Here is a 144,179-nt window from a genome sequence, read left to right on the forward strand (position 1 = left end):
AAAATGGCTTTTTAGAGTAAATGTAGAAGCCTGGAGCAGCTGTGACTGTGCTTAGTGACATGACTATCACTCATCTGCAATGGTGAGTGATGTTTTTCAAGCTTTTACTAGTAGCAATAGTCATGAGTGGATGTTGCTGTGGTTTGACACAGGAAACAGACAATAGTAGAGTCATCCCTGCTATCAAGGTACTATAGGGCAGTACAGCTTCATTGCACCACTGTTGCAACTTGCATCCTGGAATTTGGCAAGCTGGAGCAGTTCTGAGGTTGCACGGTTCAGCCTGGATGTCCTGAGCATGCAAAAGGATATTTGAGTACATATAATGATAATTCTATGCCATCTGTCATCTAGGCTTTTCTATTTATTAAAATGAGAGTGCAAGAAATAAATCCTTCTCTTTCTGGTAGTAATCATCTCCAAATTTGGAGAAGCATAAAGAAAAGTCTGAGCAAGTTTTTAACTTTATTTAAACTGAAGTTACTTTTCTCTGCACTGCTGGTGGTTTATCTAAAATGATACCACTTACTGAATTCTTGTGGCCAAAAATAAAGTTTGGAATCTTGTTGATAAATGATTTTATACATGAATGCATGCACATGTAACATTGAGACAAGTTTCATGCAGTCAGTTCTGCAAATGATCTACATGGAGATTTCATTTCTCATTTTGTCATAGTTACCAGACCAGCCTGTTAGATTTGTCAGGTTGCTGTTTGCAGATGAACCCTTTGCTGTGACATCCAGATTTGTTGTTCTAATCCTTTCACTTCCAAATGTTGCCCAAAGGCAGACTAAAGACTAAGAAACTATAAATCTGCTTAAATTCAAGTATCTTGCTGGAGTGCAAAGCCAGCCTTTCCTGCCCTTTTTTAGAAAGGTGCTGGCATGTGACAATTATGGGACTCAGCCACTGTCATGTTGGGAAAGCATGCCATGCTGTGGTGTATGTTGTTAACATTACACTATTATAATCATTTTGGTAAGTCTCTGCATCCTGTGTAATCCCTTCTCTGTGAAGATGTTGATTTGCTGGGTTTTTATCATCTTCTTGTCCTGGAGGTGGTGGTGTGTGCCTCTGCCATGGGGTGTGGTGCCAGCTACCCCACTGCTCCAGTCAAACCTGGGCTGCATTTGCTCTTGCATAATACAAAGTGTGGTAATGTGGGTTTTGTGCACCTCTCTCAAATCTCAACCCAGCAGCAGAAATTGAAAACAAGTTCTGCATCTGATTGCTTCTTCCCAATACTTATACATGGACTGTGCAGTGGAAAATTAGGAGCAGGAGAGCTTTTGGCACATTGAGAGGAGAACCAGGAGTATTAGAGACCAAAACAGAGGGATCTCAGGGATACATTTCCCTCTTGTGCCTCTGGGAAAGGTGAAAATTGCTGTGCTCCAGCAGAAATGTGCTTTGCTTTGTATATGTGTTTGTAAATGGTGTGTTTTTAGGAAAGCTGCAAAAGCTCAAGGTATGAATGATGTTTGTGAAACACATTTATTTGAACCTGACATCATCAAGATACCTACAGGACTCTTAATGGCAGGTGACTGACTTCTCTGGATGCCAAGGGTTCAGCCCTGTCTGTCCTCTTTCTCACCAATAACTGCATTTTCCTCCTTTATACATTGTGCTTCCTGGTTGAAGTCTTCTATTTTGAGAAAACAAAGAGCTTATAAGATAATTGTTTTATTGAATGTATGTAAAACTGAGGTGGGTCAGCTCTATGGTGCACCACCTTTGACAGTCTCTCTTGACCCTTTCTTCTGTGCTAAAAATAGAATTACTTGGTACTGTGGTGAGAAATGATTGGGGGGGAGAAGAAAAGACTCTTTATGAGGTAAAGTCAGGAACTTGCCTGTTCAACATGGCAGAAAAGATTCATTCTAGATGCTTTTTATTATAGAAACAGTGGTCAAGGCTGCAAGGTGACTTTGCTATGGCAGCCAGGGGACTTCAAGACATTTTCCAAAGTAACTTGAAGCCATTCCTTCAAAAGAAAGAAAAAAAGCTGATGACAAATTTTGATGGGCTTTTTTTGGTACCTGTCTGCTGCCAAATGAGTTATGTAGCTCTTGGCTGATGGCCTGTAGCTCTGAGAGACTCAGAGTGCATAATTATGAAGCTCACACCAAGTGCATAGTTTAAACTTGCATATTCATCTTTCTTTTGACGTGTCGTATAGCCTGTTCTTCTGGAGTCTATCAACTGTAATTACAATGATACAAAATGCTCCTCTGTGCTTTGTTCCTTATGATCATTTATGTACATAAAGCATATGTAGCTCTGGTTGACCTATGGTGCTTGGGACTTACTCACTTACTCATTCCCTACCAAAAAAAAAAAAAAAAAAAAAAAAAAATAAAAGGAGACAAAATGGCCAGGCCAGGAAGACCTAAGGCCTTTCAAAATGTCTCATCAGTTAATGGATTACTGGGGTACAAAGTCTGAGTTTTTTGGGTGAATCCTGAATTTCCAGGATTTGCTAATTGAACTAGTTCACTAAAATTTGGATGCACTCCCTGTGTCAGGGTTTTGGCTCACTTTGGCACTTTACATTTGTGTCTAGCTTATGACTCTCAAACAGTCTGTTTAGCCTGTCTGCTCTTCAATTTGCCTTGAGAAACTCTGGCTGTCGTTGCCAAGTGCCCATCATCTGAAGGAAGAGTTATTTATTTTTGATTGTCTCTATGACATGGCATGCATGTAGAAAAAGAAAACTGCACAGGGGTTTTGAGAGGCTCAGATGTTTAAGGAAACACTGCAGATTTATTGAAACAGTTTAGAAAAGCAGTGGCTGCTGACAGTGCCCTTTTACTTGATACCTCATTTGACAGAATCATGTGCTTTCAATTCAGGGTGTGATAAAAATGGGTTTACAGTAGGTCACTCTGAGACTTTCCTTTATTCCAGAAGCAGAATTTCTGTTCTTTGGGTGTTAGCAATGTCCTGTTCAGTTCAGGTGATGTCTGTGAGGTTCACCTAATATCCTGCACAGAATAAAGCAAAGGGAAGAATTAAAGCAATTCCTCAGACAAGGAAAGAGGGTTTTCCACTAGTGCCAAGAGAAGAGAGCCTTAAAGCACATCTACCAGCTGTTGCTGGGCTGATACAATAGAGAATGAATCAGGACAGGCAGTGACCCTGGCTCAGTTTAACATGAAATTTGAGCATCATTTAAAGTTGTGGCACCCAGGTGGCTCCAGGGTCTGTGTGCTTTTGGAGCTGATTTCTACTGGAGCAAAGCACACGTTTACACCATGCTAAAGGGGACAGGGCGGGGGCTGCAAGGTGCTCGTGTCAGCAGGGATGGGGCTGGAAATAGAAAATGTGTTGCTGGGTTAGAATGGTGCTGTAGGGGATCTCCCAGGACCTGCTGAGAAGCTGAAGAGATGCAGCTATGCTCGCTCCTGCTGTGACTCTGCAGAACAGAATGTGGGGAGGCCCACTTGGAGCTCGTGCTACCTCAGACTTTTGAGCTGCAACGTGCCTATTGCTCTAGTTTTCCAAAATGCTTCTGAATAATAATGTCCCTCTCTTATGTGGTTTAGACCTTTGTGCTAGTTTAAATAGTGTCAGGAGAAACTGTTGTGTATTTTATAATCTGGGCCAAGTGATCTTTCCATTTGGGGAATTCAACCTTTTAATATTTTTTTACTTGGGGACCAAAATTACTCAGAAAATTCTTCTTTGCTGTGTAATTTGCTAAATAGTCCTTGTCATTGGGATTTTCTAATATTGTTCACTTTTGAATGTAATCTTGCTGGCAGAGCCCACTCTATTCCAGGAATAAATTGCTCTCAAAGGAGAGTGACTTTTAATGTTTTCATCATTACCTTCACATGGTGGAGGTTAAAAGCTATGTTTTCACCATAAAATGGGGATTTTTTTTTCTGACATAAGAATATGGACCTTGAGATAACTAGCTGACTGTAAAACCAAAGAAAATAATTCCTTTCCTTTTGCCAAAAACAATCCCCTTCTACTCTCCCCCTCCTCCCCAGCAGTGTGTTGACAGTTTGTATGTCTGACTGTAATTATGCATACTGAGATAAAAATAAGCCATGCTTCTTCTGTTACTTATCTCAATGTAAAAATCCTACTTTGACATACAAAGCATACATTTTACTGTTATTTTTCCCTTCACTTAAGGGGAGCCTCTGGTTGTGCAGTATGTGGGAGGGTGTTTTACTGACTGTATAAAGGAACACAATACAGTTTGGTTTTTTTGGGCAGCTGTAGTGTTGCCAACTATTTTTTAGGCCAGTCTGATTGCACATTAGAGTTTCCATGACTGAATATCCCCAGCAGGCTGAATTCAACTGCAGTGATGTCAAAGCCCAGAATGACTCAATAAGGCAGAAGCAGAAACGTGGAAGCAAACTGCTTTAGAATGTACTGCATGAAAATAGATGGCACCAGATGCTGAAAGGAAGATGTGGGAAAATCCAAATGTCTTACTGCCTGCATGTGGAGCCTACCTGAGTGATATGCTCAGAGTATGTGCAAAGTGAATCTGGTGAGACTCCCATTTGGCTTTGGAGTTAATGGGCTGCATGAAACAGGTGTGTGTATGAGATTGGCTTTGCATGCAGAAGCAAATTTGAGTGAGAGGAAGGATGTTTAGATGAGAAATTAAGTTCACGGTCAAGCTTTATTGCTCACGTGTAACCACTGTGCCTCAATTTCTTACCTGTAACACAGAGCTGGGGGTGCTCCCTGCCCTGTCCCTCAAGGTGTGCTTGAACGTGGGAACAGTTTTTATTGTGACAGTCCTTGTCAGAGCAAGATTAAACTTTAAAAAATTGTTATTATTATTTTAGGCAGAACATTGTTCTCAGTCTTCACTAGTGCTGGTGCAGTCTGTGTTATTACATTGGCCTCTGAAGTTTTATTTAAAATGTCATCATAATTCAAAATGAAACTGTCAATTTTTTTCCCCCATTTCACCTAGTTTTGATGTGAAACTGTACATTTCTTATAGCTCTTTAGATCATAAAGCTTTGCTTGAGGCTGGGCCCCAGCTGACTGAATAGTTATGCAAACATTAGCAAATTTTCTCTTGAGCTAAGTTTCATGTTTGTAATGAAATCTGAACTCAGGCAAATTTTGTGTGGTTTTCATTGCAAACATGTAGGCAATGCATGAAAGCTGTGCATTTTCCTGTCTGCTCTCCAAAATGATCTAATTTTTCATTTTTCTCAAGTCTCCTTTGTTAATGTCATAGCGATGAGTTGTCATTAATTTACAGTTTAATATCTTCATGTTAGCCATTAGGTAGAGTGTTTGCTGTAATTTTGCAAGGCATTTTTAGTAATTTAGGCAATTAGAGTTTGACTGATGGTTTGCATATTAGGATTTTAGACCATGCATAAAAAAAAAAAAAAGTCTCCTTTTCCTTCTTGTCGTAGCCTGAAACCCCAAATGTACTTTTGTTTGTTTATTTGATTGTTTACAAGCACGTGCCATTCGAAACAGAAGGCTGGCAGATTAGTGTGAATGTCTGGTCCCCTTCTGGCAGGTTTTATATTTGGGCTGTTGTTTTTGTAGGCTGGCAGGGAGTGTGATTACACAGAACCCTTCCACCCCCTTATGGCACACTGAGTGTTCAGAGCAGGAGCCCTGCCAGCTCTGAGCAGTGCTAATTGAACTTCTGCCAGCAGCAGGAATTATCAACAGTTGCACCTAAAATTCCCCAGTTGTACCACCTACATGACATGCAAGGTCTAGGTTGTTCTTCATGCTTTTTTGCTTGTTTTTAATAGATTTTGGGTTTCTGCTCCATTTCAGTTCATTTTTCAGTTAGGAAAAGTTAATTGCTTTATGCATATTAACAGCCTAGGGGAAATCTTGCACCTTTCCCCCACCCATTCCCTCCCTCCTTTCCTCCTTCCCTCCCTCCATAAGCACAAAAAGGAATACTTCTAAGCTAGTGCATGAGTCAGTAATCTTGATTTATTGAGCTGAGATACCTTTGCCTGTATGTGATTAGAGACAAATTAGAAATTCTTGTTGGTGCTAGTTTGCAACCCCAGATGTCCCAGCTTTGAACAGAAAAGAGAGTAGGAAAGTTTGCAGAAGTTCTGAAACTGCAGAAGCTGTTCTTGCCTGATGCTTTCTCACCTCAGCAGGGTTTGGGGAAAGCAGTGTGTGCCCTCAGTGTTTTCCAGACAGAGATCTATTAGCTTGAATTTCCAGTGGAAGTGGTGCATTTACAGCCAAACACTCACATTTGCAATGAAATGGGAGAGGTGCAGACAGTTTTCTTTACAGATCTTGCTGTGATAAAAGAATAACCTTGTGCAGGGGGATATGCTGGGAGGCTGAGGTTTCTTCTTGGCCCCTCTAAAAAAGTTACCTGAAATTAGTGGTGTAGAACTAGTTATCTAACAGAACAGTTAATAGGGCATTAGTCTCTGAGTTATTTTATCCTTTGCTAGCTAAGGTCATATCACAGAAACACAGGAGCTGTGGTTCTCCAAATCTGGCAATTTGTGTCTTAGTACCCAAGTGGCAATGAATATCCAGTGCTCTCCAGCAAGAAAAGCTCTTTATGAGCAACTGCTCACTGGTCATTGCATAGTGTGGTGCAGAGGATATAAACTAGACTGACTAATCACTGAAGGGAATCTGTGTCCTGAAGCATAATATTTAGAGGCTTTTTTTAGGCACAAAATTGTCTTACTTTTTTAATTTATAATGTACATAATGTTACTAATCCTTAAATGCATTAAAGGGTTCTCATTCATTCAAACATGTAACCCTCAACAAGGATTCTGTTGGTTATCCTTATGCTCCTGGATGCAGAAAGAGGGCTGTTTGGACTGGGAGCAAAATAAAACTCACAGGGCATGATCCTTTACAAATGCAAGGACATTATTATTGTTTTCCAAACAACCAAATCCTCTTGTTTTGCTAGTATTATTTTGATACCTCATCCTTCTTCCTCACTTGTCTTTACAGCTGAATGACCTTTCATGTGCATAGGGTCAGTCCTTGAGACAAATGTCTACCTGGAGAAAGAAAAACAGAAGGTATCACAGTGATAAAGCCACACGTTTGAAGTTCCTTTTGAGCATGCAACAAATGTATAAAAACATTCACATACATAAATTTATGCTTATTACAGCTTGATATGGTTACATGTTTTTGTCCACTTGCTTCTGCCCAAACATTTTATGTGAAACAGAGCAATAGTTCAAACAGCAACAGCCCCCTGCCCTCCTCTCCTTGTATGGTTGTGCAAGTGTTTGGGTGAATTAAGTGGCTAAAAGAAGAGGGAGATGTAAGAAAATTGTCTAAAATATTAATGGAAAAGCTTGTTTATTGGTAGTCATGATGAAAAGCACAGCGGCCCAGAGTATGACTAATGAATCCATCTAGAGCATGTAGGTACTTGGACTTCAGCTTTAATGAAAATTGATTATGCATTTTAACCACTTGCCCTCCAGCTTGGCCATGCAGGCACTGTAGGGGAGGAACTGTAACATGCAGTGGATTCTACTGCAGGCACATGGTCTCCTAAACTTCCTTTCAATACAGAGTCTTGTTCTCTTTGTAAAGTTGCAGTCAGTGACAGCTGGTTGTATTGGGAAAACAGGGCCCTGGCATTTTTCAGCTCTCTCTGGTCTGTTTGTTGCTCATATTGGCATCTTTTCATGTGTGTGTTTGGGTTGGTATAGCTTTTTAGCAGGTCTTTCCCCATTCCCTTTCTTTGGCTCAAAACTCTGAACCCTGCTCCTGCTGCCTCACCTCCAAAACGCACACCTCCACTATTTTTATGGCAATGGAAAAGTCAAGAGTGACACAAAACAATTTTGGATGATTGCTGAGCCACCCCTGGATTGTCTGCATACTGTGGCAGTGTTCACCACTCTGCAACAGAGAAACAACCAGCCTCTTATTGCTATCACTCTAGGTGTGTTTTCATGAAGAATCTAGAGATCTAAAAGCATGAGAGAGTTCCTTTGTTTTTTGTTGCTTTCCTGCTTTCATTAATTCTAGTTTGCATTTTGCTGTGAGTTCTTAGGCTTATAATTTTAAAATTTTTATGTACTCTCACGGCTGTGTACACAGAATTTAGCTGAAGTTCCTGTACTTCCACTGAATGACACAAGCTGCAGGCAATTGCTGTCTGTAATTTTTGTCCTGTAGGTTTTTCTTCTAGCTGCTCCAGTACCAGGGGAATCTCAGCTCCAACTAGTTTGTTAATGAGTAATTAGAGTTCAAATATCTCTAGTGCAAACATGCTTGTTCACAGTATACAGCTTTGTTTTTATTAGAATTACAAATGAATGAAATTCTAGCACATGCAAGATATTTAATGTTTTAGATGAATATTATTAGCTCAACTTAATTGAGACTCATCTAATCAGTTGCTTTCTATGAATCTCTTTTCCTCCCTTCCTTACACCTATCTGTTGGTCCCTAGGGCTTTTTATATGTATTTTTTGTTTCATCCACATACATTTTTGCTACTTCTTTGTTGCTTAAACAAGAATTTTGCCTGGTGGTTTAACATAGCAAAACAAAACCAAGGACAACATGGAAAACATCTGAAAAGATTAGTGCCAGCTGCAATCATGTCAGCAGTGCAGTTTATATTTAGAGGGGAAGCGTGCTGGAGAGGAGGTGAAGAGTTCAGGGTGGGATCCAACCTGGCAGCTTGGATCTGAGTGAGGAAGGACTGGCTGCTGCTGGGATCGAGCTGCCCTTCCCAGCTCTTGTGCATGGTGCTGATTTCAGCCTGCTACCAGGGCTTTTTCCACTGCAGCCTTAGAAAAGCTATTTACACCAACACCCACCCTTTTGCTGAGAAGCCACAAGGAGCTTTCAGTGTTTTCTATTCTTGTGAGTTATCTGGCATAAACCTGACTCTTCATTCTGTATCCTTCTCAGGCACCACAAATCTTGATACTTATCGCGAGTTTTTCTGTCTTGATAATTGCATGTCGCCTTTCAATGCTTGTTTTTCACTTATCCCAAAATTCATGGCTCTATTCCTGCGGTTCCCTTGTCATGGAGGGAACTATTTATGGATCTCCATGTTACACGTGAGGCATTGACGCTGACAGAGTGGTCACAAAATTCTAGAAGAGCAAGAATGCAGCAAGCCTCTGTTGATAGAAACATAGCTGAAATTTGACCCATTGATAGGTTTTGAACCTGACTACTGTATCAGTAGGGTCTGTTGCAATATTTCCTTTGTTTCTTCTGATCAATTTCAGGAGGAAAAAAACCCACAAGGGTTTGTGTTTTTTTTTTTTCCAAATATTACACTGTATCTGCTTCTTGTACAACAAATACAAAAAGGAATTTTTTTAAAACCCACAGTCAAACACACAATAAAGCATTTATTAAGCGTTCTTATTTAATATCTTTTTAAAATAAGAAATTTAATTAGATGTCTTGGTGATTGAATGTTCTTTCCTCTGTATTGTCTCCACTAATGTACTGTTGAAAGCAAAGATTAGAGGTTCCAGCTAGCATAAAACCAAAAAATTTGAAATAATTGTTTTGTAATATTATAATTCAGAAAGATAAGGAAATTGTAGCTGCTGTCTGTTAACACTGCAGCTAGCAGGCCACTGGAAAAGAAAGCCATTGCCTCAAATGATGTCCTTTATTAGTTGAAGGAAGTGAAATCTTTCAAAAAATGGCCTGGAAGAAGTATAAACAAACATTTCTAAAAAATATGTTTAAAATTTTTCATTTGTGGAGATTGGGATAAGCAGGTCTTATGCCTCAGTATGTGAGGAAAATAACCAACTTAATCACATCAGTGATTGGTTTATTGCCAAAATACTTTATAACCACAGCAATATCCATTACCTCTCAAATAAGACTTTAAATTTCTAGGAAGATTAAATCTGGGTGGCAGTGGATGTATCTCTGTCAGCCAGAAGAAACAGCCTTTCCTGAGGTTCCCTGGCATTCACTCCCTGCACTCCCCCACTGCCATGTGTGAAGGCATCCTGCAGTGAAAGGGTTAAGAATGCACAGGGGTGAGTCTTGTAGCTGAATTTATCTCAGTAACCCAAGATCTCCATGAATGTGGGACACTGTTACTACAGAAGCTATTCTTGTATTGGCTTCCCCACCAAGCCCTGACATGCTTTTGTCCATGTGTGCTTCTTGAGTTTCACTCCAGGGGGAAGCTTGGGCAGATCTGGTGACAAACAGGCCTCAATCCCTTGCATGCTTTCTCAATCAAGTTGTTTATATTTTCCACACATCCTGCTTTTGTTATGCTGGAATTTTTATTTCTTTGTACTTTACTATACTCCTGTGTACTAATTAGGATTGTAAGTTATTTAAGAATTTTTCTTTTGAGAGGAGAAAACAAGTGCAAGTCTTTAATTCTTCTCACTTATTTTTACTTTTCTAATCTAGAATTTAAATAAGCAGGTAGACAAAGGAAGACTGTTCATTGTGCTCCAGTGGACTGATGCATTTAGACATGGACCCCTTGCAGATGGCAAGTACAGATCTGTATTGTTGGAGGATCATGATGGAAGTTTGAACTTTTTCCCCAAAATTTGGCAGTTGCTGTACTTTCTGGTCTTCCCAAGGGGCAATGAATGCTTCTATGAAGACAGTAATTTCTGATTTTTATTGTGTGAAAAAATATCAATTTGTTCTATTTGCTGTGGATAGTGGCTCATATCAAAACTGGAATTAGATATCGTTGGGGTCTTGGGAGTAAATTCATTTACATATTTGCAAACAATTTCCCTATCCTGTTTGCTTTGCTATATATTGAGCTGTTTCCTAGACCCAGATATGTCCACCAAGATAGTGTTAAGCTATTGTGTCCATCAGGTCTGGCATGGGCTGTAGCTCTGGTCATGGTGCTAGGAGGTGGTACATGTTTTAGTATCACTGTTGGAGTGATTATTGCTTAGGGGAACGTTTCATTGCATTTGCCTTACCCCAGAGTATTGCATTCAAATACAATTCCAGTAATGTCTAGGAGCACAGTGTGTGTGAGCTAAACTAAAGAACATTGCATGTGCTCAGGCTGGGTTTCAACTCCTTGCTTCTTGCAAGCCTGGAAGCTCAGGAAGCAGCCAAACTGGATCAAGCTGTATTGGAACAATAAAATGACAGATTGGGTTTCTAGATTAAACTCATATTTATAACTTGTGGAATTGGGATTGTGACAGTGCTGTTACTACTCTGATACCTGAAGCAGAATTTGGATAAGTCATTTGAAATTGTCTCTGGTAAGGGAATTTCAAGCCAGACTTTATTTAGATTTAATTCCTATTTTTCAGAATAAGAACATACCCAGAATGATCATTATTTCATATTTTCTTGTAAGTCTCTGCAATTTACTAGCTTCATTAAAAGGGCTTTGGTAGGGAGAGCAATCTTTGGAGTTGGCTGGATGGGGTAGCAATGGAGGCAGGTACCATTGTCCTTTGTCCCTCTCCTAAAAATGTGTGTGCACAAGTGTGTGTCTGTGTCTGTGGATCATCTTCTTTTGGGGACCTCTGTTAATATAGATTTAAGATTCAGTTGTAGAGAGTGAAAATTAGTCTCCCTATTGTCAGTGCAAATCACTACATCTGTATTTGCAGACATTAATGAATACTTAGTTAATGTTCATGCATCAATAAATAATTTGTACCAAAAATTATATTTTAATTAGCTGGATGACTCTCTGAAAAAAAAATGAGTGTCACTATTTTAAAAATAAATCTTAATACCTAAAAAAGTGCTGAAATTCAGAGATGTTGAATATGCACTTTTAAAAATGCCTAATGGAAGTTTTCTATCTCTGGAAAAGCAAAGAATAAGTCTAGAAGTCTAACTCTAGGCTACCAGTTTTAAAAATAATTGGTACATATTTCCTCAATTCCAAAACTGTTATCTGTTCAGAAGGGAAGGTGCAAAGTTGCATATGCCCTCACTCTGAGAGTGAAGTCCTTTCAGATTGGTGGGTGTGAAGTGCTGAAAAGCTGTAGCACAGAATTGTTCTAAATGAGCAGAACATTTTTTTGAGTAGGAGACAGTATTTTTAATCTGCTCCCTCAAAGCTGGAATGATGTTTACTCACCTGCTAATATGACTGTGGTGAAAAATAACAATAATATAAAAATGAAAAGCAAGTGCCTTGGTGAGCTTGATAGTAAATACATCCAACAATGTTACTATTATGAGGAAACTTCCTTTTTTGGAGGAAAAAAACCAAAAAAGCTACTCAGCACAACATCAGCAGAAGTTCCTTTCCTTCCCAGTTCTGTGTGAGACTTAAACTTCACAATTTACAAGTCTGTGGTCTTTACAGTAAGCTGATATAAGCAATGCTGACTTCATGCCTTGCCCAGCACTGTGTGGTCAAGTGCATGTTAGTAAAGATGAAAACTCTTAGTGGTTTGGCCCAAATTCTTTTGGCTCCATAGGCACTCTTGTGCTGCATGTCAGGATGGAAATTGAAATACTCTGAAATCCTACCACAGCTGAGAGCAGGTTTAGATTATAATACCATGAGTGGGAAAGGAAACTCTCACTCTGCAGGCAGACATGATTTCTCAGCAACTTGATGTTGCTTGGGATCTCCTGTCAATAATAGTGTCCTTCTTAGGGTAAAATGTGGCAGACTGATTTGAAAAAGAGACAGCAGGATGATGGGAATGCCTAAACTCCAGTGCATTTCTCAACTGATATCTGGGAGAGTGCCGTTGATTTCACTCTTCTGCCTCAGTAAATTTCTGCCACCTGAGAACTCTGGTGGGATGTTGCTGAGACAAGAGCCTCTGATTTAACTCAGCTCTGATTTAACTTGCTCATCTGTGATGGGTTGCTGAGGTGCCAAGCTCATGGATGACAATTTGGGTGTCAATGGTCAGTGGTATAAATGCCAGCTGAAAATATCAACAGGAGTGAAAATTACACAAAATCTATTCCATCTTCATTTCCCCAGGAGCAAAAGATTTGTGGGAACAAATCTGAGATTTGTTCTTTATCTCATAATTTAAAAACAGAAGTCTAATGCAGGCAAGATTCCTTACTCAGTATGATCCTTGTGCTTAATGAATGGAAGTGAAAGCTCCTCAAAGCACTTTCAGCTTTTTATCTTTGCTGAATCTGTTACACATGGAGGTCACAGGAGCTTCAATGAACCTGTTTGTCTAGATGGGCTTAACTCATGCTAAAGTGGGGGTCTGAGAGCAAAATCTGTGAGTTTGAGTGGAGTTATCAAAAGATGGGGACACCTCTGAGGGGCTGGGCTAACCTCAGTAAACAGATGTGGAGGTTTCAGTGTCTCACTCCCTTTGAAAAATGCCCTATGGGCTGAATTTTCCCAGGTTAGAGAAACCTGAAAATTGCTGTTGCAGAATTGTAAAAGTTGGCTTAAACTTTGAATCTTCACCACTCTGGAGCAGCACTTTCCTGTCTTGCTTGGAAAGGGTCAGAGGCCTCCCTGCTCTGGAGACTTTGCAGCTTTGTCCTCATCTTCATGAGCTGGAGTGAATAAGTGAAATTCAGTGAATGTGAAACTGGCCTTAGGAACCAAAAACCAAAAGGTGGACTGAAGTGGTGAATGTTAATGAAGTGTGGGGAGAGAAAGCTGCCCTGGGAGGATGGTGCACAGGCTGTTAAACACACTGTTGTGAAATTAGGGAGGCGTGTGTGTGACAACTAGTGTGCATTTAGTACATTGAATTGGGTGGTTTAAATCATATCTGGAGTCCTGAAGTTGCTGCATAGTGCATTCAAAGACCTTTGTAGAACAAAAAATTAACTTAAGTTTTAAATAAATTTGAGAATATAGGTATGGTGCCTGATACTTCCTTCAGACTCTGCATCTGCAGGGCATTTTCAGTCAGCCCATGTCACCTACTATCCAAGTGCCAACTCCTTTGGAAAATTTTCTCTATTGAAAAAAAACCAACAGCCCACATCCCTAAATAGATAACTCTTTAAAATATGAAAGCTGTTTTGAAAAAGTTGACTACTGATCTGTTTTCTCAAAAGCATTTAAAAGGTATCTGGCTCATCTCAGCTCTACAGACTCAGGTCCCACAGAGCCTGAGCTTCAGAGGAGCTGGAACAGATCTTGGGGTACAGTGACTCAAAGTAGCCCTCCTGACAGAAATGTAGTAGTGCCAGCCTGTGCTGTCTTAGGATTTGTATAAAACAGGTGCCTTTAATAAAATCATGTTCTACTAGAGTGATTGCCTTTTGTACCTCAGCTAATGTTGGTGATATTTTTCCATTTGTTAGTTGTTTTGACCTCTTATGTGAACTTGAGTAATGGTGCTGTGGAGGGGGAAAAAACCTTTGAAAAGAGGAAAGTAACCCAAACACATCTATTTTGAAATGATATGAAACAGCTGACTTAGCATTGCCAAATTCTTGTTTTAGAGCTGATGAACAATTTGTCTATCCCTAATTCCTTCTCTTTTTTTTTTTTTTTTAATTGTTTCTTGCAAAATGTTCTTTTATTATTGCAGCTTATGAGAACATGTAGATTCCTATAAGCCTGTCCTTTTCTGAACAGATATGCTGTGCTGTTCCTTCAAGAGATGCTCCTGAGACACTGATGCAGGACTTCTCTGAGCATGTGTCCCTCTGCTGTTCTCCCCCTGCCTCCCAGCTAACACTTTTTACTCTCTTCTGACCCTTTTGCTACTGTAAAGGAGCAGAATTGGATCATTGTTAGCCAGTAAAAACTTCCTTAAAAGTGTGAAGTAGTGGAGTAAGTACTACAATCTCTCTCTTTCCTCACAGCCAAGGAGGTAGGAGGGTCTGGTTTGGAAATGTTTCACAGACAGCAGCAATTATATAGTTTCCTGCCAGTTTTCAGCTGGTGTGCAGTTCTGAAGATGCACAGGTTCTTCCATGGCAGGAGTGTACACAGCTGAGAAGTAATGCAGCAGTCCTTTCTCTCCCCTTAGAATAAACAAGTCTTGTGTATCACCCTTACGGCGCTGATGGCAACCCAAAATAATGTGTGATGTCTTTTGCCATACTGCTGTGTAGGGCAAGGTAGAACTACAAATAATCTAGACTACATGTCCTCTTTAATTTTGTTCCCAGGTTCTCAAATTTTGGCATTGCTGCTCTACTTCCCTGAGAAAAGAGAATAATTTTCCCCCTCCCCTTCCTCCTTGTCTCTGATTTTAGGAGGTGTTGTAAAAATCCTCTCCTTCACCTGCCTTCATTCCCTCTCAGGAATGAAACTGCACTTAAAGCTTTCTTGCTTTTCTGAACTGGCTTTTCTCTCTCTTCCTTTCATTTGTTAACTTTTCTTCTCAGTAGTGAGCAGTTGCTTCAGGAATATTCTCCTAGAAGCAGAAGGGACTGTATCTAACACTGCTCTGGCAGTACCAAAAGAATTTACAGTTTGAGCCTCTTTAAAATGCTTACATCACTTGTTTTTGTGTTTTGCAGAGAACTACTGAAACAATAAAAATAATCTGGGAGCTCTAATTTGCCATTCACTCTTTGACATTTGCATTTCTGTTTCTGTTATAAACCCTGGCCAACCAGGCTTTAATCACATTTGTGTTTGATTGCTCCATCTCACAGATCAGTAGCTCTTACACAGATGTTAATGGGAGACTTTGTGCAGTAGGCCTTAGCACAGGCAGAGGAAAATCTTCAGAATGTGCCCTGTTTATTCATTCTGTGGGTAACAGCTTCCTGGGTTTTTCTTCATAACTTCCAACCTTGTTTTCCATTTCTTTAAATGAGAATTAAATTGCTAAACTACTCAAACATTCAGAGTAAAGTTAATTACACTGATTGTGGTTTTTAGCATAATTTATGCACAGATTAATCTGTTCTCACTTGCTTGGGCTAGCATGGGGAGTGCTGTGCAGGTTGGGATAAGTGGATGCAGGTTGTACTCACCTGGCTCAGCTTCCCTGCCCTGGAATGCCTCTTCAGTGTAGCCAGTCTGAACAAGATCCCAGCTCCTGTGGGGAACAGAGGTGAGAGCACAGCTACTTGGGAACTTGACACCAATGGCTGGTCCTCTGCAGCCCACAGACAGCACACAGGACTGAGCAAAAGTTTTTGGTCCTGTTTGTTTCTAAATTTAAAATGGCAACCAGCAAAACATGGTTGGACTGTCAGAATTTTGGTTTTGGTCTTGTTCCTTGAAACTTCTAGTAAGACATCCTCATTTCAAGTGAAATTAATTCAAATATTGTCACACCCATATCACTGACATTTTTGGGGGATACAAATGGAATTGCAAGTGTGTCTCCATATGCCAGAAGGAATCACATGATTCCCTCCAGGGCAGCCTGCAGCCTGAAAATCTTCAGTGTGTAGGACACAACAGCCAGACAGATCCATAACTACAGTACATTTTAGAGAGTGTGAAGAAGTTGATAGCAGTGCTTTGAGATTCTTTCAGGCTTTCTCAGAAAATGAACCTTGTTACTAAATGTCTCTGAAGTAAGTTTTACTGGTATCACTGCTAAACATAGCTGTACAGTCAGGAATTGGAGGGAAAATCAGGATGATGGTATCCCTTAGCTGAAATAGCAGTTGTATTATGCATATCAGCTCCAAGAAGGGCAAACATGTGTCCAAGGTCACGATTTCACCCTTGGCTGACTGAGGTCCTTAGGGGAATTTTGGTTTTGCCAGAGTGCATTTAGTCTCTCAGAGTTGCACATCATTTCCCAGGTGCCTCTTGTTTTCTAAAGTCCAGCTTGAAGCTCCATGTTCCAAATTGCCTCTTTCATAATCAGCTTTGGCAGACTGTGCTGCAGAAGTATTCTGTGTTTTAGTGGACCCTCCACACAGGAAAAACCCAGCTTGCATTCCTGAAAAGAGACTGTAATTGAGAGGGGTGCTGCAGCAAGTACAGATGTGTATTATCAAGTATTGACAAATTTCTACTGATTTCTGTTTAGATGCAGAGATAAATGCATATCTAAAAGGTCAAAAAATGGAAAAACTGTCTCATTTCTAGAAGAGAATCAGCTGTTGCACAATTTCAGCTTGTCCTGATTATGAGTGAGAAGAATCTCAATATAGTTTCAGAAACTGCCTTGAAGCATTACAATATGATTGGGTTGGTTTTTTTCCCCCTTTGTCACTTCCTATCTTTCTGAATAAACTGTTTCCTGCTACCCCAGAACAGTCAGTGCCACCCCTTAATTTACAGTTAGGAATGCAGACACGAGGGAAGGCGAGGGGATGAAATATGGTGTCAAGTTTGTATCTGCTCACATTTCACACACTAAGGAGACAAGCCCCTTTGGCCAGTTGCCATGGGGAATTTTCTTGCAGAAGTAAATAAGTCAGAACAGAAAGAACTCAGATTCATACTACCCCAGCTGCAGAATGTCATTAAGTCTCAAAGGGTGCTATGTGCATTGTGTGAAAGGAATTTTGTAATCTGGCTGTAACTGTAGTTGCAAAACTATGTTTGAGTTTAAATCTTTATTTTGAACTTTTAATTATTGGCTTGTTTCTTGCATTCTGATTAAAGCATGCATTGTCTTATACATAGTTTCTATTTTTAAACCAGAAGAAGGTTTAGATTAAAAGTTTCAATAGCAGATAAGTGGTTGATTTTTTTTTTTTGGTTTGTTTTCTTGTTTCTTCCCATGCCAACTTTGATCTAACCTCCATTTCCTAATTCACTTTTTAAGGATGCTTGAAAAGGGAATTAAATCTACCAGGGCACACAAAATATCATGTAGATGGCTTTTCATCTTATATTGTCACTCATTATTCAACTTTCTGATCCCAGTAATCTTCAGAATCTTGGACATGGGAGGGACAGTTTTCTTTCTCCCCCCTTCAATTTTTGGGTTTTTTGTTTTGTTTTGTTTTGGTTTTTTTTCCTTCTTTAAACCATAATTCTACTAGTAGGTTTTTTCTCTTCAGTTCTTTTTCAGTGTGTGTTACATGAGTAGGGCATCTGTGAAGCTGGTCCTGGTATACATGGGAGGAGTCTCATACTTTGGCCTCATAGTTCCAGAGGACAAAATAGGTTCTGTTTTGGTGGGGGGGTCTTGTGGTGCTAGCACTTCTTCTCTGATTTGGTGAAGGAATGGGGAACATGCATGCCTTTAGCACTGGTTTTTCAAATAAAACCCATTATCTGGATGAGCCAAATATCTACTAGAAAAAGCTATTTTTAAATTTGCCATTTAATCAGTTTCTATGTCTCTGGATCACAACTGGCATTACAACTTTTCTTTCAATGTTTTGGGTGTTGTAGGTGCCATGAATTGCCTGGAGAAAGGTTGATGCCTGCAGTCATTAAACCACAGGTTCGTTCAGAGCTTTAGTGCATGGAGCAGCCCACACAAGGCTGTTTTAACAGGGGTGGTCTTTGAACCACTAAGACTAAGATCTTTGATCACTTAGGCTGCTCTAGTGACTGCAGGGTGCTTGGGTGGCAGTAGGGCAGGGGATGTGTCTGCTGACCAAAGCCCTGGGACCTGGCCCACAGGGCTCACAGAGAATTAATTCTGCCAGGTCTGGCTTAGATTCATCATGTTAGAGGAACCCAGACTTGCCTTCATCACATACTCCCAGTCTCATGTCCCCCATCTCCAATGACATCTTGTTAACAAAAACTTCAACCTGAGCCTTAAACTGCTTTGTGGTCAGTGGGTAAAATTGAGGCCAGAGCCTGCCAGCTCCTAAGCATCCCATGTGATGCTCACTGGCTCCCTCAAACTTCCCTGCAGCCCAGGGAAAGGGAGGCTGGAAATAAAAATACCACCTAGGTAGGAGGGAGAGCACACGTGTGTTTGTGTCGTGGCCCAGCAGCTCCTGAGCTGCAGCCTGGGGAACGTGTACTGAGCACCACGCCAGGAGACAGTACATCCTGCTCCCAGCTCTGTCCCCCGACTATTTTTGTGCTCTCCACAACTGCTATTAAGCAAGACCACAGAGTATTTTTACAGCATAAGCAGAAGAGGTCTATGCTGCATTTCAGGGCTGTGAACTGTCAGTGAATGCTGAAATATAGGGATATGTAATGTCTTTATGCAATCTGAAGAACATGTCCTGGGATAAAAAGGAATTTGGATGTTGATAATATTTTGCAATGTTTGATCAAACAGATTAGTTTTCCTTTGGACCCACCTCTTCTCCTTCTTTCATTTAAAATGCTGCCTATAAAGCTTTTAAAGGGTTTATTATCCACATTTTTGATAATAGAGTTTTTATTTCACTTTGGTTTTGTGCAGCAAGAGTTGCATGGGACATCCCAGATTGGGAACACAACAGATTGTTCTCCCTAGGCTAATAGATCCAAGCAAATGGAAATCTTCTGACCTAAGCATGGTTTGTCTTAGACTGGGCTTGGATCTCTGCTCTCCTGAGAATCTCTGCAATGTTCCCCTTATTAGACCTGACAAGTCAAAATATTTCTTCTGGATTTAATTGCTCTTACTATAATACTGGACACTTGTAAAATTGACAAGTTTTAAGAATGCAAAATTTTAGCCAGTGTTACATTTACACCACTGTCTTCTTGGTTTGTTTTCTGAAGAACTGTATTTTTTTTTTTTTATGCTTAAAATGCATGGCTCTATATATTGCATATTTCAGCAGGATCTGTTGAACATTAAAGTTAGAAATTTCTATCCTGAGTTATTTCCTAGGCACAACTAATCATTATAGCTGAGTGAGAAACTTTTTTTTTTTTCTTTCCATTTTTGTATTCCATTTAAGCAGCATTTTGAAGTGTTGATGCCCAGTTTAAACCTTTTGGATGACACTAAGTGTCTGCCTTTACTAGATCCAAACTTTTGAAGGATGACATTTAACAGGGAGGTTAGGATAAGCTGGTATAGGTGGGTCACTGCACTTTGTAAATTATGAAGGAGGCAGCTGAAAACAAGAGGGGTTACACAGACTGCAAGCTCAGTACTGTGCTCCTGAGGGTGGAAATGGGCCTGTAACCAGGTGTGCTCTGGGGTATTTCTGTGCCTGTTCATCACATTGTGGCTGTCCCTCTGTGGAAATTCCATGGCTGTTTAGATCTGGAATACATATAGAAGACAGACTGCTGCCTCCTTTTGAGGATGCAACAGTCAAATTTATAATTTTATTTTTTTTAAACCCAAGGCAATATCGGAGCAAATGATGGGAAAATTTGGCCTTTCACTCCTCAATTTTCCTTAGTCTCAGGCCCTTTTGAGTTGTGTTCTCACTTTGTACTGGAGATTACTGTCAATTAAAGCCCAAGGTTTGGAAGAAGAGGGGTGGAGGGAAAGAAGGAACTAAATAATTTCTGAGTTATTTGAGTACACTTTTAAAACATGGAGTAAGCACTAAGAGAAAGGAAGTTAATGACCTATTTTTGTGAGATGAGGCAGACAGTAGATTTTAAGGAGCAGAGCTGAAGTCCCCCATGGCAGACAAAATTACTGCTGAAGAGCCCTGCTTCCTCTTTTGATATTAACTTGTCTCATTTTAAGAGTTTTTTTGGGTGGGATTTCAATGTGGCAGCTGATGCAGAGTTAACAAATCCGAGTTAAAATTTCCCCTTGTGTTTCTGGTGGATGAAAGAGCAGCGTGCCAGGGCTGTGGGGGCAGAGGGGCTGCATGAGCAGGGAGCAGGGGGTGGTGGGGACCAGCACTGTGCCTGCAGCACTGCTGCCCCACGGGGCTGGGATGGGCTGGGTGTTTGTCTGCCTTGCTCAAAGTGAGTCAGATTGCTGTGGTGTTATTTGGCTGCTCTGCTTCAGCTGCTGGCTGGGGTATTTATACACAGATGAGTGTGAGTGTGTGAGTGGAGCAAGTCAGGGAGCAACTGCAAAGTGGGGCAGCTGGCAGATGCAGGGTGAGGCAGGGGCTGGGCTGAGCATCACCTAAGTCTGGGAGCAGGGGGAGCTTTAGGTCTGGGAGCAGCAGGGTGTCAGTTTAGCTTCCTATGATTGCACAAATGCATGGGGATGAAGACATGCTGTCCAAAACTTTCAGGTTCCTCTTTGAGCCTTTCTGCAACATGCAGGATTCTGAAATCCTGCTTCTTTTCACCCCTTGGTCTCCTTCTCTAAGGAAGAAGTACTCTTGGAGGTGTATGAATGAAAGCCTTGACCCATGCCCCATTCCTTGTCTGTGAAGTGGTGTGGCTGGGGGCAAGGACCTTCTTCCTCAGAAGGCAGACAAGCTCTGCTCTATGCCCTCTCCACCTTTAACACAGGAGCAGGAACAGCAAATCCCAGTCTCTTCTGCTTTCCTCTCCAGTCACACCCTTTTCCCTTTCTTGCAGGAGGGGCAAGCCTCAGCCCCTTTGCAGAAATCTGCAGCCTTGCCAGACTCCCCTTTTTCTCCTTCCATCACCTGCCCAGTGTTGCTGCCAAACTTCTGTCATCTTTGCAGGGAGAACAAGTTATTTTTTTTCACTGAAGCCGCAGATTTGGGTTTTGCCTGCACACCCATAATGGTTGCTCTGGCTGTGCTCCTGTCCTGGGTGCACTTCAGAATTTCTGCAGGCTCCCCATGTAGTGCCAGCTCCATGGGTGGCCTGGAGAAGATGGGTCAGTGTGGGAGTGAGGTGGGCTGCTTGTGCATTGCTAGGAAAGGTCCTGACCGTGGTGGGTAAGCGCTGTGGAGAACCTGCTAGCAGATTCTCAGAGCAGTGCAGTGCAGGGAGTGTGGGGATGGGATTTAACACTGACTTTTTCTGCCCTGGCTGGGACTGTCTGTCCTTTGCTCCTTGCAGTCTTCACTGCTGATTTTGAGACCCTGAGATTTTTTGTCAGTTGAGAAAAGTCAGGGCTGACTTAGGTAGAACTTTTATGTTAGCACTACTCAGGATGTGTTTAGCTGAATGACGTGTTTCGTTTTGTTTTTGGGGTTTTTTTTGTTTTACTTTTTACCTCCACCAGGCTTTCTCTTTCACAGATGTGAAACCTTTCATTGTCCCTTTCAAGAAATGCCACAGTGTTATTCAGAGTTGTAAGGTTAATGTTGTGAGGATTTTTGATGTGATGCCTCAATATGGATTTGATAACTTCCAACAACTTGTGATAACAGTTGCACACTATCCAAAGTGGCTCATTATGTTGGCTGGAAAAGGAAGAGTGGTGATGTTGTCTTGCTTTCCTGCACCCCAGGAATTAAAGAAACTGGAAAGGAGCTGTATGGATTTTATATAACTCCTTAATGTTTTAAACATTTTTCTGTTTGTCTGGAATATGAGCTACCAGTCCTTTTGTTATTGCTGTTGCTAAGTTACATACAAGTGTTTCTTTATGAAGTGACACCCTTAAAAAAAAGCCTCCACTGTTTTAAAAGATTTTGCTGAATCTAGTTTTATCCTTTTCAAAAAATTTATTTAATCCTGCTCCCGTCTTTCCTCCCTGCACTTCCTCCCCAGGGCAGAGGGACATCATAGAAAATTATTCTGTGACAATAAGTCTAGAAATAGCAAATGATGATAATGGCAAAACACAAATGTTTGGTTTTGGTTAGAACTGATTAGGATTGCTCTGATGTGTTGTAATTTTTGTGCACCCGTCTTTACACAGATGCCTCATCCAGCAGGGTGCATTTTTCATGGTGCACACTAATCTCTTCAGTGCATGCCAGACCTCTGAAAAGTACCACAGCTTTTACTCTATAACAACATGTGAGTTCTAAGTAGATCAACTTTTAGGGAATGCTTTTGTTAGTTTTGACTGTGCAGAAGTCACTGCTGCTTTAAGTAAGGGCTGCCTGTTTTCATATGGGCAGTGCTGGTTACGATGGCGAAAAGATCTGACTTCTGAAAATATTTCTGGAGGTAGTGAGCCAAGTTTTGTCCTGGCTAAAGCCACATAACTTCACAGCATTAGTGCTGCAGGAGCAGAGAGCCTGCAAGCAGCCAGTCCCTGTCAGGGGGGACAGCAGAGCCTGCCAGAGGAGACAGAGACTCAAACCATCTTTTCCTCCAGGCACCCCCTCTCCCAGCAGGGCTGTGAGATTTTTCCACCTTGTCTTCCAAAAGGTCTGCTGGTAAATGGGGCAATATTCCTGAGTATGTGCCTGCTAAAAATATTGTGAAAAGTGTGAGAGGTGACCAAGTGATCTGGGCAGAGTCACTGACACACTTTGGAGAGTGAGCTTGGGGGGAACAAAAGCAGGGTGCTGGCTCTCTAAACAAGACTGAATTTGTTTTTCCATAACCCTTTGAAATCCTTCTAGGCAGAGGCTTTTAATTGCAATGTGCTTTGGAGGAAACTTAAAGCAACTTATGGTTAGGTTACATTATAGGTTCAAACAGGATATGTATCAAATACCTGGAAGGAAAGTATGACTATTTTGGATTGCAGGGCAGCCCAGATTTTGCATAGAAATGCCATTTCAAAGCTCCAAGGCAGACACAACAGTTTTCCTGAAATAATACCAGCAGTAATCCCTTCAAATATCCCCAAGTGTATTGGCTCACGCATGTTTTAAAATTCTTTCTCAGTTTTGTTATAAAAAACTTGCATATTTCTCTCCCCTTCACCATATGAAAATCTTCTAAGAATTTTTTATGAGCTTTTGTAGACTACAGAATAAGCCCTCCTTCCCCTCCCCTTCCTTACTTTCTAATCCAATTTAGTCAGATAGTTACTTCAAATCCCTTGGAGGCCTGTAGTTTGTTCATTCTCCCACAGTGCTGAGATTTCCCTCCAGCCCAGCTGGCAGGAGTTTTTAGAAATAACAATATCTCAGGGGGAAGGAGCTGAAGATTGAATGGGGTCTTTTGTCCAGGTCTCTATGAAGCCAGATTAATTATGCATTGCAGAACACAGTTTAAAGCTCTGAATTAGGTCCTCATTGCAATGAAAGGAGAGCAGAAGCTTGAAAACTGAAAGAATTCCCATTTCTATCAGAGGGACAGACATATAATGACTGAAAGCAGGAAGAATTTTTGAAAATTGCAATTAAACAGTATTTTGTATTTACCACTCAGTAGCAGTTGTCTTAAGCATTTACAAAAGTGATTCTTTGACATTTTTTCACATGATCACTCCATAGGTGGCTGGACTTTGAGGATTTTCAAGTCTTTTCTGTGTTACTAGGCTACTCTTGAAAGTACTTGTGCTTTGATGAATGAGAGGGCTTTTTTTTTTTTTTTTTTTCTTTTTTTTTTTTTTTTGGCCAGCACTTACCTGAATAGAGGTCTTTAAAACCTCAGCAGTACAATTAGCAGTTGGTCAGATGATACTGATGGTACAGGAAAAAAGCAAATGGTTTTCTCCTTTACTTTGGGGATTTTCTAAAGCTGCCTGACCCAGTGTGATGTGCAATAACAACATTTTTCTTGGTTTTCTAATGCACTTTAATTCCAATTTGAGGAAAGTAAAACTCTTTCTTGGATAATAAGCCCATAATTCTATACAGCTGCCAAATAAAAAGTTGTCCACAGGCATTTGTATTCATAAGGGTTCTTTCTGTCAGTGTGGGAGATTGTGTTTTGATAGGGGACTGGGGCCAAAGAGGGATAAGGAAAAGGTTAGCTATGAAACCTCTTACTCTAGAAAATCTTAGTACTTTTAGATATGGACAAAATGGGATGGATGGAGTGTGAGCAAAATAAACTGATTTTTCTCCTTTTTATCATCTCCTTGAAATCCCATGTATGGAATAACATGCTGCAAAATAACTTTACCATAATGAACTCTGCAGTTCAATAATTTTATTTAAAGATAACAAGCTGTAAGCATCCAAAAAGACAGCCAAATGCATACTTAGAAAGATAGCAGTGTTTTGGGGCTGAGTAAATAATTTACCAAATCACACTATAAAATCTATAAGTAGAAGCTTAGTGTGGAAGTAATTTGATACACATATCATGCTGGAGAAACATTTTTACAGAGCAAGCACACATTAATGAAAATTAATAATGTGTTTGGTCAGTATTTGAGGCACATGGCTCTTCCTAGATTGTCTCCATGCTGCTTCTCCAGAGGAGCATGGAGTTAACTGAGGGCTGTGCTGACCCAAAGCAATTGCTGCTGGCAGGGAATAGGGAATGGGTGCCTTTGGCAATGGCCTCCTATAGCTTGCCTTGAAGAGGGCAGGGTGAATGTGGCTGTGTAAGAACAGCTCCCAGCTGGTGTGCAGTTATGGAGAAGCTGCCTGCAGTTGGCCTAACCCAGGGTCATCTCAAGCTGCTGTACTTTGTGGTGTCAGAATGGGGCTGTTGAGAGAGAGAGTGCACTGTAATGTCTGGCAAAGGCACATCCAAGGAGCTGACCTCATACCTCTGCTTCTCTCTGCTTCTGCTTGGGGTCTGCTTTGCTCTTTTGCAACGAGACCTGAAGAGTTTTTTCTCTTCTCTTTGCATGTCCTGGAATGAACCAGCTGGAGTAATTAGTACTTCCCAAGTTTTTTCCAAAATTCAAATTGAAATAATGTTTCTGTGATTTGAAAGAAATGCGAGTGTTTCCTATCATCATTTCATTTGCAAGCATCTGTACCAAGGGAGGATGACAGTAGCTCCCACAGTCTTGGAGTGAAAAAATGCTCCAGAGAAAGCAGTGGCCAGGCTGGAAATACCCAGGCCCCAGGTCTGCAGAGGTGTTCTAGCTCTTAATATCTGCTATTTGAACCTTCTCATCACAGGTCCTGGATCACACACAACTCTGTCTAGGTGGTCTTTAGAAAATAAGAACAAAAGTCAGGTTTGCCTGGTAACTTGCAGAGTAACAGTAGGGCTCACCTCTCTAATTACAACGCTGTGTGCAAGTCTTTTCCATGTCACTGATCTTGCCACAAAACCAAAAGTTCTTTCAAAGGTAAGAATGCATGGACAGCTAGAACTGTCTGGAGCCTTTCCCAACAAAACATCTTCTGTTATGAAGCTGAACAGAATGAAACAAAATGTAAGACAAAGGGTCAGCTTTGATCTGCCAATAGAGGTGAAAAAGCCTTGCTGAGGAAATTCTATTTAAGGAACCCCTTCTAATGGTCTGCAAGTCTGCAATACAGTCTCACTTGGAGCCAGGAGGTCTCAGGGCTTCCAGGTCTCTGCTGGTGAGTCTGCAGGCTTGGTCTTAACTTCCTGGGGCCACAGGATAGCTGGGCTCCCAGCCACTGGGCTGAGAGCAAAAGAAAGGATTTCAAAGTCTCCCAGAAGAGTGTGCTGCTTGGTGACTCTCAGTTTGAAAGTCTGTGCATGAGAGAAGCATTTTCATTAAAATAAAATAAAAGATAAATATATCAATCCTTCTGCCTTGAGCTTAGTGTTAATAGAAACTGGAAAGATGACAAAGTTAATTCCAGGGCTAGGAGTAGAGAATCAGATTTTCACCTTTAGATGCTTATTATCCAAACATTCTGAACAATCTTGTCAAAAACACTCAAGTGATTAATTTATTTCATTCCTTTCCTCCTCAGGCTTCAGCTCTTACACATTTGGAGAAATTTTGAGTTTTTCCAGCATAAGATCAGACATTTTTTAGGGTTCATAAAAATATTACTTTAAAAATTAGCTGTTCATTTTGAAAACCCTGTTTATCTAGTTTGAATTTCTGTTCAGATGTTTTTCTGTCATTCTTCTTGTCAATGAAAAGGAAAACTAAGTAGAAAAAACATTTTAATATTGAAAGTGACCAGTGTAAATCCTTAATATCAATACTATTAAAGACAAGAATACTGTGTGCACAAACTTAAAAGCAGCAGACCAGCATTGTCATAATGACTGATACATGGTTGTCTCTGTTAGTGGGAGATAAGGAAAGTTTATAATAATAGTCATTTTTATTCTCCTCTAAGTGGAACTTGAAATTGTTTCCCTAAGCCCTACAAGGACAGTTTCAGGTGATCTAAAAATGCCAAATTCTGTCTAGTTTTACTGTAAAATCTGGGATCTTCAACACTTGAAAAGCTGACATATCCCTATTTGAGGAAGTAGAGGCTCAGCTGCACTTCAGCAGTTTCGGCCCAAATAATCCTAGTGTCTTAGCTGGAGTATTTGCTTTCATTTCAAGAACTATGCTGCTGCCACTCAAACCTTTCCATGTTTTTTTTTTTTTTTTTTTTTTTTAGGTTTTGTTTTGGTTTTTTTTTAGGTTTTTGTTAGGTTTTTTTTTTTTGTATTTTTTTGGTTTTTTGAGCTGAGAGCCTTTTTTTGCATTTTGCTCTTACTGGACTAGTTTAGTTTCTGAGTTCTGCATATGTGCAGTTGTAAAGAAGTCAAATATTACAGCTGGAAACTGTGAGATCAGCCCTGTCACTGCTCTGGCCTCCCATTACCGTGAAAACAAACACAGTTCTCTTCTCATGTCTGCCAGCAGGAAGGGGGTGGGGAGGCAGGCAGAAAGGCAGAGGAAAGTTTTTTCTTCAAAAAGGAAGAAGGTCAACTATTTTGGGAAACCAAAAGCTCTCAGCAATTAGGAAAATTCTCTGCTCAGTGATTAGAGAAGTCTGCAGACAAGCAGCAATTGCTGCAAACAGTTGAATCTTGGAGATTGGACCAGAGGTAACTGCATCTCTTTGCCTTTGCAGAAACATGTCCTTGCAGAGGATGAAGTGAATAATGCAACATGTTTTGCTGTGGCAACAGTTAAATTTTGATACAGAATCTACAAATCTCTGTGCTGGGTAAATCAGTTTTTCAGGTGCAGTCAGTCAGCTGATGTGCTAAGGCAAGGACTGCATGACTGATTTCTGCTGCTGCTTTTGACATCTCTGTGGGACTCCACTGTGTTTCTTTAGGCTGTATCCACCTAAGACAGGAAAAGAAACAGACCTTGGAGAAATTCTTACCCACACAATGCAAAACAATGAAACATTTTAATTCAAAACTTAAAATTAAATTCTAAAGCTGGGAAGTGCTGTTATTGCCTGAAGAAACTGCAGAATAACTTTTTAATGGGGCTTTGTTTTGGAGCCCTTAAGTTAGCCCCACATGTCTTACCATGAATTCAGTGTCTCTGCACTCTTCTGGCAGGCAGACCCTCAAAGGAGTCCACACAGAAAATTGCAGACATGTTCCTCATTACTCTCTTGAATTTGTTTGTGAGTGTCCTTAATTTCTTCAGGTTTCACATCATTCCAGTCAACAGTTGGAAAACTAGTACAGGGTAGAATCTGAAAAGCTTATTTTTGAAATGAGTTATTAAGTCATCTGTTCTGCTGCTAGTTTTCATGCAATGAAAGTTCTCTCATTTTTTAAAGATATTCTCCCAAAGTCTGATACTTTTTGTTCAATAGTTTTTTTTCCTCTGTAGATGCATTACTTTTCTCTGCCTAGAGCTGTAATTTGCTCCCTTCATTCTTGGTGTTTACATTGCAAATACTACCAGGCTGCTATTTACAGTCCTTTCTCTGAGACCTCTTAGATGTGCTATAAATATGTTTATACAGAAAATTAAATAGTAATCTATTACAAAGCATTGCTTGGCTCAGAAACTGCACTAGTTTTCATCATCTGGTTCTGGTAATCTGATGCTCAGCTGACTGTAGTATTCCATGTAGGATCATATGGGAACTGTATTAGCTGTTAAAATGTCCAGTCTGCATTATCTCCAGATGCATGTGTGCATTCAACACAGAGCTGTATTGATCTTTGCAGCTGTGTTGCAAGCTGTTGTTTATTGCCTGTCTGCAATCCCTCCTAGGTGTCCTTTGTTCTTCATTCCTTGAGTTTTTCATCTGCTTGTGGACATACATGAGGACATTCTTCCAGATGGAGCCATCCTTTATGCAGTCCTCTAGTGGCTGTGCCTCTTTTTTGTTCTGCAGTATCTGTGGAAAGAATGTTTCCACTTCCCCACATCCTTTAGGAAGAGCTGTAACGCACAATGAGTTTGGCTTTCCTTCTCTCTGTGCTTTCCATGAGGGTTTAGCAGAATATCTAGTAAGGAGATTCAGATCACACTGCTCAAAGTGTCTTTCCCCTGGGTACCTCATCCTGGAAGGCACAGAGTCCTCAACACCAGTAGGGACTTCATAGCCTGTGTCTTAACTGGAGCTCCTCCTGCAGCACTCATGATTTTCTCAGCCAGTGGAGCAGCTATTTCCTTTCTCCATCTCAAAGACAGAATAACTCCTACTCAGAATTTGCTCTGATTGAGCCGTGTGCTCTCTTTATTTCCCTGCAATACCATGCCTGCTCACTGGCTTCACAGCCAGCTGTATTTGGAGAGGAGCACAGTGAGGAAGGGCCAGGAATAATCCTGAGAGAAAGATCCTTTCCTAGTGCTGGGTGTGCAGTGTCTCCTCAGACCATATCTGTAGCAGCCTTTTCTTCCTCAGTTGTTATAACCATAATTTCTGTTTGAGACATCTCCTTAAGTGAAAGATTTCTTTTGTTACTGATTTTGTAATAACATTTCTAACCCTTTCAGACTGTGTTGAGATAACATTTGCATCCTCATTGCATTAAAAGTTTTTTAATGTTTCATTGGTTTCATCAAATATTTAAGCATATATTGTATTTTAAATTTTATTTTATTTTAATTAAAAATTCATATGTCTTCTGTAGCATTTTGTTGCCAATAGTAGCATGGAATGGAGGGGGCAAAAAGTATTTGGGAGATCTGATGTGTCCATCTTCTGAGATGGCTGTTTCATTCTGCCAGGTCTCTCTGAGATCACATACCCTCATTGCAGAGTTAGAATACTTTGAATGCTACAGGGAGGGAAAGAGAGGGGGAGATTTTGGCCAACAGTCAGAAAGTTGCCTCAAGTCTTTCATCTGACAATGCTTTTGCCTCTCCTGTTCTGGTCACAAGATAATTAGATTATCTAGGAAGACGATTAATGAGGTTGATACTAGCCACAAAATTTTCTGCCACATGTTGAGATTACTGTGCACTTGTCAATTCCTACACAGTGAGTTTAAATTACCAGTTCATTGGGATGCATAATTATTCTGCTTTAGGATAATTCTCCTATTTTTTGGGTGTCTTTGTGGATGGGACTGGTACTTTCTGTATCTAGGAATAATAGTAGTACTGCACTGGAGTACAAGGGAATACTACTGGAAGGCCTTGGAGAAGAGCTAGCCAAAGGTTTAAAAATGGCTATTACTATAACCCAAAACATTTATTCTTTCATTGCTCATCCTCTCTTCTCAGATGTCATCCTATGAATGCAGTATGACACATCAAAAAAACCCAGTGAAGCTGTCCAACAAATATTTGTTCACAGTAGGTGCATGATTCATGAGGTAGTGTTCTGCCAGCATACAGACATGTTTTTTGTCCTGTTTATTATTAACTACTTGGAATCTTATAAACTTCTCCAATATTGCACTTCTGCAGTGTTTATTTTGGAGAATACAAATTTTCCTTTATTTTAGGTGCTATGAACAATGCAATGTCATGAATCACTATGCTATAGGGACTGGTATAGTTTTCAATAGAAGTGGCTGGCATCCATAAGTTTTTTCTTCACTAGTGGGTGGAGACTTAGTGTGGGTTTCCTTACCATGGCCTAGGAAGGTTCATGGTGTAAGTCTAAGGCAGCTCAATCCTAAGTTCCAAGTAGCAAAAGTAAAATGCATTTCACCTACACTTAAAGGTCTAAATTTGACTTTAGATGCCCATGAGTCATTTTCTTTTTTGGCTTTCTTTTTTCATTAATAGAAAAAACCTGTGTCCAGAGGGTGATTCATCTCAACTATGTAAACTACATAAATTAGATTGGAATAATTCTTCTCTGATAGCTCCTAATGTTTTTCTGATGTATAAGGTGCAGGAATCCTAGCTGAGATTTAGAGGCTATACCCAGCTTTCACATAGGTAAAAGCAGATGGGATGAATCTGCCAACAAAGACAGCTGTAGCATTCAAATAAATATCAACTCTACTACTCAAATACCTTCCACTACTCTGACGTGGAGTGAGACTTACAGAGGAATGAACTGACATATACCACTGACATACTTTTTTAGCACATATTTCTGAGGAATGTAGAAGGATTTAATTAAAAATATGAGCCATATTCAACAGAAGTAGTAATAAACTATGTAACTCATTGACTAGTTGCACAAAATCAATGTGATTGACTTGGAATTTAGAGTAACATAGGGCCACAAGTTTTGTGATAATTCTTATATTTAATTTAGAAAACATTTAAGGGAAAAATTCTGATTTAGCAAACAAGACTGAAACTTTACCAGGGAATGGGAGGTTGCTGTGCTGTGTATCTGTCCTGATGAAAATGCAGTCAACTGTAATGGATGGTGCTGAAAAACTGAGTGGAGCAAACTGGTGAAAGTAGCTATTTTTACTACTTTCACCACAGTGCCTTCCACCAGTCACCCAGATTTCTGAAATCCTTTTTTTTTTTTTTTTTTTTTGGCTGTAGGCCAGTGTTTTCTGAAATTGAAGTTAGACCTTATGAACGTGTTCTAATTGTGTTTTGGTGATTAGGTACTGAAATAAATTATCTTCCTTCAGTAACAATTTTAAGAGTGTCCATGTTCCTGTTTCTCTGTGACTGCTGATGAAATCAATGGTACCAGTCAGAAATCAGTTTCTTGCAAAGGGTTAATTGCGGAACAATTTTCTTCACTCTGGTTTATAAGGTCATAATTTCTTACTCATGTGAACATCTAAGTTGGTTAATTTCTGTTTTCCATAGGAGCTTTTAAAAGCACGAATGGTCTCATTCTCTTCTCTCTTCAGAGCAATGCTGACATGATTTCTGTTTGGTGGTAGTGCCAATGCCACCAGGCCCAGGAACATCATCATAGGCCTTGTTCAAATTCAGGCAAATTCATATCAGGCGAGATTTCAAGGATTAGCTAACATTGTATTATAACTCTTGCAGTTAATTAACAATTTGTTCAAAATTTACTCCAGAATTTGTAGGTCTTGAAAAATTTGTTGGTCATATGCAATAGCTGTGTTTTTGTGTTTTCTTTTGCTATACAAAGACAACAAAATCTTTAGCAAATTGCTGTTTCATGTAGATTCATTGACATTATTTTGCAAAGCATGTGCCACATAATGAGTCATTAAGACTTCAAAGTTTAATACACTGGAGAGAGAAAAGAAACCAAATTATATAAGACCTTGGAGCAATAAATATTTTATTTTGCTTCTGGTGTGACGTTCAAAGTTACAAACCAAGATTTCTATTCTTTGCTTGTGCAGCTGCTGCTTTTACATGTTTCAGTCATAATGCTTTTCCATGAAGCAGCAAGCTGACACTTGCCATGTTTTCAGTTCAGTTTTCTCAGAGCTCTAGGTCAGAACGACATAGCCTATGAACAGTATTTGAAGCTGTGAGTTATGTTTGACTTCTCTAGGCACAGGTCCAAAATAAGTATAGCTCTGTGTTGTTTTGATCTGAAAAAATGCAGAGCATTTTTAAGAGAGGTTGGTACTGTTAGCCCTATTTTACAGATATAAAAACTGAAGTAGGTTTTGTATGGCCTGTGACCTTCAGTCAGTTAAACAGTATTGCCTGGTTTTCATGGAGAACTCATGGAAACAGGACTCATGAGGTTTTTGAAGTGGTTTTGGGATTTGAGGTCTGAGTCATGATAGGCAGCTCTTGTGTTTTGCTTAATTTCTAAGGTGTTATTTCTAATGTGTTCTTATAGCTAATTCTTAAACCTGTAGCACTTGGCTGCTGTCACTGATTCTCTCACTGATTTGGGAAAATGATCAATGTTTCTGTGCCTCAAAGTGGTATAGATTAATTGATGTTAGCTTCACTTCAAGAATTAATTAATGTTCAGAGCTACTAAAGTGAAAAGAACCTTGATTATCATTTATCCATCCATGCTTAATATTAGTAAGTCTAAGTGTTCCTTTGACTGAAACAAAGGGTAATCTTCCTCCACACATAAAACTTGAGACTTATTAGACCACAAATTAATGGAGCAGAAGAACTTGTGATCTTTGGCTAACAGAATTGAAGACTGAATTTTTGAAAACAAACTGTGCCTGATAACTTTCCTGATTCCTTTCTTTCTAGAATTCATCCTTTCTACTTGAGGAAACTAGAATTGACAAGCAAACAAAATCCCTGAAATTTAAGATAAAAGAAGAACAAATTATTTTTAAATGTAAGACAATTATTTTAAAATTAACTGTGTCTGATAGAATAATAGAACTTTCTCTTGCTGTTTTAGAAATATCTTTTATATTCTTCAATTTTTATCTCCTTTATTTCAAGCCATGTGCTGAAATGCATTGAGATTTACATATGGATACTTTATCAGTCAATCTAAATGTGCTTTGAAGGTTCTTATCAGTATACTTTTCCAGTACCTTATAAATCCTTTAAAATGAGATACATTTTGCCCAGGTATCCTGACTCCAAGTGTCTTTGTTGAAGTCTGCTGAAAGACATGGAAATCTTTTCACTGACTGTCATGGATCAAACCTCCCAAAGATACTTTAGCCTAGATTTTGTATTTACTTAGATACAATGATATGAACACATTTTCATTCTTCCTTTAAGAATGAGCTGTTTGTTAAGTATATTAGCAGCTACACTGGAAACCATAAGGAAGCACAATTTAATAGTGTTTTGAGTTCAAGCCTCTACGTTGATGAGCTATTTGGTACATTTAACAGACATTTTACAGTAATTCTAACTCTATTCCAATTTTATTTAAATTTATTTCTTATATTTAAATTTAACCAAGGAAGTAGATTTTATTTACCTGATGTATATATTGACTAATATTTATGCATTCATGTACTGGCAAAAAACTCCCTATGAATCCAGATTGAAAGAGCTGTCCTGCATTATTTCCACTTTATGCACTCTAATTTAGATCCCTTAAATGCTTACATGCTCTTATCCATGTCCCTGATTGATTTTAATGAGATAAAAGTGGTAGAGTGGCTGCAAATGAAATTCCTCACTCAGGAAGTCACCCAATAATTATTTCTGTGAAAAATTGCAGAATTTTCCTGAAGAGCACTCCAAATGATTCCATCAGGAATAAACACATTTTTGGGAGAAAGGTTGCCCTGAAATTTAGATCTTTACTCTCAAAATTAAGTCAGAAAAGCTATTCTATCAATGCTGCATTGTGATGAATATGTTTTTATTGTCAACCCAGTGTTTCTTTTGCGTTTGCCAAACAAATGAAGTTTTTCCAAATGATAAGCAAGGAAAAACAGTTTGTTTCAGAGGTATGGGAGGGGCAAAGCTATGTTTCCTCTATTTTTCTTTTCCTCTTGCAAAAGCCAGTGAAGGGGCTTAGGGAAAACTCCCCTTAAGAAAAATGCAGAGATCGTTGTGAGGGAGGGAGAGGAGATTGAGGGAAAGCACAAAGTGCTGCCATTAGAGAGGGCCAAGACAGCTGAATCAGGGTGATAGAGACTTTTCAGCATCAGAAACAATTGCTCCAGCAAGAGCAGCATGGGAGTTCATGAAATGATTTTGAACTGGGATTCCTGATAGGAGCTCATTACATAACTTGCTCTTTGTGAGTGCTGGCAACTGGCAACCTACAGAAAGACACAGCCAGAAGCAATGTGCTCAGCTGCTTGCTTTAAAAAAAAAAAAAAGAAAAGAAAAAATCACATATATCTGGGCCAAGCATTAAACAGACAATCCTATCTTTACCCTTCCCCCTGCCCCCTTCAACAGAAGCCTGGTTTTCATCACAGCTTAATAAACGAAACCTTCTATCATTTTTCTCTGCTTCCCACAGTCTTTTGGTAGGAGTTAAGAATGCTCCAAGTCAACATTGCCATAGTGCTTGAAATGTCTCTGCATGTTTGTTCACTTGAAAGAGTTGTGGCAATGGGATTAGAGAAAGGCTTTTAATCCACCAGTGCATACAACCTCAAAAACTTTGGGATGGTTTTGACCACATTTGGTTTGACAAAAATCTGTTGGGGAACTGTCTTGCTTATTGTCTTTTATAATAACAAAGATTTTTAAAAAAGAGCCTGTGTTATATATTCAACTGTCTCCTGAAGTGATTATTTGTATCATATGCTGTTAAGGAAATATGTCTAAATGCTGAGGAATTCCAATTAAGCAGGCTCAGCTGGAACAAATAGCCATAGGATTTCACAATACTGTTCTGAAATTATCAGCAGGCCCAGAAGCTCGGGAAATTCTTGAATTTTGGGGTTTTACCATGGTGGGCATAGCCACTAAATCTTACTTATTTGTTTTCAAATCAATGGGTTTGTAGACCGTGTGATTTCACAATTGCTGTCAGTAGTTGTTCCTCTTTCTTACTTTCTCTTCCATCTGTCCTAAAAAAAGATGAAATTTTAGTCAAGCAAGCAGAAACTCTTCCACATTTCTAAGAGAACTGTTTATGGGACTAAACACCATAGAATTTCCTTGGGTTCAGATGGGTTATTTATGACAAAAAAACTTTGGTTATTTTCCTTGGAGGTAGAGGCAATTCTGTTGAGCCCTTGAGGGGAACCACATTGTAGGTGTTTACTGAATCTGTGAAAATTTAACAGTAAAATCACCTGATAAATTCTGCTGCAATATATCATTTTGTGTGTAGTATGCTCATCAAAAAACAAGTTAAAACTTTTCTTTGTTGTGTAACTTGAATTCTCTGTTTATATGATAAACACTTCTGTGTTTTGTTTTCCAAGGGCCATCGTTCCCTGCCTGCCTAATCTATTGCTGCTAACAAAAATGACAGTAACAAACCAGGCAGGAACAGCCTTCTCTGGCTCTTTGTTTTCACTCTGTTGGGTGAACATGTGTATTTTTTTCACCTTTGCCTTTCCTCTTTTCTCCTTTTGAGAGAAAGGAAACCATTTTTATGTTGCACTAAGGAAAAGTGGTTGAAAAGTGGAAGCCCATACTTTTTAGCAAGCGGAGATCTGTTTCCAGTCTGATGTTTGGTGAAAGGAAGCTCCAGAGCTGCAGGCCAGCTGCCAGGAATGTCTGATTTCCTTTCCACCCACTCCTGTGATCCTCCCTTTTGGCAGTGATTACTGATGACCACAGCTGTCATGCTAGGTCATGGTAAGCTGTCAAGCAAGGTAGTACATGAGATATACGAGGCCCAGTCCTTGATCTGAAGAACAAGATCTTAAACTGAGTCTGGTGTCAGCTAGCACGAGAACATAGCACAGTGAGAAGCGCTGGGCTGACCTCAGCTTGTCGTTCCATTCCTGGAGGAGATGGGCAACCATTGCACAGCCCCATATCTCCTGAAGCATCAGGAAGGGCTTTAATTTAGTCAGAGCAGACGGCTGTCAGGAATGGGCAAGTCCTTCCAGCCAGCTGAAATGAGAAATAAGCACTTTGCATGGCTCTCACCCAACAGGTGTGTAATGATAGAGGCCAAACTCTGTAACCAGTGATCAGACCAGCAGCATTCAGGTGGTTGTGCTGCATACAGCACTGTGTGGGTGACCAACTGCTGACATTATGGATGTGACTGGCAATCACCACAGAATTGCAGGCTTCAGAAAATGATGGATACTTTTGTCAGGGACGTTACTTCTATAAATAGGACTTGCACCCTACGTAAGGCAGTATTTTGTTAAGCTTCATGTGCTCAGTGCCAAGTACATGAATGTCTTCTGAAGAGGTAATATTTTACTACTATTTATGCTGTTATGCTGGGTTCAGCATGCACTTTTTGCTGCAGCATCTGTTCTTCTTCTAGTAGCATATTAAATGACGTGACTAAAATCCATTAGGTGCTTGCTCTGTATGCATTCCTTCAGAGGGGGAGGCACTGGCAATGAAGTGTTTGTTTTTAAAACATAAAAAAAAAGGTTGCTTTCTTTTTCCCAGAGAGAAAAAAGGTCAACACTAGAGGGACAGAAGGTCATAAATGCTGTGATTGTCCATTGTTTTTGTGGGAGTTTATTGCCGCTTTAGGCTGGCACAGCCAAAGGACTTGACTTCAAAATAGCCTCAGGATATGTGTATGTAGGTGATGCTGATTCCCTTTGGTTCTCATTTAAAATGACAGAGTCTGATACCTGAGGTCTTGCTCCAGTTGGAGGATGATCACCTTAGTGAGTTCCAGGTAAATTTCATTTGGTATGATTTACTTCAGAACAGCAAAAGTAATTTCAGTCCTTTGCTCTTTGTTCTCACAAAACACCTATGGCCTTTGAACAAATCTTACATAAAACTGAATTTGACTTTATTAGGCTCTTACACAAGGTTGGTAGAAAATTCCAGGAACCCTCTGGATGAGAGCCAGTTTCTTTACTGATTTCTCCTAGCCAAAAAAGGCAACTAATGACTACTTTCACAAGGCTGGGGAATCCACAGCTACAGCTAAGAGAGGTAAAAAAAAATGTCATAAATAAACAAGTCTGTCCACAAACCCTTCCTCAGGAAACCAGCATGGGAAGCACAGACATTTAGAATGACAATCCAGCATGTTTTGCCAAAGAGAGACTTTCCAAAACAGCTGTAGAAATGGTTGCAGTTTCCTTATCATCCCTTTTAATAGGCATTATAGCCCCAACTGTTTATATGTTAATCTAATTGTTTTCTTGCTGTCAGCTGTATCTATTGCCATTGTATAAAGTTGTTAGCCTTCATAAGTAACCCTTGAGAGGGAGTGACAGGCTTCAATAAATGCTGCTGTCCATGAGCCCAGCTACCTTCCAGTCTGTTCCTTCAGGTACAGTCAGTTTGGAGGCTGGGACAGAAGCTGCTGCTCAGTCTCCCTACAGGATACTACATTTGCTTCATTTGTTCAGTAAGCTTTTCATAACTGTCCTATGACTGGAGCACTCAGGAGTGAATATGCTTCCTCTCTTTGCATAATGGTTGAACTCCCTGTGGAAGAGGAGGTATTTAAATAACCATGTTGCCATGTAGAGTATCTCATGATTTCAATCCTCAGAGTCCCTGAGCTATCTGAGCACATATTTATAATCAGCTTGGCTCTCTCTGGCTATTTATCAGCTGTGAGCCTGTGTTTCCATTTCACAAGTGCAACTCTATAACTTAAGAATATGGTATGTCCTGTTGTTTGCTGAATTGTTTTTTTTTTTTTTTTTTTTGTTGTCTCCAAGAACAGAAAGTTCCCAGCATAGGACAAATCTTCTTTGTGTAATAAATACACATATATTTTTTTCTCTTTGCTTTGCTGAGCTGGACTGTGGAACATAGTTGCTGAGATGCAAAAGGATTTCTGTGTCTGGACATGTTAGAGGGTTTAGCTCTAAATATATTTGCAACTGGCAGGACCTGTGTCCATGCTGTTCAACTCTTCTACACTCAAAACTCCCAAACTGCCTTTTGGAAGCAATCTCTGGCCTCTGCTAACTGACTTCTGACCTGTGTCTAGGAGTTATGCTCAGCCTGGCACTCTCCCAAATGCTAGCTGACCTGAATTACATCTGTGTCAGGGCTGCTCCTCCACTTTGATAGGAAGGACATTCGACATTGCTTAACCTGCAAGGCTGTGTGCAGTTCTTAGCCATAAACAGGCTCATCTGTACTGGGTAAAAGGGAAGATTCAAGTCCCTTAAATGACTCTGATTCCTAAATTTCAGTGCAGGTTGAAAGTTTGCAAGGCTGGCTGTAGCCATCATGATTTCTGAAAGCCCAGAGACACAATTTTGTAAAGAATTTCTTTTTAAGTAGTATTTAAAGTACTTAAGTACTCAGAATTATACTATTTTCGCACTGATTGTACTGGCATGGTGAAAGCACAATCAGAAGTCACAAGAATGGGTTTCCCTGATTTGACATCTCCTGAAGGTTTGGTAGTTCTGTTCATGGTGACAGAGGCAGTTTGAGCGCAGAAATATACAGCTGTGACTGGTGGTGCAACACTGAGAAATGTTCAGAGCTATATCTTTCACCTCAGATAAGAATAACTGAGGCATACCTGGAAGTAATCTGAGGTTTTCTTCTGGGTGAGGTATACATGGATTTGGGATCCTAAGGGCACTGTGGGTGTAAGGTTCTGATTGCCTGTTTCCTACAGAAGTCTTCTGTCCTCTGAGCTAAAGCTTAAGGTGAATGGTGATATTAACACTGGTTTCTTGGAACAAAGAAGTGAGCTTCACCTAAACAGCCTCACCCAAAGGGATGTGTGAAGACTTTGAGCACAGAAGGTGTGAGTAAGTATTTCCTGTGATGAACAGTGAGTTTAAAGAAGATCTGTGGCATAGGGAAATGATGATTTCCTGACATACTCCTCCATTTAGTGTTTCCTTCAGCAGCTTGGCCAGCTGCTAAATCCCATCTCCATTGCACCTGAGTGATCACACAGGGGCTGCCACCTGGGCTGAGACTTGCCAGCCTGCCCTGGCAGCCGTGCCCAGCAGCAGAGTAGATAACACCACCCTGAGTCCCACTGGAACACAGGCAGCACTGACACAGGGAAGCTGAGGGCAGGTGTCTGGTGTCCTCAGCAGTGCATAAGGCTGTATGCTCCAGGGTACATCATCATGTTGCTGTAAATGAAAAATGGCACTGTGAAGTGATGATGTTTTTGTCTGTCGCAGTTGAACTTGTTCTTGCAAACAAGGAAATTCCAGAAAAATCCTTCAGAGACATTAATGTTCTTCATCTATTGACCTTGCATGAGAATCATACACCTCTTGCAGCAAGACTCTGCATTTTACTTGTTTTGTCAGGCAGCTTTCCCCTTATAGTTGAGTTATATTTACATCTCATATTTATTACTGGGTAACCATCAAACAGATGCTTCAAGACAGGCTTTGGACTTAGACTGCTCTTCTGGTCAAAGCTTATATCCTGTTGTCACCAGTAGCTGCACTGAATATCAGAGAATACTGAAGACACACTTTTTGAAGGCTGCAAACTGACTTGTGTTAGATAATTGGAAATGAGTATCAATACTCAGTTTTGAAAGTTTAGATTTACAGTTTTAAAACAAATCTTCCCACTTCCAGAAAAATATTTTATGTGAAAGGAGTCTTAACTAAAAATTGTGTTTAAGAGCAACAGAAACAGTTGTGAAATGTGGATTGACTCAGAATTTTTAAAGATGTGCTAAAAGATTGAAGAAAAAGATCAGCTGTTAAAAGTGCATAAAATCCTGCCTGTTTGCTGTCCAAATAGGAATTTAACTGAAGTGAAATGGATATAAATTTCTGTTCAGACCTACTTCAGCTGGTTCACATCCTATCCTACCAGGGAGAGGATATGAACCAGATTAAAGAGAAAATAATGTAACACTTTGTGAAGAAAAGAATTCTGCTAGGGTGTAGGACTGAATGAGAAATGACTGGATTCCTCATGAAGGAGTCATCAGTCATGAAGCTTTATTTTTTGTGTGTGCTCTCAAGAGACCAGGCAGATCTAATCTGTGAGGAGCTGACTGCTGACTCAGGCTGCTGTGGGAAGGTGTGGAAGGACAGCCAGGGAAAAATCTCTGACCTTCACTTTGCTGCTGACTGCCACTTGGGGTTTTCCTGCCTGGAAAAGTGGCAGTGGGTTGGGGATCTGGGGAGGAAGCAGAGACCAGGACCATTGACCTCAATCTAAACAGAATACAGAAAAAGACAATAAACTCCAGGAGGAAAAACACAGGATTGATTTACCTAGGAGGAAGTGAGAATATTAAATTCTTTCAAGTAACTTCAGGAGGTGCAATAGAGGAAATCTATTGAAAACACACAGAGTAGACATCTGTCTCTAGCCAGGGATTCCTATGGCACACAGAAATGATAGATATCTACTATACAACTAATATTTTACAACTGATTAAACCTGTGGGTACTGTGGGATTATTGCAGAGAATGAGAGGCCTTTGTGCTGTCACTCCTCTTTTTATAAAACATGGGAAGGCCAGACTTTAACAGTGGGCAAGTTAAAATTGTAACTTACAGAATCATGCTGCACATAAATTGTTTGTTTCTTTTTCCATTACAGTGTTATATTACATTGACTCTGGTTTCCATGTATCAGAAACATGTGTCCTTATCATATCCTAGGTACTTAGACACAGAGATCAATTAACATATGTCAAGGGAAGTTCTTACACTTCTACTGCACTTGGCTGACTGACAGTAGCTACATGTATAGAGAGGACAAAGCACCAGAAGTTAGGAATTGTGTCATGTCTGATGATGAAGATGAAATAATGGAAAGTATTCTATTTCTCTCCAGTCTGTTGAGTTTGATGTTTTTATAAATCTTAGCCTAGACTAAATTTTCATACATTTTGAACATGAAAATAAATAGAATTTCTGTATTTTATAAGATACGCATTCATTAAGAAGGAAGCTAGAAAACCTTGTTTAGAGTAATTCTTTCTGTGACAGAGAAACAAAAAGAACCAACTTATTTCCCTCTACTCCACAATCTAAACTGTAACAACACAATTCTATAATTAAAGTGAAAATAGCTTTGTCTTAGTTGATGCCATATTGCCAGGTAATTGCAATCTTGTTTGTTTGTGTGCCTGGGACATTGTGTTCAGTCTCAGTGCTGTGAAAGAAAATCCAGTAAAAAGTTTATTTTGCAATATTGAAAGTAGTTCTTATTTCAAAGAAAATAATTAATTTTGTCAAATCAACAGTTATGACTAAGTGGGCTCAAGTACAAAACAAACTGAGTAAAATTGTTTGGTTGCAAACCACTTAATTGTTTTTCCCCCAAGTACCTTGAGAGCAAGTTTCCTCAGAATCTACCCTGTAGCATATGAGCAAAGGAAAAACATACATACAACTTACTATGAGTGTGTCTCACCACATCATACTTCAGCACATCTTTTCTTTATTCCCTGTATTAGTGTTATAAGTGACTGAACACATGGAAATGCACCTTACTATATGAATATTTTCTTGATGTTAACTGTGTCAAACAATGGCTTGGTAAAAGAATCAATGCTGGGTTTAATGCTCTGTTGGCTGGCCCAGAATGAAAGTGGAGTTTAACATTTTGTTTGTTGCTTTTTCATTGTATATCTACATGATGTGTTTGGACAGCCTAGTTCCCATCCTCATAATTAAAGAATTCATGAGTGCAAGAACACTTTTGGGAAAGCAGCAGAATTAGATCAGTAGAGGAGATTTGATTTATGTGAGTTGTTGTCTCTCTGATATTGGATGTCCCCAATCTTAATTTAGGAAGATCAGGATATCAAATGCATACGGATTTTGTAACAAGTGCTTTAGATTCAGGTACACTGTGGATTTAAATTTTCTGCCCTTATAATACCTTTAGAGTTGAGTTAGTCTATTTGTTCGGTCTAGTAAATGGTTAAACCTAACTTTCTGAAAATGTGCAGGTCACAAGTGATAGTGACTAATTGAAAAGTCTCTGGAAGGGTCTCTTGTTTAGAGAATATAAAGTTATTTTTCACCTCTTGACTTATCTTGACTCTAAGTCTTCATTCAAATGAGCAGCAGCTGGCAGGAATATTTCTGTAATTGCAGTGACATAGTAAATAGGGCTGAGAAATCTCTAAAGCTGTTCCTGTTCCATTTCAGATGGGCACTTTGGCAGCATTTGCTGTATAAGGGAGTCTTCATCAGCTAATGGCAGATTCACTGCTCAGTAGCAGTGTGGCAGACCTGTGCTTATATAGTGAGGCTGGAGAGACTTTGGAAAAGTCATGCTCCAGCAGGCCATGTTCCCTGCAGCAGGATCTAAGAGGATATGGGGAGAACGTTTGGTGTTGTGTCTGGCTTAAGAAATACACAAATCAATATACAAAAGGAAACTTTGTGTGCTGTTGGTATCTACTTCCAGTGTGAAATGAGAAAGTAGGGATGCATGTCAAGCCTCATGGCAGTCTTTTGTGTTTGCCTTTCATGCTGTGCAGGTAGAAATACAAAGCCTTAATATGTAATTTGTATGTTTTCAACCTACTCTGTATTTCAAATGGTGAATGAAGAACTGTGTTGCAGGCAAATTCTGGAGAAGGTAAAAACAAGACAAGCAAACACTAGAGGTGAACCAGGTAGAGGATTTCAGATTATGGGGCTGGGAAGCTACTGCAGACACATAGCTGGAACTGTGGGTTGGGTACTGTGTACATGACCAGCACTTCCAATATTATTTTATTCCTTTTAAAGCCACTGGTGCTGCTGGACAAACTGTGTGGAGTACATTCGCTTTTATTTTTGGTTGTTGTAACATGCTTTAGATAATCTAAAATTAAATACCCTGTGAATTCAGTGACAAAAGCTCAGAGAGCTGTGTACGTAAAATAATCCTCCTTGTAAACTCCCACTACCACAGAGCATCACTGGCACTTGCTGTGGGATGTTTGGTCTGCTGACAGACTGGAGCAGGACAGGGAGTGCACGGGGACTTACTGGAATACATCCCAAGAGTAATGGCTTATAAAGACTTGCAATAAATAATAAATGCCCAAGGTAATATTCTTTCCAATGAACATTTTAATGGTTTCTTTTCCCCAGTAGGGGACTTTCAGACTTCTTAATAGAGGCACAGAATGAACCCTTTGTGCTGCGGCTGTCTCTCTCCATCACTTTTTGTTTTCTTCTCGCCTGTCCCTTATTGCTGGCTGCCACTGCTTCACTCTGCCTCCAGCTGTGAGGCCAAAGTTTACAGTGTCCTCAAAACCTGCTCTTTGTTTTCTTTGGTTGGGATAAAGCTTGGTGAGGGACAAAGCAAAGTGCCTCCCTGCCCACTGGAATGCTCTGGGCAGCATTCCTGCGCCTCAGCCCTGCTCCCTGCACCAAGCATGAGCTGGGAGCAGAAGAGCCCAGCCTGTGTCTGCAGTAAGACAGGCTGCCCTTGGTGAAATTAGCTGGTTAAGGTTTTACATCATCAACACAGGCAAACTTCAGACATTTTCACGTGGAAGCAATTGTATTGCTCTCCAGTGCACCCATGCTCTCTGCTTAGCTCATCTTAAGATTCTTGCCTAGATGCCGGATTCTTTCTTTTTCTTCCATGTTTTGCCTAAAGGTTTTATAGGCAACCTTCATGATGGAAAACAACTTCATGTTCTGCCCTAGTGATTTACCAAACTCCACAATAACAGAAGTATGGATATTAGTTTCCTATCAAAGTATTTTGTGTTAAAATTCAGCCCTGCTGTGAGATTATGCCTAGCCACCTTTAAATAGTTAAGAATTGTATTTTTAACTGGAGTTTGAATATTTCCTAAAGGAACCTACAGTCTGGGATGGAGTCCAGATGTACATTTGAGATGGCTAAAATGGAAAGTCCTGATTTTTTATTAGGCATGCCATTCAGAGTGCAAAATGAAGTGTGAGCAAAGAGAGCGTGTTGGCATGGCAACAGCAAGTAAAATTTAATGCAACAGGTTTTGATTCTGACCTGAAAAAGGAACTGTTTGTCCTGGGAGACAGCTTGTAGCCCATAAAAATTTTAAAAGATGGTAACTCGTCTTCACCAAAGGCCAGCAACTGGAGAGCTGGATATCTTATAGGTTTTTAGCTAACAAAAGAATCTAAATATTCTAATGGCTCTTGTTCTGACATAGATGTGCAAAAAGGAATTGCTTCAATAATGTGTCTATTGCTCACATGATAGCCACCTGCAGGCAACCTCTTAAGTATAGTCTCTCTCTGTTATTTTTAATAGCATATGTGGTGTTTGTAAAACTGTAAAACATAATGAGACTGAACACGTCATCAAAAAATACATAAAGTGTCAATAATGATTAAAACTTTGGTTTTAGGATTTCCTGTTTCCTAAATCTATGATGAATCCACAACTATGTCCTCACTACGTGTTACAGCTATTCAACTGAAAAGACTGAGAGAAGCAGCAAGTTGGGAAAGCAAGCTGTTTTCTAGATTAGTTTATTAAATCTGGAACTATTGACAGATAGCTTAAATGGTACAATTCATGCCAGGTATTTGAATCTGAAGGATGTGCTCATTTTCCTTTCAAGATTAGCTGCCCTGGATTCCTGAGAGCAGAGCTGGCTGCACAAATCACATTCAAAATATTTGACTGTCTAATTCCGTCTGCAGCCACCTCATCTGTCTCTATGGGAAGAAGCAAATTTACAGGAGCAAAAAGAGGAATGAACTACTTTCCAGTGTTTTGATTCACAGGAAGAAGCAAGCTACTCTTTAAGAGTAACTTTGATCTTCCAGGATTTGCAGTTCACCTTCTGGATCAAAGATGCTTGTAGAAGTTTGGCTAAGGGTAGGGGATAATCTTCCAAAATGAAGAACAGATTCTAGACGTGTCTCAAAACTCACCTTGGAGAGGGCTTGGGTCACCCTACTGGAAGGCAGACAAGTGCAGAGTAGGCATCTGTGTGCCCTTTGTGACCTGAGAATCCTTATATTGCTTTCACCTTGCTGCTTGCAGGTGTCTTCATAGAAAAGTGGGCAAAGGCATTTGTGCTTACAAGCCACATATGCACTGCAGGCAATAAAATCTTCCACTGCTCTGAGGTAAAGCTTCTCCAGTCTTCTGACACCTCCCTGCCATGCTCTCACTATAGACAGATTTGAACAGCTCAAGGCAGAACCAAAGCATAGCAGCCTCCCTGTTGCACTGTGACTTGTTGTTGGTCAAGACTTGTATGACCTTCTCACAGCATGAACGTTTTCTATACTGTACAAGAATAATTATAAACCACACAAGACTTGAGTTTGGTGCATTTCTGACACTGAGACTGCTGGTCGTATTTGGAATCTGCATCCTAGTTAATATAGTCTGAACTGACCTACAATAACAGTCTCTTTGTCTATATATATAATACCTTATGTAATTTTGAAAGAAAGATGTTTAGAATGCTGTGTGGCTGAAAGCTTTCAGTAAAGTATGCTAAAAACACGTTGCTTTTTTCAAATCCTATTGAGAGAAGAAATAACATGAGCGGGGCTGCAAGCAGTGAGTTTCAATGTCTTTTCATGCAGTATGGGTCTTGACCTGAAGTCCTTTCTAACCCCATTTCAAGTGAGTCTTCCTTTTCTGGTCTTGGTGAACCTCTGGGATTTTCAGCTGTTGGTGAGTGGTTTTTCCCCAGAAGTACCCATAAGTGAAACTTTGCTGTTTAATAGCATTGCCTAGACCATTTCCCATTGCCTGCTGAAATCAATTTTTTCACAGTGATGATATTTTTCTGAGAGGTATATTTTTTCTTGTTGTGTTTTGAATACAGCAGGAACCAGTGGTACCTACACTGCAATAAATTTCATCAATCTCATGTATTGTAAATTGCTGCCCACTTAAGAGTCATCAGGTAGACAGTGCCCTTGGCTTCATCACCCTGGGATGCACCCCAGGAATGGAGTGGCTTAACAATGCATGATAAAAATACTAAAAAGACAATATTCTTTCCTTCTATTTAAAGTATACCAAGCAGCACTTCCTTTGGAGGAACAGAGAGTAATTATCATCATACCACCATTTCCTCAGTGTCTAGATTAACAACAGGTTATGGGGGTCCAGAGCTGAGGAATTTAGCCTTGTTACCATTTATAGGTTCTCTCTGCATCCTATAATATGGTTTCCCATTAGCTAAAAGTGCCATTTCAGGAAATTGCTTTAAGGCTTGGTTTGATTTGGCGGGGGGGAGGGGGTGAGGGGAAAATGCAATAGCCCTGTTCCACTGGAGCTCTAGACAGTTACTAAGAAACAGGTATGCAATATTTTGATCTGTCAATTATTTTCCATTTATTGTTCAGTAGGATTTCATCTTCAAGAAGTTCCCACAGACCGCTGCATCTTGACCTTTTACAGGTGGACAGTAATAGGGTAAAAAAGAGGGGAGGGATAGTAATAAATGATCTCGTTACAATTTTCTGGTTTTGCTAGTTGCTAAATTTTATTAGAGAAAGACTGGAATATTAGCTGTATTAATATTAATTAATCATAGCTACATGGGAATATATTTGTCTCCAATCTTCAGGACTGGTAATTTTACTGAGATTATTTTCCTTTTGTGTTGTCATTGTTCCTGACAGGACAAATGCTGGTCTCAAATGAAGCAACTGATAATCCTGTAGGTGCTGTCTAACATGAATTTTTCTAAAATACCTCAGTAGTTTTGATTTGTGGTTTGAGATGTTTCTGTCTCCAGGTCCATACTTATTGAGTTTTGAAATTCATATGTGTACAACAAAACAGTCCTGTAGATGCATGTGCTTGGTCTCAATTCCAGTCTCAATTAAAATTACTCTTTTTCCTTTTTTTCCTATTTTTTATTAACATGTTACTAGATAACATATTATTAATATAATATAATATAATGTATTACTTTTTGACCTGTTACTAGATAACATGTTCATTAAGAATATGTTATACTTTAAAGTTATGTTTTACTCTAAAGGAAGTATTTGAAATCCTGAATGAATTAGATTATTGGGTGATAGAAATCTATAAAAGAAAATGCTGGATAAATTTGCAAGTAGAAAACCCCATAAATATCTAATTCTTTGCAGAGACATCACAAATGACACCAGAAGTGAATGGCCAGCAAGGGTCTCATGTGCTATATATGAAACCCTTTTTTTTTTTCACTTGAGCATATTAATGTTAATGTATAATAGCTAAATTTTAAAATAGAGTACTCAAAAGAAAATCTTTCCCTAAACAACTTGTGAAGTTCTATGTTCTGTTTTTTAAGCATAATTTCAAAAGTGAAGATGCTCTTCCAGCAACGCGTTTTGCACAAAATCATCTACAAACAGAAAATTTCAGTAATATTATTGACCAAATACAATAGATCCTGTAAATACTAATCTAAAATTTGATTTATGTTCTCATGTGGCTCATTAAAACAATTAATTCTTATGGTTTTTTTCCCTCTCCTTTTAATACAGAAACTCTCCACACCTAGACATAGAATGACTATCATAACCATTGTTAGGATTAGTGAGGATTTTGTTTTGTTATCTGTGGAGTTGAAGCAGTAGTTATTTATGTATATTGTGCATTTCTACTTTACTTTGCATAAAATCTAATAATTCAACCTCTTTATTTTCAAGGGTAATTCTATCAGATTCTTACATCTGAATGCCTTGTGGTCTTCTACATGACTTGTCATTGGATAAAAAGTACATCATCTATTTTAGCAGTAAATCTGATCAGGGATGTTGTGCCACTCCATTTTTAACTCAATTTTCATTTGACAGATGTGCATTTAGATAGCCCATACCATCTGACTGATGCACAAAACTTATTCCTCCAAAGAAACCATGTGTCTTATGCACCTTTTCCATCTCATTTATGCACACATACAGATAGGGCTGGCTATTCAGAAGATATTAATATGAAAACGATGACAATTCATTTTATAGCCAGAACAGGGCATGACTGGAGCAAATCAAGTATGCTCTAAAGACTGTGTGCCAGACCTCCTTGTCAAGAGCAGGTGGCTGAGGAGTCAACAATATGACATAAGTGCCCTGAGTGTGATCTGAATGAGCAGAACTGATTCCCTACCACATGGTATCCATATAGTTTGTGGGGGCCTTTATCCCACATTGAGGCATTGAGACATAAATCAGCACACAGGGATGTTTCTACTATGCTGATCAATGAGATACATCATTTATATGAGATGCATGGTTCTAATGCCTACTCAAGATTTCTTACAGATTTCTGCCCCTATAATAGTGAATATTTGAAGAATATGTTTTGCTGACAAGGAATTCAAAAGTGCTTTTGATTTTTGCATAAAATTAATTTGCATGATATTGCATGCCAATATTTGATTGTCAGTTCATACCCAATGAGAAAATCACCAAAATCCCTCTGAAAAAAAATTCAAAATGTTCTAAATATTCCTAAGAAAATACAACACAGCATGGACAGGGGGAATATCTAATAACTTGTTAAATTATGGCAAAGTAAACTAGCTTCCTGCTCTGATGAGGTAACAGGTCCACAGGAAAGGCTAAGACTCCAGCTCCTATGTTACTTACATTTTGGGACTCTTAAATTATTCTCTCACCAGAAAGCTAAGGAAATGAAGTCTTGTGAGTAAATGCAAAGTTGGATCAAAAGAGAAACTAGATAATAGTGACCTGATTATATTGTTTAATTGAAATATACTGAGGAGTTTCTACAGGGGATTGTTCTCAATTAAATATTGTTAAATATTCTCATGAATTATCTGAATAAAGGAATAATATTCTATGCAGTAAATTTGCATATGACAGGAGATGGAGGTGGTTCTGAACATGTGGAAAGCAGAATTAGAATCCCAAATGATTTTGACAAATTGGAAACATCATCTGTAAAAAATAGGATTAAATACAATAGGAACAAATGCAAAGTGTTAGGCAGAAATAATCTGCACAGATACAGGATGGGGTAATACAATAGATAGCAGTTCTCCGGAAAAGATCTGGGAATGTGAATCAAATTAAACATGAGTTGATGAATTATTAAAAAGCTAAGCGACCAGCTAGTATGTATATGAAAACCAGAATGCAGCCTGCAGAAGTAATCTAGGAATTTATACTGGTAAGGGCTCTGGAGCACTGTAGCCAAGAAGAACTTGAAAAATTGTAGTAGAGCAATAATTAAGATGTAAAAGAACCATACTGTTGTAAAGAGGAAAGGAGTAATACATTCTTTTTGTTCATGGAAGACATAATAAGAAAGAACAAGCTAAATTCCACCAGGGGAGAATCAGAATAGTTATTAAGAAAACCTTTGTAAACATAAATATAGTCAAGCCTGGAGAGGTGATGAAGTCGCAGTCATTGGGAACATACATTTGTAACAAGTGACACAAAGATTGATTTTGCCTTGAGGACAAACAAAATGACCTTTTAAAGTACTTTCCAGCTCAACTTCTATAATTTTATATCAAGACAGGGATAAGTTTTGCCCCTTTGCTTATCTCAGATTGCATGTAGTTCCATTGAGAGATTTAGTGAATCACAGGAAAAAGCTTCTAGTTAATGAGAGTAATACTTACTTGAGCAGAAGAACTCAATTATGTGAAGTTTTTGTTTAGCATTCATGCTGTGTGAATTTTGTTAAACTTATATTGACTTCTACTAGGAAGTATTTTAAGATCACTAGTTCAAGTGAGTATGAGTACAATGACATAAATTGTAGCTTCTGAAGTGATTTGATCTACCCAGGGAATAAGGGTGAGTATTCACCAAAGTTAGTTCTTACTCAATTGCCCATGGAAAGTTTTTGGAAAAGAGAGATGGCTGAATCACACCACCTTTATATATACTCCTGCTGTTTGGAGTTTGGGGCTGCAGCTCTCTGGTGGCTGGCAGGGAGCCCTGTGTTTTGGGCACTGCTGGGCACTGTGTCCATGACCTGACCTTCACCACTGCTCCCTGCACAATGGGTCACACGGGTTGTACAAAGCCAGCACACTGACCTTCTGTCACCTGGGCTTTCTCTTTGGTTATTCCTTCTGTGCAATGCAAATGGGGTGATCAAAGGATGAACTGTATCAATTTCATTCCCGTGTCTGTCCAGAGCTCTCTCTCTTCATAGGGACTTGGTGTTCTGAAGTATTACTTGAACACTGCTCTCAGCCTGTTTGTTTAGGCTGATGATTAAATGCTTAAAGGGAGTAGTGGTGGAGAAATATTTGCACTATCCAAAAAAAAAAAAAAAAAATTGGTTTCTGAATAGTTAGGGAAGCTTGTGAAATTCTCCATGCCTTTCTCCTCCTTGAAGTCTGTGGTAACTCTTTTGTGTGCTACTTCCTTCCAACTTTATACACCACATGGTACCAAATATCTGTAGCAGAGATTGGGAAACCTCTGTTTAGCAGGTCTGGTTTATGGTTATGCTATAAATAGAGGTGAAACATGTAACTCATTTCAAGAACATTTTCTTCACTGAGATCACAGGATCTTTTAAAGCTGTCCAAACACTTAGTGTGAGTGTCCAGGTAGTCTGGATTTTTTTTTTTTTTTTTTTTTTTTAGGAAATTTGGAAGTGGGACAGCTTACTCACTGTAGATGATTCATATCTTTATATCCTAGTTTGAAGTGGTTCACCACACCGTGGCCACAACTTCAAAAGTGTCAGATGATCATCAGACAACACTCCTGCCTGTAAGACTGATTGATTTTCCCGACTTTCTAGAGTTTTCATAACTTACTAACCTCTGCCCCTAAACCCAAACAATTTAGGTTCAAGAACAAGCATTAGGAAACTGTTTATGAAATAGTGAATATACTAAATTCCCCAACAGAGAAAGCTCTTAAAACCAGAGCTCTGGGGACTCAAGTGCAGAGATACTGCCCTTCTCATGAATTCTTAAAGCGCTTTTCCATGTTCCTTTACAAAGGTTTTATCTTTTCCAGTTTTAAATCTTTTTGTCTAGACAGCAGTAAGTAACTTGCATACCTTTCTGTCAAGAATGGTATGGTTAAGTCTTTCAGATAAATATAGCTGGATATTTAAATACAAAAATAAATGTCTAAAGCTCTACTTATTAGTAGCATCTGTCTCGCACTTGATGTGTACTTCTCAGAAATATTCCAATACCTACAGAGGCTATATTTAAGCAACCTTGCTCCTGCTTTGGTGATCACATGTCATGGGCTGCCTATATTGTTGATTTTGTTGCTAAGACCCGCAGTGAGTTCTAGTTTCCAGTGTTTCAGGTTACATGTTTAAACCTGGCCTCCCAACTGTTTCACGCTATCCCCTGTGTCCCCATCTACTGAAGCTGATACTCTGGAGGCCCTCTCTTTCCACACCGGTCCACATTGGCATGAAAAATTGAGTGGAAAGAGGAGTTAGGATTACAGATTTTTTTGTGTGTGGTAGTTCTTAATTTTCCATTTTGGAGATGTCACTAAGAGGAATAATTAGGAAGCACATATTAGGTGTATGTGGTCAGCAGATTGGCCTCTGTCACCTTCTCCATTCATGGAGCATTGCAGCCACTAGGGAAAAACCCAGAAACTCTGAGGAACATGGCAGGCATCAAAGTTGACCAACTAAAGAGGACTACAGAGAAAAATTTTACTTTAAATCTCTTTTCCATAAGCCTTTGATTCAACATCTTTTGTTAGGACAGATAAGGAAAAATTTGGTCTTTATGGACACTTATTTGGAGGATTATATTCAGGCTCCCCTATGCAACTGGAAGTGCATGCTCCCTGTACACCTGTGAGGTTTTAATTAGCTGACATTGTAAAGTGTCAGTGGGACTTGTGCTGTCCCAGTTCTGTGCATGATGACATATCAGTCAGCACGATAGGGCTTCACTCCTGCAAGTAGAAACCCATTATGCACATGTTGTGTTGTGGAAATTATTATCACATGCAAAAAACCTGTATGTTACTCTATCAGGCTCAAGTCCATTCCTCTGACTGTCCAAATATTTTTTGTACATGGCTATGGTAGTTTGTGTTTCTTCAGTGAAATAACTCTAGGGTTTGTGTAAATGTTTTAATATATTGTAAATTTTCTTGGCAACATGTTAATACTCCTTTGATTAGAACAGCCACTGTTGTTTGTTTTTATATTTAGAGCAAAGAAATGCAAACATCCTTACCATCAAGACTAGGTGGGGTAGCACTGAAGATAGATTGCTTTGAATCTCTGTACTGCTTGTATTCTAAATTTGTGTGTGCCTGTTTTATCCTCTGATCCAGCAGAAGCTGCTGTTTTCCAGGATGCAATAAAAACTGTTTTCTGAACACTTCTTTTGAGGGCATAAAGGGGAAGAGGAGAGAAAAAAAAATCCAAGCTGAACAAATTCATACACTGAGGCTGACTTTACCTTAGAAGAGTTTCTTGGATTTTCATACCCCCACATGGGTTCATTGATCTACATGCCAAAAAGAGCTGGTTGGTTTTGATTTACAGATTCTACATTGTTTAGGAGATTACAGTCTAATTCTCCTTCTGCTGTGACTAGTCAGGGCATGAACTGCAGCCATAATGATAGGCACTCTGTTTCTGGATTTTAGCATGCCAGGCAAGGAAGTCACTTCAAAGTAAAGCTCAAACACGTGAAGAAGTTGTGGGGAGAGAGCACTGGGAGGAGGAAATTAGGTTGACCCTGGCTTATTAAAGCGTAGTACACACTGATGAATGGTGAATTTAGGCACCACTGCAAAGGATAATATAGGATAAAAATGATGGCTGCCTTTATTAATAGAGTTGATATGAAATAGCAAATGTAAAAAAAAAAAAAAAAAAGTATTATCTGGAAAAGAGATCAATTTTAATGGGAAAATACTTTGTAGCCAATGGTTGCTGGTGTTATTTGTGTTGGAATTGTGTTCAGGGTCTGCTTTGGGATGAGAGCACAGGGAGGAGCCATGCTGCACTTTTTGCTCTGGTGTGTCTAATGAGAGTCCTTGTGGTTCACAGCTCCCACAGGGGTGGGATAAAGGGATTTCCTGCTTACACAGAGCATTGAGAGCAGGAGTTTTACCTCAGACTTCAAAATATCCTTGAAATTGCTTGGTAAAATGTAGCTCATGGATGCATAAAGCTCTTCTTTTTTGAGGCATTCTGGTTTAATTTACTTTTTTTTTTTTTTTTTTTTAAATTTCTCCTCTTCTGAAGTCTGGCCTGAGACCTTAAAAGATGCTCCAGTTTAGAGTATTGAATTTTCACAACATTTGGCTCTTTCTAATCTCTTGTCTTAGTATATTTCAATATGCTATTGCAGCACAAATGATGTACAAGAAACCCTTGGCTGGAACTGGATATTTCTCTGTAATAGACAACTTATTTGCTATATTTTGCCTCTTTGTACCCATACATGATTCTCTTTCCTTTGATATTTTAAATTATTTCCTTAATTATTTCTGGAACTAATATTTGGGTTGTTGCTTGTCCAAGAGGAGTCTATTGTGTGCTCTAATGACAATGAGCAGATTAGGCTTGCTGGTATTTGCTTCTATCTGAAATAGATGAGTGTCATTGTGAGGGCTGAGTTTCTGACACAATATTTACAATTATAACCTCAAAAGTTGCTTTCTGTGCATTTGCTTGAATAGTCAATTAGGCTTCTTTGTTCTGGTTTCAGTCAGTAAATTTGCTTATTAGAGCGTTTTTATGTAACCACTTCTTGATCAAGACATCTGCGGAAAAGTGACAGGGAAAGGTTAACAAGTTAAACCAAACATTAAACTTTAAAAAAAATTCAAATTTTAGGCATTAGAACTGTCCTTGGTGTAAAATATTTTAGATCTTAATTCACCAGTTCATCTTCATTCTGGAAACACTTCAGTTTGGGGACTACAGAGAGATTTTAATTTAGGTGTGTTCCTTTGCCCTGCAGAATCAGCCCAATGTTATTTTGCTCACCTGGAGATCTACTTCCTCTAACAGATGGAGGCAAAGTTTGTTTTAAAACTTGAATATTAATGTGTTGCTAGATTTCTTAGAGGAAGTTAGATTTAATCTGAAAGCCTAAATGCTTCTCACTGGGTATGCTAACATGCCAGCTGCACACATTCCTGGCAGAGAAGAGAATGCAACAAAGCAAAGACTTCTCAGATGTTGGCACTGTAGAGCCCCTTTCTTCCTCTCCTTCTCTCCCCTGCCCTTTCTTTTTGGACAGAGGGGTCAGAAAGGTTCAATTTGGGTTTTGAATTACAGTGCTGGCACTATTTTGGAAAAGAAAATGTTGACTGAAAACCCGAGGTTTTTTTTTATTTTTTTTTCCCTCCTATTTGGCGCAGGATATATCCCCACAAGTAAAAGTATATGGATGCAACTGCAGAGCCAGATTAAATGGTACCAAAAGCATGGGAGCTTTAAAATTTTAGATCTGTGTAGCAGGCTGTTTAATCTTTCACCTGCTGTATGTGATGTAATAACACTGATATATGTTTGAGCAGCCTTTTGGGATTTTATATATCAGAGAGACTGTGTATTTTGAAATTTAATCCTCATGAAATATTTGACATCCTGAATGGGATAATTGACACAGGGACACTAATTAGGGAGTTGTAATTCAGAAGGTTCTGATCATGTACTTTATACTGACATGTATATTGTCCCCCTGGTAACTGTGTTAATGGTACTTAGACATGTGCATCAGGAAAAGAGAGCATACTCTGGGGAGCTCTGGAAATCAATCTCCTATGTAATGCCATTTCATAATACTCTAGAAGGAGCAGATTTACACATTTTTTTCCATTTATTAAGCTGATCATATATAATATTCTGGTTTTGAAATAGTTTGACTCAGCTGGTCTTAGGAATCTGCAGTGCATATCTTCCTCTGAAACTGAGTTTGTTGCCTAAACTACTTTGCATTTCTTAGTGTTCACTTGAAATCTTGGGTAAATCTGTTCTATTCAGCTGAACTGAGTTCTGTTTACCTTATGCAGGAATTATTTCATCAACTCCTGAAATGCAAATCCCGTGGCAAGAGAGAAAAGGCAGTCTTGTGATTGCACCTCTGACCTAGAGGACAAGCCTTCTCCAAGTATGATTTCATTCAGGTAGTGAGAGCAAAAGCTGGATTAAGAAACAAAAAGATTTGCCTTAGGCAAGCAGGTGAGCTCAGTTTTTTCTGTTTTCCCTCTGGCTTTGTGATCATACTATGCACATAATCAGACTGTCTGCCTGCCCCAAACAGAGCATTCCTTTATGGCATTTCAACAAATCCAAGAGCTCTTGAACTCAGCAGTCTTTTCAAACTTTCTACATGATCATATAGCTTAAGTCAGGAAATGTTTTTAAAGCACTCGTTTACTATTTGGTAAGTAAATGAAGAAACTTGTTAATACTGCTTATGGTGCAGTGTCCTACCACTGTAGGAAACAGAAAAGCAAAGAACAGGCTAAAATCCAGTTAAAATTGCTGGAGTCTGGCAAAATGTATTAACCAAATCTAAAACCACCTGGGGAATAATGATCTCACTCTTGAAAAATGTGTAGAGGGATTTTTAACTTTTTCAAAATTAAGAATTTTTTAGGTCTCCTGGTGTGCAGCTTATACAGAAGCTGGCTCTTTCTGCAGTACAGCATGTCCTCTGATGCTCATGTTTGGACATTGCTTCAGCAATGAGTCAGAGTTCCAGCTATTGTTTCACTAACATCAGTTCCTGCTGTGCTGGGGGTTTCCCCTCTCATCTTTTTCCCAAATTATCAGCCAGACCCAGCCCTCTTCTATCCATAAAATTTGGGAGGCCCCAGATTGGGCTAGGGTGGCTGCAGGGTGCTCTCCACTGCCCTGTAGCAGTGCACCTAGCCTGCAGAAGAAGTGCAGCTGTTCCTTGCGAGAGCACGGAGGGCTGGGCTGGGCTGGGAGCGCCTCTTGCCACCAGCACCCTGCAGATCCCCGTGGCTTCTCTGCAGAAGAGTCATGCTGTCATTTCTGGAGTTTACTGGGGGGAAAAAAATGTGGCAGATAGGCTTAAAAATGTTATGAATTACCGATGTACAAAAATCCGCGCAAAGCATGGGGAAAACCTTGTGCTGTTTCAGAAAGTACAGACAGACAGAGAGGTTGGTGTGTTTTGGAAACAAGAAACCAACCAGGTTGTTCTGGTGCAGCTCTAAATTCAGACTGGTATCAACCTCCTATGTCCTTTAGCACAGGGATATGGAGAATGGAAAAATGAACACGTGATGTGCAGACCAGGCCAATGTTGTAAATGTGCCTGAGTCACCACAGCCACCTAGGCTGGAGCCTGCTGTCCTTTGGTCTAACACTAAAGGTTCATAACACAAGCTTTTCACAAAGCTGAACTGTCTATGGCAGATGTCATCTGTGCAGCACAAATGCCACTGATAGGACTTTTGTGAATTTCTCTGATTTTGTGAATTTCATCTCATCAAGGCTAATGAGGAAAGCCATTACATGTGTTCAGAAGCATTCTTGACTTATGGCAATGCCCACATGACATATGGTTTCAACCTTCCTTGCATTTGGATATTTTCAGGAGATTTTTGAAGCTGTTTTTAAACTTTTAATTTATGTTTCTTGTGGAAAGACTAAAGAAATTTTGTGTATGGTCTTTTCTCTTAATAATACTTAAATATTTTTCTTATATCCTTAACCTTACACCTCAGCTGCAGATTAAAATTCAACTTATTCACTATTTAGTGCTATCCTCAGAGATGGGCTAGGAGGTAGAATGAGCAGATATCTTAGTCAGACTGAAAAGTTGTTTGGTATTTTGTTTCATTTGTGATGCTTCAGCATGAGACAGGCAGATTTCCATTTTAAGTGCCTTTGTTTGCATTGTTGGTAAATTCTAAAAGTCATAAATATGATTATTCTTCTTGAGTCTTAAACTTTCCACAGACTTTTTTGATTTTGCTTACAGCCCTAGGACCCTCAATATAAGAGAGAACAATGCTTTATTAAAACAAGCTGCCATATGAAATGTGTGCTTACTCAGCTGGAAGCTACTTGGCCATTTCTGCTGCTGCTCTCAAGTTCCAGAGCTGCAGATGGAGCTGGGTTAATATAACATAACTTTCCCAAGAGTCTGCAATAGGACTTGGTGTGTTTTCTGCTGCATATCCTCATCTTCCAAATTAACCTGAAGACAAATGGGATCTATTTATTTGCTACTTCTCTGAGACAATATATTTAGCTGTCATAGTAGTGTCTGCTTTGTATTTTGAATAAAACTGGCTCCCTAAGGAGCTGGTTAACTAAGACCAGAGAATACCCTATGTGGAAAAAAAAAAAAAATCAATGGCACACTTGAGCATGCAGCTTGACAGGGAAAAAATCAGCAGGAAAAACCTGAAAAATCTTGTGAGAGATGGCTTGTGAGCCTGATCTTTGCTTCAATGTCTTCTTTCTGTTCTCTAGGCATGTAGCATTCAGTAACAAATAAAGAATCAGAGAAAACCTGAAAAACAATAGCAGCAGTGTGGAAATCAACCCATGTGCCCACACTCACTGAGTGGTTCCAGAAGATGTGGCAAATTATATTGATGGAAAAGCTGATTCATACAATTCTCCATAGCCCAGAAATTTGACAAACAAAACCACTACAGGATATTTAGAATCTGTCCACTGACTATGCCAGGTGCTAACAGACAATTCCTTTGACCATATTTTTATCAGGAAAGCAAAATCAAATATTTGAGAACAAAGCTTCATGAAAAACAACACTGTGGGGCAGCAAATAGAGACAACTCCTATCCCTCCTCTTCATGACTCCTCAGAGACAGACAAGAAAGTAGATGTGCAACTTACTGATCTGCTCTGTTATTGAGGCTGTGATGCAAATTAGTTCCAGTTGTGATGACCAGGCTTCCACATGGACATGTGTGTGCACTATGCCTCTTGTGACCTGTAAAAGAAGGGAAAACACTGTGAAAAGGAGGTTGAGATGCAGCCCTAAGCACCTAAGGCAAAGCTCTCTCATGTCAAAAGTTGGATTCCTACTGCCCTCAATGGATTTTTTTTTTTTTTTGTTTTGCTATACAGGTGTCTGTATTTCTGATGACCCAGCTTTTTGATGAGAGGGAAACTGCTTTCACAGAGGATCATTGTGATTCAGAACTTTTAACAATGAAGTGGCACAGGAAGGTAACTTTTCTCAATGACTCCAGCTTGTAGGAAACAGAATATATTGTTGGCATTACCACTTAGGACAAGCCAAAGCCCCTACAGAGATGCACAAAACTTACAGATGAAAATATACAGCTACTGTAGACAGACAGTTTTGAGTCTTTCAACATTTCAAAGTAAGTTTTTTCATTCTAGCCAAACCCATCAGTGAGTGAGTCCCCAGTTCCCCATGGCTGGCTGTGTGTCTGGGTGTCTTTGTGGCAGCTGCTGCAGGACCAATCAAGCAGTTACTCCTCAGGGAGACCACAGCCCCTTCCCACCTGCTGTTTACATCCCCACCCTTTCAACTCCAGCCTGGGGCAGGGGAAGGAAATGGTCTCACACTGCATGTGCCTACGTGACACAGGACAGTGTGTTAGGAGTAGATCAGCTGAGGATTGAAGTTTCCAAGGGCTCAGATCAGCCTGACCAGAGCCACTCTGGCTCTCCAGCTGCAGCTTCTCCAGGGGTGAAGGGAGCAGGACCCCTCAATGCAGCAGTCTCAATACAAAATTGGATTAGAGCAAATGAATTTGAGAGAAACAATTGAAAATTCAAAAAACTCTTGGAAAACACTCCAGGTGGCATTGTGTCCAGGAAAATTTTAGGGTATATTAGCTCTTCTCTGTGTATGAATATTGATCAACAGGCTGGTTTTTTTAACCGGTAGTGGTGATGTAGATGAGGTGATTGTCATTATATTCTGATTGCATTTCTTTAATGAATAAGCCCTCAGACTATTAGAGGTGCTGAAAGGTGTCAGTAACAGCAACATCAAGAGCAAAGGAAACCAGGACCAGTTTTCTGGTAAGGTGGGGAGCAGAAATTACTTTAAACCTTTTAGAAATTGTTTTAGAAGTCATACTGAGAACAATTTAAAAACCTCCCCAACCAGTGAAAAGTTCAGTATTTAAGGAGATAAAAATACAGCTCTGGGTGACATGGTTTGGTCTGAATTACTGCAGGAAGTTGAAGAAGGCAGCTACTCCTCCAGCATCTAATGGGCTGTGAAAGAACAAGATGTGAAAGATAAGTGCAAACAACACAAAGTGACAAATTCCTTTAAGATAGTTATTACTCCTCCTCTTTTCCATTTCATTTGGAATAAGGGAGAGTCAAAGTCTTTTCTGTTGCTTTCACGTTTGCTAACTGTTTACACTTCACTGTTAATTACCTTCTACAGTTTAATGGAAGGAGAATCTCAAAATCTTTGTTTTAAAAAGTCTGCATTTGCTATACCAACGAATTCATCAAGTTCATGTTCATTGCTAGCTTTCAATCCAAAGTAGGATCCATCAGAGATTTAAAGAAAAAAAGAGCAAACACCAAAATAGACTTTAAAGTGCTGCTCATGCTGATACAAAATCAGATAGGAAATGAAAGTTTAACAGTTCAACTAGGGAATATTTCTTCAGCTTCTAGGGCAAGACAGAGCTGCTCAGGAAGTGTGGCATTTTGCCAGAGCAGGGAGCCTCCAGGAACTGAAAGATAACAGTACTGGTGACCCTTTACTGCCTTAGACCAGCTGGAGAGAAGGAGGCAGGCACTGGAGTGTGCACTGCTACGTGAAAAAGGAGCAAGAGTACATGAAAATTGTCATATCAGCATTAGGCTGTGAGTGTGTGTCTGCTGGTGGGAATGTAATGTGTCTAGAGCTCATTTCTTTACCATAATGTTGCTTTATAGTCTATATCTGCAATGATGCAGTGTTTCTCCTCTAGAATTCTACCGGTATTTGTGCATTTTCCTGTGTCAAGTGATTGCAGAGTGAATATTGCAGTTGGTGGGATCTGGCCTTTAAAATTCCTTATGAAGTTTAAAGGTGTGCTCTGGAGAGTTGGTTTCTCCCTTTTCACTTCAACTGATGAAGAATTTAAACTAAGAAAGAATCTCAGATGGCACTTGTAACATTTTGGTGGACCAGACAGGGTAACTTCTCACTCCTAACTGAAACAAGTGTGTAGTGATTCCACTATCCAATTGTGATTCCACTATTCCAATTGTGGGATACCTGCTTTCTGTACTGGCTGGTCCATGGGCTGCATGAAGCCTGTGAAGGATTGTGTTAGCTTGGTTTGCTGGGCAGCCCAGAATCATCTTGGGACTTTTGCTGCTTTCCTCTAGTTTTGCCTCTGGATTGTTGGGCTAGCAAAAAAACCAAACAAACAAAAAACAAACAAACAAAAAAAAATCAGATGTAGCTAAGAAGAATGGGAAGTTTAAGATGCTCACATGCTGTTATTTCAGATAGGTTCACAGGGCATGTGAGGATGGGATGGGAATATTTCAGCTGGGATAAGAAGAGCCAAATGTTCAATGGGGAACACATGCTTGTTTGACTTGCACTGTGCTGACACACAGTGGAAGGGTCCACAGTACCCTTTCTAAAACTCACTCCAGTCCTCAGTAAGAAAAGAAAGTACAGATTTTGAGTACAGAGGAGGCACTCAGCAGCCCTAGAAGGAGCAGCAGCTGTTGAACTAGCTACAGAGAGGGCTAACCAGAAAACACTGAATGCTGAGATCAAACAAATGAGAATGAATCAAAGAAACAGCAGGAGACAAACAAGGGGATGTAGATCAGTGCACTGCCCTGACCTCAGTTCTCTCTTAATCCACAGTGACCTAGGTTTTGTCCTAGAATGGGAAGTTTTCCCAAAGTATTATTAGCCCTGAATGAGTATTTGATTTCATTTTTCTTTTTTTTTTTTTCATTCTTACTGAGGTGTGTTCATTAGTATTACTGAGATAACTGGTTTTCAACATAATTTTACCTCTCAGAAATTATAACTATCCATACTGCTACATAATTTCATTTTTGGCAGGGAAAGGGCAAATCCACTACAAGTAATTGTTAAGCACTTCTTATCTGTATTTCCTGGATAAGAATTCCAGAGCATGGACTCTTTTGAAACTCTTCTCACCTGCTTGGGCATGATGCTGCTGGCTTAAATGTATTTCCTTCTGTTTTGAAATAAGCCACGTGAGAGGATACTCCTAATGCTCTTGGCCAAATTGATAGTGCTGTGTCCTGCCCTGGGAGTCACGAGCATTTGCTGTGCTCTTCAGAGATATGTATTTGCAATTAGTCATCCATATGAGAGGACTGTTTAAGACAAGCCTTTCCCCCAAAGCAGTTAATTCTTCAAAATGAAAATAATCAGATAATGAGTTCATTTCCGATTTCACATTTAATGCCAAACATTTTTGGGTAAACAAGATATGCTGGCAGAGTCCTGCTCTCATTGTATGTTTTTTATTAACTGGGAAACAGACAGTTGATTCTTATCCTCTCTATCAGCTCAAATAAATTACACATATTTTGGAAGGAGAGACTTGTGCAAACTGGCTGGCTGGTTTCAATGTGGGAGCCCATCAGCCAGTCTGTGTCAACTGCACCAGGCCCTGCTAGCAAGAAATCAAAACCTATTACGACCCAGCTTGGGAGTCTCCCACTCAGTGGAGAGTTTTACCACAGTAACTCATATTCCTGCTCCATGAAAAAAAGTAAGGCAGCAGGGAGTTTGTCTCTGGCAGCTTTGCGAAATCAGACAGGCCCAGTGTTGGAGCTGCTGTGCCATTCCTGCTGGCAGCCCCTTGGAAGTGAGCAGGAGCTGATGGAAGCACCTGCCACAGTGCTCAGGACAGCAGACACTGCCAGGTATTCTGGGGCTGTGTTTTAAAGAAGTTGTGGAGAGAGCTGAGAGTATAGCAAAGCATGGGACCAACAGAAGTGTTAAACTCTGTTCTCTCCTCCTGGGGCTCAGCTTTGGTCAGTGGACTTGCTAAGGGTTTACAGACCTGCCAAGGAGAGCAGAATCTGGCCCCTGAATCTTTCAAAAAACATTATTTCTTTCCAGGCTGAAAAGAGAGAAATTGAAAAATCTGTTTGGAAGTAGTACTTATGACTTACCCTATGTCAAAAGCATTTAAAGAAGATTATTCTTAAGGTGTCCCAAATTTTAGCAAGAGATCAATAGATTCACAGTAATTTCTTATTTTGAACATTGGAGATTAAAATTCAGATGATTGTTTAATGCCTATTTCACAAATAATATTCTTCCTGTCTGCACACAGGGAACTTCAACATGTCATGAAGAGACCAGCCATTCATAAACAAAGCAAAACTGTCTTCCCTGTTGGTCCTTTATATCAGATTAGTGCTTAAGTTGGTGCTAGTTCCTGTCCAAACTGAGAAAAAAAAAGGAAAAAAGGTAAAGGTAAAAATCCCTGTGCTAAAGATTTCATAGTCTGAACATGCAACAGGAGTCAGGAGATGGATGCAGACTAGAGGCAGGAATACCAACAGGGCACTATGGATCAGCACAGCCTAAAACAGCAGTGCAGATTTCAAGTGGGTGTTGCAGAAAATGAGTATTTCAAGGTAAGGTTTGAAGGAGAGAAATGAGTTTGTTTGTATAGATGTTTTTCTACTTTTTAAAAATAGTGAGAAATGGTGTCAGAGAAAACGGTTTGTCTGAAGCCAGTCTGCATTTTCAGGAAGACGTAATTGGCCCCAGAAGTCTCAGATTCAGTTGTTGGACAGAAAGAAAGATCAGTGGAGGTTATTGAGATGATTGTTTTTCCTCATCTGCAAAATAACCTCCATGACAACGGAGGGTGTATCAGAGCTATATGGTGCAGCTGGAGGGAGACTTTGGCTCTGGTTTGCAAACTCCAGACAAATCCCAGCTTTGACAACTTTGCTGTATAGCTTCTGAGCTTCTGAACTTTGAACAGCAGTAACCTGAGATTTTTCTGGGGTATGGAGCAGAGGGAGTCTGGTGTTCACAAAATAAAGCCAATGAACATTGCAATTTCTGGGAAAAAGAATATTTGCAGCGTGGGCTCCAGACAGGAGAAGCTGGTGTATTAGTAACATGTGACTGGAGGCAGTCTGAGCAGCACAGCTCTTGCTGTCAAGAGAATAAAGGAGTGTCTTGAGAGAACCTCTCCCTTCCAGTCCTCTCCTTAGAGGGGGAAAAGTGCAAATATTTTTCTTTCTGCTGTCATTTTGAGGATGAAGCCACCATTTGGACTTAATGCAGTGTTTAGCTTTCAGATGACAGAAATACAACAGTTCACAAGAATTCAGGCCTCACACATTCTAGTTAACACATTCATGGCTGAGTTAAATGCTAGGAGACTCTAAATTGCCTAAATAAGAATTTGGTAAATTGTAACCACTACTATACCCAAACCCCCTACTAAACAGATATGTGTAACTCTTCTCTTTCTTTTTAAAGAACCTTCTCAGATTATTTCTTTTTTCTCTTTCAGTAAATGCCTGTCTGGAGGCTGTATTGGCATAAAGCAAGTAACATCAGCCTGCATTGTCCAGTGTCCACTCTTGAGGAAAAGAAACCTTCACAAAAAAGAAGGCACTTTGCCCTTGTGAGTCATGAGGAACTGGGTGCTGGAGGAAGGAGACATTCTTGAGGCAAAACATGTTGGCATGGATCAACTGCAGGGGAGAAGCTGTACTGTACTGTGGGTATGGTTCCACTAGGAAATTGGGTATGTGCCCTGTTTTTGTGTTCTCAGGAGGTTGTGCTAGATTTATGGTGGCTGTTGCAATGTTTCAGGTTGCTTTAACCACTTCAAGCCTATACCTGGTGTGTGGGTTTACAGAAATTTGAATTTGCCTAAAAGTCTCTAAGTTTTCCATACAAACAACGGTTAGGTTCTGGGCCAGTCCTTAATCCAAGGGTTCCTTCTGTGAATGCTTCTGATATGTCTGGTTCATGGCTGTTTTCTCAGGAGTTGTTTTGTATCCTGTTGGTCTCCAGTTACAGGAACTTTAGTACTATGTGGTTTTTCAAGGAAAAAAGCCTATGGAGAAGGAACACTCAGAAGAGTGCCCAGCTTCTATGGAGGGTCCTTTGAGGAACTCCACCGTGAAAAACCACAAGTGTTCTACCTGAATGGAGTGCTATTTTTCTAATGAGTCTTAATGCTTTACCATCTGGTTTGCCAGCCTGTTTCAGCTGTGAAAAGATGTTTGGCATGAACACCCCATTTCATCACCTAGAAGGGTCACCACATGGTATAACAACACATGGCATATGTAACCTTTCATTGACTCCTATGCCCCTGTCACTCTAGAATATATTTATATACATAGATTTTGAGTAGCAATAGCCCATTTAGACTACTCCCTTGGCCTCTGCAAGGCCTGCTGCAGAGCTAATGTCTCCCTGCTCAGCCTGAGCCCTGAGAGGGCCCCCACCTCCAGCAGAAATGTCCTGGGACCTGTGCTGTGCCCTCCGAGTGAATGTGTAGCACTGGTTTGTCCTTCAAGTGTGAAGGACTCTCTACCACAGTTTTTGAACACATTTCCAAGTATGGCAGGGTTCAGTGGCAGGCACATAATAGGGCTTTTGGCATGTATTATACTGTGCTCAACAACTCCACTCTCTGATCCAAACATGCCCACCAAAAATAACTTCAGTGAACAGCTTTTATTTTAATTATTCCAGTGTGGGACTCATGAAGTTCTGCCAAAAATCTGGCTTGTAAAGCTTTTTGTACCTAAGCACAGAAACCCCTAGTGTGTAGTTAATCCTCCACTGGGATTTTCCTGATCCAGTCATGGGTCTATTCTGCAACCTCATCTTTCTTTACCTATCACTTGCTCTCTGTTCACTGTACCAGCTCCCTGAATTCTTGCACTTTCTTGGCTTCTGTGACTGTTCTTTCCCAGCTAACCCCTCTAATTTTCTCTTTTCTGATTCAGCTCCACATTTAGTGGTTGATGGTGTGATTTGATGGTTCCACAGTAGTTCTGATATCTGCAGGGATTTCCAATATCTGAACTCTTCTCTCCCCCCTTTATTCTCTCTGTCCAACATATTACATGGCATAATAACCAAACAACTGCACTTTTGCCAATGAGTTGCAAACTTACCTTTTCCTACATGATCTGTTTCATTTCACCACTGAGGCTCTTTTCTTCCAGTCTCCTTCCCTTGCCCATGTAGCACATGTGTATACATTTTTACATGTAAAAGTCATAAAGCAAATGTAAGAAAGAGAGATGTCTTGGTGGTGTAGTGGGACAAGCTGCTGGGCTGTGCAGAACACTTCCAGCCCCTGAGAGGGCTGACTGTGGTAGTTACTCTCTCAACTCTGTGTTGTATTATTTATTTGACCTTTCCTTCATCAAACCCTAATTTGCTTTATGAGGAAACACATGCAATTTAGGACATTAGTATTTAAAGAAGTATTTGCTGTTATATTCTAAATAATGTCAGATAGTTAAAAAATGCCTCTCTAAGAATATTAAATGTGAAGGAGAAAAAAAAGGTTTGATGTAGTGTTCAGTTTTGGTTGGGTTCATTTCCTAAGCATGCCAAAAGAGAAGGAAAAGGAGGAACTCTCTAGAGCAGGATAACCTATGATAATTTTCTGCACAGGTGGGGAAAATACAGATTCAGATGCCCAGAGGGAAGTGAGCCCAGCTCTCCTGTAGTCTGAGGGAGTGCTCTGGTTGTAACTTGATTGCTGAAAGCAAGTCTGGCAGCAGCACCACCCACTTCACTGTTTTGGTGGAGGAGGTCTGCATAGCAGTGGAGGAGGATGGTAATCCCTGTATTGAGATAGGTGGCCAAATTCCAGAGGGGCTTGAGCTCAGTCTAATACCTTCTGCATTTCCTAATGGCTCACCTGAGCAGCTCCTGCTCAGTCTCCTGTTTGGGATGTCTCTATTATCTGCTTCCCAAACTTCTGGATCCCAGCATACAAGCCCACTCCTGGAATTCAGGAGCTGTGGTTTCCAGTGATGCTTGTGTCCAGAACAAAATATTTATCTGTATTTTTGTAAATGCTTAGCTTTACAGGGTCTGCGCTTGCTTACCTTGATAAGTGCTGCTAAAAATAGCAATATGGGCATTGTGACATTTATGTTCAGCATTCATATAACATCTGTTACTACATCTATAACACTATGCTGGAATTTATGCAGCAAAACCATGGGGAATGTTTTGTACCAGCTAGGGACAGACAAGAAATATACTTTTGAGAGAACCCTTCTTCATTCAGGGTACTTTCAAACTGCTGCTTACTAGCATGACACCCTGTGTTTGACTCAACCTGAAACACAGCACATATGCTGGCATTTTCATTTTGTCTCACATTTGGACTGTGCTCTGGTTCTGCTACTGTAAGTTTCTGTGCCTATGCAGTGGGGAATATAAAACTGGGGATTTTCCAAGGTCTGGAGGTCCTTCAGTGTCAAATTACTTATGGAATTCCACTTCAGCACTTCCATAGGGCCCCCAAGTATTCTTGGCAGTTTACAATAGTCCTTGTCCCAAGGCATTTAAAATACATTTCAGATGTGCTGAGAATAATAAATCTAGAAGAAGGGAGAAAAAAGGAATTAAATAATTCAGAATATAGTTAGTGTATCAGTGATTATATGGGTACACTTTAATTTATTTTTAAGGTTTGGATGGAAGGACATTTCATTTTTAATTATTTTTTATCGAGTTACATAGTGACAACATAAGGAATGTTTCTAGAATTCAGATTTGAATTAGAGGGTTTCACATGAACTCTGAAAGTTTCTGACTGAAAGAGTTGCAGACACTAGATTTCATTATTTTGTAGAAAGACTAGAAACAAAAAGTTTATTCATCTTCTCATCAGCTACTCCTTTCCAAATGTACAGATACCTCTGCCCATCTGTGATTGACAGTGTAGATAACTGAGAAACTTTAGTGCAAAGAAAACAGAACATAAAATTCTGGTTCATTATAAGAAGAATGATGCTGCAACTTTTGAGCAAGTATCAACTGGAAGCTGTTAAAAAACCCTAATTAAACCAAAAAATAATAAAAAAAAATTCTGAAATATACTTTAAAAATGTAAAACTTTTAAAAAACAGCATGTAGGTTTGGTGCCTACTCACTGGAGAGTCACCAAATCTCACTTGTTTTGCTTGGGCCTCACTCAAACATAACTGGCCTCAAGCTAGTAAGCAAGCCAGCAAATGTCCTGGCTTGTAAAGAAATCTGATCCAGCCCTGTAAACTGAACCCAGCCTAAGAGCAGGGCTGAGGGGAACATATGGAAAATTAATGACAGATAATAGAATGGTGGGACTCCTTAAAGCAAAGATTGTTGTTGAGTTTATGAAACAATGCCAGCTAATGGTTTTATAGAGTATCTGAGCAATGGTTTTGACTTTGCCAGCACTTAAGCTCTAGAAAGGGCTGCTGTGTTTCTCAGGTCCCATTGCACATTCTTAATTGGTACCTATAGCTGCTGGTTCAGCTGCAGCAGCACTTTGGGAACCACAGAGGTCCTGGTCCCCACCTGTTTAAATAAATGGGAGCCTCAGGAAGAGGAGTGCATTGGAATTTCCTTGGGCTCCAACTGGGCATAACAGAAAAAACCAGGCTGAGAGCTAGAAGCCTGCCCAAGCACTGGGAGGAGCAGGCAAGGGTGGTGTGTGTTTTCTTTTCCCCCCTGCAGACCTCCAGGCATTTTGCAGAGATAAGGTGCTTTGTGATGTGATGTCACAGATGGGGAAATAGTCCCATGGAGCTCATAGTTTCACAATCCATCTCTGGTGAAGAAACTGGAAATGGAATGAATGGAAAGAATAATTTTGGTGAGAGTGTATGTATTTCTGTAGTACAATAATCACATATTTATTTGGCTGATGGCCTGGGCTTTTCATTTAGGGTAGACTTTGAAATGTGACACCATACAGTAGCTATTTTGTACCAAGAGAAAAGTGATCCCTTTCCCCTCATTCCTCCACTTTTGTTTTATTGAAGACCAGCTAAAATCCTAACATTCTTTCTGCCTGGACCCTAAAATGTCTCACTTTTCCCATGGCTGCATCCCTCTGCACAGGCAAGTGTTGAGTCGATTTGCCCACTTAGAGACCCTTTAGGGACAGAAGTTGTGAAACTCACCTGTTCATTTGGGTGTTTCAAAACCTCATGTGCATTCAATATACTTATTTCCTGAACTTTTGCCTCTGGGCCAACACAGTGACTCAGGGTCCTTCCCAGAAAAGCACTGGGGAGTCTGTGGACAGGACCATGCTCACCTCAGATTCCTGAAAAGGAGGCACTGGGTGTCTCTGATGTCAGCCCTAAGCTTCTCTCCCTGCTCAGCTGAGAGCAGAAATGGATTTTGACAATAAAAACTGACTTACTGCATCTTTACTGAAGTTTAAAGGAATGGATGCATAAAAATGGATGTCTATAAAACAACAACAAAAGAAAGCTGGCTTTTATAGGACAAAATGAATATGTAACACACAAATACATAAATATATTTTATATATAGCATACACAGTGATAGTTGCAATACCTGTAGTGCAACAGAAAGCCTTAATTATTTGTGTGGGGTAATTTAGCAGACAAACTTTTTTTTCTCTGAGAAGTAACTTTTAAGCCACTTGACATAGCTCAAAGACTGGGAATCAGTATCAGTGGGAAAGGGAAGAAATGAGAAATGTTTAGAAATACCAATGTTTCCAAACATAAATATTTCTATTTCTGGTTTGTTAAACCTGTTTTAATCCTTTTGGGTTCCTGGGGAGGAGTGAAACAGGTAAAACAGGAGCCTAAAGGTGAGACTTATGATGACTAAAAGAGTGTTTGCTGTGACCTTGACAAACCTATGAACTGACCAAGGGAGGTGATGGCTCCGGAGTGCACAGTGCATGTTTTGCTTTCCTTATGTCTAGAAGACTCAATACATCTGAAATATAGCAAGAAAATTTCCTGCAGGGCAGTGGAGATGTCCTACTGACAAGAGGGAGCTGTATTCTTTTCTCATCACCTCATAAACAGTGGGGCTCTGACTGAGGATGTTAGGTAATGCTTGCCACATACACAACTCAAGGGGGTATTACTTTCAGTGTATAACCCTTTGAGATCTGAGGCACTATTGTTTTTCCCTCTTGCTTTTACTGAGCTTTGATGCTGATTTTAGAACCTGACAGCTGTGTTTAGACTTGTCTTACAGCTCTTGTAGAGAGTGGGGGAAATAGAGATGTTTGGGGCAGCAGGACACGTGAGCTGTGTGGAGGGAACAGAGGCAAGATCTGCCTTGGGAAACTGGAATTGGTCCACAGTGATGAACTTGAGCCACCCTCCTTTTGGGAGACTCCTCCTGTGTGCCTCAGGGAGGGACTCATGGCCACCAAGCACCACTGCTGGAAGGTGTGAGCTCCAGCCAGGCACCATCCTTCATCCTGCCTGTGCTTAGGATTTTAGTAGACCCCCAGGATGGCTCGATTTTCCCTGTAGTGCTCTTAATTTTTGCAGTGTTTAGGTGTGAGTATTTTATGTGTCTGAATAATTAGAATGAAAGAATAATCATTAGGAACGGTTTCCTGAAAAGAAAAAAAAGGTAAAAATTTGCTACAGCTACTGTAATAAATGAAGAGAAAACAAACTTTTTGTCATTATGCTCTGATTCCTAGCATCAATTCTTGTAGAATTGTGTAAGTTCATTAATTCATCCTCTGTTGCATAAAGAAAAGTGTATAGTTTGTTTTTATTCAGTAGCTGAGTTTATAGGCCCATCTTTGAATAATTATGGATATCTTGTTCAATGTCTGACAATTGTGGTACTCTGCCATCTCTGCAGATACCAGAGGATAACGTCTTGAATGAGTTAGTGGGATATAATTCATCACAATCCTATTCAAGTTCTGAATCTCTGTCCTCTCTCATCACCTCTGTAATGTAGAAGACCCAAGAACCATAATTCTTCTCAGCTTCTGTAAGGTAACATGCAAACAAGGGCTCTTAATGAATTGTGTGTCACAATAATTTTTGTTTTCTGTTGAGAGAATGGTATTTCATTGGTGTTTGCTTAAGTCACAGACTGAGGAGAGGATTCCTGAATTTCAGTGAGATTGTATCCAAAGTAAGGTGTAAAACCCCAGGTACCCTCAGGTATTTGTTTCTATGATGTTTAGCTATATTCCTGTTTCCAAGACAAAGTGAATCTTATGAGCACAGAGCCCTGGGCAGCTTCTACAGTTTCTGTGCACAAACACCACCTGCCCAGACCACGAGCTTGTCTATTGTTTAAAAACACCTCCCACTCGGATATGGGATGTCCTCGACATTTTCTCACCTTCTTTCCAAAATTTATTTGCCTTTGGCAGCTGATGGATGTGGCATGATAAGCAATCCTTGCCATCCATTGCACACACTTGAACACACTTTGAATTAATTTGCAACTGGATATCAGAAACAAAGATAATTTAATGGCTACAACTTTTAACCATTTCACAACTGATCAGTTTAGCAGGAGTGTAAAATTAGTATACTTCTAAGCCAATATAATGTTGTTTGTTATGGGCCAGTGTCATTTGTATCCTGTATACATAAAAATATAAAGTTTTTTTTTATTTTGTCACTGAGTACAACCTGCATTTATTTTCAAATAACAAAATGTGCTACAGGATTTTAACTTCTAACATAAGATGTTAAACCATACCCCTATAACTTAGCCCCCAGGTTTCAGTCATTTTGGAGAGGAAAAATCTAAAAATTCTTAGAGTGTTTGCCAATTTAGAACCAGACCTGAATTTCATTCCTTGGACAATTTTTAATTTTCAAACCTCAGTGTTTGGCAGAAATGTCTGGAATGTGGAGTATTGTATTTAAAAATAAAGCAAAACAATTCTTAATAGTCACTCTATCATTTAGCTAAACAAAATCCCATACCACATCATTCTGGAAGCAGGGCTAATGAGGATGGGAGAAGTAGTGGGAAAAAAAAAAAAAAGAATTAGGAGTAAAACTGTATATACAGTGACCAGAATTAATAACTCTGAGGCTTGGAACAAAGATGAAAATATAAATTAAACAAAACTGCCTTTATTCCATAAAATACTTAAAATGCTCATGCAAGAATTCAGAGAGTGCAGTGTTTAGTTCCCAAGAAAACTGTATGAAAGGCCAGGAATCACTTCTGCTTGGTTAGCCTTACACCAAAGGAGAAAGGTATCTCGTTTCCATGTATAACTTTGAAGTATTTTATAAAGAAATTCAGAAAATGTGCCCGAGAGTAGTTCTTACCAGGCTGCCTTGCATCAGAAGAAGAAATAAAAACTAGAATGTCTCTTTGCTGGAAGATGTATCAGTATTGTATTGTTCAAAATTTCTTCATCTGTCTCTACTAATTCTTGGGTTTGTGAAGACCAAGAAAGAGTCAGACAGGTTTTTTATTGCCTTGGGATAATTTTTTTTTCTTCTGCTCTCATAAACCTTCCATATGCTTCTACATCCATGTCTTGTTTTCAATTTTAGTGAAGGTTTTTATTTGGAGTCTCATAAATTCTAATTTATTGCAGCTTCTTTTTATAAAATGCAGAGGAGAGGAGGGGAGTATTGAGATAGCATGTGCAAGGCAGTCCCAAGGAATGCATCTGAGAATTTATAATGTCGGGCAGTTTATCAACCCCTACCTCAGTTATTGGCAACTCCTTTTCCTAACTCTTTAACCTACAAGCCTGTGTTCTCATGGTGTGTGTGGAAGGTGTGTCATATCAGTCTATTTAAGTAAGACTCTTCTTTCTTACTTATGCAAACTGTCTGCATTTGCAGAGAGTGAAGGGAAATCAGGTAAAAGAGCCTCCCCTGTGCTCCTGCAGCTGTCATTTCTCACTGTCCGGTTGGGGACTCATTTCCATCAGTGTGCACTATTTGTTGAATACTCACAAGAAATAAGGTAGGAATGGCATATCCCTCTGGAAGTCATGGATGACAGCTGACCCTTTTCTAGGTCAGGAGCAGTGTGCTTGCATTTCAGGGAGCAGGAATGCATCCAGGCTCACCTACGTGTGCTCTGTTTGGAATTGACTCAGGACTAAACTTAACAAAAAGGAACAAAGTGTATTTCCCACCAGCAGAGCTGTTTTTCTTTGCCCCTCTCTGGTGTTAAATTGACCAATCTAAATGAAAGCCTCATACTTCAAATAATGAAGAATTGTGGTGCTAATGTGTTACCATGGTTCAAAGTTACTGCGAAATTTTAGTCTTTGGCTTCAGGGGAATGAACACAACTTTTTCTGAGCAAGGAACTACATCACTTTCATATAACTAAGTGATGTGCTGAAAATATCTGTGAAAACAACAGAGTTAAGGGAGCAGGAGCACAAGGCGTACATAAAAGGTGTCATCAGGCAAACCAGTAGCATGAGAATTTTGTGTAAATGGCACATATACTTTTGCATATGTTGCATGTTTGATATACATGCAAACATTTATATGTACATACATGCAGGTATTTTTCTAAGCATATTCTTCTTTGTGAATGTGAACCCCTTCCCACTTTGTATGTGTTGTAATCCAACACTTGTGATGTTTAAATGTTTGGGGAGAAAACTCTCCCTGAAAAAGTTCACAGGGGTGGGTCAGCCTAAGTACTGAAAGAGAAATTCAAGTCCCTAGCACATTTGAAATCTATTCTTGCAGGGACTGTGAGGAAATATGAGAGCTGCTCTGCTGGAGAGAAACTGCTAGGCACTGGACCCTTTTTTTCTCCTCTAAATAAAACATAGAATAGGCTTTTAACTGCCTTTTCTCCATAATAGCTACTTAACCCTGTTCACTAACATTAAGAAAAAACAAAAGGAAAATTCCAAGAAAAATTCCTATTCAGAGTTAAAAAATATAAATTAAACCGAAATGCGCAATGCACACCCTTTTCTTTCCTTCCTGTTTTGTTTGGTGTTTTCTAACTCTGCTTTTTGGACAGCTGAATGGGGGCTGGGAAAGTGTTTACAATATTTTCACATGATTGAGATGGCAGAGTTCTTGCACTCTGTGAAAGGCCTTCTGTTTTCAGATGGCATTGAAAGTTTACCGTCTTTCCAGACAAAAGGAAGAGAGCCCGTTGCCAGCGGATGAGTAATGGGCATGGCCTCGGCACAATGCCTCCTATCCAGTCCTAAATCTACATGGTGTTCTTAGGCTTCCCAGCTTCTCCAAAGCAACCTTTGTCTCTGCTCTGGGAGACCAAAACTGCTCGTTGGGCAAGTGGGGATGCAGCCAAGAGGGGAAGGCTCAGTGACAACAGTTGCTCAGTGCTCACTGCCCAGTATCTGCCTCCTTACCATGCCACTATAATCGTTGGGAACCCATCAACAATTGAGCATCTTCTATACAAATATGTTGCAGACCATCTGTATAGCTTTCAGTTCCAGAAGATTCCAGAAACTCACTAAGTTTTAATACTTTTTTTTTTTCCCTTCTTGTTAATCTGATGGGCTGCCCTGAGATAAGTGATTAAAGCAGAAGCCTGATATAATTTCTTCGGAGCTAAAACTGCACAGAAGTTGCCAATTCCTGTATTTGTTTTCTCACAAGAAACTTGAAGCAGGCATTTTCCACTGTTAACAATTTTTATGTTCTCTCAAGTAACCTTTTTTTTTTTTTTTTTTTTGATCAGAAAAGTGTTTTGGTGAATATGATTGCTAACATAATCTTAGAAAATATTTGAACAGGCAATTCTGAAGTTTTTTCCAGAGACTTGTTGGTGTTATAGAGACCAGTAGGTAATTTTTTTCTTCTTTCTCTTACAAAGCTTCCTAGAGCTTGTCTATTTGGAATTTATCTAAATGTGTAAATGTGTATGTAGGCTACCCATGTGTGGGGCACGTATGTGTGTGTAAGCATGTCTCTCTCTGTACCTGTCTAAAAGAACTTGCATTTCACTGTGCTATAAAGTGCATGAAGAAGAGCTTTCTAAGAATTAGCTAAGCATTCATTAACTGCCCTTAATTTTGACTGTGTTCTTGGCTGAGAAATATCAGTATTAAGTTCTTATTCTTTTGTGCTAATTTGGTGTTGCATAGCGACTCACGTATTGTTGTCAGGAAAACAGAAGCAAAGACGTAAGAGATACAGGATTTCTTAAGGGTTGGTTGCAGCTGGTATCAGCAATTTACTGACTAACCTGTGGTAACCTGTAGTGCTGACAGTCCTGGGTACACAAGCAGTGCATTAAGGTTATTAGCAAAACAATTTTCTAAATTACCTGAATGGAGCTTTTAAGGTAACTAATTCTATTCTTTGGACTTTTTTTTCCTCTGCTCCCCCCCAACTCCACCTTCCTTTTGGCTTTTTTTGAGGAGTTGACAATCTAAAGCAGCATAAAATAATCTGGCTTAATTTCCTCTGCTGAAAGAACAAGTCAGCTGAAGTTTGGACATTTTGCTGAAAGGGAGGAAAAAGAACAGGTAGTTTTTGTTTTAAAGAGCATGACCATACACATTCTGCTCTGGTGCCTTTAAAGAGAACTTCCCTGTCTAAATGCCCTTGAGCAGAGAAATACCAACACCTCTTAATTGTTTAATATATTACAGCCTAAAACATTTACAGAAGTGATTTCCAAGTATTTCACTGTTCCAGGTGCTTGGTCCTGCACCTCCTAAAATAATAGGCTATTTCCCCTCAGTTTTCCTGTGCTTGGTGCCACAATGAAACATATGCTCTCTATCAAGGGAAGGGGAAGTGAGGGCAGTAAGTGGGGTGCCTGACTTTGGTGCTGGAGCTTGTGGCATACACAGACCTCTCTGTCTTGCGTCACAGAGCTGCTAAAGAAGGAGAAAATAACATGGCTTGTGCTTGGGCTGTAAGGTCCAAGGAGAAAAATATCATATTGTTAGGCATTTGAATGTCACTCTGCACAAAGACCCCTTATCCCTGTGTCCTCTGAGAAGCATCACAAAAAGAATAATAATTCTACTAATCAGGAGGGCTGGACATACACCGGTGCACAGTACAGCTGTCTTGCAGCTGCCTTAGGGCCATGCTCCAAAATGTATTTATTCTTGCATGGAGGTGTCATGAAGCCAAAGTCTGATGTCTGTCACATGTAACCATGTTCCAGACTGAGGCAAAAAGATTATTTGGAAAAAAAATTATGCCTTATTTTGACCCAGTAGGGATAAAGCAAGATACAGTTTTCTTGGCCAGTGCTTAAATAATTCATTTTTCGACTTGCTTAGCCAAAATGAACTGAGGCTTTTCCCCACTCGAAAATAAATCTCCTAATACAGAGCACTTGGGGCTCCCTGGGTTCTGTGAGCCTCTGCCCTGCCATACCAGGGCTGGAGCTGTCTCTTATCCAGTGGTTCCTCTGCCCATGGGCTGTGCAGCACAGCCACAGGCTCGGACACGGAGTGACAGCTCATGGGCACTGAGGGAAACTGGGCAGCAAGGGAGCTCAGCCTGGAAAGGCCTCCTCACAAAGCTCCTTCTCGAAAATCCTCCCTGCTGTGCAAGTGCAGGCTAATGAAAATGGTTTAAAGAGCTGGGGTCTCAAACCCTTCCAAGAGCTCTGTGTAAGGGAGCAGCAGCTGGATGGTTTCCAGTAAGGAGCTGGAGGGAGAGAGGCTCTGTCTGGCCCGGGGGAGGAGATAATGTGGAGTTAAACAATTCTGTGAGAGTGGAGGACTGAATCTTTCCGTGGCTGCAGTTTCCATCAAGCACTTCCCAGCACAGTTGCCTGCTATCCCTTTGAACCCTTGTCTCCCATGTGACAGAGCAGTGATCTGGCTGCTGAGCCACTAGACTAATATTGTTCTTTTAATCTCGCAAAAATGTGTTATAAAAGAGTTGGATTCACATGAGAAATTAAGTATAAGATCTGTCCTCATAAAGACATTATACCATGAATGCTCTCTTTCTGCTGGCTGCAAGAATAGGTGGCTCAAGGGTGAAAGGGTAGCATTTACATTTAAATACACCTATTGGAATTGCACAAACAGAAGGCTAAAGCTACTGCTCCCTCTCTGAACGCTTTTAGAGTTTGCTTTTTTCCTTTTTTCTTTTTTTTTTGGGTTTTTTTTTGGGTTTTTTTTTTTTTTACATAGCAGCATTTTTTTTTTTTTTACATAATCAAAAAGGGGAATCGAGATGCTTAAGATCCCATAAAGTAAAGGAGGTCTTTGTGCCAGCAAGATAAATGGATGAACCTTTTCAAAGTAATTATTTTACTTTTTTCATCTGTATGTGCCACTCAGGAGGTGAAATCCAGATTTCAGCCAGAGCTTTCTCTGCTGTTACCCTGGCTGGTGGTGCTGGCTGGGTGGATGCTGCTTACATTTCCCAGAGAAAATGAAATGCACTTTTTTTTGTTTGTTTGTTTTTTGTGTCTGCCAAACCCAGATTTATCCTATGATAAAGCAGAGAACTTCTTAACACCTGGATAAAGCAGAAACTGAAACAGGGTGGGAAGGGCATTTGGTGCAAGGGTAGCCTGGCAGCCACGGTGCAGGTTCAGTGAAACCCCTGAAATGGCCTGCTTGACCCAGGCCAGGGCTTATTCCCTTTCCTCTCCAACATCTTTCTCCCTCCCCTCTGTACAGTGATCAAGGCTTATGGGCTGGAGTTGCAAAAACTCTGGGCTTACCTTTGCTCTTTAGGATAGCTGATTGAAGAAAAAAAAAATTAATAACCACCCTTCCCCCCCCCCCCCAAGCCTATTTTCCTTGATTTTTTTCTTCAAATTTTTGATGGCTCTTTTATCATGATTTTCCACTACACAGACAGGAGACAAAACCAAAGTGCATGAATAAATGCCTTAAAATTACAATGTAGCTGGAAATCACAAATCAGGAGCTCCATGCTAAACAATTTTTGCACGTACTTCCTGATATGTATTAAATTGTTACACAGCCTATAGCTAACAACACAAATCATTAAACATGTTCCAGATACCTCTGAACATTTAAGAACATGAAATCCAGATCTGGATGTGCCAGTTTTTTAATACGTATTTAATAATTTTTCCATTGAATATGTACATACAACTCTTAATATATAACTTGGACTGTGGGGAATTTTAAAGTAATTTTAAAAAAATTAATCAAATTATATGAACTTTGGAATCTCTGCAGAGTGAGATGATCCCATCGTCAAAATACATGTGAAGAAAGGAAGAATGAAGGAATCCATAACTCCATGGTCAGTATCCCTTTATGGGTCTTTGTTTCTAGAGTATATCTGACTGTATTTTGTTTGGGTTTTTTTTCAGTTTTGGCCTTTACAACACTGAGTGTCTGTATAAAACAAAAGAGCGTAAATCTTAGCCTTCCTAATCTAGCAAGTCCTAGTTCTCCTAGTAAATCTTCTAACTTTTATGCTCCAGGAAATTCTGAATGTATTTTTCCTGTATAGTTTCTTGATTTTTAATAATGTCAACTACTCATCAGTCATCTTTTTTTCCAAGCCAAGGAATCCTCTGCCACCTAAACTCTCCATGCAGAGAAGCATGTCAGATAATCCTTGTTGCACCCTGCTTTAGCTCTCCTCCTTCTGCTATGCCTTTTTGGAGGTGAGGGGTCAGAGGTGAGCTCAGCATTCACTCTGCACATCCTCAGCATTGTTATTCCTCCCCTCAAAAGGACTCTTGAAATGCTGTGTGCTCTCTGACTGCTAGCAAGCATTGGGGTGGCACTCTCATGGAGTTTAAAGGTCCATGTTAACGAGGAATTATGCTTATGGCCCACAGATTCATAGGGCCACATTACCTGAATCCAGAGGATTTTATGCCCTCTGCAGGGCAGTTTAGACAACCTAAATTTTGTACCCATGTTTTGAATTTACAGTGCAATGCCTCAGTGCTCCTGAATGAGAAATCCCTTCCAGAAGCCAACAGTCAATATTATGCACCTCAGCCCATTGAAAATTTAAGCGAAAATTATCTTCTGAGTAATAAAGTAGAAGGTAAAGCCTGTATTCAAAAGGTAGAGGGGATGGTAGATATTCTGAGGTTCTGGTTCCTGGCCTCAGTTTCCTGTTTTCTATAGTAGTGTAACATAAAACACAAAGTTTTTTCCAAGTAAAAGAACCAGAATCAATTTACTACCAGGATTTGAGAGGTAAGTAATTTCTCTTGTTTCTGGAGAAACCTTGTCAGCTTTCTCTTCCAGGTCAAAAAAGGAAGCTTGTAGTTGCTTTTGGGTTTTCATATCATTAGACTGTGGTCAGAAGATGGTGCAAGTTGCTGACTGAGGTTAGAATCAGACACCTCCACTCAAATTCAGGCAGTCTTATTGGATATGGGCTGAGAAGTCAATGCTAGAAGGTTAGTATCATGAAATTATATCAAGCATAGCTCAGCTACAATCAAATAGTTATTTCCTAGTTTGAAGCTCTCATTTTGCGCTCTGGATGAATAAAACACAGCCTGACCAAACACAGGTTGTGAGACAAGTGCAAGCTCTCCTTGGAGGGTAACAACCTGATTTCTCTCTCACACCATTTTTACGGTCATTTAGCTCCATTGACTTTGGTGCAGTGAGTCCTGATTTACAGCCCTGCTGCCCAAGACCTGACACCAGCACTGCTATTGTGCAGCACAGCTTTCAACCTGCACTCAAACAAAGTGTCTTTAGTATCAGTTCCGTGGCCCTAAAGAAAATCTCTATTAAATTTGGATCCATAGAGAACACATTTTGCAAAACTTATTTTGGTTTGTGACATTATTTTATCATTTAATATCAGTTATGAGGTTTGTTGTTTTCTTATTTTTTTTCTCCAGTGATTTTCACTTACTGAGGTAATCCTGGGTTTTCAGATCAGAAATACAGGTCAGAGGTTTACAAAGTCCATATTTGTGCATAATTTTGGTTGGAACAGATACCATCAAACTGAAATTCAATCTAAAAAAAATCCTGTTAATTTTAAAAACAGAAGCAACTAAAAAGATAGAATTAGTAAGTTTAGACAGGACTTGGAAATTAGTTTACCTGCTGTCACTTTTCCTAAATGTGACTGTAAGTTTTTACATAATGGACTACCATTTCTTCAATTTAAGGTGCACCACCATGGGAGGTCTCCTGTACTACTTCTTTCCTCATATTGACTTCCTGGTGTAGAGTAGGCAGGAAAAAACATCTGAGTGCATGCATCTGATCAAGCAATGAGAACCTGTGCTCTTAGCTTGACTCATGTTGACACAAAATACTGTGGGAAAGCTGAGCAAGCTGAACACAATAAACTTTCAGTCTGCTTCTCTGCTAGGTAGATACAACCTTTCCTGCTGGAGTTCTCCTTTAGGATCTTTAGCTGAGGATATGGAGGAGCACATGTGCTTTTGCTGTCTCTCTGGTGTACTGCTTAAATTGCCAGAGTTCACTTTTCACAGCCCTTAGTCTGTCAGTGGGAAGCAGCAGAATGATCTTCCTTGTGGGCCCTTGTCTTCTTCCCAGTGCAATGGCCATGTTCTTTGGAGAAGAGATCAGCTCTCTTCCCCCTTAAGACAATCTGAAGTGTGGTAGGAGCATCAGGAGGGCAGGGCAGCATTGAAAAGAAGGATTTGTTTCCTGAGAGATGGCATTGTTTCTCAGTTCCCAGCAGCAGAAACTTTAAACTAATGACCTTTCCAGAATATGTAAGCCAGCTGAGCCCACGACCCAGGTTCGTTTTGATGATTTGATATTTTGTTATGATCATTTCTAGCAGAAACAATGTTTTGCAACATCATGTTAATGATAATAATAAATAAAACCATACTCCATTCTCTCCCCCCCAAACAATCTCCACCATGGTTATTCACCCAGTGGGTCTTGGGGGGCTTCTAAGCTTTTAGAGTTGTGAGGGTCAGTGCAAGACAGGCTCTGCTGGAAGAGCCAGGTACCTGTAGCCACATTTGTGTTTCTGTTCCTCCCTCTCTCCAAAATCCTGACTTTAGGGAGGGAGCAGATATTTTTTCTTATGTGCCTGGCTTGCTGGGAAAGCCACATAGCTGTGGTCTGTTTGCTCAACATTAGCTGTGCTGCCCAAGTGTGAAAGCAAGCATGGAGTGTAGATTCTCTGACTTCTGTGGGATCTGGAGCAGATCCATGAGGAATGCTACTGTTTTCAGCACTTCCCTTGCTCTGCCTGAGACCAGGCACACTGAGATATGAATGTTGTTACAGCTGCCACATACTATATATAAGCCTCATGTTGATGATTATTGCTTTAAACTAGAAGGTCTTTGTTTAAAAATGTTTTCTTCCATCTAGAATCTACAAGGTTGTGTTATACTTTCTGTTTTTATTGGTGTTACAGAGTACCTGGAATTTACAAAATCTCACAGTTTGAGTTTATAAAAAATTACTGTCTATTTATTTATTGTGCAGACAGCTTTATAGTTGTGGAGAACTAGCCCTGAATTAATTGAAACGAATTGGCCTATTCATTTTTCAATTGTTTGTATCATTTTCTGTTTTGGTTTCTTTATTACTTCTAGTGGATTTGTTTTGATCCGCTCCCTCAATTGCAGTGCTTTCCTTTAAAATATCATGAACTCTGTTGCATTTCAGAGAGCTGCATGGTCAACTCATGTCACTTCTGCCACCCTGCTGAATGCCATGTCACACTGCCAATGCCTGGAAGCACTGACTGCTGGCTTCTGCAGGACTCGAAGGAAAGGAAGACCTGGACTCATTGACTACATCTAAACTATTAAGCAAAATTAGTCAGAGATTTTTCCTGGAGGCCAGCTGGCATGAAAGAGCTTGAATCCATGCAGCTAAAGTCTCTTGCCCTTCAAATCACGGTGGCCACATCCAAAATATCTGTTGGAGGTGGTGCCTGACCTGGGTCAATACCCAGGCTGTGCTTTGGCATTGTCTGGAAAAGCATTAGCAGGCTTGCACCAAAACCATGCCAGGGACCAGTTTAGTAGTATGGATGGTTTCAGGCCCATGCCTTGCTGGTCTTGTGTAGTTTATTTAGTGTCAGAGGCAAACCTCAGTAATTCTGCCAGGAGTCAACAGGAAACCCCTTCTGGCCTCAGTGGCCAGAATCTGCTGAGAAATATAATCATTAGGTTGTTCACCTCCTTCACATTTGGATTCTTTTTCTCCTTTTATTGTTTATTAAATGGGCACTGAAAATTTTTGAAGTAATAAAGCTGGGTTGTTGCCTGCACAAAACTTGTTAGTTTTGAATTACCAAGAGATTTTTCACACAAGCTGAGCTTCTGAAGTCAACTTCAGCTCTCCTCCCTGATGAAGGATCTCCTATGGCTTTGAGCAAGTTGACCAGCACCCTGTTTGGATATAGGGTTAAAAAGTAGTGAGGTGTTGAGATACAAACACACCAGGTGCTTGAGGTCACATAGGCATGCTAAACTGGTGTGAACATAAAACTCCCCTTGATTTCTGTGGCAACTTATTTCACATGTCTGGGAAGGCAATTTATTTTAAACTCTGCAAAAAGGACATGAGTATGTTGTTATATCAGGATCTTTTCAAAGTCAGGCTTTGGATAAGCCTGATACATTCTTCATACAGTGTGAGGTAGCTTGGAGAGCTCACGTTCTGTGTTTCTAGAGCTAACTCTGTGCCATGGTGCCCCAGTTATCCCATGAAACACTGTACTTCACACTACTGTTAGATACTTCTGCCTGCAGCAATATAAATCAGAATCAGGCAATTAATGCCTGAATCTTTTTCTCTATTCTGAAGATAAATGGCAGTGAAGGCCGAGTAGTTTTAAAAATCTCATCATACAAAATTATTGTGTTAGGCCATGCTGTATTAGTGAGATTACAGAAAATTACCTACGTGTATTGAATTACAGCATGATTTTCCAATGATCTCAGCAGCAGCAGCAGTAGAACTGGGACAATTTAATCATTGCTTTATCAGTTTGGTAGGTAACTACTATCCTGAATTGTTGCTCAAAATGAAAAAATGGTATTGTTTTATCCAGAAACTAGCCCTTATTTAACTTCCAGCACCAGAACTTACTTTTCTTAGACCTCAGGCATATGTTTGAATTTCTGCAGCTGACAGGTTCTGATTTCAACACCATTTAAAGCAATGTATATTTTGCCTCAGGTTTGCTACAGGGTAAGTGTGATCTTAATTAATGTGGTCATCTGATGTACGGCACCTTGCTGAACTATCAGAACTTGATTGTGTGCTTTTCCCAGTGTTCCTTTTGGGTACAAAGTCTGTTTCATAATTGACCTATTCATGGATCAGTCTCATAAAGGAGGTTATAGAGCCCTACACATGTATAGGCATACCTGGCCCAGGGTGTGCAAGTCTTCTTTAATGAAAATGTTCTGAAGCAAAGAATCAAATTATTGTCCAGGATGATAGACTCAGAAATTGGTGTTTTTTCTCTGAGCTGGATTTTGAAAAGCAGGAAGTATGGTAAAGCAGAGGAGGAACATTTAACCTTATCTAATTTTGCCTCCCTTTTCCTTCCCTTTTCTGTCTTGCCCCTCAATCTCCAAGCACTCTCCCATGATTGCTTGCATATGGCAGTGGCTCTGCTCAGACCTACAGAGACCAGTGCAGCAGTTAAGGTTTGTAAAGCCATAGTGTGTTTATTTTTGCAGTCTGATCTTGTAAGAAACTGAGGAGGTCTTGCATCTCCCTCCTACTGATAAGGGTGGTGTTGAAAGAGCTCAGTGCATTCCAGGGCAAAGCCTTGGAGGCTGTGGGTTACAGAGCTGCTAACTCTCCTTTGGAAGTACATGCAGATTCCTTTGGCCTTCACTGGGGGAAATCCTGGCTCCCCACTAAAGAAAAAAAAAACCAACAAAAACCTGAGATACAAACCCCCAACACAATAGTTGTGGTGGTCCAAGTAAAACATAAAAACCCCAATCTCAGCCCAAGCACCCAGTCTGGGGAGGCTTTGAAGCTTGACCCAGGGATGAGTCCATGGTCCCTTTGTGGAAGAAAGGTGCAGGCTCTGGCCATGCATAAGTGGGCTCTGGTGTGCAAGGACATAGCCCAGTGGCCTGGGCTGGTAGTTCCTGCCTGCTGGCTCAGTGCACATTTACCCAGCACTGGCTCTGAGCTGTGCTCTGCAGCCATCACCCCTGGCTTCATCTCAGGCTCTTTTTGACCCTCTTTGGCTGCTTTAAAGCTGGGTCCTTTCAGCTTATATTCTCTCTCAAAGAATTCGCTCTCCTCCCCACCTCCCTTCTCTAGCTCCACAACTGAATTCACTTTTCCAAACCCCCCATTCCACCATCTATCCACTCTATATGTTTATATTTTCCTATTGCTGAGGTATGGTATGCTGACCTGCCTGGACAGAGCTCCTTTATCACAGAGATAAACATGATGTCCCCCTCACATAGAGTTTCTATCATGTGTGACCTTTCATCTTGAACTGCCATGACCTTTTTTTTATTAATGCTGTACTGTGCTGCTTGCAGAAGCCAGGAAAGAAAATCTTTTGTTTCTAGATAGAATACTGCTAAAGGACATGATACGGTCTTGTTTTTAATCCAGCTAATTAAAATCTGCATGTGCAGTGTAACTGAGAATGCAGCCTTCGCCCACCACTTTCCCACAGGCAGGGAATAAAGGCCTTTAGTGCAGCAGCAGCTAGCCACCCTTGGATAACAGAGAACAGAGACCACAATTCATCCCAGATTTCCTTATCATATTCGCAGAGGGCTTTCCCCTCCCTCCCTCTCTCCCTCCTCCTCGCCCTCCGTGGAATCACTTACTGTAGCTATGTGCCTCTATATATCACTGCAGAATGTAATCAGGTTAAAATTATGTTAGCTCGCATTTATCTATGCTCCAGTGAGCTTCAAATATAATTCGTTTCCAGTTAAAAAAAAAAAAAAAAAGAAAGAGTGGGGGGAAAAGGGGGAGAAAGATAAAGGGAAAGAAAAAATAGAATGAAAAAGAACGAAAAAGAAAAAGTGTCTATTTCTAATCAAATGTCAAACCTACTTATTTTAAAACAGTTCTGCCAAGAACTAACTGAATATCACAGTTTAGCAGTTCACACTTTTGTATGTTCATTATGTTGGCTTTTTTGGATTTACTGGATGGTTGTGGTTATTACTAAAGCTGCTTTTTGTGTGTGTGTATGTGTCAGGGAGAGGGTGCCATGGAATTTTTTCTTATGAAACATTTCCTTGGTTAGTTTTTCACTTGTTGGTTTTTGTTGGGTAACTGAAGTGGGGAGGGAGGAGGAAAAGGAAGGCAGCCTGGTGGGAAGGAGCAGTGAGGGCAGAATGAGAAGCACTAAAATTGAGCCCCCACCTGTTTTCTCTTTCTTCAAGTCATGTTTTATATGATGATGATGAGGTCATCAGGAAGTATAAAAAATGTGCCAGGAGATTCAAAACTTGGAAGGAGACTGTACATGAGTAGAAAATGCATTTCAGTGCATGTGCAGAAGCCCTTCCCCCAGAGAAGCACACAAACAGGCTTTCTGTGGTCATTCCCTGGTAACCCACACAAAGAGCTGCTCAAACAGCTGTGCCTTTGGCTCAGCACCATCCACGGGGCTGCTGTGCAAAATGCTGATCTGGGGGCATTAAGCTTCCCCAGTACAAATTCAGAGAAATATACTCACAGTTATTAATGGAAGGGATTGTGAGCCCTGAATAAATACGTGCCATGTTGGAGAATTATTTCCCTATATATTGTAACAAAAGATGCATAAGTGTGTTCTACTCAGGGAATGATCAAAGATAAAGTGATATTTTGAATTCCAATAAAGCTTATTAGGTGACATCAGTCCAACTAAAGTATTTGACATCACATTTTATAAGTATCTAAATATTTTGAAAACAGAGAACAGTGTGATTAAAAGATGTCAGAAGTACCATGCTGCCTATATATTAAAATATGCCATGTTGATCAAGCATGAGAGTGCTTTTCATCACAATTTGGTTATCTTATGCTGAACTCTATAAGCAGGAATAGTGATCTGTACAATTTTCTGTTTTTACTAAATTTTTTTTTCTGTTTTTAGTAAATAAGAAATAGCTGTTACTCTACCTGTAAAATTCTGGTTGATTATATTTATATACCATGGCATAAGTTTTTGTGTATTTTGGAATTAGTGTCAAATCAGTAAAGCAGTGGTAGCCAAGAAGACATTTATCTGTATTTTACCAAGTTAAGGTTTTCTGTTTCTCATCTTTTGAGGAATATATTCAACAATTGCTCTTTAATAGTGACACCTGCTTTGACACACTGAAAAGGTTGTTAATGTCAAGTCACATATTTGATATAAAATTAGTGTTTGCATACTGCATAAGCAATATAAGACTTATGAAGCTTCAGTATTCCCTCTAAGTGGGCTAATCCTAATAAATATGACATTTTTATTGTTATTTAGCAGTCTTCCTTAGACATAAAATTAATTTGTACTTTTGGGGGGCAATTACAATTTTTATGGGCAGAGCCAATGTTAAATTATGTCCTGCAATTCCTTGTAACTAATAACATAAATTAGGGTGGTGGTTATTATTTTTGTCACTAATAGCTGTTGTTGTAGAGCACTTTTTAAGAAGAACTGAAAATCAACCCATTGCTATGTTAGTCACACATGGCAAAGTAGCATGGCATAAATTCACTCTCAAAGTTACTGGAGGATGCTGAACATCAGGGCATGCTAAAGGTCAGGCTTAATAATGGGGCATAAGTCTCAGATCCTGACAGTGAACATCTAATGTATTGAAAATCAGGATGTCTTTACTAAGTCCCTAAATCACTTTATGCACTCAAAGCCACATTCACGAAGTTTAGCTTGTGATAGGATCCAGAAGTGTTTAGGAGGTACTTGTCAATACATTTAATGAAAAGAGGATCAAAATGACCTTCTGTAATCTCACATGTGGGACCTGAACCTGCACTTCTGAAGTTCTGATTTATCTGTGTCACCATCAACTGCTTACAGAGATTCCTTGTTGGTGATAACATGGAAGATAAGACTGTCACAGGAAGCCATACCTAAAATTTTCTATCAATTTTTTGATAGTTTTCAATTCCCAATTCAAAAATTTATTCCAAAGTTTTCAAATTTTCGTTTTTTATACATCTACTTTTTATGCCACCTTTTTATTAATCTTGAGCAGAACAGATATATACTGATCTTTAAGAACTAAGAGGATATTCTACACTAAGTGAAAGTTCAGAATACCAAAGAGGCTGACATGTCATCGATGACAGTTATCTACAATATTCAGCTATGGCTGCAGGAACATCCCTTTTGAAATGACCATTCTTTCCTGTACTAAGGAACTACTACTCATATCAAAGTAAGTACTTAAATCAGCATCAAAAGTAGTGAAAAGAATAATTGTGATTAAATTCCTTAAGACACTAGAAATTCCCCTCACAATCCAATTCTCAGATGTCACTGCTTCCCTTCTTAACAAAAGCTGGCCGGCCCAATTGTGCAAGAATTTTTTATAAGGCTATGAAACCAAGGGCTGGTTAATCAGGCCCTTTCTGCAGATGATAAAGACCAAGGCAGAAATGCTGCAGCCAACCTGATGATTCAGGGGCAGTAGGAGGCAGCTGCTGAACTGCAAACAGAATGTGAGTCACCCCCTCCCTCACTCTGGAATGGGAAAACCCAAACCATAACCATAATATGATTAGAAATTACTTTCTCTACCCTCAGATTGAAGGAAGAGAGTGGCAACCCATCTGCCCTTGCTTAAATAACCAGGTAAGTTTATTACTGCTGGTGGATGGAATGGTCTAGCCACACAGCTCTGGAAATGGAACAGTAATGCTGACCAAACAATCATGCCCAAGTCAGGTTTTACCTACTAGGAATAATTCTGTGGGAATAAAAACCAACTTGGAAACTGGGATTTGGCGTGTTGTGACAACAGCATAGTCACAACAATAATCCTAATAAGTAATGGGAACAGAGGGACAGCACTCATTAGTTATGCAATGGGAAGCCTGTGGTAGCAGAAAGAGCCCAAGGCTGGTGCCCTGCTGGTACCTGGTGAATGAAATATAACATACCATGTATCCTCCCCTCGCCAGGCTTGAGTGAGAGGTATAAACTACTGAAACAGAAAGGGGAGCTACCTCGTGAGGCATTGTAAAGACTTCTTTCTACTCATTTATCCCTTGTTTGTCACTAAGGTCCCAGGTGTTTTTCTGGGACATGATTTTGTCCAGAAGGAGCAAGGTGAGCTTCCATTCAGTTCAGCATTAAATTGAAAATGGGTCCCTGCAAGCTGGATGCTGTTGCCATTCGTATTAGTTGGATCACTGTGCCTACCTACTCCAGCATCAGGGTTTTACCTTTCCCTGGAAATAAAGTCCTGAAATGTATCTTTTACCTAAAATCAGGAGGACAGTTGTGGGTAGGTAAAGTATCTAAAGTTCAGATTTCTGAAATTGTGCCCACAAGCAACTAGCCAGAGTTTGGCTCTCTCAGTTTGTTCCCTTCCTATGAGGATGGCAGTATTGTGACATTTAATATGAAGGCAATAATCCAAAGAAAAACAAAATAACATGTTTTGCACATTTTCTGGTACCAGGGGATTACATTTACTGCTGCTGTTAGTTAGAAATACTTACATAAATATACATATAGCCTTTCTAATTTTCTCAAAAGAAATGGGAACAGGATTATATCTGTAAAGCTATCTAAACATTGTGTATTGCAACTAAAATAATTTGTGGTTCATCTCACTTTTACCTTTTTGTATACTAAACATTGAATAATTTCTCTTTGACAGACAAGTGCTATGCATATGCATGGCCCAGCACTTCCACCTTGCTCCCTATCATGGCAGGAGGATTGGGATAATTCTTCTGTTTGTACCAGACCAAGTAGGACATTGGTAGCAGCAGACCTTTTACTGCCACTGCTGCAGTTTCTGGGTTCCCAACAGCTGACAACTTTAACCTATGGAAAAAAATGGAACATCTCTGAAAGTTTAAGTTCAAAATTTAGCAAGCATCAAAGCTGGCATAATCTGTTTTTCAGAGGCAAACTTGTGAGTGCTTAGAAGAAAATACTCCTGAACACATGCAGTTGTTGAAGTTCACCTCTGATGACATCTTTGGGAAACACACTGAAACACCCCACAGGAGCAAGGGATGCATAAGGCCTGCAAGCTCTTTACCAGGAAAAGTCATTTACATGGAAAAGTCATTCTGTGACAGACAAGAGATGAAATGAACAAAAGAGAACCAGTTCAACACACATGGACTTTCTGAATGAAGGCAGCTGAAAGGTCAAGAGAATAATCTGAGTGATCAGCAAGGTGGTGAAGCACACACCAAAAGTCAGCTTCAAGTGTTGCTTCCAATCAGCTGCTTTCTTTTAAAAAAATTAAGAAAAAATATAGTTTCAACTTTATTTTTCACACCTGCAAGCTGGTTATCTGGATTAGCCTGATAATTAACATGTGCCCTGAGAGTTTGCTCTCTTTTTTCTGAGATTGTGTTGATGCCTGGTCTTGGTGCTCAGGCTTAGGGTCCTGTTCTTTGCTTATACATTACAACATTGTATTCCCTTGTCCCTGGCTTTGCTTCCAGAAATCCATTGACAATCCATTTTCATTGTCTACCATTTTTTCTCCTGTAAAAGATACCACTCATGTCTTGAAGGTCAGTAAATGTCCTTTATGTAAACCTGAAAATGTTCATCAAGATGCTTTGACCTCTGCTTAATGTCTTTCTCTGAATTTCCTTTTAATTTCTAGGTTTAGTATTTTCCTCATTTTTTGGCTCAAATGCTTTTCTTTGGCTAGCAAGATTTTTGACTTCTACTTTCTGACTTTTTTCTCTCTTATATTTAAAGTGCTCAAAACATTCTGATCCTTTATGAAAGTTCTTGCTTAGGTGTGCCTTTTCAGAGACTCAGCTGCTCACACCATGCTATTTCTAAGAGGTTTTTTTTTTTAAATTTTGGTGGTTACTACTCTGACAGATGAAATTCTTGACTTTTTGAATCTGATAAGTAATCTAAAAAAGTTAGGTGGTCTTGGTCTCACTTGTGAGGTTGGGATTTCATTTCTTTCTTTATTTATGAACAATCAAGAACATTATTGGTTTCTATAATGAAGATGGAAATATTGCCATTGGAGCTAAACTGAGGTTCAGGAGAGATCATTGTTTTAAAAGCAGTGAATTTAGGAGGCAAATGTAAACTTTCTTAGTGTGATGAGACATAATGTGTTCCTTTGAAGTATGTTTCAAAAAAATGAGAAGTTTTAACTTAGTATGTGATTTGACTTTTCATCTCTGACTTTGATTTGATTAGCTGTCAAAATACTATTAATTATAATACTATTTAAATTTTCTTTTTTACAAATTCTTTGTACGCTGCCTTAAAGAAGATCATAACATAAATTTAAGCAGTTGTAAAACCCTTCCTTCCATTTCTAGCATTTACTCTTGGAACAAATCCTGCTGAAGTCCCTGGGAAGTAAGGGACAATCTGGCCCATGATCTGGGAGAGTTGCTAATCTTATTCTTACCATAGCTGTGTCTTGCCTGGTGTCCTCCTTTGTGTCTGTCAGGCTCACTATGGAAATAAATTATCTTTTGTCAGTGTCTTGATGGTAGATTTAAATTAGTCTTAGAAGATTAGTGAGACAGTTTTCTCTGTAGAAACTCTGCTGATTTGATTCTGCAGCATCCTGAACCTCCAGCCATTTTATTATTTCGATTTTAATTTTGCTTTTAATGACTATTTCAAAGAAAGGCCTTGAACAACCAGTAGAGACTCTTCTAAATAAAGATACGACACTTGTTCTCTCCAGTCTTCTGAAACAGTTGTTGTTTTCATGTAGTCTGAAACTTTAGTTTCCTCACAACTTGCATAGCTTGTAGGTCCAGTAATTTTTAAAAAGTTTCATATACTGGCAAGCTGAAATTTTGCACAGCTGCTCCTCTTTATTAAAAAACCAAACAAATGCCTCCCCACCCCAAAAAACCAACTCCCAAAAAAGTCCCAAACCTAAAACAAAACAATGAAACCCAAGAAGTTTTGAGATTTGTAATTCCCTAAAGTTCTGGGCAAAGAAAACCGATGCAGGAAAATAATATAGCTCTCCAACAAAATGTCAGAGATTTTCTAATTGCTTTCTTTAGGTCCTTCTAATCTAATGCCATCACTGAGTTTTGTATGAGTTTTTTACTTCTGATGGACTTACTTTTTTTCCACCACCTCTCAGCTTGCGATAAACTCTCAAATTCATGCCCAAGCTTCCTGTTCCTGATGTGCAGAACATGTCAGAACAACTGGCCTAACTGGTAATTAAAGAAAACAGCAACAACAACAAAAACCTACAGGAAAAAACCCAAAAATTAGAGAGAGAAATTATAAAATATAAAATAGAGATGTATAAGCACCAACTCAATATGTGCTTTAGGGTGTTAAAATCGAGATTTTGGAGATTCTAGTGATTTAGTTGTCGTGTAAATGAATCTGAGATTTTCTTTTGTTGTTGCTAATATAAATTTCTTTGGCTTGTAAAAGATTCAAGGAACCCATGGCTGTTTCTCATTAGTGGTGGCTGTCACTAAAATGAATATGTTGCTGAGTGTTCAGTTTCTGGGAAACGTGGTTGAAACACGAGCAGCTCTCTCGATGCAGAGCTCAGAGTCAGATGTTTTCAGAGGGGATGTTCCCCATTAAGTAATGACAGAGAACCATACGGAACACATTACCAATCGAAATACTGATTGATGAAGTGCCTGTGGTCAGCTTTCTACAGAAATGAGAATTTTGAACGTATTATCACGTCAGCATGGAATTGATCTCATGTACAATCACATTTTGTTTTCATTTCTTTTTTGCTTTACAGTCTCACACGTGCTGTTCCAGATCACGTTTATAGCAAGCAGAGCCTCAGACTAAAGGAAATAAAGCATCAAGTTTGAGCTCTGATGTTTCATTGATTTAGCCAAGTTCACAGAAGCCAAATATGTCTGAGTTTGTTCACACAGCTGGTGAGCTATAAAGTCTTTCTCCCTATAGCAAACTTCTTCCCTCCTTCCAAGACCTGGGAGAATGGACTCAGAGTCTGCTGGAGCGTGCAGACCTTGGGGAGGGAGAAGTGGGGTCACCTGGCCAGGCTGAGTGGCTCTTGTGTGAGATTGCATTTATCAGACTAAAAGCTCCTCTTTGTCTTCCCCAAAGTAGATGCTTTCCTTCTTCCACTTAGCTCATTTGCAGGGGTTCAGTGAGGAAAATCCACTGGTTCATGCTGACTTTAGGGCAAGATTGCTTGATTTGTTTGCATTCAGGTTACTTATTAGTTCAGCTGTAAGTTCAGGTTTGTTTCAGATACAGTGACCTCTTCTGTTTTACACAGAAAGCAAACAGGGCAGAGCACATGAAACCTGTGTACACAAATTGCAGTGAATGTGTGCCTGAGTACAGCGTATTGAAAGGAAAATATATAGTCAAATGGCAAATTTAGAACCACAGCATCTAGCCCTTTTTTGGCCAAACAGTTCTTAAATGGTGCTTCAGTAAAAGCCTGGGCTGGAATAGACACATATTTAGCACAATGTTGTGAACCCTTGAGTATTTCTGTTTCTGAGACCCCAGCATGAGATTGTTAGAGTGGTAAGGCACATCAGGTGTGAGAGCCAAGTCTTGCTTGTGCCTTTGCTAATGGAAACTCACCCAAGTGAACAGAGTTGCTTGGTTTACATTTGCACAGCTGATGCCACGTCTTGGCCTAAGACCTAAAAGTTTGAACATGAGGGAAAAATAGCAATCAAATGTCTGCTAATGCCTAGAAATGTGAACAATGGACTGCATCTATAATTAAAAGCAAGGAGGGAGAAATATCAGGCATTTGTGTAAAGCACTTGGCTAAAATTTAGGGTCTTTTATTTCATAATAGTTGATTTGAGACAATTGGACCTGATTATTCAGAATTGTTAAGAATGCAGTATCCTTAGCTGAGTTCTCTGAAAATGAAATCTTTGAGGCTTACAGCAAAAATTAAGTCTCCTAGCTCAATTTGATGCATATGAGTGCGTGGGGTTTTTTTCTAAGAATTAGCTATGGTAAACTGTCTTTCAGGGATCTGATTTCTGCCCTTCAGATTTCTACAGATGTTCTTCAAAATGCAGAACAAATGTACCTTCCTGATAAGCAATTTGTTACTTTTCATTTTGTATTTATTCATGTCGGAAACGTGCATTGGTATGTAAGCAAACAATAGCTTTTTAGTGCTTAATTATTTCAAAGGATAAATAAATGTGGAATTATATGAGGAAATATTTACAAGCAGCTGTTCAGGGATATCAGATTTCAAGTTATCTGTAGCCTTCATAATTATTACAATGCTCTCATGCTATTAAAAATATAATGCAGATATCATAGTGATAGTAATGATGAGTTAGCTGAGATTCTACTACCTCTCAGATATTTAAGTCAGGAAAATACTGGAAGTCTTTCTGTCAGTGATGATTAATCTTTGGCAACAGATATGGACTTTTGGTGGGGCTGAAGGAATTCCTGGCAGGAGGAAGGCTGAGAGAGCTGCAACTGTCCTTCAGATTGCCTTCCCCATGTACAATTTTCTTACCATCCACAAAGACCCTGCAGTCTTCATGGCTCTTCAGCCCAGCACCATGAACTCTGCTCTCAGAAATGTTGCAACTGTATTTTTGGTACTGTCCAGGAATTGCAAGTTTGAGCTTAGATCAGGCACAGATTAGGAAAGACTCACTGAGCTTTTATCTGGCATGAGGTTCAGATCTCATGATCCTCCTGCTAGTCTTGGAAGATCAAATATTCCAAAGTTCTCACTGGGGCTGCTCCCCCAGCCTGAGATGAGCAGTAGTCACAGTCCTTATCTGAACAGGGAAGCATCTTGGGTGGGATGAGGGAAAGGCTGATGGTGTTTCCTCAGACCTTGTGTGTATCTCAGGAGGACTGTCAGTCCCATAGTTTGTCCTGGGATAGATGATTGAGGCTTTGGTGCCAGAAAGGCTAATTAGTGCTGGACTGGGTGCACACATGCACATTTCTGGCAGTGTAACCAGGAGATAGGTTTTGTGACTTCGAGGCTTGTTCTGCTTTGACAGGAGGCAAGGGTGTGGTTCCTGGCTCCCAAAGCTGCTCCAAGCAAGGGCTGAGCAGGCTTGCCCTGCAAACCCCTGGCTAAGTGCCTGGGCTGCTCTCCTGAGCTGGAACTTGCTCTGGTGTGAATGTGTGGTGAATAAACTTAGAGCTGCAGAGTGAGGTCAGTCAAACAGGTTATCTGCAGGCTTGGGCTGCCTTTTTTTCCTTCCAGCATTAGGCACCCTAAAACTGATAGACTACCTCAATAAACTTGAGGTTTTCCTATGGATCAGATAAAATAAGGAAATTCCTCTTCTCCTTCCAGTGAAAGTTTCTAAGCTTCCCCTGGGACCTAAATCAGGGAATTACAACTCTAGATATCATCAACTTAATCTGCTCCAGAACTTGTTTTTTTCCTGTATGCATGAAGATAACTCTAGTTTTGTCTCAGATAAAAATATTCAGACAGCATTACTTGAATCACTATAGCTGTAGTTACCATTTTCCAAGTATGTGTTATGGACAGAGAAAACTTGCCAAAATAATCATCACTAATAGAGATTTCTCTTTCTTTTCATTACTTTTTCTTCTGAATGGTTGTGTTCTATTTGGTTCCTTTGAAGAGGATTGCTTTATTTTTTTAACTTGTCAATTCTTATACATTTCAGCAAGCCTAAAATGAATATTTTCAAAATGCTCAAGTAACTAAAGACTTTATTTCTCAGATGTGATCTGGTGCTTATATGTGGGCCTGGAAATGCTATTACCTGACAAAACACTAGCGAAACTGGTGTGATACAGACATCTAAATCTTCTGAGACTCTTGGTCTCATATAGAAGATCTGGCACTAGTACTACCATTTAGGTTACTGGTATGTGTTTTTATTGAAAAACATCCCAGTACAACAGCATTTATAGATATGAAGGCATCCCATGTTATTTCTTCCCTGTACTGCTATTTCCTTTCTAGATTGAAATAGGTGATAGTGCTAAGAGTACCAGTATAACTGCACTAATATTAAATGTTCTATTAACTATATCTGACATCTTGTTGAAAGTTGTGACAGGCTCCTAAGTGCTGGTCTGCTCTGAAACTGAGATTTAAGGTCTAATTCCAAAAAACTTTGCTTTCTTTTTAGATTGGGCCTTTTTGTCTCTTTGGCTCTCTTGGAAGATTTTCCTGTGGTTATATTTATGCTGCCAAATCAGATTGGGATTCAGACTACGAGTAGAACTTTGGGTGTTATTATTTTTGTCTCATAGTAATGATAAGACAAGGACTAGGAACAGTGTGAATGAAGAATAAGGCTTGAAGTTTTTGAAGCAGAATTATCTCTCACCAGGAACAAATCCATGCTAAGGTTGCTCTTCTTTATGAGACTTATTTTGAGCTTCCCTAGAATTTTTGAGGCAGTCATCTGAGATCTAAACAGCAAGGATGCCTAAAAAGTAAACAAATCCTTTTAGATGTGGTGAGCAGATCAGATTGGATACGAGTTCCAAGAATGTACAAAATTAAATCTATTTAATTTAGCAACAGAAAAGTCACTGCCTGGCTATAGAGCACACGTGACTCATTTCCAGTGTCGCAACACCATTAACAGGGAGATGGACACAGAGATGACTGTTCTTGGCCTTGCTGGGAACACCACTAAGAAGCCTAACCACTGCCAGTCATGCTGGTTTTCAGCTCCTATGTTAGTCATATACAAAAAAATTTACTCCCAACTAAGTCACCGAGTTAACTGAGTAGCACCAAACTATTACAGTTGCTGGATTTCCATGGCCTCTCCAGGACTTGTCCTTTTAGAATACCACAGCTGGGTGATCACATCTGGCCATCAGAGAGCAACTGCAGGTCTACTGTTTCAATAGAAAAAATGGTTTGGACCTGTGCTTCCTAGTCAGGATCATGTATTGATCTGCAGTTTCAGTCCTATTAGGTTATTGATTATGAAACACAAATCATTACTATTTTCCAGAGTGACATGAGGTTTCCACCACGCTTTGCTTTTCTGGAGTGATGTGAGACATAGCCCTCACCCCTCAAAAAAAATCCTCAGGCCTCTTTTTTTCTTTTTTTTTTTTTTTTTTTTTTCTGACCATCTCACCTGTATTGTGCAAAACTGTCCTTGCTAAAAGAATCAGCATACTGCAAAACGAATCATGCATTGTACAATTTTGCTTCCTTTTATCCCTCTCATTTTTTCCTGAATTGTCTGATTACTGAAAAGCATCAAGTACAAAAGGAGAACATAAAGCAAAGGTAGGACTTTTCATTTGCTTGGGGCCACCCAGCTTCAAGAGATCTGAAAGAGGGCCCTTCTAAATCCCAGAGAAAGGGCATGTTTTTCTGTAAATGCTCTCACATTCTCTCTTGCTCTCACTTGCTTTAAAGCATACATCTGATACGAATTAATCTGCAGGGTTTTCAGTCATTTCCCATCCGCTGCTGGGGCAAATTAGACTTGCTGATGTTGTTTTGGCCTAACCCTGAAGCTGCATGAAAGGAATGGCCCAGAGGGAGAGCGAGCATGTTCTCCTTGGCTCTTCTTCCATGTACTCTCCAGTCTGTTCAACAAAAAAAAAATAGTTCAATTGGCCTGAAAGGCACTGAAAACCCCTCTGTAGTACCTTAAAGAACCAAAATTACTTAATTAATGTGGAGACCATTATGTGAGGTTACCATATGAATGAGTAAGTGGACTGCCTGAGTTACAGAGCAGGAAAGAGGAAAGGATATCTGAGGTCAGACTTGTCAGGGTAAAGGAATCCTAAACAATGAGGGCATTGGTTTAAGATTTGAGGAAGAATTTGAAAAAGAGCCCTGAGAGTGAAATTAAATGAAGCATGGGAGAGTATTAGTGGAGATTAGCAGTGCAGTGAAGGAGCCCAGAGCAGGCTGCCAATCGCCCCTAAGCACAGGCAGCTTCAACTGGGCTGATGCAGACAGGAATTAGCCAGCGCCGGAGTCTGACTGAAAACTGTTTTCTTGAGCAACGTTAGAGAGTTTCTCTTCCACACCCCCTTTCTTTCACTGACTTCTGAAAGTGAACATGCCCCTGTCTCAGCTGCATATGGGGTTTTTTTGCCAGGCAGACTTATGACAGAAGCAGATAAAGCACTTGGGCACTCTGAGTGTAAATGTGAGATTCACTTAGAAGCACAGGATTGTCATTGCACAAGTGCTGATTCAGAAGAAGGGAGGACAAAAGCTAGTGAAACCAACAAATTAATGTCTGTGCTTGAAGTCTGGGAGACATATTTGCCTATATATAGATACTGGTTTAGTGAAAACTAGATTGTTTTTCTGAAACATGAGTGTTTGCAGTGCTTTCCACAGCTATTTGAGGCCATTTCAAGCTTTTTCTCCTTGGAGTTTTTCTTGTCAGTTATAGTTTTCAGAAAGCAGTATCTATGATAGAACAAGTATCCAATAATGAGATGAAGGTGGCAATATTTTGTAAGGTGTTGACTGCAGTACTTATTTTATTGCCTTTGGTTTCATTTTCTGTCTTTTTGAAGCAGTACTCACATATTGTGGAATAAAAAATCCTGACTGCTGCATATGAGTTCTTTGCTCTTTCGCTATCAGCTACAAGCAGAATTCTTGCTAAAAGCAAGGGGAAAGTGAATCATCTCTCTGAAAATCCTTTTAATGTGTGCTTTTACAGAAGACAATGGACTAGATCTTGAGTAACATTTGCAAAAACATCCAAAGAATCCCAAAGTAATACCTGTCAGAGCCTGTAGGAAGTCAGAAATTATATTTAAACCATGTTTTTCAGATCTAATTAATGCCCCAAATGACTGTATGGTTTGAGAGGACCTAAGAACTTTGGAGAACAGTAATTCAGTGCTTTAGTGTTAAATCCTGCTGCACTGTGATAATCAATAGCTGCTTGAATAGCTGGAAAAAGTTATTTTTGTGGGGGTTGTGAGGCACTGGCACAACCTTCCCAGAGAAGCTGTGGGTGCTTCATCCCTGCAAGTGTTCAAGGCCAGGCTGGATGGGGTTTTGAGGAAGCTGGTCTAGAGGAAGGTGTCCCCTCCCCATGGCAGGGGGATTGGATCTGGATGGTCTTTAAGGTCCCTTCCAACCCACACTGTGATCATATGATTGTAAGGATTAATGCCCATCTTAAAAAAGCTGCCTTGTGTCTTTAGCAATAAATACTCCTGGTAATCTTGTATTTTACAGCTGTAAGTCTTCAATATTGGGGCTTAGACTTCCAGAGCAGCTCCTACATTCTCTTGGGGCATCAAGGGAACCTGTGTGCCTAAAGTTCCTCTGGGTAATGGACTGAAATGCTTGTGTTGCCTCGTGAAGAGTCATTCCTAAAACCTCGAGGTGCTTCTGGGAAAGGGGATGGAGGTGGGCTGTAAGGGGGTGAAGGTGGGCCCTGACTGCCAGCAATCATAATAGCTTCCATGTGACACTGAAACTGTGTCTGGCTGACATTCTAAAATGGAGTGGATTAGTGGAATCAACACAAATGTTGCTTCATTGCATAAACTGCATTTCAGCAGCAGTTTGGATGACATTTTCATGTTCCCCTTTGCAGCAATTGTTTCATTTCTCTGCAAAAGAATAATTCAAGTAATTGGAATTTTCCTGCAGGATAGGAAAAAATTACCCGCCTTCCATCCATTTCTTTTTCATTTTCCCTCTATTATTTTAATTGAAACCAAAATGGTTTGAAATATTAAATGCCATTAGAGTCCTCCCATAACTAGAGTTGTGTGAGAAATACTTTTCTAACCTGTACAACTTTTGTGTTTTCCTGAATACTTCTGGTCTGCTCTGGGACAAAACCAAGCCCCTTTAAAGGCAGGGGTGCTCATGCTTGTGTTGCTACATGGGTGTTAGCACTATGAGAGTGGTATGCAACACCCCTGAATTTCAGCTTCAAAATACATTTACTTCCCAGCCAAAGCAAAGATTGCTAATAAAAAGGTCCATGATTTCATTCTCTTTCCAGATCTTGAACAGGCATACTAGCAGGGCACTGTCCTTCAGCTGAGTGCTCTGCAGGTTAATGTGGAGGCCATGAGAAGTCTGAAGTTGGTAGGAATCAGCACAGCATGGCCCCACATGTTACCCAGCTTACCTTCAAAACATACCCTGCAGCCTGGCTGAGTGAGGAATGAATTCCCCTGGGCAAGCAAGATTGCTTTGGGAGACTTGGGACTCACAGTCACCTGGTCTCTAGCTGTCATGCAGGACTTCACTGGGAGTTTTACAAGCTAGAGCTGGCTGATACCTTCCACCTGCTCCAAAGGAGCTGTGTGTGAGGTGCTTAAGCTGGGCTTAGCAGAGGAGGTGAGCTCAGGCACTTGGCTGCAGGTGCAGCTGTGAGGCAGAACTACCTGTGGAGCCACAGATGAGGCCAGCCCATGATGGCAATGTGAGTTTGGACACAGCAGAAAGCTGCCAAGAAGCCCTCCAGGTAAAAAAACTCTGGCCAAATATGTTGTGTGTTCTTACCTTGGGTTTTTTTGTTTTCTTGGTTGTTGTTGGGGTTTTTTTGTTTGTTTTTTTTTCTTTTTTTTTTTTTTTTTTTTTGGTTGGTTGGTTGGGTTTTTTTTTCATAAACAAGACCAGGGTGCTATTCAATGTGTTGCCCTGTACTGCAGCAGTGATGGCTCAAGGTATGGCCTAAACAGGGTTAACAGCAGAGTGTGGCTTTCTGTTAATGTAATCTATAATGGCCAAATTTTGCCAACTATTAATCTAATCAGTACTGGAGGATGTGTTTGGCTAAGAATACTTGTTCTATGAAATATATTACAGGCAATGTGTTCCTGAGCAATAAACTACTGCTGTTTCTCCACTCCCATCTGAATAACACACAGTAACTTTTTATTGAAAGATTTTTGTGTTACTTCAAACAGACTTTAACCCTGATATTCCTTCTACATGAAATCTAATTAAAGAAATGTGATTTCAGTTTAAGAGGTTTTTCTCTGTCCTAGCTGGTTCATAGCAATTAGGAATGCTTTGCTTTAGAGCCCATGTAGGTGACTCAGATTACTAAAATTTTCAAGTCTTTTCCATGTGTGAGCCATAATATATTAATTTACAATGATTCACAAATTAAGCTGATGAAAATAAAGGGAGGAGGCTGGTAGCTTCATACTTTCTAAGAGTTTGTGAAGGTTTTAGAGTTGTTAAAAATTATTTGAAAAAATGGAAACCAGGCAAAATCAAGAAAAAATGAGGGACACGTGAGATAAAAAAAACTACACAGCTCTTTTAAAGGATTCTGCATAATTAATCCATCATTAAGAATCCTTTTAATGCCTGGTGCTCCTTCTAATTGGTTAAACTACTTAAAGTATTTCAGGGCAATCATTAGCATAGAAAGCCTGATTGTTTATGCCTTTTGATCATTGATGGCTATCAGAGAAGAAGCTGGATTTCAATATTCTTGAGAAGGATGTGTAGAGTTCTGCCTGCCATCCACACTTCTTGCTTGTAATACTATATGTCTAAGATCCTTAAGTTGCATAGAGATATCATCTTATTTCCTCTCATCAAATGTTTTCATAATAAATGCCCTTTTTGTACTATCTGTTATATGCAATCCAGTGAGCTGCTTGGGAATCAAATAACTTAGAAGGAAGGGGGAGAGAGAACATGCACTTTTTGTAGGTTGTGGGGACCATCTATGTTGTGTCTTGGAGATAAATGCTGGCTTTGGGATTTTTAATGATGTATCAGACTTCCTCTGATTCAATGTGAATTGTTGTAAACCATCTGCCATCTGGATTTTGTCTCTAAGTGTTTGACCCAGGTCAACAAGATCTACCAGAGTGGTGATAAAGGTATTTATAAAAAGAAATGTATGGCCTGCTTTTGGTTTGGCAAGTTTATTGGCATGTTCTTTTACTTTGAAAATTGAGAAGGAATCCTTTCAGGTGGAGCTTTTTTCCTACTGTTTCTAGCCTTGAGACATTGCTGTCTTTACTGGGCTTTGCTTTTGGCTCTTTCAATTCAGCCCAGAGGCAACATGCGTGCTATGAAGGATGACAAATTATAAGCTGGCTGGTCTGATGACATACTTTCAGTACCCTAAGTAGTCCATGGCATTTGCCATGGGCTAAATTCACTCTTAGTGTCAGTGGGTGCTCTGATAGTGTGTGGCTTTAGTGACTCCTGGTAATAGAAACCAAAGGATGAGGAGCTGTTGACTCCCTCAAAAGCAGAGAGGCTCTGCAGAGAGACAAAAACCAATTAGAGCTCTGGGCAACCACCCACCGTGTGAAGCTCAACAAGGGAAAGTGTTGGATTCTGCACTGGGATGGGACAACCCTGGATGTGCACACTGGGGAATGTGATGCTGGAAAGCAATGCCATGGAAAGGTACTCGGGAGTCCTGGTCCATGGCAAGTTGAACATGAGTCAGCAGTGCCCTGGCATCCAGGAGAGGAGGAGAATGAGGGGACACCTCCCTGCATTACACCTTCCTCGTGTAGGGAAGAGGAGGGGCAGACATTGATCTCTGCTCTGTGGTGACAATGACAGGACCTGAGGGAGTAGCCTGAAGTTGTGTCAGGGGAGGTTTAGGTTGGATATCAGGAAAAGGCTTTTTCCTCAGAGGGTGTTTGGGCACTGGAACAGCTCCCCAGGGAAGTGGTCACAGCACCAAGCCTGACAGAGCTCAAGGATTTTGCCAATGCACATGGTGTGACTCTTGAGCATGGTGCAGTGCACAGCCAGAAGTCAAACTGTGAGCTTAGAGGGCCCCTTTCAACTCAGCTTATGCTATGATTCTGTGGAATTCCCTGGAAACCATAATTTTACTGTCAGGGATCTGTAACTGTATCTTTTCTGGACTGCAACCAGCAAGACCTTCATAGTAAAGAGATCCATTACATGTGCACACATGAAGCTGAAATTTTGATCTAGAGAGGAGCTGTACTGGTTGTAGAGTCCTGCTGCTGCCTTGGGCAGTAGCCAACAGTAAGGCTGATTTTTAAAGTCTGTCAAATCTAGTGTCAAAAAACTCTTCATTTGGTAGGATAGGGGTGTTTTATGCTAATCTGCTTCAGAGTAAGGCTAAAGCAGTTTTTAAAACCACACTTGTTTCTGAATTCAAACCTGTGTTTCATGAATCATAGACTCACACTGTGTGCACAGGTAGGCTCGGTTGTTTGGAGTTGTCTTTCAAAATGTTGATGGGAGCACACCCATAGATGTTGAGCTGAGTGAATAATGGCACAGTGAATTATTATGATGATACATTTTGCTTAGGTTCAAGATCTTTTCAAGAAAATGTATTTGGGAAGGGGACTATTTTATACTGATATACTGAGCAGCTTCCAAGCCCTGAGCTGTGCTGTCTGCTCTCCACCTCTGTGTGCTCTGCTCTGGCACGCAGGCCAGAGGATGCAAATGAAACCTTTTGGTTCTGGAAAGCCACATCTGCCACTCTCCCCCATGTTCTGCTTCCTGCTAGCATGTTTGCCAGTAAAACTCAACCCTGTGAACATTAGCAGACACCAGTCATAAAAACAGGCCAGGCATAGCAACAGTTAAAGCTTTACAAAAAAAAGGTCACAGAAAATAAATGGGTTTTGTTCCCCCACACCTCCCTCTCTGCTGTCCTAGGAGCATTTTGATGGGAAGGAACATAGTTATCATGAGTACTGTTAAAGGTTGCTGAATGTTTGATTTGGGCAAAGCTTGCAGATTTGGTTCCTGATTTTTGCTTGTGCAGACTAACAGTGTCTTTCAGAAAACCCTTTCCAAAAGGTCTTTGAATCATTGCAACTTAGTTGCATCAACAAGTTCAGCTGTATTTGCTCATTTCCAGTCATGGCCATTGCAACTTAGACTGTAAAGGGAAAGAAATCTGAGCAGGGTGGTTGTTTCAGAATGAAAGGTGTGATGGCTGCCCACTCAGCTATTTAGTCAGAGGTCTTGTTTAACACCATCCTGAGTTACAGGAATTCTGCATTGAGCACTCTGTTATGGTGTGTACTCCCCTTCCCCCAACATGCATTTGGAAAGCCTCTGTCAGCAATCCCAGGGAGAAGAGACAGTTTCATGAGGTGAGTGGGAGGTTATCCCTAATTACAGCTGTGTTATACCAGCGTTTTATTTCCAACCCTTCTGCTCATGTGCATGATTCACTCAATATGCTATGTGATTATCTACCTGACTTGTGAACTTCTGTGGTGAGGAGGAAATGCCTAGCTTGGGGAAGCAGCTATGGCAACAATTCATATAAAGTTCTGATGTTTATCAGAACAAAAGATAATGCTTAACTTGCTGACTGCTCAGGTCTCCAGTTCTGTAATGTGCAGAAAAGTAGACACACACACACTGCCCACTTATCACAGAGGCATTAAAGTTCAGCATCTAAAGCATTTGACAATTCTCTCTGGACTGAGATGCATCAGTTACCATTAGTATAGGAAGTAAGAGGTTTTGTTCATATAGGTGAGAAAAAGCTACAAATCTCTGCCACACATTAAAAACACATCTGTGGGCCTGCAGGTTTTCTTTTGACTACACCACTTGGCCTAAAAGGTTTCTTTCTCACAGTATAAACTCTTCCTCAGAAATGTCACGGGTCATCACTTATTTCCAAAATCTCCCTTCAGAGCAGACTGTATGTCTCTGTGTTTCAGCAGAGGAAAGCCACAGTTTTGAGTGGGATCCATAATTAACAGCTCTGCAGTTAAGTCTCAAACAGTTTTCTGTGCAAGGGGACCCAAAGTGTCATTAGCTCACTCTTGATCCCTGTGCTTAAATTAAAGGTTGCTATTAATTTAGATCCAGACTGAACATGGTTATCTTACCCTCAGCAATAAAGTTCAAACAGAGTTACAGCTTCCCATTACTTTACTGGGTAACCTCATCCATAAATTTCCTGTTTCGCATTCCTCTGAAAACTCTACCAGGAAGAAGTGAAACAGAGTTCTCCAAAGTAAACTCTGGTCTTCTACACAGTCTGAGGCATCACAGCTCCAAATGATCAAAATTGATTGCCTTTTTTGTGGCCTGAGCTTAAAGAGCATATACCTGCCCAGTTTATTTCTAAAAATGCAGACTGGACTGCAAATGAGTTATTTGAAAGAAACATTAATGTTCTGAAAACACAGAGGGTGTCCTTCCTATAAGGGGTTGTCCTGAAGCAGCAGACCTGGCATTTTAAAATGCATCACGCAAATTTGATAGGTGGATTTGTTTAATGAAAGGAAAATATTTACTTAATTGCAGCTCTTCGGTAGATAGAGCTGCAGGTAACACACAGGATTTTTTGCCTAATGGCTGTTTTCACTAGGTGTTGAAATGTTGAACTATATTGTGTTCCTATTTCTGGGTAGGAGTTTTTCCGTTTTTAAAAACAACTATTACATATAGGTTATATTCTGTGCATTTATTTCCATTTTTAAACTTTGTTTTTATAAAATTTTCATAGTCTCATAGGTATTTTCAAGGTGGTTTACTCTGCTTTATATTCTCTGAACAGTAGCTGGCACTGGTCCCCATCTTCATCTTTTGCTCTGACCACCTGATATGTGATGCTTTTTTTAGCTGTCTTGGTTTTGTACTGTCCTGAGCAAATACTTTCTAAAGATTTTCTCTCACTAGATTTAACACCATCAGTGTAGCACCTGGGACTGTCCTGGCTAGTGAGGATCACTTTTGAGGCTTAGAATACCTGGCTATTTTGTTGTCACTCTTTCCTGGACCATTTTTGTAACATTTGTTTTAGAAACTTTTCTGTAACCATCCTTCTCAGATACTTTTGAGTGTTCCCAGTGATGAGCTGGCACAGTCATGCTGCATGGTGGAAAATCAATCCAGAAAGGGCATTTGACAAGCCGGTATTTAAAAAAACATCTCCTTTTCCCCTGTCCAACTGCCTGGTCACATCTGTTTGGCTATATCCTTGTAATCTGATGAAACTGATAGAGTAAATTTTTGCAATGAATAATTCAAACCTGTGTGAATTCCCCAGCTCTTTACTTTCCCCACATGTGATTTAAAGAAATGAGTTACCCCATGGTATTGTTTAGCAATCCAGACACACCAATCCTGAGCTGAAAAGGTTATGTTTTAGGAGGAATATAGTTGTTGAAAGTACATAATTAATCTTTTTAGTGAGCATCCTTATTTCTCTTGGGATGAAGACATTCAATTTGGGATTGTATTTTGAGTTATGTAGGAGGCTTAAAAATTAACAGAGAAAGTTTTGAGTCAGTCAGTATCAGAATCTTTTCAAAGGAGTCCCAGGTAAAATTTTTATCATGTTCATTGCTCTTCTGCTATAACTTTTGTATTGAATGTAATAAGAATACCTTGAATGTAATAAGAATAGGTTGATAGTGACATTTCATTTTGCACTGCATTTCCATGTCTCAAAATCTGCCACTAGCTGCTTCCCCTTAAATATATGCAGAATTCTCTGCCTCCTTTTCAGTCTGTTTCCATACTCCTAGACATTCTTTATCACCAAAACCTTTCTGTTCATGGATTCAAGACATACAACACAGTGCACAAATTGCTAGAATAAATTCAGGTACGAATATTGCATAATTAACTCCAAGACTTCCAAATTACATATTTTACTAATTACATATGAAGAGGCAAATTACATGACTAGAGTTACCTGCTGCTGCTTGTGCAAATTTGCAAAGCACAGAGCCTCCTTTTTCTATACCATGATTCTCCAGCTATCAGCCTACTGAGGTGTGATGATTCAGAAGCAACTTTTACAAAGGTCAGTACAGGTCACTGAAGTATCCTTGGAGATTTAAGTTGCAGCTTTCTTACATCCTGGCTCAGTCAGATTCTGATTCTTGGTTCAGACTTATGACCTTCCTTTGTTCTCCTGATTAGACCGTGGAAGTTGCAGAATACTTTTGGGAAGTTTATGTCACAGAAGCATGTTTTCCACACAATTTTATTGCAGTCAGTGAGATTCTCAGTGTTAGGACACTTTATTAGTAGTTGGATAACAACTCTTACACACTCACCCACGGAACTGTTACAAAAGTTATGTAGTGATTTTAAGGGAAAAAAGATGAAATTATTTTCAAGAGGATATCTTGATAAAGCTGAAAAGATAATTTACCCAACATTTCAGGTGATAGTTGTCCCTTCATTTTCTAACTAGAACTTAGGCAGGTTGCTGTCTGGAATCTGAGAATCACAAACTTTGAGTGATACAGCAAACAACTGCAGGAATGTCCAGATTAAAGTGTAAAAGCAAAACTGCACCTTTTTGCATATTTCTTTGATCTTAACACCACTGAAATCTAAAGGACTTGAAATTATCTAAAACCACTGTGCCTTTCCAAAATTGACCTCAAAGTTGGAGAGATTGAAGAGATGAATTGCAGAAAGCTCTTGCATTGTACTGTCTTTCCAATCTGTATTTTGCAGTCTTTGAGCATCTCATCTGTGTTGTACCTCATGGGGATATTGTGCTAGAGGGGGGAGATTTAAAGCGAGGATAATTACAGGGAGTAAAGTATATTTTCTTCAAAAGAATAGTGTCACTTATGGAAGAAACCAAGCAGCATGGAAAGAGGTGATATTTTGGAGAGTCACACATAAAGGAGGCAGGGGCATTGCATTCAGCTTTGTGTTTGAGCTAACCTCCCTAGGCAATGAAATGCACGTATGTAACATGGTGTGATTCCTGGGGCTGTCCTGTGCAGGGCTGAGAGCTGGACTTCAATGACCCTTCTGGGGCCCTTCCAGCTCAGAATATGCTATGATCCTGTGAGGATCCACTCAGGAGAAGACAGGATTACCAAAATTAAGTTTGAGTAAACAGCAAGTAGGTGTGTTAGACCAGGGGCCTTCAATGATCCCACTCCTTTCTGGTAAGAAAAGCAGCCTCACTGTGTTAGCAGTGTAACATCCTTCTGTGATTGAAAACACTTGTAAGGCAATGCCAGCATGTTTCTGTTTGCATCCAAACAATAATCAAGATCTCACACAGTGATGATTTGTTGTCAGCTGTTTTTCCTGCACAAAACAAGTCTGACACTAGCAGCCCACGAGCTAATTAACTCAAGTATCTGGCATGGGAATCTACATTATAGCTATCAGCAGAATATCTGCAGAACTGAAATAACCAGTGGACTGATGTTTGGGGGAGATGAAGAGTGTCTCCTTGAGGTGGAAAAAAGACAGATGAATGCTGATACACAGGATTTCCACTCTCCCACTCCATACATTTATCTCTTAGGGGTTTTTTTTAAACAAAACTTTGAAAGAAAACACTGAGCTGAATACTTTGGGCTGAATATTGGCAATTTGAATTTTTATTTCCTTATTAATTTCTATCTCCCTTTTCAACCTTTCTGGTTTACCTTTACCCTCTTCTTAACACGCAAAAAAAAATGGGTTCTGGCATCAGTTTGCTTTTAATATCTGCCCAAGTTCCTTGATGAGACAAGATTGTGGGATGCCTTGCTGTTCAACAACTTTTATTTCTCCCTTGGGGGCCTGTTGGCATCAGACACTCCTGAGGCAATCAGAACAGAGAAACAGCAAAACCTTTAGGAATTCAACACTGTGGGTACAGCATTCCAGTGTAGGCTGGAAGGGTTGTGCTGTCCAAGATGAAAAGGTAACAGGAAGAAACTGAATAAACAGGACATTAGTATTTTGACACCTTGTCAAGTTCCTCATATTTCAGGGGTTTTTTTTCTGTATGTCTTAACAGAGTTAAAAGAACACATATTGTTTGCTATTACTCCCAGTGTATTCAAAGAGAGCCATGGATTCTCTATCCCTTTAAGAGTGGGGCCTGGGTTGTTTTCTAATGAGGGGAAAAAATATTCTATTAGTATCCTCTCATCAATGTGACATTAAAAGTGAACTTCCTATTTTTTTTTTTTTTTAATAAAAGAAAAAGAGACATGTTTTTATGCCTCATGAACAAGGAATAAATATACATTACTCGGTCTATACAGAAAGTCTGGTTTAGTAGATAAATGCAGGTCCCAGGAGAGCTAATAGAGACATAGATTTTTTAATTTAAAGCAAATTGGATTCCTTTTGAGCAGCCAGACAAGAGCTGCAGGGTCCATATCCTTTAAGGAATTTAAGCATTTGGCTGATGGGGTCATATTTACACACTAAAATAAAGTACTTGTGAGGTCTGTTTAGTAGTGAGTCACCTTCCTCAGCAAGAGACTCTTGGGTACCACAGGCTAATCAGAAAATATGCAAAAGAGAGGGCTGTTTCTGAAAACCTCTCTCTTTGCTGAGTATCCCTGCAAAGGCAGGGGCTTCTCTCCAAAGTTGCAGTGCAGTGATCTGTTCCCACCTGTCTTTTGTATGGCAGCTATTGGGACAGATTTAGAGTTCTAAAAGATACTTCTGACCTCCAAAGACAGGGGAATCATTCCGTTTAAGCTGAATTTATTGCATAGAAAGAGAATGAAATATTCATTAACTCCAAGATAATAGGAGGAGAGGGATAAATGACTCCTCAGGACTTTAGGGAATATGCATCATCTTTGGATCACTGAAAGTCCAAATAGTTGTGTTTAAATCAGTAACAAACATACCCCCAATTATAACTGTCTAGATCAAGAAGTCAGATTTGGGGTTAGGACCACTCCTTTTTTTTTTAAGGAGGGAGTCTGCATTGTCATTCAAAAGTCCCATCACATCAAGCATGTCCACTTGCTGTCAGCTGATCTATCTCCAGTAGCAATTCTCACTGCAGCAACGTTGATTTCAAGATCTGAGCAATAGTGCTGAAATCAGTGCTGAGCCAGGAGGGAAGGCAGCCACCCTTTTGCCTACTCTTGAACTCTTAAACTGCCCTGAGTTTGCTGGTGTTGGTAGCCCACAGAAATCTGGTTCTAAACCATAGGTTTTGGGTCTGATCCATAATGCTCAGTGCAGTTAATCTTCAGTGTGAGCTGAATGTAAATTGCTTTGTGAAGCTGCACCTTTTGAAAGCAGACATGGAGCTGACTTTTCCACTCACCCTCTCCAGTTTTGAAATTATTTCAACTTATTGGCCAATTTCAAGCAATGACTAAACAAAGGGGGGTAAAAACCAAACCCAAAACAAAGCATCATAAACTTGAACTCTCTTTGTCTCGCTGATGTTTAATTGGAGGTTGACATGTTCTACTTGTACATCTATGACAGTGTTAAATTGCATTTATTGAGAAACTATTTTTGCAGCCATGCATACAGTTTATCTTGCTCACTTTTGTATTGGCCTCTAAGATTTCACTACAGCATTCCTTTCCAGGTTGCTGCTGTGCAATCTGAGTGTTAATTATCAAATTAATTTCTGCTTCTGCTGGGCCTTCCACAGTAATTTATTTTCTTTTTGTTTTTATTTCCCACATGTTGCTTTCATCCTGCCTTTGGTCATTTACTATTATTCAGTTAATCCACTCTAGTGGAGTGCCAAATGAGACTGGCACTGAAGGTACGCCTGCTGCTGGTTCCCAGCAGCTTTTAATGTCATAATTGCAGCAGAGGACATTGTGAAAATGAAGTTAATCCTTAGAACATAGTATGTCTGCTAGCTGTGCAAAAAGTAATCGTGAGTAAGTCTGTATCAGGTTTAGGTCATTAATTTAAACTCACTTCCTTTAATTTAATCCTTTATATGGAGTTTGCCAGTTGCATGAATCAAACCTGAATTTATTATATTCAATAAAACCAGGCATGGTGTTATATTTTATATATACTTCTCTTTGGAGGAAAACTTCTGAAAAGAAAAGCAAAAACAAGTGTTGCATGCAACAGTGAGTTTAAAAGGTTCTATTGTTCCTATTTGCCCTTGCTTGCTCTCTCTCTCATACATGTTGTAGCTACACATTAAAAAAGTTCCTAGCTAAGTTCTATACATAGAAGAGACAAAGGCCTCTCCTAGAGGTTGAAGCTTCCCAAAACTCAGGGGCACCAACTCATCTGAAAGAGGGACCACACACTTTCAGAGTAGGCTAAGTCTACTGAAGCCTCCAAAGAGAAGTGGTTAGGAGCTGCACATCCTCATTGCTGTGTGGACATGATGTGAGTCAACCCTGAGACATCCTGAGAGTGTTGAGAAACTTCACAAGGGCTCAGATCAGGGAGCACAATGGGTTGGTGAGTGCTGTCCTGCCTTGGTGCACGTCTGTGCCTGGAGACGTGTTGGGAAGTGCCTTCAACAAGAACACACCACCAACGATTTTACAGCTTCTTTAGCAGGCTGCTGAATGATTTTATAAAGCTTTTTTTAGGATGACATTCTGCACAAAAAAGTGCCATGTACTTAATAGCTACTAAGGTACTTAATGCTTAAGTATGAAGTACTAAGGTAATTAAATATTAAGTTTTAATAGTAAGTACTTAATAGTGATACTAAGGAAGGCAAGATAAGGACATGTCAGTAAAGAATATCTCATTTTGTTATGGTTTAAAGTTGATTCCTGTCACACAATGTATTTTGGTAGTTTGATGAAAGCATAATTTTGTCAGACTCCACTCAGGTCCAGGGAAAGATACTCTATGATGTGCTGTTAACTTAGCCCAGAGAGGGAGAAATAAAAGCAGTTAGAAGGATGAGGAAGCACACCTCTCCTCTGAAATAAAGTTATCTTTGTATTTACTGTGTGTCATTGAACAGATATGAATACTGCATTATGGTAGTCCCCAGAGTTAAGAGGTCAGGATCTGACAAGAGCTGACATCTTTTATATCTCTATACTCAGTTTTCTGCAGATGCAGGACTCCAGATAGATGATCTGAAGCAATTAATTATTTCATTATAAAAAAAAAAAAAGCAACAATGCAAATGTTAATTCAAGAGTTCCTACACTGTGCTTACAGCACATGAACAAATGGAAATGCCCTGGCTTGATAATGTGATTGTTTTTAATGCTTATAAGTGTTTTAGTGGCTCCTCAAAAGAACACACTGTTCTCCATGTTGTCTCCTTGGGGATAATGACTGTGCAGAGCAGAAGTAGCATTGGGTATGACCCAATGAGTGAGAGATGTTGCAGTCTCAGCACTAGTTTTGCACACAGGAAAGTCAGTGGGTCAGTGGGAATACCAGCTTTTTAAATATAAGGAAATGTAATTGCTGGAAATCACATGATTATTTACAATTACTTAGAAAAGCTCTGAAATTAAAAATCAAAAATATATCGTGTTAAGGCACTGATATATAACCTTGACACAAGGATGTACTTTTGGCAGAAGAATACTATAAACAAGAAGTAAATGGAAAGCCACTGCCTTAATGAACCATCAGTCTTGGGCTTATGACAAGATGCAATCAGAGAAGGAAACAAACAAATGGATAGGAGCTGAAACAGAGAAGGATGTGGGAAGCACAGTGCTTTTCCATGGACATGCTGTGTGCATAGTATCACAGTGAGCAGGGGCCCTGGGAGTCTCCTGCTTCGTGTTGTGGCTTATTTAGGCTCAACTCCCACAGCCTGCTGAAAGGGTTTTGTCTTAAACAGAACCATGGAGGGGAAATTGGGGCTCGTCACAAAGTGACGCTCAGGTATGTACAAATGAATCAATGTGCTTCCCACTATGCTGGCATAGTGTTGGAAAAAAAAAAAAAAAAAAAAAAAAAAGACAAGCTGGAAAGAAACAAAAGCACAGCTTTTTGTAATTATAGATCTTTTTGAGTTAGCCTGAGCCCTCCCCTTTCCTTCCTTTACCTTCCGCTTCTCCTCCCAAAATAATAACACATTTTGCCAATAATTTTGAGGAAGTCTCAGTGGGCCAGATGGAATTCAAAGAGAGGGATCTAATAGAGTTTTGTTTCATTCTTTTTTTTTTTTTTTTTCCCTGATTCTTTCTCCCCATGCCCTGATTTCCTACTTGCAGTTTCTTTCTTTGGCTTATTGCATGACATGGAGGTGGTGATGCAAAAATAGAAGTTAATGGTGCTACCACTGTTTGTTTCTATTAACGTTTACATGAGAAATGAAGGCATTTTGGAAGAGAACCAGACTGGCCAGTAAAACCTTTCACCCTCGTAAACTGTACATTTGGTTTGATTTTTGGCTTAGATCCCAGAACTTGTCACAAGCTTTATTATAAAGCTGTAGTTCAGCTAGAGTTTTGTTAGCTTTATTGCAACAGCTCCCCTCCTCAAAAAAAAAAAAAAAAAAAAAAAAAAAGACAAGCAGATTAGCAAGAAAAAAAAATGAAAAGCTTTTGTCCATTCTGAATCCTTTTCAAATTCTGTAAAATATATACTGGAAAATGCAATTAACCAGATAACTGTTCAGCATCAATCATCAGAATACAAATGAAGTTTATCTAAAATTTATAAAAAATATACATCACCTCCTTAAAATAGTCCAAGAGTGACTAATCACATAAACAATAAGGCAGTCACCAACACTCAAGCATGTTACAACTTCTGAGAAAGCACAGGCCTAGAAATGCCAAAGAGGAGTCTACAGATTGACTGGAAATGATTTGGACATCTGGAGAGAAGATTTTTTTTTTTTTTTTAACATATGTACTTTCCCAAAGGGGTAATTTAGCTCTGCATGAGTTCACTCAGGGAATATATGAGGGGAAAAAAAAAAAAAAAGAAAAAAAAGTTAAAGGAAAGGAATAAAAAGGAATGTGTTATGATGTGCAATTATAAAACTATTGGTCTCATCCTGCTTTCATGCATCCTGTGTCTCTCATGCAATGAATCCCCTTGGTTCAGGACCAAGTACAAGTGAGAACAGTATGGAGTTACTGATAATGGGATTTAAGAGAACTGCCTTATAGCATAACCATTAATAAATTTTTTAATCTGTTGCTGCAGACTGAATGGTTATAGAGAGGATATATAGATCTACTCTGAGAGATCAATTTGTTTGTAGCCCTTGGTTGTAGTTTGAATCATGGTCTTGTAGCTGTGGGTCTAATTTGAGATGCAGAAGATCAAAGTTTGGTGGTTGCTCCTGTCAGTCAATTCCCATGTGATCCTTGAGTAACTATACTGCCTATATTTTAATTCTCTGTTGAAGAAATGGTAAGCAGAAGATTTATTTGAGGCTTGTTTAACTCCTCTAAAAGACTTAGACTGATTCTTACAGTGTAAAAAGTTTTAATCTTCTAAAACTTCTTCAGTCAGGAAATGTTCATTGGCTGTGAGGCCCTAATTTTGATTAGAATTTATAGAAACCAGATTCTTAAAGTATTTGATTCTCTTAAAATGCAAGCAGGCACAACAACTCAATTTATTTCACAATATTTTAGTGCCTAATTTCAACAGGAATAATTATAACCCTGTGAAGCACCACAAAGTTACAAAATTCTGAAGTTCCTGGAGAACATAGTGAACTGAATTCCACATCTCCTTCAGTAGTTGTAGTAGGGCTGTCTGGAAACAAAGTGTCCAGGGAGCAGGATTTCTTGAAAATCTCTCTTATGCAAAATGTTTGGTGTTTGGATGTGAGCAGCATTTGTTGTGGATAGAGGACACACATTTTCTTATTGCCAGTCTTGAGAAGCAAGCAGCTTGGCTCAGCATCACTGAGTGTCACATGGTGCACCAAGATGTCCATCCTATGGACTTGAGAATTTGTGTGGCAGGTGAAGGTTGTACACAACGACCACAAGCCTTTCACAAGGAGGACACTCAGTTATGTGTGAAACACAGTGCAGTGTGCTGCTGCTGGAGTTAAGTTTGCAAGCAAAGCATGTTACTCTCAAGGAGTCCTTAGTGAACATTGATTTGCAAACTTTAGTCTGATAATGGCAAACTTTCAAACTGTACTTGAAAGTTTGCTTGGATTGCAAGAGAAGAATGCAAAAGTAAAATGATGAAGGACTTGCATCCCTCAATAAGAGGAAATCAAAGTGCATGAGGAGGCTGAGAGCCCAGTGCTGCATGGCATAGCACATACTCTGTGCTGTGTTGAGAATGTTTCAAGTCAGCAGGAGCCAGAGCCTCAATGCCTCTAAAAATCTGTCTCTCTGCTTTACATTCTTATTGCTTTCTTTGAGGGGGTGGAAGGTTTGAAGGTCACAGAGTTGGGCCATTTGTGTAACCAGAACCAGATGATTAATTACTTTTTTAGGGATTTTTTTTTCTCTGAAAATTTTATCCCAGAAAAGCACGAGGACACACAAAGTCTGTGGTTGAAATTAAATTATATTAAGATTACAGAAATATTGCACATCACAGTTCTATGGGAAGGGGCTTTTCATTGTTTAGCATAAGAAAAAAAAGACTAAGTTTGGCTACACAGCTGGGGTTTGTGCTGTGTAACTTGTAACAAATCTTTAAATATTGTATACAAGCTGAAAGAACATATATTAGAAAGACTTAGACTGTAAAGAAATCAGTTAGCACAATTAACATTCAAACTAGATTAACTGTCATTTTAGTTTAAAAAGCTCTCATGCTCCATACTTTCATGATACCCCCTACAAAAAATTTGGAACTCATCAGTGGAAATGTCACCTCAAAAATCTTTTTCAGCTTTCTGTTATTATAACCAGAGACGTATGTACTCATTGGAGCAAAATAAAAATGAATTTAATTTTTTTTTTTAAATCAGAAACAGATCCAGATGAGGATTTAAAAATTATGAGAACACTTTTTTTATTTAGATTTCTGGTATGTTCTAGGAGAAATGCTGATTATTATCAAATGTGGATGAATAGGTTGCAAAGCCCATTAAAACCTCGGGGAAAACTGCAAACAATTTTGATGTGCTTTGAATCAGGCTTTCTCTAGAACAGTCTCTGGACATAGTATATGGAAGGGACTCAAAAGTATCTTGTTATGCTGCTCCAAAGGCTCTGTTTGTCGTGGCAAACTGGCTGTTTTGAGCACTGTCAAACAATCTGCTTCCTCCTTTGCATTTTTTTGGCCCAGTCTTGGCTTGTGTTATCCAGTCTCTCCCTGTTAGTGACTATACATTTTTTGGGTAACTGGCTCTTCCCAAGAGGTAGCAGTGATGGCAACTGGACTTAAGTACAAAGAGGAGGGCTGGTTATGTGAGTCCAGATCATTCTAATGCCATTCATTCTCAGAGCTGGAGAGTTTAGCAGAAGGGAGGCCTCTGTCAACTCTTATTCAAAAATCTTTTTTTTTTTTTCAATGAAGTCTCTGTTTCCAGTTGGGTTTACTCTGGAGCTCTATTGTAGTTTCTTATTTCCCCTTTCAATTTCCCCTACCCTTGTTCAGCATGTGAGTTGATCCCAGCAGCAAATGGCAATGGGCTGAGCTAAGCAATACTGCAATGGACAGAATTATACAGAGTTTGTGCTGGCTTCTGCAGGTCCTCTGCCCTGAGTCTAAAATCCCACACCGTGACTGTGTATCCAGGAGCTGGACACACTAATCCAGGATGAGGGAGCACAAAGGGGCAGGTGCCACACGAGGCATTTGCTTTCCCAGATCTTGGTTGGACCCTGCTGGGCAGCAAACCATCCTGGTCCTGTCCTCCAGGCTGAGCTGCTCCACAGCTCCCTTAGAAGAGAATAAACCCTCAACTACTTTTCTTCTGGACTGCTTTCTGGTGGTTTTGTTAGTGCCAGGAGCAGAGTGAGTACAGTACCTTTAAAGTCCCCACTCTTCATGAATGCCCCTGAATAGGCTTTTTAAAAGTTAAAGTTTGACCTAAGACTTTTGTTATTCTGAAAGGAATCTCTTTTGCAATGAGCAGCATTGCATGAAAAGGACAATTTTGTTCTCTTACTGGAGTGAGAGCAGAACTGGGGTTTCTGCAATTTTTCTACATACTGCAGCTTTGCTATAGCACAATCCCCCAGATGCCTCTGGTGATGATAAATAAATGTATTTATATGATGTCCTCTTACATTCTCGGTACTGAGGAAACAGAACAATAACATACTCTTGTCGATACAAGCACTGCCCTGGGAATTGACTAATTAACATAAAGCTCAGCCCTGCAGGGACATTTCCAGGTTCATTTCTTGCTGCCTCAGCAAACTACAGGGTTTGGGCTGTTAACTACTTTCAGATGCTCTTTGTCTTTCAAGAAAGAAATAAAGAACATCCACATTGCTTTAGGCAAGTTAATGATTCTAAAGAACACTTACCTTTTTACCATATGCTTCACGGCAGATTAAAATCCTGAAGGAGCTAAAGATTATGTACCATGTACAGTCCTTTCTCAGAAAAACATGCATGAACTAAAAGTGAGTGGCTGAACGTGGCATTTACATTCATTGTTTTTCCAGAGCTGCATACTGAGAATGCTTGATTTTACTCAAAATAATACCAAAGCAGTGGTTTTGTAGGTGCTTTGATTTCTCAGAATCACTTGAGGTTATGACAAGCAGTTTACAGTGGCTACTGAGAAAATTGGAGAAACTTGTGTAACCACTTCTGTAAAATTCAAAGGAAATCTGGCCTAATTTGCAATGAGAAGATATGCCTAAAATTTTGAGAAGCTCATACTACTTGTCTCTGGTGTGTGATCATATTTGTTTATGTGAGGTATGTACTTTCCATTTACATTCTTTTCTTTGGATGACAAAGCAAAGGTTTCCTGTATACAGGAAAAATATATGAGAAAAGGAAAAAAATGAAATTAAATGAAAATTGAATTTTACTGGTAAAGAAAACCTCATTGTTTTTTATTCATTTTCCCAAGATTGCTAGATTTGCTCTGCTCCATGTACTGTTTGTTATTATTATTAATCTATTATTAATGGATGTCTGCCTATTGCTGCTATTTATGAATGAACAAAATTTCATTCTGCAGCTCATAGAACTCAATGATAGAAAGTAACAATGGAAAAAATTTCTGACAGAGGGTTGAAAACTATTTGATGGGCCCTCAAGGGCTGCAGCTAAAAGGACTCAGATGTGAGTGAGCACAGACACTTTCAAGGTGTTTTGTAAGAGCAGAAAAATAAGTGTATGTGCAAAGTGCACATTGGAGAAAGCCAGCACCTGAGAGCATGCAGAAGCATGCAACACCCAGAGCTCTGTTTTGTACACACATTGGCTTGTTGGGGCGTGAACTGGCTGAGTTTGTGCGGGTACTTCAGGCAGGACTATCAGAAGACTGGGTGTGTATATTACTGTGGGTGCCTATCAGAACAAGTCATTAAGGTTACCCAAGCACATATGATTCTGGTGTACAGGTTTCACAAACTTTTGGTATGTGTGCCAGCCCTTTCCTTTTTGCCACAATTTCAAACAAAATGGTGCAGTGTTCGGTGAGGATAGACAAAACCCTGAGAAAACATGTGTTGTTTCACTCTTAATCAATTATCCTGGAAAGGTTTGGTTTGGGTCACTGTGGCTTTTAGGTTTCAAAATAGCAAAATGGGTTGAAGGGAAGTTTAAATCAAACTAGGAGAATGTACAGAAACCAGGAAGACAGGGGAAAGTGAAATCTGATATAGAGCCAGCAGATAGCTGGGGCTATCTGGGCAGAGTGACACTTTAGAAAAGAAGACTCACTGTGAGAGACAAGTGACCACAAGATGAGGAGTCAGAGGCAGAGAGAAGGAAAGATTGCTACAGCAGTGTTTTGAAGAGGATGAGGCACCAAGTATCAGTCTTGGGGTCATTACACAAACACAAACCTTGAGCCCCTCTAGCACTTGGAACTTCACCATGTGTCTGTGAAAGTCACTGAGGATCTTTATTTCCTCTTGTGTCTATCCACACGAGCACTGGCAATTTACTACTGCCACCATCTACTATTACAACTGCTGTGCTTGGTGCAAAGATCTGTGCCATGTATTTCAGTAGTTCCAGCACTGCTGATTCTGGGAACCAGCAATGCAAAGAGCCAAAAACATGCTAATGAAATCTTGGTATTCTTCTTTAGTTACATGTAATTAGATACCAGTCTTTTTATCAGTATAATAACTTTTGATTAGTTTAGTCTGCCTTTAGTATGCTGAAAAGATTAAGGAAAGCTAGGCATAGGCTTTATTTAACTAGGTTTTATTTAACTTTTCCCTGGAGATTCTTCCCGACACGCAGTAACCGTGGCTGTCTGTCATACAACAGCAGCAAACTAAAACAGAGGGAACAGTGCATTTTGCCTTTATTGTCAGGAAGTGTCAGAAGTATTAATAGCCTAAATTTTGCTAGCTAGCTAAAATTCTCACACTGCAATCTTGTGCATCAGCATTTTTTTTTTTACCACAGATGGCCATTTATGTAACATGGTTGGAAATTGTGGCTGTGTTCCACAGCAACAGGAAAATGGGATACATCTGCACTGTGTGGAGAAAAAAAAATACAAATGGAATAGAAGTATGCAAGCATTTAAATTACAGGGAAACAGGACTGTGATAAGGTCTGGACTACATGAGCAGGAAGAGAGTGTCAGCCTCACCCATGCCCTGAAAAAATGGTCACATTTGTGGGCTGCTCTATTGTACTGAGTGGAAGTTTGTTTATGCGGGACCTTCCTTCCCCCAGGACTTCCTCTGAGAGGAAATGTCGTCACTGTTCAGTAGGGGTCAATTGTTATGCATTCAAAACTCAGACATAAAATAGTATCACTGAATTCAACAAAGTGCAAAGGAATAAATAAGATTTGTCCATTTACATATTTAGAAACGTGCCACAGTTATTCTTGTTCGCTGATGCTTTCAGAGAGCTGAGAACAATCATACAAGTTGAGTAGCTAGGATAATATTGTTTTACATGTATCCCAAACACACTACTCAGTATTTATGAATCTCACTTTTTTCAGCTCTGCTGTCTGTCTGTGACTGATGTGGGAATATGATTTAAATGGAAGAAGGCTAAAGAAGACTGCAACTTTAAAACCAGAGTTGTGCTCTTATGGGAATACTCAACCAAGTTGGTTCCATGTCATGGACCAAATTGCTCTGAATCTTAGTTGCTTTGGATGAGCACTTTTCTATATGAGGACATATTTTTTCTGCTGAGGTGTCCCTAAAGCTTTACTTTTTATATTGTGATAAGGCAGGTATATTGTTTGAGATAAAAGGAACATTGGTGGTGTTTTGCCTTTGCCATTGTGTTGTGAGTCAAAAAACCAGCTCTTTAGGGGACTTGTGGATGGGGAATAGGCTGAGCTCTTGGAATGACAGGATAGCAGATACTGGAAGAGTTTTCTGCAGATCACCTCATCCAACCTGGCTTAGGCAGGGTCAACTAAAGCAACTTGACCAAGACATTGTCCACTTAGGTTTGTCTCCAAATAGGGGAGACGCTTCAACCTGCTCCAGTCACCCTGGTTACTTTCACAGTAAAAAATAAAATAAAATAAAATAAAAAATCTGCTTATTAGTTTAAATGTAATTTTCTGTATTTCAGTTTGTGCTTTTGTCAAGCTCATGGTAACTGTGCTGTTTTGACACCAGCCATAGCAGAGAGCAGACAAAGGCACATTCACAGGTGGGGCTGGTAAGCCCTGGTCTGTTCCCTGCTCACAAGATGTTGTTAGCAATCTTTACCTCTTAGGTGAGTAGATTTTTCACTAGTTGATTCACACTCTTTTTGCATTAGGGATACCTGAAAACAAAGGAACTGGCCAGGGTGCAGAGCAGGCTGTAGAGCACTACAGATCTGTTTGTCCAGAGAGGCACCACAACCATGACCAGTGCTGAGTTTCTTGACAGCCTGTCTATTGAGGTGTCAGTGTCCATGGAATCCTCTTCCCTGTTGCACACTCTAGACTAAAAGTAAATTGCTAATCCTCTGTCACACAGATTTCCCTAGGGGTGCAGTAAAACAATCAGGGGGACAAAAAAAAGTAATTTCGTCTTTCCAGTGGAAAATATAAGAATTCCCCTCTGGGGGAAACCTATAATATAGAGCATATCACAACATTAGAAAACTAGTGTCAACCTCTCTTTTAGACAAAGCACCATAATCTAAGAGCTGATTTCACCCCAGCTAGGGACCTGATCCAACATGTTCAAACCAATTCCTCCCTCCTTCCCACCTTTCTCTGCCTCCTCCCCTCCCTACCCAGACGCACGATGGAAACACGCAGAGGAATAAGCGGATGGCTTTCCTTTCACACCCACCCTGGCCACCTTTCCTCCCAGCCCTGCGCCGGGCCGTCCCGGGCCACCAGCCCCTGCATCCCACCGGGAAGAATGTCGCCTGTGAGGCAGAAATTCCCACCATGGGAACCGCGCCTCCGTGCCGCACAACAAAGGGCACCGCATTGTGTCCCTGCGCGGCGCTGTTAAAATGCGCATATGTTGCCAGGGCTATGGCAGGGCTATGGCAGGCCAGGGCCCATTGAGGAAGAGGAGGTTTTTCCCGGCGCTGGCTGCTCTGAATCCCCCATATTAGCACATTAGCGCACATGCGGCCGCCTTATCAGATTAGCTACACTTGTCACACATTAGTTCACCCTGTGAAGGAGCCGCAGAGGTACCTTTGACCATTCATTCAAAAGAGCCAGAAAAGTTTTTTTTTTTTTTCTTTTTTTCCTCCTTTTTTCTTATCCTCAACCATCAGAGTGCAAGGCGAATTAAAAGGAAAGTCTCTTTCTTTCTCTCTCTCTCCCCCCATCTCATTTTGGTAACAGGATAACTAAAGGACAGGTACTACGGTGGACTACAGAGAGAGATATAAATGGACACCTAATATTCATCTGGAAAATATTTATTTAACCCCTTAAAAACATTGATGTGTTTTCTTTCCTCGCCTATGTCAATAGTCTTTTGAGAAATGACCTTTCTTAAGCTCAGAGTGGATTTTTTAATGTTTTGCTTCTCTGTCTCCCCCTTGCCCTCCTTTTTCATTGCAGTTGATTTGCAGCGTGGTTCAGTGGTCTCTATTCTGCAGATTAGGGGTGGGAGAGAGGAAAAGACTTGCTAATGGCTCGTTACATTATTTTTTTTAACCCATCTTGCTGCTTAAAAGGTTTTGATAGCTGGTAAAACAAACAGTGACTCAAAATACCTTTGGTATGACTTGCAGTCTACACAGGCATTAGGACCGAGCCTAGAGAAGACAATAACGCCTTGGAAGTGCAGTGACAGCAGCGACACCCATCTCTGAATGAACTTTTTGTGGTGAAGGAAAGTTACAAAAACATTCAGCTGAAATTGCTGGTTAGCATTCACACCTTTGCCACCTAAAAAAAAAAAAAAAAATTAAAAAAAAGCAAATGTGGAAGGAAATTGTGGTGAGGAAGGAATGCAGCAATTCCTCACACCTCACTGCTTTCTAGGGGAGGTGTTCCACATCCTTGTGCCAGGTGTAGCATTGCTGAGCTCAGCTGGAATTGTCCACCACTGCAGAGCTGTGCTGCCTGCATGTGACAGAGGGGACAAACCCCAGACAAGACCCCGTGCTTTTCCAGGACTGACGTTCCCTTCGTCACACATGCAGGCTGTGAGAGTAGACTTGCAATCACTACTCAGGGGTCTAGTGCAGAATATTCCATCGGGAAAATGAAGAAGAAATCACAGTCTGAACGTAACCGGTTTTGTTTTGTTTTTATTGCAGGTAACCAAACTGCATTATTATTAGTAGAACTGCTAATTCTTTTTCAATTTCTTCCTCAAATACTGAAGCACAGTCAGTGATATTGTTTACTAGTCTGTTTCTGCACACAGGCTGAAACCTGGCTGGTTGCATGTGCTGTTTGTAAACAGCAGAAAGTACAATGGCTCGTTTGTAAGGGCACTAGCATGTTACCAGAGGCTGGAGTTTCAGTCCCTGCAGCCTGGCACTGTGCCCTGAAGTGTATGCAATCATACAGCCCTATGACCACAGCTTTAGGATCAGAGCTCTTCTTTTGGTTCTGCAACCATTTTTTGACAGCTGTATCCTAGTGGTGACTCAATTTGTAGATCCTGTTGAAATGCAACAATATTTCTCCCCTGGTAATTTTTAATTTTTTTGTTTTCAAGCCATAGTGCCACACCAATAAGAGAGGGCTGTGAAGGATATGGGAAAACCATCCCTTGGAACCTTATGTCAAGAAAACTCACAGCACTGATGAGCTCTAGGCTATAAACAACTCCAATTTATGATCTAGAGGGTGAGGCAACAGCAATAACAGCAAAGAAGGGAAAAATATGTGGGAGAAATCAAACAGCTGGACCCTGCTTTTGCTTCTTCTTATTGTTGAAAATGGTCTCCATGTTAGAAAGTTTCCAGAAGGGTTCATTGAGACATCTGCTTCTTCTATTGTCAGGAAGGATGATAAAACCTTACATTATTAATTTCCTGTGTTGTTTTCTGAGAAAAAGCATCAGTATTTTTATTTTTATATTTCCACATGCACCTAGTTCAGTATAGTAAAAAAATTCTATTCAAAATTCTATTGTGTTATATAAAAACATATATATGGTGTTAACTGATTTCTTCCAGTTTTTAATTTTTGTTTTGAAATGGTGTGATATGAAAAGGAACATTGAAAGTAGAATTCTAGTTAAAAATTGATTCTTTCCCTGTCAATCTAGGAATTAATTCTATATTTTTATGAAAGCAGTTTTTCAGTCTTCCACTGACACCTTTCAAATGCATCTACTGTGAGTCAATCTAGTTTATGGACTGCCTTGAGCCATTAATCTGAATCTAGCAAAGCCATTTTGTGGTGACCTTTCTGGTTTTATCCCAGAGCTAGAAAAACTGCAGAGCTAAAGGCCTAAATTCATCTCTTTCTCAAATAAGCACATAGGAGTGTGGGCCAGAGTATGAATCTTCTGCTTTCATCAGTTATTGTGACTGTGCCCTCCCAAGTGCCACCTGCATCTCCAGTGTGAGTAAAGGGTCCCAGTTTGAGAGATCCTGTTGAATGTCAAAGTGCTGACTCTCACCCTTTAATTGAGTATTGTCTGCAACCATGTGTTTTGGTGCTGATTTGAGTAAATTTGAGTGTTTTCCAGAACCTTGATTCAAATGCAAGCAGTAATCCCCCATGCTCCCAACCTGAACTTTAACCTCAGTCTATTAAACGTTTGATTTTTAATCTAAATGACAAAACAATCTATCTTGCTTGCCTTGAGGAATAGAGCCTAGGATCAAGACCTGTGGAATTTTATGCTTTGATTCATGAAGCTGGGTCCATGGCACTTGATTTTCTAATAACTTTGTGTTTCTGCTCTTCCCCAGCATCAGGCAGTGTGGCAGCCTGGTCTGTGAGGTACAATGCAGCCATGACACACAGCATGTGGGGTCAGGAGGCAGCAGGGAGGCAGTGATGCTGGGGATGGAGATGCAGACCTTCTGCTGGCTGTCACCCATATGTGTGGAAAAAGAGGAAAGCTTGAACAGCATGTTTCCTGGCAGGAGCTGAGCATCACTGCTCCCCTCCCCAGCCCTGTCACCTACCCACTTGCTTTTGTCACCTCAAGTAGTCTGGCTCATGTGCAAAGAAAAAACTTAACATGGCACACAGCTTTGAGCGTTCAGTTCCTTGACACAGCTCTTAGAAGAAACTTCTTGGCTTTGGTAATTTTATGACCTAGTCAAAAGCAACACACAATTTTATTTGAACTATCCATGAACTTTTAAAAACTAATGTCTATCAAAATATCAACAACACATTATTGAATTTTATGAGTAGCCCTTAGTTGCTTCAACATGCTTATTTTAGCACACTGGATTAGACTCAGGCTTCATCAGACATGAATAGTAAATCAATTATTTTAAAGACAGGAGAGCTGCTTTGCTTACAAGTCTTTCCCATGCTGATGAGCTGCAAGCACCATGGCTGCTGACCTGGCCTGGGAGCCTTGTTCTAGTTGATAATGTTGCTCACTGTGGGAACACGGGCTAGGCAAATCCCAGTGCTTGGTGTGCAGATTTGCATTCCAATACTCCCTGTGCTCTGTCAGGGTGTGCAGGGCTGGTGTGCTGGCTCTCCAAGCACAATGGGAATTATGGATATGTGTCTCTGGGCCAACAATTATTTCCATGTGCTTGCTAAATGAGTGCAGGGAGAGAAGACTTTCCTCTTGTTTAGTCTCTATCGCTGTCTTTGGTGCTGTATTGCATTTTAATATAAACCTCCCCCCACAACTGCCTCACCCCAGCCCTGTCAGATACTTGGCCTGGTTTTCATTAAAACACTGGTGCATGAATAGCTGTAAGTTCAGGGCTGGAGGGCATCTTTGCTAAAGCTTGTATCTTTGGTAAATAACTTTCTGCACTTTTGGAAGTGTTAAAAGTAACTAAGCACATAATGAAAGAGTAGCTCAATAATAGTTAGTCAAACTACTCCCACTAGTATTTTCTGCTAGTAGGGGTAAAAAATAATAAAGGATTTTTCAGCCATTATATACTGTTGGCAGCTCAGACTTCCTATCATGTGTGTGCAGGTTCATAGGGCTAAAGAATATCATGCTAGTATATATTGCCCTGCCTGGATATCAAAAGCAACAGGTTTGGTAGAATGAATTAGGCTTTGCCTGCAGTCTGAACAAGCTGGGCTACAAAAATGACAATATCAGAGCAACAGCTGTCTTAGTGACATAATGCACTGCTATATAGTCAGCATTTCTTATTTTCATTTCACTTTCCTTTGTTTTAGAGACAAAAAGGGAAGCCTAGGGGGAAAAGACTTCCAAGTTTAGTTTGACCAAAGCTGCCTGACTCTGGCCTCATCAGCCTTTATTGACTGAACTTTAACATTTCTTTCTCTACATGTAACATTGACACTGGCACCTCTGTCCAGCCACAGAATCAGGACCAAACGGGCCCTAGTGGAGGGCAACAAGCTTTCTCACACTTCCAGCTGTTTCTCACTTTGTTCCAGCTGTTGAAGAGTCATCTGCCATGGACTATCCCCAGAGTTAATAGATAAATCTCTCTGTACAGTGATAGAGTCTGCCCTTAGACTGTCCAGTTAGGTGTTACTCTGTGCTGTGTAGGGCTTCTGTTTTAAGAAATGGTTTGAGGTCACCAAACTGTTCTTCACTTGGAAGCAAAAGCATTTACCAGTGCCAGCTCTACTGCAATTTAAAATCTGTGCCTGTGCCAGGGATTGATGGAGCTATGCTATGGAAGGCAGTGGGGAAGAGTGGTGATATCCTCATCAGACTTAATAATACATGAAAGAAAAACAAGCTGCAGGGAATAAAATACTCCCAGCATTTACAGAGCAACTTAAAAATTATTGCTGCAAGGGACACTTTTCAGTTTAATATTACTGGCCCAAAATTAGACTGTATCACTCTTGCTAAAAGGGCCATTTCTCTTTGCTTCAGTGATTTGATGGAGGATCAGAAAAAAGAATAAAGGAATGAAGAATACACTAGATATTTTATCCAAGGTGCCTTGATGATGTATGACTAAATATTTTTAAGTCTTTATAGCGCTGTGCAGTTCTGCAGTCCTGCAGGGTATGATACACTGCCTTCTTTCTTCTGCTCTTTATACTGAGCTATAAGAACAGCTGTATGGGTTCCTGAAGCAGCAAGTCAAATATTTTGCCTATAAGGTCACTTTTGTTATCACATATGGTGTTGTAAGGAAATTTCCAACTTAGTTTCAAAATAGCTTTGGCAGGATATACAGTTCAAGCCAAGAAACCTCCTCCTCCTTTTCCCAGCTTCTGTCAACACCAAGTAAAGGGTCAGCAACCTAAATCCAGCTCACATGTAGTTGGCTAGCTCATTTTTTCATTTCTCCAGTGACAAAAACAGACTAAGATAATGGCCCTCCCTTCCTGCAGTGACTGAGGTGTAGAAAACCTCTTCTCAGGTGCATTGCATAACCTGGACTTTGGCTTTCTGTGTTTGGGTCAGACGTGCACTGTATATTTCAGTTTAAACAAACAATGCTCCCAATATGTCTGACTTGTTCTTTTGACACAGTTTCTTAACAGGATTTCACTTGTCAGCTAGAAAGGTCAGAGAAGAGATAAATCTTTATTGGGATACACTGTAAGCATTTAACACAGTGCAGTTTATCTCACCTTTTGTAATAACCAGTCCCTGTTTTTCTCGGGCTGTATCTAATGTGTTTTGCCATAAATATGTCCTTATAGGCTTTTTGTGTGTCTATGCCAAAAATAGACACATGGATACAAATTGTATTTGCTGTCTCATTTCCTGCCTATGAAGAATCTCTGTGTGTTGAAGGAGCACTAATATTCAGATCAGTTATATTCAGGACAGGTACCCATCATTGCCCCTATGGATCTGACTAACTGCAAGTAAGTCTTCATGCAAGATGAGGGGTCTTTCCCCCCACTCATCAGGCAGCTGAATTTGGATATTTGTACTGAATCTATCAGCTTTGAAGTTTCCATGCTCAAACAGCTTCCTCTGGACTTTCAAAGACTGCTTGAAGATCTTTTTTTTACCACCCTAGACTTTGGTCGGTCATGCTACTGTTTCAGATGTTCTTACTTGGAGAGACAAGTTGTTCATTGATATGTAGGTTTTCTCTTTTCTTGTACCAACCAGCTGAATAATTTTAGCCTGACACCTTCATTAGTGCAGCAGTTTTGTCAGATATATGAGACTGAAACCATTCATACACTGACTACTTTTCATTCACAACTGCTCAACTAGAGGGTCATAGAGACAAAGCCTAGTTCTCAGAGAAAGTGAAAATCAAAGTGATCAAGAGGTGCTCTGAATATTTTAATTTGACAAATTATTGCTATTGCAGGACAAGGAACACCATGTTCTGTAAAAATCAACTCTGCAGGAACTGAAGTGCAGCAGCCAAACACTGAAAAAAACAGCTGGAACTGGGTGCAAAAGGAGGGAGGTTTAGGAAGAGAAAGGATAGAAGGTATTGAGGAAGATAATAGGTAGTGGCAGAGCTAATTTATAAAACAGAGTCTTTTTAAAAGGAAAAAAACAAAATCAAGGGGAAAAAAGAGGATTGTGGTGGAGGGGGTTGCTATAGTGAGAGTAATCTTACGACCTAATGTGTGAGTGTTCTCAAAAGACTGGATGTTCCAGTTCAGTGAAGCAAGATGGCCCCCTGCAGTATTGTTAGCCCCCTCACAAAGAAATTTTACTTCATCTGGGAGCATCCCTGTACAAAACACTAACAGAACTGCTGTGGTTTACCATCAGTTTCACTCAAAACACAAGGTAAACATTCTTTGCATTAAAGCATCAGTTGAATATATAAGTCCTCAGTTACCAACTTTGCTCCTGCTGCTTCTGAATGTCTCCTGTGAGGTTCTGGTGTGAGATTGAAAAAAAAGAAATTGGGCTTAGAGTAATATCTCTGAACCCCCAGGAAACAAACTTCTCTCAAACTCATGTGGTAAACATTGTGATAGGATGATAGTAAAGACTGAAAATAATGTCTTGCTGGAGTTGTGAAGCCAGGCGAGAAGTAAAGCTTCATGAATGAGGAGGTAAACTTCAAGAAAATAGCACTGTGTTCTACATGCATTTGGAGTAGGAATACTGATGTGTATTTTGTGCCTGAGAAGCTTTTTATTTCTCCTATCATATTACATTTCTCTGGCAGTGAGAACAAGACAGCCTGCTTTTTTGAAAATAAGTTTTTTAAAATATATTGGTGTATTCGCAACACTTGAGCTCTCAGGTTTTCACATTCTTTCCATTGACACAACAAAACACCATAAATTCTGTGCTTTGTAACAGCACAGCAGCTCCATGCTTTAGCATTTGTACATATTGTGGAGTTGTATTGCTCAATATTAATTGTGGCTGATTAAATACAGCAAAATGCAGAACTTAGTTTATTTAGCACTGTGCAGGGATGTGCAGTTAGCTTCCCTCTGAAGCAAGTGAGACTTCTTGGACTGCCATCTGCAACTTAGAGCATCCATCCAGGTCATACATTGCAAAAGCTAGGGAAAGGAGAGGAGAACCACATAAAAAGAGACTCAAATATTTTCTCAGCAGTTAAATACAGCAGTTCATAAGGTTCATGAAGTCAAACAAATTCCTTTCTTAGTCTGTTTTCTCTCCTCACCTCTCCTGCTTTGTGTACCTCCATGATTTCTATCACTATTATTTGCAAGGCAGTAACACTATGCCCAGCGCTTGACAGAGAATGTGCTGGAAGTTAAATTGTTAGAAGAGAAAGCTGTCTTATAACAATTCTAATTCACACTTTAGCTGGGTCCTCTCAGAAAATCAAAAATGGACTTGAGAAGTCTGAATGATGGTAAAAATTTAGTAAAAATTAATTTCTTTCCTTTCAATGCTGAACTTAACACATCACTCACAAAAACCCACCCAAGCTCTAAAGAATCAGTGTTGTGAGGTCTGTGTGGCCTTCTACAGACTGCTTTGGTGTGAGAGCTTGGATTGTTTTTGACCCTGTGACACTGAATGGCCAAGAGCTTCCATGCAAGGACAATGGTGCTGTTAGTGCCCATTACTAAAAGCCTTCTTGTTTCTTTCAACTGCTCACAGGCCTCCTAAACAATGAAAGAAATCCATACATCATTAATAAGGAGATTTAATTTAAATTCTGCTCTAAGAGAATTCCTAGATATTCCCCTCTCTTTTTTTTAAGTGAAAATTGCTGGAGTCTGATGTAAGGCAGGACCTCAATGTAGAGAAGTGCTGGGCCTCATTTAGAAATGCTTGGAAATGTGGGAATTGTAGTCATAGAGCAGACTGGAAAGCAGTAGTGGCACACCAGTGAGCAGCTCCCATGGAATGAAATCTTGCTGAGCATGGGGATATGTCAGCTAGTAAAAAAAGTCTTCCCCTTAAGTAATCTCTTTCGAGCAGCGGCATTTTATTAGTTTCACATCTCTAATGATGGTAACTTTATTGTTACTCCATGTATTCAGTATTTCTAACAGCCATTTGTCACTCAAAATGGCCTAATTTTCATTAGAAAAGGGAATTGCTAAATTCCAACAGAAGTTGATGCGAAACGAAATGGAATGTGATATCCCATCTTCACTTTTGTAGTGAAAGGTTGTAAATATATATATCAATAATTTTTCTTTTAATTGTGAACACTCAACACAATTAAAAATCAGTCAGTACAAAATGATCAGGGCTGTTTGTCACATGAAAATAATGTGAGTTGACTTTGCCTCAGCTCTATCTCTACTGTCAGTGGAACCTATCACATGAGGAATGAATCCTGATTAGGGATTTCAGAAGGTTTTATTCTGCTGTCACTTTGGATTTGAAACCATTCTTCATTTTGGTATTTTTAGGAATGTAAATAACAGCACAGGATTTCACATAAACTTTTAAGTTGGGCTGTTGTTGATGTTTAAATTGCATGAGAGATTGGTTTATATTGCTAAATCAATCCATCTGCCAGAGAAAGGCCAGAAATTACTAACGATGCCTTCATTGTGTATATATAATATCTTTAAATGTTTGAAACAGATTTTAGTGCATATATAATCATAATGAGCCAGCATACTAATGATTAGGTGGAGAACAATACTTGTGTCATGCTCATTCTTCACAGGTTTTAATAGTTGTGGTCAGTTTCTCATTGGGTGTGTTTTGCTTAACTGTTACATTACTTCTCTCTCTATCTGTCCACATATGTATCTATTTATGCACACACACAAAAATATATATGAAAATATTTAGAGAGAGAAAACTTGGAAGAGAAATTCTTTTGTTTATGCCATTAAATTTAATTGAATGTTTTGGAATTAAATATTTTGTCATTAAGCTATGCTACTAGAGCAGAATATGTATTTTGGCAGATGGAAATTTTGTTATGTGAACCGGACTCAGTCTAAATGCAGTCCTTGTACAGCTCATGCAATGCTCTTTTTAAGTTGGGCAAATCAAACTAACTCACAGAAATGTTATAGATATAAAAATATAGATACAGTCATGAATAAATAAATTGATGAAGAATATAAGAAAAAAAATTAAGTATATTACAAATAGCTCCTCAAGTCTGCTCTCTGTGTATTATGGCTTCTAAAGAAGGTAGCTGCAAAAAAAATTTCAGAGACTTCTTTAAGGCATATTCCATTTTTATCCCGGGCCCCCTGATCTCTGAAAAATTGAGCAGGGTCTTATCAAAGATATTATATTCACTTTAAAGATTCTTACATTCTTTTGCAGGTGCTCCTAACACAACACAACCTCGGGCATTTGTGGAAACTTCTGTTTTGAGGGGATTCTGGAAGTCATCTCTATGTCAAGTTTTCAAACTGTTCCTAGTAAGTACATGATTGCTTTACAGAGCAGTGAAATGTGATTTCGTTCCCATAAATGTTTAGGCAGCAACACTGAGCATAAGTTTAAAGCAGGAAATTAAAGATTGTTTTTTTTTTTTGAGGGTTTAATTTGTTTGGGAAATTTAGGATAGGAAAAAGTATATATGCTTTTTGGGATTAAATAATTTCTTGGAATTTGGGTAAATTGACATTAGCATTTCTCTTTGGGTCAGTATTCTGCTTTTAAGGACTCCCTTGCTTGTTGCCAGCCTCCATGTGCTGGTTCACATCAGAGGCACCACAAACTGGATTCTTTTAGGATGTCATTAAGCCAGGAGATGCAAATATAATACACTCCAAGCCACCAACTGGCAAATCAATTCACACTCAAATATTCCTTTGAATGCGTAAATAAGTTCATGTTGAGCATGTACAAGTCCTTTCTATGTTTGTTTTTACAAATATTTGAACAACTGTGCCTCATTAGCTAGAACAGTACCAGAGCCTCCATCACAAACTCACTTGAATGAATATGCATGAAATCACCATTAGTTTTGCATTTAGAGTAATTATTCTGCACACATATTTAACCAGAAAATGGACAGCAAAGAAACCACTCATCTCATTTCCTTGAGAAGGTATTTCAAGCCTGATTTTCTGCTGCTTTGCATCTTCTATGTTTCTGCAAAATGAGTGTGAAACATTATCCATTCTGTTTTGAAAACGTTTCACAACAACGAACAATGCTGTTTCAGTAAGTAGTTATGTTATTCATCTGTCTGTATCTAATTCTTGCTTATGCTTAGAATGTAAACTTTTGAGAACAGGGACATACCATGCTGGTACCATGCCGTGCCGAGTGGGATCTTGTTCAGTGTCTGCAACTCCTGTGCACTCTTGCAATATTGCAGTGAAATTTTGTAATACTCAAGATGTGAGAGATTCAGTTATCTCACATTTAGAATGTTGTACACCAAAAAGGATATATGCAATCAAACTATATGTTCATATAAGGGCCAAGAGAATTCTGTCTGTTGAGCAAAGGTCAGTCAGGGATCTTAATTCCATGAGAAGAAAGAAAGGCAAAACATACTGAATAAAACAGGAGTTGGGAATTATTACCTATGCTCTTGTAAATGCATATAAGGTGACATTATGATCATGTCACACCATGACCAAAAATGGAGATTTTAGTATGGGAAACATTATTTTCTGCTCTGTCCCTTCCTCCTCTCCTTCTCCAGCCCCACTCCTTTGTTCTTTGCCATTGAGTGTTTTGGTTCAAGTTAATTAAAGATTCCTGTTGCAGCCTCCTGGAGTGAAATTCTGGCAGCATGCCCAGCGCTGCCATAGTCGTATATAAGCAGCCCCTCCAGTGAGCTCCATAGTGTCTCTAAGAAACTATACAAAGAGGAAGAAAGAAACTGAATCCAGATGGAATGGGAAATCAGATATTTCTTCCATTTGTGTTGAAATCTGTGAAGACTGCCCCATAGGTTGAAAGAGAAGACAATTCACATACTCTGCAGTCTCAGGGAAAAGCATGTTTTCTCCCCACCCCTCCACCCTCCATTGAAGAGGAATCTGTGAGAAAGCTTACAGTGAGACTGCAAACTCAGTAATGCAAAACATGTTTTCCCAACTCTGCTTTACCCTGCTAGCTATAGAAAGGTGTAGGATAGACCTGTCAGGGGAACACAAAAAACAAAACAAATGAATCAAAAGAGTGACTCAGGCAGACAAAGACTCTTCGTAATGACTGGGTTATGAGAGAATTTGATATCCAAACCAACATTTTGACACACAATTGATGGTGAAAAGAGGACTTAAGGCATTTTAAATGCCCAACAGGAGAATAAATATGTCTAACACACTGAGCAATAACCACATCCTGAACTGCCTGTTGTAATGCCTGTTGTAAAAAGGCACATTAAAAAGATTACAAACAGGTATAGTACATGGTAATTTCTTGGATCTCACTGGCATAACAAAAATCAGAAATACCCCTGGAGGAGCACAGACATGGAATATTTTGTGTTTGTGAATCTTTGTCAACTTCAGTGCTTGGTTCTTAAAACGTAGCACTATACTTGGTTAATAGTTACTGAATTACTGGATAAACAACAGTACCATTCAAAATCAAAATGTGGATATTTGCAAGTATGCTTTATACATAAATTACAGTTGCTTTATGGCAGATTTGTGTTCACCAGGGATATTCTGGAATTTGGTGGGGGAAAGGAATAAAACTTGGGTGTATCTGCAGTATTGCTTGGTTTCTCTATGCATTTTATTTTACTATCAACAATGTTAGTATGTTGCTCTCTGATGGCCTGTTTAATTTTTCAGAGTTTTTCTTGCTCACGGGTGGGAGGTACATGAACATTAAACTTTGCCCAGGGCCATTTTTGGAAAGAAGTGTTAACAGTTGATTTCTGTGTCAAAGGACTAATTTTTAATTTGAAAATATCTGGGCAGAGTGATTGCTTGGCAGAGAGAACCACCTGTTGCAACTTAAGAGATACCCATTTGAGCTGCAGACTTTGGCAGAGGTTATGATTCAAGGTTTTAGCTGACAGTTTAGTGCAATACTTCAGGTGAAATGAACCTGATAATTGCAGTGCAGATTTCCCCAAATAGCAGGTTGACTGAAATAGCTCTGGTACCCTGTGACTAATTGGATGTTTTGTTACCACATTTTTTTTTCCTTAAGAAACAAAAATGGTCCAAAACACTGTTCAGGTGAAAGGGTAATGGATGTATGCTGATATGTGTGTTTCTTGCCCTTTCAAACCTTTGAAGCCAGGCTGAGGTCAAATTACTCAAGCAGAACAGTTCTGTTGACAAACATGTGGTCTTCAAACAACAATCCCAGTATGAGAAGTGCTGCTAATTTAAAATAACAGAGGGAAAGGGAGAAAAAAAAAAGTAAAAGGGGGGAAAAAAAAAAAAACCCAGAGGGAAAACCAGCACCAGTCTACACGAAATCCAACCCAACTGCCACCTTCCCTGCTAGCCTCCCTTTGTGAGCCTGCCTTCCCCACCGCGTGAATCAGCCATGGTTGGGGTTAAATGGGTAGCTTTTGTCTCCTCACAATGGCCGAGAGTGACAGGTTGAGCTAAATGATTCACTGGTGGAGATGATTTGAAGGACAGAGCCAGGCAGCCTTGGGAACACACGCACAAGAAAAGGACAGTAGCGAATCAGCCTCTCCTCCCCCTCCCGCTTTCATGGTTTTGACTGAAAGATCACAGAGTGAGACTCTGACAGACACAAGGACCATTGAGAAGCTATTTTTATTACTTATCCATGGCAGCCTTGCTTTGCTGAGAACAGACCTGAGGTTAATTAACCTCACTTTTTTCTTTTTTTCCCTCCCTTTTTTTTTTTTTTTTTTTTTTTTTTAAGTTGTTGTTTTTCGCATTGGGGATGTGAGCCTGTAAGTTGGCAGGGTCACATGCCATGGGCAAAGGGAAAGTCTCTGTGTGAGACTTGAGCACAAGAAAGCTCAACAAACCCGTCCCTAGCCAAAACAAAGCTCAGCACAGAGCGAGGCGATGCAGCGCAGGCAGCTGCTCGCAGCGGAGCCGCACCAGCTGTTGCCAATTGGAATGTGCTAGAAGCAGAGCTCCCCCGCCCCGCCACACTGCTCTGGCGGCGGCACCCAGGGCTAATATGGATCCCAGATTGTTTCCTGAAGGCTGTTTGATCTGGCTGTGTGGGCAGGAGCGAGCTCGTTTGCTGGGATGCGGGATGCGCGGAGCGTTGGCCCAGGCGCGGGCCGGGGATGTGAGGGCGAGCTGGCCACGGGCCCTCAGCTCGGGCCCTGTGGATCACCCCCCTCCCCAGCACCCATCTGGGGCACCCGTGGGTCCTGCGTGGGCTGGGCAGCTCAGGAACCCCAAGCACCATCACGGGGAGCTGCTCCGGGCAGCAGCACTCTGCTGGCTCCGCAGCACTCGGACTGAAAGGGCAGCAGGGGTGGCAACACTCCAGCCTCCCAGCCAGGCTGTGGGATGCTCCTCCAGCAGTTTCCCTCTGAGAATCTGAGAGGAAAAGTGAAAACTTTTCTTATTAAGCAAAGGAACTTTCCAGACAGTTGCTGTGAATTAGTCTGAGAAGACCCAGAAGGTACCCCATAGGAGATGTGAAGGTTGGGTTTATGGATAAATCAGAACTCACGAGATGTATCACTCAAAAGAGGCAATGCTCTCTTTCTGTTCCATATTTCATTTGGTGTATATTTGTGAGCTATTCCTCAAGTGCAGTGGAATAATACATCCTGTTGCAGGTTACAACCTGCAATTGTCATGTCAATGTTCTGTTTTGAGAGATAGATTGAAATGGTAAAAATTCTACAAGTACTACTGTAAAAAACAAAGACAAAAAAAGTAATTTTACTAGTGCCTACCACCCTGTGAATAACATCTTGTGAATGTACATCAAAGCTTTATTACAACATATTCAGCTACCTCAAAAAAGAAAAAGCACTCAGCAAATATCTCAGACATCTTAACTAGTTAAGGAAGAGAGTTGAACAGCAAGACCCAATATGTGCAATGAGACATAGCTTTTTTGCTGGCTAGCTTCAAATTGTATTCTCACTATTATAGTAATTGTAATGAAAGCTTGTATTTATTTAAAAGAAATAATATGAATATGTAAGCATCATGGCAAAGCAGCATTTCATATCAGCAAGCTTGTAAGATATGACTTAGTAGAAAAATGAAAGGATCTATAAAGTGGAAAATTTGGAGAACAGAAGTGTTTGTTATTAGCTAGTCTACTGTACTGTAGAGTTGCTGTGGAGTCATAGTGTGCTGTCACATGGTGTATTTCTAGGGGCCACTTGAATGCTCAATTGCAAATAAACACTTCTGTTTTAAAATACAAAGAGCAAAACAAACTGTATCTAAAAATATAAGAAGGAACTATGATAATTTCTTTTTATAATTCTGTGAAAGAAAGAGGTGTTTGCTAAAGATAAAGCAACGTTAATACAAGTTTACCCAACAGCCTTCCAAATATGGATTTGCCACTGTAGGGATTATGGAAGGTGAAAATAGAAGAAGGAAACTTTCTCTTCCATTTACTTCCAGCCATAGTCACTGTCACTGTCTCAGCGTGCATGAGGAGTGTTGGGATTGCTTCCTTCCTGAAATCCCAGAAGAGTAAGTGTACTTTAGTACAGGCTGAGTAGTACAGGGAATAGGTTTAATAAGTGTTATTCTTGACTTGCTCTGTACTAATGGATCTTTCCATTTGATTTGCATCTGTTTCTGTCATGGCTGATTTTCTGATTCTTTTCCAAACCTTTCTCTTTCAGTTTCTGCATCCACACCTAAAGGCCCAGTTATGCTGCTATAAACATCACTTTATCCAGAGCTGTGTACACAATACTATTGTAGCACCAACGAAAGACATACCATCCTTTGTATGTTGAGCCCACTTTAAAAAGTGAAATTTATAGAGTGCTTTAAAAAATAAAGAAAAAAACATCTTACATATTGCATAGGATGAAAGAGTTGATTTGAAGCTCAAGAATAACCCTTCTAAAACCAGGGCTGCACAATAACAGTGATGTTTGCTCAGTTACAAGTGTCACTTACATTTGGTTCTCACCTTGCCCTTTACTGTGCATGAAATTAGCATAAAATTTCTACTTTTTAAAGCCTTTACAAGGGTTGATATGTCCTGTCCATTCTTGTTTTGTGATTTTTCTCCTTACCCTTACCCTTACATTTGTTTCCTGCCGTTCTTCATGTGCCTGTTCTCTCCCTCCTTTAGGTTCCCTTGTCTCATACTCCTTGTGAGTCACTCCAGCTGTAACAGTGTTTAGAATTTACAGGATTTAAAAGATTTGGCTTTGAAGGTAAAGAGGGGGAAACTATATAAGGGTGGGAAAGGATGCAAGGTCTCAATTTCATTCCTTATTATCATGCTCAGCTGGTACCATCACAGTATTGCTGCCTCTCTCCTGTTTTTCTGTGTCTGAGCATTCATACTTTGGCTAACCCAGCCTGAGTGACTAGATATCATCTATTGGCTAAAAAAAGCATGGAATAGGACAGTGTTGAGTCACCCAAAGGAGGACAAAAGTGGGGGTCCCACAGTCATGGGGCAGAGGACAGTGTGGGCTGCATGGTCTCTGTACTGCAGCTACCCCCAAACAGCTGGGCCAGAGTCCCCTCCAGCCACTTGGCACTTTCCAGTGGCATTGGGTGGCCTCTGATGCTGCCATGGGATATGTGGGCTGGTCTGTTCATTCCAGCAGGACACAGCCCTGGAGCACAGCTTGCAGTCAGCACTTAGTTCGTGGGGAACACCAGCCACTTAGTTTCTTCCCATGCTCAACAATTAATTCCTTCTTGCAGACCTTTCAAAAGCCTTTCTTTACATTACAATTCTTTCATTGCTTTGTAAGAGCTTACGTCACATCACAAGACCAAAAAGCACAGTGAGGCTTAGTGTAACTTGACCCTGATCTGGCATTTCTTTGTGATGTGTCATGTCAGAAATGTAAAGAAAACAACATTGTCCCTTTCCTATTAGTTTGGGCAGCAGTGGCCACTATAGGTTTGCTTTTACCTTCTGCCTGGAAGATGTATGTAGTTTGTAAGATTAACAAGGATTCTGTACTGGAAGTAGGGGAAATTATATTTATGAAGCTTTACATGCATTTTGGAGAGCTGAATGTCAGCTTAACAGCAAGTGGGCACTGAGTTAGTGCTGCTGGGGTGGTTGCAGAGAAGCTGGCACTTGCAATTCCTGTGCAATTCCTGAAAAAAGTGATGAGGGATATTATGACAAAGTAATGTTTTGTAATGTCTGTAGATTTTGGTTTTTGGCCTATTTAATTTCAAGTCCTTTTAAATAAGCATTTTCCAAAATGGATTTGAGACAGCTAGAATAGTCTGAAACTACCCTTAAAAATGGGATGAGTAAGAAATTCTAGAGCATCCTAGGCCTTGTAATAAATTTCCTCCTTTTACTGAGCCTAAGCAAGAATGACAAACAGGACCTGTTACAGCCCAGACTGATGCCTGATCACATAAAAAGGAATAATATCTGTATTAGTTCTTTCATGTCTATGTAGGAAATTATAATCCTGACTCCTTTTGCAGAGTGTGCTGACCTGTTGTTTTGTGAGTAGCCTGTCTTTTATGTCCTCAGAGCTACAGCCTGTTTGCATTGAAATATCACACTCTCAGGAGCCTTGCTGCCCCTCTGCAAGGATGAAAAAGTTATTGCTTTTAAAAGAAGACATAACTTTGTCACCTTGGGGATGATGATTTAAAAGGCTGATGTGATGGTAGGAGTTGAGGATAGTTTGCAGATAGAGGATTCTAGGGAGCCTCAAGTGCTCAACTTCCAGTCCTGCTATGAACCTGTTGAGTGACCATGAGCAACTCCCCATCACTGCAGCTCCATTTTCCCTTTGATTTTTTAATCTGTTTAAGCCTCTCTATAGCACCTTGTGGTATAAGTCTTGATCTCATCTTGTTGGTTAGATACTGTCTGAAAGGTACAGCTTGAAAGGTATAAAAAAGTGGAGATTCTGGGTTTCCATACTTCTCTGCAGGGATGCAATATTCTCATATTGTATGGGTTAGCTCTCCAAAGTGCTTTTGCAGAAGAGATTGTGCTCTCTATCACAGTCTGGTCTTCTTCCCCATACTGTCTCAGCTGAATCAAAGTACCCAAGTCAGATCCCAGCTTACAATAGAATTATTAATTTAAATCTCTTCCACTGATGATTTGTTTTTCTTTATGGTGAAAAAGGTGAGATCTTTGTGAGTGTGACATGTTGCAAAAGACATAGGAATGAATGGGCTTTTGTAATTTTTAATCTAATGTCTAACTTAAACTAGGTGCTTTATTTTGTGGATCTTTTTTTTATAAAAGGGGGAAAAAACCCCAAAACACCACAGAGCTCCCTGCCCTCCTCCCCCCTCCAATCTTCTATACATATATATATATATAAGATGATAGAAAATAAAAAAAATTCCAAAGGCATCTGCAAGATTTCTTGTGCATACAGTGGATATAAATGAGGTACTTCTAATTTAATTTACAGGATTTCAGTTTTACTTCATTCATTTAAGAATCCTTATCTGAAAATTTTGTTTAAATAAATTGTGTCATTAATGTAAGAGCCATCTCAAACATTTGAAATGTTTTCCTCTGTAGGTGAGGTTACATGGGTCAGGCTTTTGACCTTGGAGAAAACAGGCACCTTGTGGCTAAATTTATTTAATAAGATGTTCACTGAACTTATTGGAGATATACATTAACAAGAGGTGAGTGGTACCCCAGAAGTGCTATTTCTGTCAATGCATTGTAAAGGTAGAATGTGTGGTTAATCCAGATTAGACAGTGCCATTGTGGATGGCTGTGTTTGATCACCTGTATTGATCAAAATACTTGTACAGGAGCTTCAGAAAATAAATGCAAGAGATGTGTGCAAAGTTAAATGGAGGTTTGGTTAAAAAGCCCATTAGTGTCTAGTCACCCTCTATTATCTCTAAAAATGTCTGTCCTCCTTAAGTCTGTCAATGTAGAAATGCAGAATTGTTAATTTGTTATTTTCTACTTGATTTCTTCTTGGGAGCCTTTGTCTCCCTTATGCACAGAGCCCTGTTCCTGCTTAACTCCCTCGTGGGCACATCCATGTGTACAGGGGCAGTACTGCCTCAGAACCTTCTCAGGACTGGGGGCAGAATCCATTTCCTGTGCTCCATGGATGGGGCAGCCAGAAGAGTTGGAGGTCAGGCCAGAGCAGGAGGGGATCTGGTGACAAGTAGGAAGGGAAGGGTTCCCTTTCTGCTCTCAAGTCAAGGTGCAGCCTCATGGCCTCAGTGCCAGCAACCACCTCCAACCACTCTCTGTGTCTGGAACAACCTGCTGGATGTGCATGTCCATGGACTCTGGGAGTGTGGCCATACAGGGATTTACGGCTCTCTGTCACCCTTGGGATTAGTAAGGCTGTCATACCTTTGTATATTGAATGAGTTTGACATTCAGATTTTTTCTGTATCAGAAGATGTAATATTAAGAATCAGGCTGTCCACTGAGATGCCTGTGATGATGACCATAAACACACACCTGAACTCAGACAAGGGTGATGAGGCTGTGCAAGTCTCCACTGGCTGTACATTACTCAGGGTTACCTGGTCATTAGAGACTTCTAAGCTGCTCTTTTGACTGCAGAATTACCAGGGTCTCCCAGACTGCCTGCAGTGGAAATCTACTGAAAAGTAACAACCACTTACATTATTTCAGTTTCCAAGCTGTAATGAAATCTTTTCTGAGTGACTGTGCTATAAAGCCCTATCATCTATTTTAGCCATATTACCAGAGGCAATTTTGTAAAAACTGCACTGCCATCCATGAAAGTTCATCTCAAGTTACATCAAGAGTATCAACAGCATATGAATGTGCACCTTTCAGTTAACATTACTAGAACTTAGATGTAAACATAAAATCTAATATGTAGGTTGCATTATTCTCAATGGGCTTAGAATGTCTTTCAATTATAAAATGTAGGGCAGAAGGCTCTTTACAATTATTCAACAGTACCTTTTTAGGAAACCTGCCCCCCAGTCAGAGGTAAAATGTTTTTTCTATATTTTTTAAACGTTAAAGAATGAGGGTGGCAAGAGCAGGCTGAAGAGCTCCAGGCTGTGCCCTTCCCTGCACAGCTTGAACTCTCCCTGTATTTATCTGAAGCAGATGTTCCAGGCAGGATGCACGTTGCAGCCAGAGGTGAGCAGGGAGGTGTACAGGACTTGAATACATTTCACTACAGCTCCCACATCCTGTTTACACATAGCTGCTGGCCTGAGAACAACACAGGGAATAAAAAAAGGAAGGTGGAGGGGGCTGTGATGGGAAGGAATGGTTGATGGAGTGGTGATACCAGCACTGCTGCTGGAGATTTGTGGCTCTCTTTGCATCACCCTTTGCCAGCAGCATTTTCTCCATGACTTGGGCAGGAATTGATAGACAGGCTGTCTGCAGTCATAGGGGAGAGAAAAGGAAGAGGGGGAACAATTAGTTGGAAAAAAAAGAAAAGTAGCTCACCTGCAGAGAAACCATACTTTCTCTCATATTCAGCAATGCTGCCCAGACTCTAGAAAAAACACAGCTGGAATTCACTGAACCAACTTTTCTGTCTCATTAAAATGTTGGACTGATTTTTAATAGTAGAAAGGCACTTACTGAATCACTGGTGGGCAATGAGAAATGCTAAGAAAGTTAAGGCCCATTTAAGCAGCCTGCTGAAGGATGGATTTTTTCAGGCTGGGTACTTACTGGCAATTTGATTTCTACACACACAGAGCAGAGAAGGGCCCACTTTTCTGTGCACTGCAAATGCACTTTCATTTTATGTTTCCCTTTCAACTCATTGCACCTATTCCAAATCATCCACACAAATTCCTGTCTAATGTTAGGGAGATAAGAAAGAGGTGTACATATATACTCTGGGTTGTTTTTTTGTTTGTTTGGCTTTTTTTGGCTTAGTTTTTTATTTATTTATTTTTTAAAAGTATTACTAAAACGACATCACTAAGGGACCAACTTTTCATAGCCAAAGATTCATAAAGCTGCTAGTGACAAAATATGCAGGAGGCAAAAATGGAAGAAGCAAGTTTTCTAGGTTGTTTTCCAGGAGGTTCATAATACAGTCTGGGAACACAATGTGTCTGTTAGGTGTCTCTTTAATGTCATATTCTGTAGAGACTGGCTACTGACTTTACATCTACGTGGTCATGCATACATACAGATGGGGTATTTTGAAGGACATGTACTTTCCTATGCTTGAATGGTATGAATTTAAACATTAAAAAGAACAATTGATGTCCAATCAGTCAATACAAACAAACATATAATGCAAGACAATGTAAAAGAAGCTTAACATTTATACAAATATGAAAATCTATATTTTAATATGTTATTATTATCTATTTATTTTATCTCCCATTAGAATGTTTAATACTAAAATCACAGCATGAAAGTTTCTCTTCTCCAAGTCCAGAACATATTAACTTCTTTACTACTACCTTTTTATTTTTTTAAAAAAGGAACCATCTTAGTACTCAGGACTCCTCATTTTTATACATCATGTTCCAGCAGGAGACAAAAACTTCTAAAGTAAGTGCTAAAATAAGCTACATTCCCCCAGATGCCTTGCTTTTCCTTACTCTATTATATTTGGATTATTTTGTTATCCAAGATGCTACCATGGTATTAGGTTTTGATTTTCTTATTTCAAATCATCTAAAAGACCAGAAATTTGAGGTCAAATTGGAAGATAGAAAGAAAATTTAAATTCTGATTATTCTCAAGCCCTTTCTCTTAGCTTCAATCTATTTAGCACTTGAAACTCAATCTTTGGATAAGGAACACCAGTCAATCTCTTTGTTGCTTCCCATTTGTTTTTGTATAAGACAGCCTATCGAGTTCCTTTTTCCATGAAATAGCTATAACAGAAAAAAGATGAATTAAGATCTTACTGTACTATTACTTGTAATCCCAGCTCACATTCACACAGCTTTGTAATTGCAATGTTTTTTAAAAGCTTTTCAAGCTTTTGTATGAGAAAGGTATTATATTCATGCTAAAAAAGCAACCATCTTAGGGTCAGGCAGAGGCTGCAAGAAAAGTGTTTAATTTTGTGTTGCAAAAAGGGTTAGAACAGGGTGAAGCACTGTAATTGGAAATACAGACAGGCTGTTTGAGGAAGAAGGCTATTTTATCCATCTCAATGTTTTCCATTTCTCTATCTTTTTTAGTATTTCATTAGAGAATCTGATCTTTTGCACCAGTTTTGTGGTGGTGAATTCTATCTTCCAACTTAAAAATTATTGTTAAAGTAAACAAAAATTTAAAAGCATCAAATAAAATTATTTACTGGTTGCTGGTAGACAAACAGCAATGTGCCATTTTTTGGCTTAAGCCTTTGTCCTCCAGTCTGAGCATTTTGCAGCGTTGTGGGCTCCTATTGCCACTTGGAAATATTCTCAGGATAATGCCCACAACAAAGACCTTGTGAAGGACAGCATAATATCAAAGATGTGTAGCAAATGGAGGATAATATAGTATTTAAGGCAAAATGCTAAAAGACCATATGATAACAGGTCTGAGTTTTAAACCAGACTCTACTTCTATTCATCTTTTACTGTATTTCCAAGCAAGGTAGAGGTAATTTAAGACAAGATAGTCAAAGAAATGACAGACAGCACTCCACTGGTAAGCAAAGAAATTCAGTTACTCAGCATGAATATAGGATATGGACATTTTCCAATTGTTTCCAGCAACTGAATATCCAAAGCAATACTCTCTATTTGGAATAAAATAATGAATCATAACAAGATCAGAATATAACCTGTGTGGTCTGCATACAGAAATTATTTTTGTATAATTTGCTTTTGATAAATAGAGAAGATAATGATGGCAAGATACCAATATTTCTTGCTTTTTCCTGCTTCTGCATTGCATGTCCAAAGGTCCTAGTTTACAAAGTAGAAGTGGAAAGAATGTGGAATTGACTTCTAACAATTGCTGTTACCATTTTTATCCTTATCTATTTATACTTTACTCATGCACATTGGTCAGGAGTTGTACCTGACAGTTTTATGATATATGAGATGACACACTTTTTGTTCCAAGAACCCTGTTATCCCATGGTTAGAATAGGGATGATCACTCAATCTTTTTAATTTTGTGAAAGATTATTGATCCTCAGTAAAGTCTGTTGTTTTGAATTATAGTAATATATGTACAGAATATATTTTAAATTTTTGTATTAATTATCTTGCTTCACCTGAGCATTGTCTAAAGTTTCCTGACCTGTTGGACTGAGTCCAGAAGAGGGCCAAGAAGATGCTCAGAGGGCTGGAGCATCTCTCCTGTCAAGTCAGGCTGAGAGAGTTTGGGTTCAGCCTGGAGAAGATTTTGGGGAGCCCTTGGAGCACCTTCCAGTACCTGAAGGAGGTCAGCTCAGTGAAGCAAGAAGAGCTTTTCACAAGGGCATCAGTGATAGACAAGAGGTAATGGCTTCAAAGTGAAGGAGAGTAGATTGACACTAGGCTGATTCTCACTCCTTGCCATTGGCACCTATTTTGTATGTAGACTGAAGAATTATTTTGTTCTTTATTCCCTGGAAGAGGTGATGAGGCTGAACAGAGAAACTCATCACTTTGGTGGAGATTTAGTTACAAATTATGTAGGAGAGTTTAAAAGCATTTGGCATTCATACCAGTCTGCTATAGTACTGAATAATAATACTATTCATTCTCATGAAGAGGATAAATGCTTCAATAAGGCTTAATGTTCAGTTTACAGTCATTATTCTGGAATGGGAATAATTCAGAAATACAATTATGAATCTACTGGGTCTGATGACAGTTTTAATTCCATTAATAGTGAACTTGGCCACTGTGAGAATTTCTTATTCTTACTTCTTTTTCTGCAGTCATATCTATAGACAGTGCACTTGACTCAAGTTATGAGCAATGCATTGTTCATATTGCTAACACTGTCTGCTCTGGAACTTTAGTTGCAGACTTAATTTCATGGTTAGTGATTTCATTGTGAGAAAAGTAAGGACAGATAGATAAAAGACAGAATACTTTCAGTTTGTTTGGATTTGAAGAGCATTGTAAAATATAAAGCAATGAAACAGCAAACCCAGAGCTGCAAGTAGGAGATTACAAGATCTATCACTGCCTGCAAAGTTTTCATGTTTGATCACCTTGTGATTTTAGTACAGAAAAGACAGGTTATACCATCAAGCTAAAGAGATGACACTAACTTATTATTAATTTTAATGAGTGTTCAGCATTTGTACTTCATAAAACCCACTAACATCATAAAATACTTCATAAAATGAGGTCCAAAAGGTCATGTATTAATACCCCATCTTCTGTCATTCAATCCCAAACCCCTCTCCCAAGTGCAAAATAACTAAATTTAGCTGACCACTAGCTTTTGTTAATGACACTTTTGATCTAAGAAGCTGTCTTCTCCTCTTGCCTGATAAGATAAGCACAGTCTTTGAAATATTTTAAGGTAAAACTGTTAGGAGAGCAAACTGTATTCACTGTCCCAAGTCTTGCATATAAACCTACCATTAGGCAGCCAAAACCAACTACAGGACAAAGAAGTAAATGCAAAAATGTCAAATGTGCAGTTAAATGTAAAGTTGAGGACATAGACCAATTAGATACAGTTATGGCATAATAATGACATTTTCTAAATCTGTTTTAGTACAGTTGTTTTAGAAAGTTGCAATAATTGCAATGTATCAATACATTTTAAACAATACTGGTCTTAGTTTAAAACATGAAAAAGTTGTCATAACTAATGACTGGATTGTGTAGCAATTTAATCAAGAAAGAAAGAGCTGTCAATGGCTTTTGTGGAGTTTGTATGGTAGGGAAGAGGAAATAATGAAAAGGCATCTGCAGTAGAAAACTGATATATTATGAAGACGTCTGATTTACATTTATGATTTAAAAGAGATTTCTCTATGTCATCAGACCATCTCATGGAAATTTATTTTAGGCAATGTAGAGATTAGGTTTATTCAAAAACCTTCTGCTAATTGGGGAATTGTGTAGGAAGGTATCAGCCTCAATTTGCATTGCAGTCTTCCAGTTTCCTCAGATTTCAGAGTATCTGCACATACAGAGGCTTCTCAGCTGCATTAGCCTTTGACACGTGTCTTCAGAATCTGTTCATTCACCATTCTAAAGTCTAACATCCATATTTTCCTATCTGTATGTGTATCTGTAGCTAATCTATTTTTCTTGGCTTTCCTTATCCACCATACTCAGTCTCACAGATAAGAAACACAACAGGGTGATATCCAGATGATATGTACAAGGCAGACCTTAGGAGTGAGGAAGAAAAGGGGAAAAGAAGGCCAATCTCCATGCTGTGTACACAAATACCAAAGAAAAATGCAGGAGGAACTAGAGCTCTGCTCATGGTCACCAAACTGCATCAGCCCTGGGGTTATTGTGTGGGACAGCCCACATGGCTGAAAGGTTCTTGTGGAGGAATACACAATAAGAGAATGTTCTCTTCCCTTTGTTCTCTCAGAACAAAGAGAATTGTGTTTCAATTGTCTTCTTAGGATGAGGGAGTAGATGAAGCCTGGTTTAAACAACTCAGGAAGTC

General features: G+C 39.7%; 2 long non-coding RNA genes across 2 annotated transcripts in view; both read left to right on the forward strand.

The window, feature by feature from the left end:
- The first annotated feature begins 4,258 nt into the window (after positions 1 to 4,258).
- LOC306798498 lies at positions 4,259 to 88,503 on the forward strand. Its single transcript, XR_013773365.1, has 7 exons — positions 4,259 to 4,438; positions 55,034 to 55,202; positions 58,101 to 58,202; positions 77,111 to 77,177; positions 80,525 to 86,524; positions 86,610 to 86,657; positions 87,691 to 88,503. It is a non-coding gene; the product is annotated as an uncharacterized lncRNA (long non-coding RNA).
- A 45,538-nt stretch (positions 88,504 to 134,041) lies between these two features.
- The window catches only part of LOC306798418, a 24,806-nt gene continuing 14,668 nt past the window's right edge, over positions 134,042 to 144,179 (forward strand). Inside the window, exons 1-3 of the long non-coding RNA XR_013773337.1 lie at positions 134,042 to 134,164; positions 137,184 to 137,293; positions 140,078 to 140,147. This is a non-coding gene — a long non-coding RNA (uncharacterized lncRNA). The remainder of the gene's footprint in view (positions 134,165 to 137,183; positions 137,294 to 140,077; positions 140,148 to 144,179) is intronic.

This window comes from Erithacus rubecula (genome assembly GCF_903797595.1).
Source record: "Erithacus rubecula genome assembly, chromosome: 2".
NCBI lineage: Eukaryota > Metazoa > Chordata > Aves > Passeriformes > Muscicapidae > Erithacus > Erithacus rubecula.